The sequence below is a fragment of the Pseudopodoces humilis genome, chromosome 3 (assembly GCF_049639895.1).
Source record: "Pseudopodoces humilis isolate 2021_Gansu_Grassland_sample_001 chromosome 3, ASM4963989v1, whole genome shotgun sequence".
NCBI lineage: Eukaryota > Metazoa > Chordata > Aves > Passeriformes > Paridae > Pseudopodoces > Pseudopodoces humilis.
Genome location: NC_142202.1, coordinates 97,758,952 through 97,903,130, shown reverse-complemented (window position 1 = coordinate 97,903,130; position 144,179 = coordinate 97,758,952). Strand labels below are relative to the sequence as shown.

General features: G+C 39.5%; 3 protein-coding genes across 6 annotated transcripts; 1 reads left to right on the top strand and 2 right to left on the bottom strand.

Moving 5' to 3' along the window:
• Nucleotides 1–55,697: 55,697 nt before the first annotated feature.
• On the bottom strand, nucleotides 55,698–116,205 carry RNF144A (ring finger protein 144A). 4 transcript variants are annotated; one of them, XM_014251458.2, is made up of 11 exons: nucleotides 116,075–116,205; nucleotides 115,259–115,376; nucleotides 114,802–114,876; nucleotides 101,845–101,918; nucleotides 83,097–83,242; nucleotides 68,173–68,277; nucleotides 67,913–67,973; nucleotides 66,670–66,877; nucleotides 64,748–64,895; nucleotides 63,437–63,526; nucleotides 55,698–60,444 (listed from the first exon to the last, which is right to left on the bottom strand). In XM_014251458.2, the coding sequence occupies exons 5-11, from the start codon at nucleotides 83,229–83,231 to the stop codon at nucleotides 60,313–60,315; spliced, it is 879 nt and encodes a 292-aa protein (XP_014106933.1). In that variant the 5' UTR covers nucleotides 83,232–83,242; nucleotides 101,845–101,918; nucleotides 114,802–114,876; nucleotides 115,259–115,376; nucleotides 116,075–116,205; the 3' UTR covers nucleotides 55,698–60,312. The 4 variants fall into 4 exon arrangements, with proteins under 4 accessions (XP_014106933.1, XP_087908879.1, XP_087908880.1 ...); XM_088052753.1 differs by having other exon boundaries at nucleotides 114,802–114,872; XM_088052754.1 differs by lacking the exon at nucleotides 114,802–114,876.
• Nucleotides 116,206–117,651: 1,446 nt separating this feature from the next.
• RSAD2 (radical S-adenosyl methionine domain containing 2) lies at nucleotides 117,652–126,183 on the bottom strand. Its single transcript, XM_005521882.3, has 6 exons — nucleotides 125,671–126,183; nucleotides 124,861–125,022; nucleotides 124,204–124,433; nucleotides 123,226–123,375; nucleotides 121,516–121,548; nucleotides 117,652–120,959 (listed from the first exon to the last, which is right to left on the bottom strand). Exons 1-6 carry the CDS (start codon nucleotides 126,017–126,019, stop codon nucleotides 120,795–120,797), a joined length of 1,089 nt encoding a protein of 362 aa, XP_005521939.2. The 5' UTR covers nucleotides 126,020–126,183; the 3' UTR covers nucleotides 117,652–120,794.
• Nucleotides 126,184–132,781: 6,598 nt separating this feature from the next.
• On the top strand, nucleotides 132,782–140,128 carry CMPK2 (cytidine/uridine monophosphate kinase 2). Its single transcript, XM_014251377.2, has 5 exons — nucleotides 132,782–133,024; nucleotides 133,349–133,463; nucleotides 134,300–134,501; nucleotides 135,639–135,872; nucleotides 138,818–140,128. Exons 1-5 carry the CDS (start codon nucleotides 132,929–132,931, stop codon nucleotides 138,936–138,938), a joined length of 768 nt encoding a protein of 255 aa, XP_014106852.2. The 5' UTR covers nucleotides 132,782–132,928; the 3' UTR covers nucleotides 138,939–140,128.
• The last annotated feature ends 4,051 nt before the right edge of the window (nucleotides 140,129–144,179 follow it).

Below are 144,179 nucleotides of genomic sequence, written 5' to 3'. Positions count from 1 at the left end.
CTTAGCCCACCACCAGAAAACACAATGTAGACAGAAGAACACCCAAGGAACTATCCCTATTTACTGCCTCCATGCCCACCAGCCTCACTGTGCTGCTCTAAACAATATGGAATTCTTTAAACCATAATTACAAACCAGCCTGTTCCATACTCTTCAGTGACAAGACAGGGATGAAATAAGGAATTGTGCCTGCAAGGTAACTGTCAATAATATCAACAAAGTATCCAGCCAATGTGTTACTCATTTTTTTTAAAGCAATTGTTATAACTGAGACTAACAATAATAGCACTTATGATTGAAAAGCCATATGAAACTTGTTCAGCTAAAGTTTTAGTTACAAACTTTTAAGTCATCTGGTTGGAAAGAGATTTGAACATTTTAAAGCAACACTGGAATATCTGGGACAACACTGGGATTTCATAAGTGAGTTCAATAACCTGCGATATCTCATGGAAACAATCTGACACTCAAAATTTTAGTTCAAAATATGGTGAACCCTACTGTTTTCTAGAGAACCTTACTTTCATCTCCTGGACATGAAAATCAACAGGTAGAAAGGTGAAGAACAGCACATCATTCTCAGCTGAAAGCATCCATGAAAAGTCTACCAAGGGCTGAGAGCAGAATGGTCCAAGAGTGACCATGGAGATCACACTGTGCCTCAGGGATCTTGCTGTCTCCAGCCTCACTCCCACACCTCAAGAGAACCCAGAGGTTTCACAGCTGCACAGGGCTATGTGCAGGGTCAGAAGATGTTTGGCTGATATATCTGTATCAGCTGTCTGAACACCCACTCCTCCTCCGCCCTGGGACCAGTGATTTGATCAGATGGAAGAAATTTTTCTGCCAGATGTGACCCATGGGCCATGTTTTGAACTGTGCTGATTTACTTTTACAGTGGTTAGAGCCTAGTTCTCTCCTCAATAAAGACCAATGAAGATTTGGCTAGTAAGGTCAGACTCTGTGCTCTTAGTTTTTTATAACACACCTATAATTAGGAGTGTTTGGAAAGGAGGAATATTACCATTATTTTTGTTCTAATCCATAGTGGAAATTTTCTAAGTTTCAAACTTACAGACTCTTCACATTCTGTAACTAATTCTAGTAGCTTTAGGGAGTTCCCCAGCTGGGACAAATCCAGGCTCATCTCTGTCTGGAGCATATCCAGGCTCACTTCTACTGGGGGGCCTTGAAGTTTTCCAGCATCCCTAGCCATGACGCAGACCCATTTGGGACTCCTGCCTTCAGGCTGGCCATTCTGCAGCTTACAGAGTTCCCAGGACTTGGGTAGGCCTGCCAGAATCACAGTTTCTGTTGGAATCTTGCCTTGGATTTGGAAAAATTTTATCAAACTCAAGCTGTTTAGAGTGAAATATTTCACACACAACCAACTGGAATTTTTCAGCAAACTTTGTTTCAGCAGAAAATTTCTGACCGATTCTATCTATTAACAAAACATCAGGTCCTTAGGGAATGCTATATAGTGCCATCCGAGATACTGAAGTGTTAATTCCTATGAAGAATCTGCTGTAACAATATAAGCCTCCATTTGGTATCTGGATTTGTTTAATGATCATTGTATGCGCTGTTACAGTCTCCAGAAACAATTAATGTTCAGATTCAGTGGGCTATTGCTTCCTCAGTTTTTGCAAAATGATGTTCTCTTGTCCTGGTGGCTGGCAGCTGCATTTGGAACCAAGGAAGCCTCCATTTCAAAGGAATCCACCTGTGTGGGTGACACCACAGAGGAGGACTGTGTTGCCATTCAGAAGGACCTCAAAAGGTCAGAGAGAGGGGCAGAGAGGAACAGTCTGAAATCTAACAAAGGAAAATGCAGGGCCCTGCACCTGGGGGGAAATAACCCTGGGCACCAGTACGGGCTGGGGTCCGACCTGCTGGGATTCATCTCTGTAGAGAAGGACCTGGGGGTGCTGGTGGACAACAAACTGTCTGTGAGCAGCAGTGCCCTTGTGGCCAAGAAGGCCAGTGGTGTCCTGGGGTGCATTTCCAACATGTTGGTGGAGATGATCCTGCCCCTTTACTCAGCCCTGGTGAGGAACATCTGGAGTGCTGTGTCCAGTTCTGGGCTCCTCAGGACAAGAGAGAGATGTGGAGCACCTGGAATGGGTCCAATGGATGGTGATGAAGATGATTAAGGAACTGGAGCATCTCTGTTATGCTGAAAGGCTTAGGGAGTTGGCTCTGTTTAGCCTTGAGAAGAAACAACTGAGAGGGGACCTTATCAAGTATCTGAAGGCAGGGTGTCAAGAGGATGGAGCTAAATGGTGGTGCCAAGCAATAGAACAGGAGACAAGGGGCAGAAACAAGCAAGCAGCAACAGGACAAGAAGATGGCCTCAAGATGTTCCAGGGGAAGTCCAGGCTGGACATCAGGAAGAATTTTTTCACTGAAAGGGTGGTTAAGCACTGGAATGGGCTACCCAGGGAGGTGGTGGAGTCACCATCCCTGCAAGTGTTCAAGATGCAACTGGATGTGGCATTTAGTGCTGTGGTTTAGTTGGCATGGTGATATCCATTCAAAAGTTCAACTTGATGATCTTGGATGCCTTTTCTAACCCTAACGATCTATGGCTCTATGATTCAATGAAGGCGGTGCACCTGAACATGAGTAATAACTTCTTCATTGAGAGGTTGATTGAGCACTGAAACCGGCTGCCCAGAGAGGTGGAAGAGTCTCCTTCCTTGGAGATATTGGAAAAACATCTGGAGTAATATACACTAGGTGATACTGTTGGAGCAGGGAGGCTGGACTAGATCACCTCCAGTGGTCCTTTCCAACCTGACCCATTCTGTGATTCTCTGATTCTGAGATGGGATGGTGAAAAACATGCATAGTAAATGGAATGGGGATGATAGATCAAAGATGGATCAGAAGAGTTACAGGCAAGATAAGTCCCTCAGTCACTGTCTCTAGGTGCTTTCAAACTTTAGGGAGTTTAAAGTTCATCTGCCTGATGAGCTATTCCAGGAGCAGTTTTACACCCTTCTCATAAAATGGACTACAACCATGTCCTCAATATCTACAATCTCCTGATGACTGAAAACAACCAGCACTATTCACGTAACAGAATTATAAGAAGCTGTAGAGAACATGCTATCCCTAGCTTTATGTATTTTAATCACTATTTTATCAGTATGAGAACTGAGTTTGCAGTATAAATAATGGGAAAATATGGTCTGTACCTAAATCTTACATGTAGGATTCTTGCTAACATGACAGACATTTCAAAAATATGAAAACATAGTAATAAGCTACAGATGATGCTCTGACTGCATTAGAATCAAGCACTATTGTATAGTAAAAGAATATTTTAAATAGTATTCCTTTATGGATGCTGCAATATCTCTTGATATTTATGACATTTATAAAAGACTAAACAATATACATTAACCATACAATTTGCCTCATCTTTCACCATTCCATTTGTTTTAATGCTCCTACAAAACATAATTCTCTGGGCAGTTCAGACGAGTGAAGAGTATGAAATACTGCTGGCCCCATAAATCTTCCTTCCATAGCTGACAATTCCTCTCTGGAGTGATAGGTCTCAGTATTCCAGGCAGTACAGGAGTATTACATTTTCTTTAGCGGTTTACCAATGTGCTTTTGTAGAAATTCTCAGAAAAAAAAAATCAAAGGAAAACAAAACAAATAAGGAAACTAAGATTATTGGTTTGCAAAATCAGCTATCTGAATTTGAATTGAGATCTAATAAATGCCATTTATGTTTAGGGTTAGGTTAGAAGGGTAGAAAAGTAGTCAAAATGAAATTTTCTACCTAAAGTGTGAGAAGGAATGTAGCAATCCCACATCCTGCTATGGGAAAGATAAAATGTATGAAACAATTGGGAAGGAGAATGAATTCTGAAATTCCTGGCTTGGCTGGCAGAGGTTACTGTGTGAAGTGGTGCAGCTGCTGTGGGTGTTGATATCCTAGATTTCCCAAGAAAAACAAGCAGCAAGACCCCAGAATTATTTCCCCATGCCTAAAGTCAGCAAAGATAGGAAACAAGCCCAGCAATATTTAAATGAATAATGGCAAATAAAACATGCCAAATGACAGCAAACACATGCACTAATATTTAAAATAGCTGTAGTTATTTCCTCAGTAGAGATAGGACTAGAGTTACATTGCAGTGAGCATACTCAGAAAAGTGTTGCATGTGTCTTTGTGCCATGCGCTGTTATTTTCAGAGAGAATTCTTGTCATTTTAGCTTTTTAGGTTGGTGAGACTTCAATAGAGTGAAGGAATGATGGAATAGATTGTTGCAACTTTTTTCTTTTCTAAACCAAATTATTCTTTACAAGGCCCTGTAAAATGAATGATTCCAGTACTAGGAATCTGTTCCTGACTCAATTTTTTTTAGCTGTATAGACATAATCTGTGAATACAACTGTTTTGGAGATTCATTCAAATAATTTTTCTTGGTGACTAATGCCAAAACTCTTTCTTTCATGATAAAAATTACCTGGAGAAACATGACAGCAGAATTTGAATTTCTAAAGGCAGAGCAGTCTGTTCTGGGTGTTTGTGCAACTTTGCATGACAATCATCAAAAGGCAAATATTTAAGATAAATATTTAAAGAAGAACGATATGTGTATTTTAGTGGCAAATAAGTTTTCTTGCAGATACATGTGTATGTAGTTGATGTCAATGTTTTATGCACATTGATAATATTCTAGCAGAATAAAAGGGTTTTGCAGTAGATATACAAAAAATATTTTACAGATAGCATACTTCAAAATGCATCATAATTCAGTGCCTCTCCAGAAGTAATTTATTCAGAATGTTTGAAGCAATAAAACGTTATAAAGTAAAGCCTATTGTTATAAATTATCCCAGTGCCTCTTGTTAAGTCTGGCATGATTTCAGGCAAACTGACTCTGATAATGCCTAACCACGCTTTCTAAGAATTTTACTGCACTTTTCTAGGTTTGCTTTGTTGCTGAAGTTTTCCTTTAGTGATGACATGCAAGGACCAGTTCTGGTCATTGAAATGAGAGAAGAACTTCAGATTATTTCAAAATCACTTTTCATCCTAATCCAGCATTTTTGTTCAACATTCACAAATATCTCTCCTTTGACCAGAAATATACTGCAAGTTCATCTTCTCGACAGCCATGCCAGGTGTTAAAGAAAACCCTAAGAAGTTTTCAATGAGACTTCTACCTTTATGGAGGATACCTAGATCATGAAATTATATATCCTTTATTAAGGATAGATAGGAAAGAGCTTATCTTCTCTGGGTGTGGGGAAATGGTGGAAAATTGAACATCTGTTGAGCCATACTGAAAGCCTGGGTAGCCCTTGGTCTTTCAAAGAACTGTCAGGATCTTTCTCCCGAATTAAAAAACAAAACCCAGAAAATGCAAAACAAAACCAAACACCCCTCCCCTCCAAAAAAAACCAAACAGAACCAAAACCAAAACCAAAATCAACAAAAAAAAACCGCAGCAAAACAACAACAAAAAAGCCACAAAAACAAACAAAACAACCACCAAAAGCCATTATAAAAAAAAACCCAAAAAAGAACAGAAAAAAAACCAAACCAAAACAAAACAAAAAAACAAAGCAAAAAATCAAACAATAAAAAACTCAAACAAACCAAAACCCCAACAACAGTTGCCTGGAATACAGCTTAATGGATCCTCTGTGTGGTTAAGCTAATGCATCCACAAGGCCGTTATTGAACAGGGGTACCCAGCAGTGCTCACAGTTTGACATACTCTTAGGCCTCTGCAGAAATTACTCTGGATCAGGAATTCAGTCAGACATTTTCCTGGCCATCCTGTGGTGTATCGGGTCTAGACATTGACACAGAGGCCACGTCTGCACAATAAATTCTGGCTTGCCATAGTTAGGTAGGTGTTGTGACAAAGTGTGACTATGACAGAACTATGGCAATACAAACTGCTAGCACAGACATGATTTTCTGGCAAAGCTTTTCATGTGCCTAAACAGTGTCTTTAACTTAGGAAAGAGGGTACAAACTCAGCCAGCAAAATCATAGTTTTGCCAGTCTGAAATATATGACTTTACATTCTTTCTGAGGATATATATCAGGTGGGATGGTAGGAAGCTTTCCAAAGGCAGACCTTTGCCTCTTTTGTAAACATTTTTATTAAAAAATGAGTATGTCTCAAAGATTTGGTTTGTGCCATTTTTCCAAAGTCAGGAAAATTCATTAGATCAACGTTTGTTTGAAATTTGACTTTCCACCTTCTTTTACCTTCATATATTATCTGTAAAATGTAGATCAGAGTATTCTCCTGCTTGACAGAAGCATTGCATATATGTTTATTGGGGAAAAAAAAAAAAAAAGAGTTTCTCAGGTACCTTAAACTCACAGAGCTTTTTCTGAAAATAGAAACACTTTTTTTTTTTTTTTTTTTTTTTAAGTTCTATGGGAAAATACACTTTTTAACAAGCATTTTTTTACTCAGAAGCTTCCAAATTTCCAACCGTTTTAAGACAGGAGAAGGATGGTGGGTTCAGGAATCTGACATGTCAAGATGATATGTAATTTTTTACTTACTATTATAAACAATGTAGAAAAGAAAAATCTGTTCCAAACTTGGATAAATATTCAAAGAACACCATGTTACCTTCATTTAGCTACCATCTCAGTGAAAATCTGAAACTCTATTACTTTCTGACTACAGCCTGACTAAATATTAACTGAAGAAAGTACACAGTGAAGAGTTAGAAAAGTTTCTGTAATTTATCACTAAGACTTATTTCAAAATTGGGAAAACAGATATTTCAAAAGCACAGCACATTAAAGAAGAATGTGTTTGCACCCTAAACTAAGAGCAGAGAAACAGTAAATCAGGACTTGGTCTTGCCTCTGGCAAACAGCAGTTTCTGAAATCCAGACCCTTGACAGGTCCTGGTCTTTAGGTGGTTTTAGGTGGTTACACAGAGAGCAGCATCATTATGCTCCTGCCATACAAAAGGCTGTACAGCTGAGAGATTAGAGATGTAGTTGAACACTTGAGTACTTTTCTGAGTCCTGTTTTATTGGTGTTTCAAAATGAAAACACTGAACAGATTAGGTCTTGACAGAAGAATATCCCACCAACTAACTATTGAATCCCTTGCCCACCACAGTGCAGGTACAGATCATTCCTGCTCAGCTTCAGCTACAGTAGTTATGGCCCATCCTGTAAATCATGACATTGCTGCAGTGTGGATTCTTACCCTGACCCTTCTATAAGGCAAAATATGCTTCTTTAATTTTAGTTTAAGCTGTGTAAACTGGCCATACTCCAACTCAGCTAAAAAGTGTAGGCAGTAAGATTTAAGGTGACCAAGCTAATCAGTGTTACCTACTAAGATACTTCATTTGCTCACGGTCTCACACTTTATTTCTGTTATATCGGTTTATACATTCACAAAATTTCCACCAGGCATTCTGTACACTGGGAGGTAGAAACACTTCTGTTTACTGTGGATTAAGAGTTAGACACCATAGTACAAAGAAAAAGCCTAAGTCCAGCTAAGCAATTCTGTTTAATTCAGAAGCTGTTTTTCATGGACATCGAGAAAGGATAGGATGCTAGGGCATGGAGTGAATTATTTATAACATTTCAATAATATTCAACATATAAATTCTCAAGTCAGATTTTCTATTTCAGACATTTTATTTCCTGACCATTAGCAGAATGAATTTGTCTCTTTAGGTACTTATTCACACCTTTGGTCTCATAATTTTAAAGTGCACAAAAAGGTATTTCCATTTGCATCAATTTAATTTACAGATGTTGCCGTATAATAGCATAAAGTGTCACTCTTTTGTGAAGTATCAAAATAATGGGGTTTCACACTCAGAGAATCAAACATTCCTTGTGAATATAACTTCCCAGTCCTTTTGTGAAAATGAAATCGTGAAAATGGTGATTGAAGAGAACAGATTCAAGACCATGTTACACTGTCACGTTATATTTCCTGAACTATGTTTCATTGGATGACCTTCAGGACTATTAGCAGAGTGATTTCAAAAGTTTTCAGATTGCTTTAGTGGATATGCCATTCAACTGATGTTAACATTTTAATATATTGAATTTATTGTGATGTAAACACCCTAGAGTTTTTCCCTCATGAAAAACACTAATGAATAGATAATCAAACTACATTGTCATGTTGCCACTTTCAGTACCATGACCATGTTATGTCAAGCCATTTGGATGATGCCTTGATCATGCAAGGTAGATTTCTCTTTATAGTTACAGTAAAAAACGTGTTTTGAGGAAGGAAGGAACAAAGCTCTGCAGCACTTTAGTGAAAGCAATAGACCACTGACATTAGCATGCCTTTGGATATGCAGTGGATTATTCTTGGCTGAGGGCCAAACCCCCATCCAGCCTCTCCCTTACTCCCCTTCCTTGTGTGTTGAGATAGTCAGGGAGACCCCTTGCCCATTATTTTAGTGGAAAAAACAAATTCTTCTATGCGAAACCTAATTTAATTTATTGCTAATAACAGGTCAATTAGGTAGCAAAAAAATAACCCTCTAAATTTAGAAAACCACCTTCCCTCTCCCTTTTTCTAGGCTTGTCTCTACTTCACTAGTATTTTAATTCCCTTTAATTTGTTTTTTCTATTTTTTTATCTTTTCCTTCTGCTTTATTTTTAAATGACATATTTTTATTTCTTGCTTCTTACCCTACACTTATTCTATTTTTAAACGGACAGCACTGCAACCTTACTTCAGCAATCATTTTAGACAAAATTATTTTATACCATTCTTATTTTCCCTCAGGCATCAAAAATACAAAAACAGAGAAAACAGAAAAGTGTTTGTTCTGTGAAACTTTTTGTTGTTATTTCTAGAGCTGGTGTAAAAATAGAAATAATTTTCAGTGAAAAATATTTCTGAACAGTATTCTGCTTTTTAAAGATTCAAACCCTTTTCCAAAACACCATAAAAGTGATAAAAATAGCAAATAAATTCAATGCAAAATGTAACAGATTAGTGTAGTTAAAATTCAGTGAAACCTCTCTGACATGCTGAAGCAATCTCTGTGAAACACCGCTGTGAAATACTGCTTCCAAAGCTATTCTGAATGTATTTGATATCTGCTTCAGAATTTAATTTGTATCCCCAAAACATTGGTAAGTTCAGTGAGATTGTTCTTATTCCACAGCTATCTCAGTTTCAGTAAAGAAAGGTATTTTTATTTTTATGAACTTACCTGCATAAGCTTGCACCACTTGATAACTGATGCTGTTTAAAATGAATGAAGCTTTGTAACACTATGGACAATTATAGAAATGGGTTAATTTACTTCTAGAGTATCCTATCAATGGAATATTACAGTGAAAGTTTTATTATCTATAACTTTGCTTTCAGTTATGCCAGGTACTTAATTTTTTCCATTGCTACCCTATATCTAGAATGATTTTCTTATATTTAATGGCAAATCCTGCTTTGTTAACCAGTTCTAGGAAATATTTTGAGGTTTTCTATCACTGCAGTGACACCTGGTGTTGAAAACAAAGTTGTTAATAGCTCAAAGGTATAGGAGAATCCATTTAATATCATGTATTGTCTTAAACCCACCAGCACCTCTGAATTTTCAGAGCATTCTAACTTGAAAGGGAAGGAAAGGGAGGGGGAGTAGAAAAGTAATGGGGAAGGAAGGAAGGAAGGAGGTGCGGCAGGAAGTGCGGGAGGCTGGAAGGCAAGCAGGAAGGCAGGCAGGAAGGCAGGCAGGAAGGAAGGCAGGAAGGAAGGCAGGAAGGAAGGAAGGAAGGAAGGAAGGAAGGAAGGAAGGAAGGAAGGAAGGAAGGAAGGAAGGAAGGAAGGAAGGAAGGAAGGAAGGAAGGCAGGAAGGAAGGAAGGAAGGCAGGAAGGAAAGCAGGAAGGCAGGAAGTAAAGCAGGAAGGAAGGAAGGAAGGAAGGAAGGAAGGAAGGAAGGAAGGAAGGAAGGAAGGAAGGAAGGAAGGAAGGAAGGAAGGAAGGAAGGAAGGAAGGAAGGAAGGAAGGAAGGAAGGAAGGAAGGAAGGAAGGAAGGAAGGAAGGAAGGCAGGAAGGAAGGAAGGAAGGACGGCAGGAAGGAAGGAAGGAAGGAAGGAAGGAAGGAAGGAAGGAAGGCAGGAAGGAAGGAAGGAAGGAAGGAAGGAAGGAAGGAAGGAAGGAAGGAAGGAAGGAAGGAAGGAAGGAAGGAAGGAAGGAAGGAAGGAAGGAAGGAAGGCAGGAAGGAAGGCAGGAAGGAAGGCAGGAAGGAAGGAAGGAAGGAAGGAAGGCAGGAAGGAAGGCAGGAAGGAAGGCAGGAAGGAAGGAAGGAAGGAAGGAAGGCAGGAAGGACGGAAGGCAGGAAGGAAGGAAGGCAGGAAGGAAGGAAGGAAGGAAGGAAGGAAGGAAGGAAGGCAGGAAGGAAGGAAGGAAGGCAGGAAGGAAGGCAGGAAGGAAGGAAGGAAGGAAGGAAGGAAGGAAGGAAGGAAGGAAGGAAGGAAGGAAGGAAGGAAGGAAGGAAGGAAGGAAGGAAGGAAGGAAGGAAGGAAGGAAGGAAGGAAGGAAGGAAAGAAGGCAGGAAGGAAGGAAGGAGGAAGGAAGGAAGGAAGGAAGGAAGGAAGGAAGGAAGGAAGGAAGGAAGGAAGGAAGGAAGGAAGGAAGGAAGGAAGGAAGGGAGGAAGGAAGGAAGGAAAGGAAGGAAGGATAGATATAATGTTTTCACAAGTAGCAAATTTGCTGCATGGACAAGATTTCTCCCAACAAATAATAAAAAGAATTTGGTTTAACTGTGGTGTCCCTTGTTCAAGGTCTAATATAGAAAAAAAATGTCAAGTAATTCTACTACACTGAAGATTGATTCAGACATTAACACAGTTGCCAGGGTTAATTTTTCAACCTCACAATAGCAACTTCTCAAATTCACTGGATTTAGAAAAGCCCAGGATGTCTGTGACAATAAATCAAACAGCGAAGTGAAATATCCCTGTACACTTTTTTTTTTTTCCTGAGGTGAAACACTGACATTTAAAAAAAAAAAAATTAAGGACAATTAAAGCATTCCTTTGTATATCTGTGTATGTAGTACATACATATGTTTCTATTTCAACTGAAGAAATGTAATTCTGCTGTTGAATATAGAGAAATGCTTCAATAAAGTCTAAGTGGAATATACAATCAATGGATTTAAATCCATATATACAGTTTTCTCTGTAACAGAATTCCTGTGTGCTAGCATACATAAAATATGAGCATCTCTAATAAACAGCAGCTGGAGTATATAGCAAGTTGGATCTTTGTGTGGAATATCTTTAAGGTGTTTTTGGCACAACTTCCAGGACTGTCTTGACCAACACTTTCCCAGATGTGTAGGATTATGGGATATATCTTCTGGAATCTCTCAGGAAAGCACTTTAATTCAGAGCCACACCTGGGCTGGATATTGCAATCAGCTCCCATTTTCCACTTACAATTTTCCTTCCTCGTTCATTTTAATTTCTCTGTTTTTTCCCTTATCACTTAATATATTTTCCTCATTATTGGCATCTGGGCTGTGTGTTCTAACACAAACACCGAAAGACCAAATCAAGATTAAAAAAAAAAGAGCAAAAATATTCCCATTTCAGATGGAAGAGCAGATGGAGCTCTTGGCACTTCAGAGGATTCAAATTGACCCTCTGCACCAAGCTCAGGGAAGACAGACTGTCACTGCTGACTGGAAAACACTAAAGAGACCTGTTTTCCCATTGAATATACAGTAGCATTTTCTAATTCTTTAGCTCTAAGCTGTGCATGGCCATGAAAGAGCAGCTGAGGGTTTTTGGTTGGTTTTTTTTTTTTTTTAGATTAGACTCTTTCATATCTCATGGCTGCTTTTCTCTTATGTTGAAATGTTTGCCCTGAATTTTGAGACACAAGTTTGATTCTACTTTTTTTTTATCAAGCTCCTGAGAGAGGCTGTGATTAATTGGTGACTACACCCTGCTCTTCCCCACGCCTTCTTGATAGTTTTAGAAATCACATCACAATCATCCAAGGATTAAAACACTCTGAACAGAAAGGGCTAAAAGCTCAGGTGGTGCAAAATAATTCAGCTCTGCACAGAGCCATTCATGATCTGGCCTGAATTCTCAAGGCTGGCCTATGAACCTTCAGGGAATAACTATCTTTCCCAGGTACTATGTACTATGATGGTTTCCTATCTTCAGTAATAACACACTGAGCCTTTAATGAGCTTTTCTGAATATTTTATGCTATTCCATTGTTTATACCAATGTTTCATTAGTCTGATGCAAAATATTCAGTATGAAATGTATTAATTTATTTCTAAATTATATAACTGCAATTTGAACATCCTTATTTTTTTTCCTGTAAAGGAGAACAGAGTTATACTTTGGTAAAAATTTTTCTGAAGAAATAGGGCAGACACAAGCAGCATAAATCTTAATGTAATATATATCCACTTTAAAGGCATCAAAGTTTCAGCTTAATTTAGAAGCTGAAAGACAGACAGAAATCAGATCCTTGCAAAATGCTGAAGTAATTCAGATTCTGATAGAGCCTGAGATACTTCTTGGAGATGTCTCTACTTTGGTATCTCCACCTTATTCCCTACTCTGATCAAACTGTGTCCATTATATCAAATATGCCACTACCTGAAGGGAACTCACAGGAAAGATGACACAAGACTATTTACAAGGGCATGTAGTGAGGGAGAATGGCTTCAAACTGAAAGAGAATAGGTTTAGATGAGATACTAGGAAAAAATTCTTTACTGTGAGAATGTGAGCCACTGGAACAGGTTGCTCAGGGATGCCCCATCCCTCGAGGTGTTCAAGGCCACGTTGGATGGAGCTCTGAGCAACCTGGTCTAGTGGAAGGTGTCCCAGACCATGGCAAGGGAGCTGGAACTCGATGATCTCCATGGTTCCCTTCCAACCCAAGCCATTCTATGATTCTATGATTATTGTTGTGCAGTCACATTCAGGAAAAAATCTGTCTGAGAAGTGCTTTGAGATTATTTTGTATGTGCACAAAATAGTATCTTCAGTGCTTGACCAGCCTGCCTTTGTTTCTCTAAACCAGAGCAGAGGAATGAGCAGAGGAGTAAGCACTTCTACAGGTTAAAAAAAAGTAACAGGTTGTCAACATTTTAGGAAGGCTATTCCATTACTTGTTCTAGATCCTGTGCTTCATCAGGAACTGTAATTACAGAACAAGGGGGAATGGCTTCAAAATAAAAGTGAGTAGGCTTACAACAGATATTACTAAGAAATTATTTACTGTGAGGGTACTGAGGCACTGGAACAGGTTTCCAAGGAAAACTGTGAATGCACCAACCCTGGAAGTGTTCAAAAAGAGGTTGGATGGAACTTTGAGAAACCTGATTAGTGGAAATCCCTGCCCATCTTTAATGCCCCTTCCAGTCCAAACCACTCTGATTCTATGCTTCTGTCCAGTGTGGTAAGAAGCACAGTGTCAGAATGTGGGGATTGCCAATGCTGTGGGAATTTTAACTCTTCTTTGACACCATGAACAACTGTGAATGGGCACTTGGCAATTACATGACTATTGTTCATGGGCAGGGAATTCTTTTCTTAAAGAGCGGCTGAGCACAGCAACAGATCTCCAAAACGTTCTGTTCAGCCTATGTCATTTTCAGGAATACAACACAGACTGAAGAGATTTTGCTCTCCAGGTATTTTCTTCTTGGCAAATATATCTTGAGAACAGGGTGCAAGTTACTGCATTTCAGATACTACTTTTCTGAGGAATTTTTATGAACAATTCTAAGGAGAAGGTAGACTCTGAAAGATATAAGTCTCATCTCCTCCCTCCATGGAAGGGAACTCTACCCAGGAGATGATAAGAATCCTCTTTCCAATCACAGGTCACAGAACCTTTAATTTTGTTCACTTTCTTTGTTTTCTGTAATGGAAGTCTAAACAATTAGAATTTATTTTAAAGAGAATTTTAGAATTTAAATTAATTTTATATATTTTATATATATTTACATTTACATTGATATTGATATTGATGTTTATGTTTATATATTTATATTTATATTTAAATTTTAGAAATTAAAATTAACTGAGTTAATTTTAAAGAGAACTCTGACATAAAGCCACCAGTTCCACCCTCTGTGCCATTTTTCATCATGCCATTGTGGATGTATTGCAAAGGAGACTTATATGTGATGGCAGTACTTCCTCTGGCAGGAGCTGCAGGGCCACATCATACAGAGCCTCTGCCATGAAAGCTGCAGATATAATCTAAAATGTGCTGAGATCCCTCATGATTTATTTAAATACAAAATTAAAAGTCAGAGCTCTACAGAAATATTTCTTATCATATTTTGCTGAAATTAGGATAATAAAGAAAAATCTTTTGCTCTACTGAATGCATAGCAAACTAAATGTGTCTCTTTACTAATAAGTTTTAGTTGTCCCCCTCTACCTTCGTTTTTTAATTTATTCATTATTTTCATGTACCCTTATTTTTCTCTATAAAACTGGCAAAACCAGATTAGCTTCAAAAAACACTTTTAAATAGTTATTTTTCATTTTTAAGGGAAAATAGAAGCATCTGAGATTATGAACATCATTTGCCACTCAAATTTATTTTTGTGCCAAGTTTTGGTATAAAGAAAATTTTCAGCTGAGTGACAAACCAATAAATATGTAGGCTTACAGTAGCTCTTCTGAGAAACTGAACTTCAAATAGTGTCTTTATAATACCAACAAAAATGTGCTAATTTTTATGCTTATTTTTCTTTCTTAGTTTGTTCCTGATGGTTAGGAAGTTGATTGTTCATTTTTCTACTGCCATTCACACCAGCTGCTATAAAGCAGCTATAAAAATACTCCCAGTGCAGATCTTGACCGTAGATCACTGTACCTAGACCCAGCTGCAGATGGATGGAGCAGCTGGTCCAGAGAGGTGCTGTTCCTGACTCCCACACACACTTGGTCATGATGCATGAACAGCACAGTTGCTCCCCAGCCACAATTCCCATTCAGTCACAGATTTATGAAGTAATGAGCCGCCTACCAGAAAAAAACAAAACCAGCAGCTCTCCAGCACACTTTAAACAAACACCCAAGAATATTCCATAATTATAAATAACTGCAACTCAGCCATCAGATGAATTGCTAAAACTTTTTTATATAACTTGTTAAATAGGAAGCAAATAGAGTAGAGCAAGCAAAGAAGGAAATGTGCCTATGTTTGGAGATAGCAACATAAAAATAGGTGATTATTTTTTAGGATATTTTCTCTTTTTATAACATCAGTGTGATGGTTGATGGGGCTGTTTTGCAATGGTTTATTAATATCTCATGTAACATGGTTATTTGATAATCATAATGTGAACATGCCGGCTTATCCTGACTTCATCTATAAGAGAAGCAAGCAAGAAGTACAAAGAATGGCATGAGCTAAGATATGGATTCTGTAGTAAATGCCAATTTACTCTGAAGGGACAATAGGCAGTCTACATCTTGTGAAGATGCAAAGGCCTGGCTCTGAAGCAATTCACATTGTTTTTCACTTGTTTGGATAAAAGGGGCCATAAAGGATTCATGGCCAAATGGAAATAGTCTCTGCAGAAGGGAGGTGGGAATTTCTTGTGAGGTGTTCCTTTTTGTGGCATGAGGGCAAAACAGACCTGTGCAATCCACAGTTTGAGACGATAGGGGTTTTGGTAATGAGAGCATGGAGGGGGCTTGCCGTTCTAAAACTATTTTCCTCTTGATGTTTTGCTTCCAGTTTTAAACTATTAATTCAAGAAAACTAGTTACTGAAGCTGCCAAAGCTGTGATGTTTTTTAAGTTCCTGAGCAGGGTATCTCCCATCTGTATCCTGATACTGCATTAGGACATCTTGCTGGTGGAGGATACACTTCTCTCCCCATGTCTAATGCTAGGGTTTCCATGCAAAAACAACCCAGGAACAGACAGAAGAAGCCCAGTGCAGAGTCTGTGTTCGGCCTTGGCACTGCAGTTCCCAGAGATGTGCTGTGGTGCAGATGCTCTTTGCTTTCATCAGCAACCGTAGCCTCAAGTAGACAAGAACTACACTTGTCCATCCAGTCTGATCTGATGGATGAGGGCAGTGAGTCAGTAGAAAATAACTGTACATTACACATTAAACAAAGACTGGAAATAAGGGCCTGACAGTTAAAGTTTTAAAACACTTATTTGTAAAAAGATTTATGTAACAATTACATACCCTGCAGAATATTTAGTTCAGAAACTTAATATTACTTGAGATTGCTTAGTATTACTCAGTGTTGATAAGATATGCTCAGAGCTCTAAAGAACCCCTCCTCCTGTATACTCTTTGTTCCTACAGAGGCAATACTGAGCTGTATTACTTATTTTGTTTTCTACCAATTTTTCTTGAAAAATCCACCACTGATCTTAAGGCTTAAAAACAGTACAATAACAGTGTCTGATTTTATTTGATGTCAATTACCCTTGAAAGGGCAGATTCAATCCTTTATGTCTCTCTTCTTCAATGAACATAAGTAATTCAATGACTGGTCCTGTATCAGCAGGAAAATGGCTACATTATCTAATAGCCTTCCTCCATCTCTAACTTGTAAGATCCTATCAATGTCAATAGTTGAATTGTGTAACAAGGCTAATGTGTTTACAGAAACCAATATAATGGAAATAATAAAATATAGACTGAGGAACTCTCCAATTTTAATAAGATAATATGTTGATTTTTTTTTGCCAGACAAAGATTTTCTTTTTTCTTTTCAATAGCTCTCCTCATTGACTTTGCCCTCTTATTTTTTATTTTTTTTTCTTTTTGGAGAGCTCTTATATGAATGGAATCCCACAAGAAATTAACCATAGCCATGTATAAACTGATTAGTTAAGCAATGCATGACAGCAAGGGCTTGTATGCACAGAGACTGGAGGGAATTTGGGACAGAAGTCCAAACTGTGACCTTCCCAGGTACTAACATTTAGGAAATGAGATTATGCACTACCCTAGAAAAAGCTGAAATGAAGTTGTTGTCTGACCTTTGCCTTCTGCCACAGAATTAATTGTCCTTGCTCATTCCATTAACACTTTCTTTCACCGAGGTGTAGCCAATGCAGTAGCAGAGGAAACAAGGGTTTTAAAACTGAGGCTTATAGGCAGCTTGGGCTACCTATACCTAGGCAGAAGACAGTTAATTTCATAAGGTGATTACATTCTCCAATTTCTCCTCACAGTAGAGTTGTGACCAGCACATTCATTTTCAAAGTAACAATTGGAAAACTCTACTTTTTGTAGCACTCATGTAAACTGTACTATTTGATATAAAGGAAGTCCTACCAATAACTCAGCATGGTCATACAGAATTGTAAAAAACAAATGCAAAAGTCCTTCTTTTCTTGCTGGGAAGTTTAATTTTATTTCCAACAAGAATGGTTGCTGAGCAAAAAGTGTATTTGTAAAGTCCACTTCCAACATCAAGATGTGAATGAAATCTAAAATATGATCAAAACTTCAGTTTTCCGTCCTGTGGCATCTCTGTTCTTGAGCACAGTGAAAAATATCTGTCCACAAACACAACATACTTCATTTGCATGTTTTTTGAAGTGTTAGCTCAAACTCTGTGACTTTTTCTATAGTTTTGTGTGCTGCTCTGAGTGCTAAAATGAACCTCAGCATAATTTTCTGTGAAGTTCTTTTGGACCCGAATTTATTTTAGAGGCATGTCTTTCAGAGGCATTGCTTCTGGAGCAAATGGCTCCAGAGGAAAGCTTGTTAGCAGTATGGCATTTCTGAACCTGCCTTCCCACGGCTCCTGGGTGTGCTGTGCTTTTTGGGGTGCAGCGTCATTTTCCACTGGCTCTGGAGAGTGCCTTTTTGTGCTGCAGTGGCTCACCTGCATAATAATAGTAAATTGCCATATAATCATTAACTGATCAATATCTGGTGAAGTAAACCTGAAATAAGGAAAAACAGATGTTGTTTTCTGTGTTTAATGAAAAAGGCTTATGCATCCTCATGTTGTATTGTCTGATCTTTCTTGGGTTTGGACCTTATGTACCAGACAGAGGTATTTGCCACGTAATCCATGTATTTGAATGCTGTTTACAGATTACCCAGAATACATCTGGAAAAGCGATACAGCGGCCCCTGGCAAATGTGCCGATGAAAATAACCTTTGAGGAAAGGGAAGCAGGACACCTGAGAGGTGCAGATCCTAGAATACACCTGCTCACATGCCCTGTCATCCCTCAGAGACAGATGAAAACTTCTACACTTATCAAGAAGAATTTCTTCAAAAATTCACAACTAGGCAAAAAGGAATAAATATCATCCCATTACCAATACACTTCAATTGTTCTGTTCTGATGCAGGAACAAAAATGCATCATTAAAAGTTTTCCAGGTAGAAACAGTTTCTGACATATCCAGAGTGACTGGCAGCTCTTCGTGTAACCCCAAGGGCTGATAGAAAATGTGAAGTGGTGGGATGATTTCTGCATACACAGGGCGCACAAGCTAAAACTTTTTTCAGAGAGGCCAAATCACCTTAGAGATAGCATTGACATGGCCATAAATCAAGATGCAAGGATATCTTTAAAGGTATTTGACCCCATTTTACTGGTATAACTCAGGTTATTTAGATAAACTAAATCTTAGACTCAGATATACCTCTTAAGGTAGATTTTATAGCCTCATTGAAATAATTCTCTTATGGTAATCAAGGCTTCAGGAGGGCCATTATTCTCTGTGTGTCACCCAGTCATCACTGGAGAGAGGGTATTACCCCAAAGAGGCAAGAATAGCAGCAAGAATAGCAGCTACCACAACCTCTCTTCAGCACTGAGATTGTTACTCTAGTGCAGGAGGGCGGTGTCTCACAAGGGATTCAATCCACTTCTATAATTTCCAGTATTAAGTTGCAAAGTCATATAGATATGTTAAAATTAGCGCCTGTGCTATCAGAACTGTACTGAAAACCACGCCTCCACCCTCTCCCTTATTGTTCTATGGGAAACCAACACCTTTCCTCTCAGGGGAAGTATAAACATGATTTTGACCCTCCTTATATTGAGTCAGATCAAAGGTTCCTCCAGTTTAGTAACTTGACTTACAGTGAGCAGCCACAGATGATCAGGAAAGAATAAAAGAAGGTCACATGTAAAGTCATCCCTGCCCTGCTGATAATCTGACTTACTGATTTCTGATAATCTACATGTACTGACTTTGGTTGAATGAAATACACAACTTCTTTCTGTTTTAATGCAAAGTAATAGTCTTTATTTTCAGCTTTTTGTTTGGTTGCTTGTTTTTAATCTGCTGACAGACAATTTCACTGTTTTCCCTCATTGTTCTTTGTCTCACCATGGTCCACTGGTACAAATGTAAAAATTTTCCAACTATGCCAGTTACTCTAATTTAAGATGCAGTGTCTTTTCCTGCAAATTTTGGTCTGCCATTGGCTGCTCTCTAGTTATTTTGTTCTAAGACATAATGATGGATCTATCCCACGTGTTATTAAAAAAATCCATGATTTTATACACCTTATCATATTTTCTTCTAACTGCTTTTCTCTGGATAAAGTGTCCAGGTATAGCCTCAATTCTAATGTAAATGAGAAGAAGGGTTTACTGGTGTAGCAGCTGAGACTCTTGTCAAGCTAGTCAAGAACACTTCAGCAAAGTACTTATTCTTGGAAAATGTCAGTTTGTAGAAACTTAGTATTTTTCCAGGAACATTCCAGTCTCAAAAAAATCTTTAGTAAGAGGTTTCTCTAGTCAGGGCAGGTTTTCTGGCCAAACTGAACACAGAAATGACAGAATAACTGCACAACCATTATCTGCTGGGATGTAACAACATGGAAATGTAAATGTCATTCAACCTATCTTCAGAACCACAGTGCTTAGACAAAGTTTAAGAAATGATCACTGGATTAAGTAGTTTGCAATTGATCCAGGTCAAAGAAGGAACCAGTAGGATGTTACAGTGAACTCACAAATTTTCGCACTTCTAGTATTACTCTAAGTGCTCCGACACAATGCACTCCGTTCTCCTTCACCTTATGGCTCTTTTACCAAAACTAACAATATAAAGAGCCCTCAAATTGTAAAGCAAAAATAAATTATTATCCATTTTCATGTAGTTCTACACAAACTGAGTGTTGCTTCCCAAGAAACACAAAATTGCTCTGAAATTATAACAGAAAGGAAAACCATTCACCAGAACTGCGGAATTTGCCTTTGTCACTGTGTAGTGGCTTAAGCTGCATCTGGACACCAGGCTGTCTCTGGTGAAATTTGCCCCAGTACTTTGCTTTGAAAGAGAGCAGGGTAAGAACAAATTCGTCATTCAGGAAGCTAAAGATGGAGGCATCTAAGGGTCATTTCTGGTGAAAGGCAGTTTTTTGGATTGTATACTACAGTTCTCAGATACTCAGCATGTTGCTGCTTGCTTCGTATGAAGTCAGCTGTAGTGCTAGTGAGCATCAAGAATGCCATAGCCAACATTTCATTTCTTGGCTCAGTTAACAATTGCAGAGTAGATGCTGCTGACTGTGAAAAGTAGGGAGTGAAGTGTTTGTGTATGAAACTCAGTCCTGAGTAGAGGTTTTACTTAACTTTAAAAAGTTTCAAGGTTTTCTTCTTTTGCCAGGTTTAATACTGACATTATTTCAAAACTAACAACCAAGGCAGATGCTTCCAAGGTCTCAATTTCCTCAGCAGCAGCTGAATTCCACATTAAGCTGGTGTGTGCATATAGTGCCAACCAGAGCAATGCAAAGGTACCACCTAGAGTTCTACAGCAATATTAACAGTGCTGCAGTTCCTAACAGCAAGGCAGACTGATACATCTCTTTCAGTCCTGGATGTGATGTGGGTTACTCCAGAGCAATAGGTAATTTCTGTAACCCAGCAGCCTGAAGGTACAGTGAAAAAGAATTACGTTTTGAAAAAGAGTCTCTTCTCTTTTTTGTCTCCATGTAATTCTTTTTCAGATTGGAATAGTTTTCTTTCCCATTCTGGTGCTAGAAACCAAGTGAGCTTTCAGTGAGACTGAACAAAAGTGGTAAAAAATCAGTGAAGAATCCATGTTCTTTACTATTTAAGCACCGTGTATGAATACAGCTTGGAACAAATGTACCTCTGATGACAGGTGGAGGAGATAGACTTACTTGTGTTGATAAAGCTGTATGAGAAAGGAGCTAAATTATCACTTTTCTCTACCATTCAGTATCCACGCTGGGAAGAGAGCTTATTATCTCTATGACAATTACTCTCCTGTGCATTGCAATATGGAGAGTAGCTCAGATAAAGCATGTTGTCTCTGCTGAACTAAAAATGACAAATTTCACAAACTCATATTCAATGTCAGCTTCTCCTTTGTTCTTCAATTTTTGTGATCCGCAAGATTAATCTCCTGGTTAAATCACTTAACAGCTACGGTACTTACAGCTTTATTGTTTTCACATTATCCAGCACATCAAAACCCAAGCCAAAACACAACCACCCAGGCCAAATTTTTGAAAGGGTGTGTCTAGAAACAAGTTTTTCTTTGTGAATAAGGAAGCATTTATATAAGGTTTTGATTAAGAGTGAATAGTGTATAACCGGTGACAAAAGTATCAATTTTGTAGTGATGCTTTGAGCAAAATGTTTCCTGTTCTGTACTGTATTGTTGACTAAAGTGGGGAATATGGTTTGTGCTCGTATTTTATCTACACCATGTTTTGGTGTCCATAGTTTTCTGTGTTGCAATGGGTTCACAAAAATCCAGGGTCAGGGGAAGAAAGCCCCAGAATGACGGATGTTGTAAATATACCCTGAAGATAAAAAATTAATGATACATACGCTAAAAACCCCTAAACCCCTCCAGGAAACAAACAAGAGCACAAGCAAATTAAAAAAAAACAAAAAACAAAAAAAAAAACAAAACAAAACAAAAAAAAAAGTAAGGAAAGAACTATGTAAAATGACTTTTTGATCAGAACTTTGTAAAATGCTTTTATATCACAAAAATATTTCTTCAAAATATTTCTTCTTCAAGACCCAGAGATTTAAGGGTGTTTTGGAGGATAATACAACTGATTTTTATTATGACTGATTTTTTAATGACATATATAAAACAATTATAATTCCAGTCTTAATTCAGTTTTTTTCAGTCTAATTAAAAAATTTGTATCTATATTCTGAAATCAGATTCTTCCATAGAATTAGAGGCTTTGTAGAAGGCCAGGTAGATTTGATTGCCCAGATTTTCTTTGTCTAAAAATCAGATGTCTTCTCACAGCAAGTGAACAGGCTAGTACATAAAAATTACCTTAAACTGACTTTTTTGTTCAGTTTTTAGTTGCATTTTTCTGTGCGTTCTTTTGCACTTTGTCCTACAATCCCACCTGCCTTTAAGGGGAGATCAGCAGCCCCAGCACTGCCTGCCACTGCCAGATGGAGAGAAGTCCTGGCCCAAGCCCTCTCTCTGCCTCAGGCTTTTGCAGAGATCTTGCATTATTTTTATGTCTGTGACTCCAGTGGTTATCTCTGAAATGGAACTGCCCTCCCTTTAAACAAAGTTGTGAAGAGATTTACAGTGGTGGTCAGTCTCACCTCAAGCTCCCTCTGTGTGCAGGATTTTACATGCACACACCCAGCTTCCTCAGGGGTCTTCTGCGGTTGCACAAACACTCTGGAAAGCATGAGAAAGCAGCTTTCCTTCTCAGGAAATGTCCTCTGTGAGTGTTCATCAGGTCCCTGCACACACCTAATCGGGTACCAACCAGTCTGATAAAGGCTCTGGATGGCCCCTTGGAAAGGAAACATGACTGGCAAAAGGTTTCTCCCTATTCTGCAGAAAAACACGCTGATGCCTCCTGACTGAACACACTACTGACTATTGCCTTTGCAAAAGAAGGTAAAATATGAAACTTAAGGCACTTCTGCGTTAGAAGAGGCACAAATGAAGCAGAAGGAATAAATGCAGCAAATGTAGCTGTAGGGGATAAAGCTATCCTCTTCCCACTAAACAAGTCTGCAGGAAAACACTTGAGATAAGCTTCATTATCTTTCTATAGACACCTTGCTAACACAGGTGGGAGGCACTTAGGTAACTAGCAGATGAAGAGTTTGCTCAAGGTCAAACAGAGTCTGTCAAAGTCACTGTTTAACCCAGTGAAAAAAAATATATTGAAAGCCTCCCACAAAAAAAAAATAAAAGGTCATTTTCTCTTTTCAAAATGCAAATTTCCTCAGAGAATGTTTTTTTTTTCTTTTTTGTTCAGTTTTTCCATACAAGTCATGCACCAATGTTTGATTTTTTAATTGTGATTTTTTTAAGACCCTGCATTTTTCATGTCTTTCCAGTGTTTTGTGTAGACAAAATTGCATCCCTCTTAGCTGTTGCTGGTGCCAGTTGTGGAATCTGGAAGTACTGATTTCCAGACTCTTGTACTTAAGTATTTCATTTTATGTTTCAGTATTTCAGAAATACTATGGTTAAGAAAATAAAAGAAAAAAAATAAAAGAAAGGAAAAAAAAAAGATAAAAGAAAAGAAATAAAACTCCCAAAATAGAGCTCCAAGTGATCTGTATAAAACAAACAGAAATGTAGATACTGGATTGTGTCCAGGACTCCTGGTTTCCTGCGACACTTACAAGACAAAAGTTAGGGCAGCATGCTGCAAAAAGATACCATGCTTTTCCAGCACTGATAGGTTTTCCACATCTGCAATGCCTCAGCTATAGAATTAGTTGTCAGACCCAAATTATCTCTCTTGCAAGCTGTACTGCCTGGGTTTGCAGGGCCATAAATCAAGGCTATAGTCTGGCAATCGGGAGAGGAAAGAGCTTTTAAATAAATATTTTTTTAAAAATCTATTCAGTTTTTAAAAAAGTAATTCCAATTAACTTTTTAATCTTTCTGATATTTTATTTGGTAATTTGGGGGAGGATTTTCCCCTCCCCCTATTACTTTTTTGAAGCAAGCAGTGGGTTCATTCCATGGGAGCTGCTGGAACAGGGACTATAGGGGAAAGAGAAGTGTGCCTTCAGAGATGACACTTTTAATTAATAGCTGAGGATACTCTAGGAGCAAAGATAGGCTAGAATGAAAACCTGGATTTAAATATTGTTGAACTGGGACCAGCTCATGCAAAAACATCAGGTACAGAACCTTCAGAAGCAGGTCAACCAAAACAGCAGGACTGAATTCAAATCTGGATTGAGCCAGATCTAAAATAAGCAGCTTGATCTTACATCTCATTCCTTGATACTCATCTTTCTTATCCCTGTATTCATGGCCAGACACTATTTGTGCTCTTTTTCCTTGATTTTGAATTTTTCTTGTGTAAGAAAAAAAAAAAGGGTTTCTTGGGAGAAGGAAAAAATACGTGCATTTTAGGGAGGGGGTTCATGCTTTTCTGAGGGATCACAGTGAAAAACAAAATTTTTATCCGAGCTGGAAACCTGAGCATGAATGCCAGTAGGAATGCAGTTGAAGTGCTACAGCACCATCTCCTGGAAGTCAGACATTTCTGAATTTCTAGACCAGATTTAATACACAGTCACTCAGAGAGATGAAATTTACCTTGGGTTAATTTAACACATTTCTCTTCACAAAAAATATTTTAACAAAATATGGAGCTAATAAAAACGATTCCCATGACCTATAATAGTTTCAGGTAAATTTTTCTGTATAGGAGTGTACTGCCATCAGGCAGTACTTAGTCCTTAAATTCAAGTGTTTGAGGCTAAATTGTGAGAAAAGGGAGTGGTAAAATTTGACAGTAAATTTGGTTAGATTGTCCTTCAACTAAAAATTGTTTGGTCAGCTTTTAGTGGGATAATAATACCAAAAATATCAAACTAATTGTGAAAAAAAACCCAAAAAACCCAAAAAACCAACTATCTAACTAATTCTGAAAAAAAGCATTAAAATTAGTATTAGTATTTAAGATTTTGAGAATTTACATTACCAGTTTCTGCTGTCCTAGAATCAGCTTTATAACCCAGTAGCATAAATTACTCTTAAAAAAAAAAAAAAAAAAAAGATAGTCAACATGTAGATATGTATTTAAAAAAATAAAATACAAGTGTTAGTTTAGTGTTAAAAATACTTTTACCATGAGGATTCTTGATGGTTTCCCTCCAAATACCTATTGAATTTTTTTAACTGATCATAGTAGGTCCAGGAAAGTTTTTTCCCAAAACCAGAGGTTTTCCTTGATGTTTAGTGAGCAATTTCCTGCTGAGGCTATGACTCCCTGAGTAAAGGTCCTGCTTCTCACCCATTGTGGCTTGGAAGCTGTCGCCAGTGCGAATGGCCCATGGCAGCTCCCGGCTCCTGCTGCGGTGGCTCCCCGAGCTGCTGCTGCTGCTGCTGCCTCCCAGGGCACACGGGATGGTGCCGGGCAGGAGCTGCAGCCTGAGGAGCCCTGACCGAGGCACTCTCAAGCAGGGTTTGGCAGGTCAGCTGTTCCCCAGCTCAGGTGTTTCGTGCTGGGACTAAATCTTCTCTTAGCCTGTTTCTGTTCCATACGCACAGGGGTAGACTCCACTTGTAAAAAGCGATGTCCAGCAATAATAACTCAAGAGAGCCCTGGAAAGTGGTTTCCTTGGCTACAGCTCGGTTCAGCAATATTGATAAGCAAAACAGGCACTCAACAGAGCTCAACAGGTTTTAAGACAATTTGCCCTCATGCACCACTGCTGAGACGTATTTTGGCTTTTTTTGTACTGAATTCTTCCCTTTTTTCTGCCTGCTCTCTGCAAGAAGCCGCGTCTTGTTGAGACACATGCAGAAACAGCTTATGTTTTTGCCGTATTCACATTTCTGTTTTAAATTTACAGCGTGAAATGTCTCAGCCAAGTTTGGCAGCCGGGGCAGCTCGGCTCCTGCGGCAGCGCTTCCAGGCTCCCCCCGGGCGGCCGCAGCCCGCACATGGATACAGCACAGGGATGGATGGCAGTGCCACGGGAGCCACACACACTGCGGGACACTGCCGCCTGCTTCTCCCCATCCCAGCGGCACATCCACACTGCGGGACACTGCCGCCTGCTTCTCCCCATCCCAGCGGCACATCCACACTGCGGGACACTGCCGCCTGCTCCCCATCCCAGCGGCACATCCACACTGCGGGACAGTGCCGCCTGCTCCCCATCCCAGCGGCACATCCACACTGCGGGACAGTGCCGCCTGCTCCCCATCCCAGCGGCACATCCACACTGCGGGACAGTGCCGCCTGCTCCCCATCCCAGCGGCACATCCACACTGCGGGACAGTGCCGCCTGCTCCCCATCCCAGCGGCACATCCTCCCTCCGTGGGGCCGAGGTCCCGCTGCTCCCCCTCGGAGCGCATCCCCTGGGAGCCGGGAACAGCCCCTGAATGCAGACACCCCGCGGGGTGTCTCGGGAGGAAAGGCTCCCAATTCCGCTCCTCTGAGCATTGCTGATCCCATCTGCCTTCACCAAAACAGGAACTCAAACGGGGCACACAAGAGGTTAATACAACAGTGCTTTCAACATGGAAAGTAAACTCCTGTACAGATAAATCATTAAAAAAAATAATAAAAAAAATCACATTTAAAGATTGCATTTATTATAGGGCTTTTCCAAAATTATTCCTGTCATGAGTGAATCATGGTGAACCACTGAACTGTGAACGCTATTTAAAAAACAGAACCATAAAAAAATAGAATTTGAAGGAACTTCGAAGCCCTACTGGTCTGAGATCAGTTATATTTTCTAATTATACCCTAATTATGCCTTGTAAGTATAGATATATATGTATACTAATCTCCTAATCATCAATCAACCTCTTCCACTGGTTCACTAACTTTTTATTTAATTTTAGCAAGCTTCCACAGTGTCTAAACTGAATGTCTTCTGTATTTCTTCAATTCCCTTGTTGTTCAGTATATCCCTACTGGATGTGAAAAACAGATTATCCTTTTGCTCTCTGCATTAGCTCCTTATATTCTTGAAACTTTTGTTGCTTTTTCTTCTTTCAGGTTTCTCTTCTTCAGGTTGCCCTGCCCTGCCCTCCCCTTCCCTTTAGCTATATTCGACAACATTTCCTCATTACTTTAATTCAGCGTCCAGGCTCTCCAGAAGGCCCACTTAATTCTTGCAGAACAGTACTCAGTGCTGTGTAACTCAGGAACAGCTAGAGTGGTCCAGCTAAGCCTTCAGCAGCAAGCAGAAAGCTTTTGATAGTAGTACTTACTTCTGTCTTGTTTTTTGCAGTTTTGGTTAGGTTTTGTTTTTACATATAAAGAGATTTCTTTTATGTTCTTGTGGTTCTTCTGTCATCAAGTGTACATTGTATTTTATTATATTATTCAAAATTCCAAAAGGGATAAAAGCACACTCTCTGCTTGGAAATACAGTCTCTTTCGCATGTGAGCTCTTCAAAGTCAAAACACTCTTGTCCTTGGAACACAGACTGGGGTCATGTCAAAAGTATTCAAGATTGACTTTGCAATGATTGTTATGGTCCAACAAGAAGACAGAAACCAAATGGGCTGAGAACTGGGTTCCATTTGGAACAATAGCAAAACACAGTTGGCCTGAGCTTCCATCCATCACACCTGGCTCAGAGGACTTCTAAGCTAAAGAGTCATGCCAGCATCAGCTGTAGATTACGTTTTTTTAAATTATTTTTTGTGAAATTCCAGGAGAAAGAATGTTGAAACACTGCATATGTTACACATCAAAACCACCTGGACATATGTTGCTTCAACTATTGACATTACATCATGACAACTGAAACAGCATTGCATAAATCTCTCTAATACCCTTCATGAAGGCCATCAATAATTTTTAAGTGTTCACAACCCTGAAGTCTAAGATAGAAAAGATAGTGTTGCTTCTTTGGATGTAGGCATGCATTGCACTTAACCACAGCCTTTTTTATAAACTCTCAATAATGAGAAAGTACATAGTGACATGGTGATGGTCTTGATTTGTACATCAGTTACCTCTGAAAATTTTAATATCTTATCTTTAAGCTACTTTACTTGTACTGCTTCTCATTCTCTACTTTCTCACAGTTGAAAAATGGACTTACTTTGAGATACAATTTGGAAATTGCTTCATATATGAAAAACATACCGCTTTTATTTTCACATCTATGTAATCAAGATTGTGAAGATTAAAGTCTTCCCTTAAACAAGCAGTTTTATTAACTTTACAGCCCACTATTTGCCTGTTTCAGGAATAGCAGAAAAGGTATTACACTGTAAATGTAAAAATCTTGCAGTCTGAAACAGACTGGTTCAGAGACAGATTAGATAGGCTTTGGGCTATATAATAGAAGATACCAGGAGGAATATTCTCAGACATGTAGTGAGGAGCAACAATAAAATAAAAATTATATATCATTATAACTTGTGTTTTTTATATATATATATATATATATATAATATATATAACTTCTATTATATGATTGTAACTTATTTCCCCTTTCTTCTTTGCCTTGAAATTTAGTCTGAAGACTTGTTCCCACACCAGAGAGCTTTGCTGACCATGGACAGACCCAAGAGCACTGACAGATCCTCAGCTCCAGGTGCCACATGTAGGCCACCACTGTGTCATCTGATTCAGGGTGGGAGAGGCTGGCCCTGCTTTATTCTGTGTGCAGCTGCAGGTTGCTGTGCCAAGCAGCAGGGACAGGTACTTATCCTCAACAGCCTAGCCTCTCTTATGGAGCTAAGGGATCAGGAGATGGGAGAAAACCAAAAAGGGTGCTGGAAAAAGAGTGCTGCAGCTAATGAGAGGAAAGGTGATGAAAGTCATTGAGCGTTCAGTTCAGTGAGAGCTGAAAGGAAACATTATATAGGAGGTTGTGCTGGAGTTTGGAAAGATCCTAGATATCTCAGCCTCCACAAGGCAGAGGGAGCAGAGTTTTTGGGAAACCTTGAAAACACCCTCCAGGGACAGGTGTTCTGTGCTGGCTCATCCCACCTCACTCCCCTCCCAACCAGGTAACCCACAGCTCCACACCTCTGAGAGTGGGAAGTGTATGAGATCTGTCCCTAGAGAAATGAAGCAGCAGAATTAGATTGAGGAGGAGGAGGAGGAGGAGGAGGACAGAGCCCGTTAGTCACCTTGTGCTGAAGGTGACAGTAAGGAACAGGAATTTACATTTATACAGGCACTAAATCCAGGCTGAATTCACAGGAATGTCAGCTTTGAGTTACTGGCCCTGCAAATGTACAGGGTGGGAACATACTTGACCACTTAGGGAGAAAAACTTAAACAAGGAGAGGTAGAGGTGAAATCTACACATAAACAGATGACAGGAAAAGTGGAAGAAAAAACCAACTTGCCTAAGGAAATTACAAATTAAGGGCCCAAGTAAATGAAGAAAAACCATAAGAGGATAAAACTGTAAAATTCATAAAAAATGACAGTGCATCCCTGCTAAAAACAGTGTTTCATTAAGACTGGTGAGAGTTTCAGGGAACCTGAAGAGTGTTGATGACACAAAGATGACATGTTATGTTTAATTAAAGACATATTAAAAACATATTAAACATAGAAGAAAAACAGCAATTTGAAAAAAATATAGCCACTTAAATGAGATGAAGGGCAGGTAGGAGCAGTTGCTTTTAAAAGCTGAGATAATGCTGCCAATTTATAAGATTCAGAGAAATCCAGGGAAACTCCTATTCCCTTTCTCCTCCTGAGTGGAAAGCCAGAAATGTGATAGGATGGGCATGAGAAAAGTGAGTTTGTATCAGAAATTGTACTTAGAATGCAAATGTATATGGGAGAGGAGGAGCTAGATTGAGGGTGCAGCAACACTCTAAAGTTAAAGAAAACCAAAACACAAACCATTTCTGGAGTTAAAATTCCACTTTTTTTCCCTGCTCCCTATGAATAACATTCAGCAACAGCTATTCTAGTCCTTTAACCAAATTTATTCTGAGACCACTGATAGCTCTGTTATAACCAAAGATTTTAACAGACTTAAACAGGAGAAAATACATTAATTCTCATCATGAAGAAAAACATGACAACATGAAAAAAAAAACAGGAGAGTGAACTGCATCTTGTTCTGTAAAATCTATCATACCATGGGCATAACTCTGAGTTGCTATAGAAAAATAATCACACAGCAAGCTGGAAAATGAGCTTTGCCACTCTCCTATCTTTTTTTTGCTATCTCTCCACATCTTTCTCTATCATCACATCTCCAGCATTTAGATGATGGATGAAAGACCCATGAGGATTTTTTTAGAAACTGAGATTTTTAACAACCTCCTAAAGTACTCTACTGAGTTTACTGATTGGAATAATAACAGTCCCCATTTTATGCCACATTTTTTAGTAGTAGTTCTCAGAAGATTTTCTTGAATATATCAGCTCAGTTTTTTTCTACACCTGATTCATAGGCAGCTCTTCTTTAAAGGACTTTTCTTTTAAACTATTATATATATTGACATAATGTGAAAATGCAATAGCAGTTGACTAACTGTTCTTATCAGTTTGCTCTGAATATAATCGAAATTGGTATAAAATATCTCATTAAGTGCAATGGCTTATGTCAACTCAGTTGCAGCTTTCCTTTAGATCTCTTTTCATGTCCTCTGCCAAAAGCTATTGACCTTGATTTTTTTTAGTTTGTGTCATAAAAGGTGTCAACATAGGGGAGTTTTAGTGCTTCCCTGGAGATACTGGAGGGTGGAATGCTGCTGAGCTCAGTGGGGAAGTCAGTCCCAGAAATAAACAGGGCCCTGGTCAACCCACTTTACCTAGGCACAGAGGTTTAGTCCAGACTGTTGGTCTGGTCTTAACTTGTGGCTCAGAGGCAGCAGCTGTGAGGGTTAGCTACCATGTGAGGGTTAGCACATTCACTAATGCTGATTTGTAAAATGTGACTAAAAACCTCTTCAAATATCATCTGATGGGGTACCACATTTCTATTAAAATTTCAGTTTCATCTTTGAAGTATTAAATCAGGGACTTAATTAGAAGCCCCCTTTCCCACCGAAAGGTTTGGATCACTTAAACAGCAACAGATGGCAGCAAGAAAGAACTTCATAAGGAAAGTGGAATAAACCAAGAGTTTACAGGTTATGGAAAAGAAGGTAACAAGGCTGTGTGATTTCTCCCTGCTAGAGCTGCATCAGCAGCCAGCTCTTCCTCCACCTGCCCTCAGGGGAGCTATGATCAGACAAGGATCCCAACTGTAGATGGTTTTATCTGGGTCACAGTCTGGATTTTCAGGGAATGTAGTTTATAGCACAATCCAGAGAGCCAGGAAGTGCAATTTCCTAGAAATCAAATGGAAGAATTACAAGAAGAGAGGGTGGGCTGAGAAGTATGAGGGAAAGCAAAAGCTTCATACATGTACTAGACATGGAGACTCCAGGAACAAAGAAGCTGGGGTCTGCAGAAGCCCCAGCAAAAGAAAAGAAACACATTTCTCCACAGGGAGAAAGTTGGCTGTGACCTACTGTTGCTGGCAGATGGAGATTCAGCCTCAGCTGGCAATCTATTAAGCTTTAAAAAAAGTAGTAAACTGTCTTGGCAGTGAGAGGGAAACCAACTGCATTGCTGAAGGAAGAAAAACCGCGTGCTCTGACAGCTTAGTGGTTCATGACCCCTGCTGACAGAAGGAACTGAATGGTGGCAGTGGCTGGTGACTCACTTCTCTGCGTAACAGAGGCAGGCGTTTGCTGCTATGACCTAATGCTTATGGAGAGGCTTTGCCCAAACCAGAGCTGCTGCACAACTTTGCCAAGGCTCGTTCAGCCCTCTGACACGTCCTCCACATGGCTCAGTCACTTGAGAGCTAATGCCACTTCTCCAGGAACAAGCAAGGGAAAACCATAAAAGCCTGCAGGGATCCTGAGGCGATGGTGAGAGAACTGGAGCCTCAGCTGGTGTTCTTATCAATCCCATCAGAGAGGGTAAAAGCCCAAGCAAGGACAGACACATCCTGGAGATAAATATATGGCTGTACAGATGGTGAGGCTTAGAGTACTTGGGTTTCCTGAAGGGGGAGGCTGTATTCATACCAGGGTCATAAGAGGGATGAGAAGGAAATGACTGAATCGGTTGTAGATACATGTAAAGTATTTTGCCTTATATGATGCAGGATGCACATGTTCACTCTGAGATCTGGAGTCTGGAGGCAGACAGATCTGTTGAAATTCCCCAGGGTAATAACAGAAGGAGGAAAGGACATCTTTGGAAAAGAAATAAAACAGGATGAAGAGAATGCAAACTGGGTTGTGTTTAAATTTATTCTAGTGTTTTCCTAGTTAGGTATCGAATTTAAACTAGTCATGTAGGCTAATACTGCAATCAGACTCCTTCACCTGTCCTAGACTGCTATTTTATGATGTGAAGAACTGTCTCTGAAGGAGTTTGTTACTCTACAAGGACTCTGAAGGAGTGCCAAAGATAGCTAAAAAATCAGAATAAATATCTCTCTCACAGATCTGAGTGGAAATCAAATCCCTTCTTGACTTGAATCTGATCAAAAAGGAAAGCATGACTGAAAATAAGGAGGGGCAGATAAATTGAGGGAGAATGAGCAGTGAAGTGGTAGAATTGATACACCTTGGAAACGGAGGAGGAGAGAACACTGGAAAAACAGGACATGGGCTTCAAGAAAAGAGACTTATAACTCAGTGAACTGAACAATAAGACCTATTAGGAAACACGACTATAGTAAAGAGTCCAAGGGAGTTGCAGCTGACAGTTTCTTAAATAGGACACAAAAAAGATGAATGGGAAAGTAAGTATAAGGAAGAATGGCCAATGCAGGGCTTGATTTAACTTTTTTCCAGTAGTATTGGAAACAGAACAGAAGTGAAATCTTTCACTACCTCACAAGTTCCTTTTCCCCTTGTCTCTCAGTTTCCACTAAGCTGCAAAGAAAAATATTCCTTATTAGTTCCACCTCAGATTCTCCTTGAAAGAAAATGAATGAACATAATAGTGAGATGCTTTAGTTACCTCTTCAGTATTTCTCTCTCTAAAGACAGAATTTAAAATACAAACTGGCCAAATTCTTGGCCAATGAAGACCAAGCATGACAAATGACATAAATGTGAAGAGCCAATGGCAGAAAGAACAAAAAACCAAGAAAATTTCAGTACACTTGTCACAAAAAAAAAAAAAAGAAAAAAAAAAGTACAACATTAAAGCATTCCACAATTTTTTAAGCAGTAAGATCTACTTTTCAGCTTAATGGAAAGGGAAGGCTAATGACAGATGTTGCCAATGGATCTGAAGAGTTTCATGGGCTTTAGTCTTCACCAATTGTGACTAGATAGGTAACACAATTAGCATCAATGTCAAAGGAGTATGAAGTCCACTGTCATAAAAAAAGAGCATCTTGGAGGCTATCTAAATAAGTTAACTGCTTTCAAATAATTTGATGCTCTCTTTAAATTCCCCTCAGAGAAATTAGAGCACTGTTTAGCGCAATGCCAGAAAATGGAACCATGGAGTATAGCTGGGCTTCAGAAGACTGAAGAGATAAAACACAGTGTAATGAATATAAAAAGGAGAAAATGAGTCCTCAGTCATTTACAGACCAGTGGGGTTTCACTTCCACTGTGTAATGACCCTGGAATAAATAAATACAAAGAAAAAGGCTATAAGTATTTGGTACATGGATTAGTAAAGAAGAAACACTGTTGAATCCATTGAAAGGCCTTTGATGGCAGGACAAAGGGTATGTGGATAGGTAAGAAGAAAAAAACAAGTATGACATAGTTGTGTTTCTTTAAGTTCTGACTGTCTTCTATCCCAATTCTATAAGCAGGTTAGAAATATATGGTTAAAAAAATAAATGCAACCTCAAGATGGGAAGGTACATAAAGACAGGATCTACAAGGTTCTGTGGATGGTCTGGTAGTCTCTAGACTAACATTTAAATTATTTAAACATTAAATAATTTGGACAGGAGAATTGAAATATGTTTTTGAAATCTGAGGCTGTACAATCCTTTAATTGTAAATGTAGTAGACAGCAAGATTAGAACTCAAAATTACTTTGATAAATTGAATATATTCTTGGTGTCAAGAATGACATTGGGATATTGAATAAATGACATGCAATAAATGGGACACAATTCAATAAGGCTGTGTGCAAAATATGTCACTGTGAGAGATAAACAAAAGTGAAGCACAAATACATCAGCTGTTGCCAGTTGCTGGAAATGGTATCCATTTTGAGAAAAATAAATGAGAAGACAAAATAATAGTCATGACACTGGGAGTACAAACTCCTCTGGAATGGTGAAAAATCTGTGATGGACATCACTGCCACTCCTTTGGGAAACTTCATCTCACTTGCAGATGAGACTCACAAAACAGCATAAAAGCATATTCCAAAGCAACTGAGCCATCCATGGCCCTAGATTTAGGGAGTTATTTTTAGATACCCTGGGTTTAGACTACAAAGACTCTCAAGGGCTTGGAAGACAAGTTGCATTGCTGACAGATTCATATTCAGGAGTATGGCACAAAATTAGTCCATTTGAGGGGTGAAAATGGCACAAACCATTCCTTATCACTCAGGTAGAGCATTATTGTTTATCTTCAGGTTGTGTGCTAGAGACAAAAAGAATTTGTGTTGCTTTCTTAATTTAATAAAGGCTGATATCTTTTTCTATGTGAGAAGTAAATAAACAGAGGTGGTCTCCTTTATGATTTAAAAAACCCAATAAAACCTTGAATTTTCATTCTAATTACCGTGGAACTGCCTTATATCTCTCTGGTCTTTAATGTATATCTTAATCCTACAGTTTCAACCTTACTAAGGCAAATTTTAATTTTTCTTATTCATGTATGGGAAGAATTAGTATTTTGTGGATATGTACACCAAGAAAAAGATTTTTTTAAAAAATAAACAGAAAAAAACCACCAAGGAGACATTTTATTTTTATAGAGAATCTATCCATTTATAAAATTCTTTGAAACACCTAGCTGACCTCATCCATTTGTATTTGTTTACTAGCTGAGGAAGAAAACCCAAATAAAAATAAGCCTTCATCACCTCTGTTAGGTAGTGGATAATTTTTTTTCTGGTAAAAATATTTATGTTTTCACATAAAACATGGGAGTTATAAGACCTATAGGCCTACTTCTTGAATGCTTATTAGCAATTCTACCTAAAGCAAATTTAACATTCAGGCACTAAGGAAAAAGAAAATCTGATCAATTAAAGTCAGAGGAGTTTTGTTGGTTTTTTTTTAACATATATATGTCATTATATATTGGAAGTTTAAAGAAACTGATTTTAGAAAACTTCAGATGACAAAGACTGATTTTCATATTCATAGAACATATTTGTCCTATGAAAACACATAAGGCTTTGTCTAGGGTAAGTTGTGAAATTATTGAGTTCATTCAGCTTTTACAATGCCATAAGAAAAATGGTCATCACCATTGCTCATTTCAGCTGAGAATGTCTTGCTTTTTGAGAGTGGTATGTAAGGAACACTGGTTCACTTAAATGTTGTTTCCTCCTTTGGAGACATGAAAAAACAGACCCCAGCTACTCCTCTCCCTGGTAAGGATTTTGAGTGTGAATAATCAATGCCAGTGAAACCAAGGTAACAGAACCAGCTGAAAATTGATTTTAAAGTTTTCCTTCTATCTGCCTCTATCTGGTCATGGGACCAGCATAATGGTAAAGACCACAGATTACTGTGAGCAAAGTTTACCCAGTAAACTTTGTGCAGTTTGTTATACAAAGAGACTGAAACTGAAAGGAAAACATGGGAATGGTACAATTTTTATAATATATCTATTGGATAAAGTACTCTGTACCAAAAATTAAAAAAAAAAAAAAGGATAAGTATTACTTGGGCACTTAAGAGAGTGAGTGGAATATCAGGAAAGTCAATCCATGTGTTGCTGTCTCTCAGGCATTCAATGAGCAATGTCAGTGTTTCTAGAAGTTTGTTGAATGCATTTAGGGGAAGCTTCTTAGGTATCTGACCCAAAATTAAGGTAAAATGCTGAGCAAATAAGAAATTCTGGACACCTTCATCCACAGAATCACATTCCCATAGAATCATAAAATTGCTGAAATTCCCAAGGCGCCTCTGGAGTTCACCTAGTACAACTCCCTGCTCAAAGCAGGGTCAGCTAAGAGCAGGTTTCCCAGTGTCCTCTCAGGTTTTAGATATCACCAAGGCTGGAGATGCCACAACCTCTCAGGGCAATCTATTATGGTGTTAAATCAGCCTCACATTAAAAAAAGCTTTTTTCTGATGTTTAAATACAATAATCAGTATTTCAGCTTGTGACATCACCTCCTGTATTCTCACTAGATACCACGGAGAAGAGTCTGTCTGTATCTTCTGATCGGGTATTTATATACATTGACAAGATTCCCCCTAAGCTTTCTCTTCTCCAGGATGAATCAACCTTTACCCATATATAGGATGCTCCACTTCCTTCATCATCTTTGTGGTCCTTTTCTGGATCTGTTCCAGTATGTACATGTCTGTCTTGGTCTGGGTCCAGAGTGTACTGATAGTGTACAACTGAACCAAACATTGCAGATATTCAGAGCTGAATAGACAGGAAGGATCACTTCCCCTGACCTGCTGGCAATGCAGCCTCTGATTCAGGCCAGGACATTGCTGATTTTTGCTGTGAGGGCACATTGCTGGCTCATGGTCAACTTGGTGTACAAGGGTACCCCCAGGGCTCCCTCTGCAGAGCTTCTCTCCTGCTGGCTGGGCCCTAATGTGTCCTGATGCACAGGGCCACTCCTCCCCAGCTGCAGGACTTGGCATTTCCCTTTGTTGAACTTTATAAGATTCTTGCTGGACCATTTCTCCAGCTAGCTGAGGTCCCTCATTGCAGGGCAAGCACCTGGTGTGTTAATGTATTAACCCTAACCCTACTCCCCACAGTTCTGCAGTGACACGGCTACAAGCTGACACCATGAATTTACACACAGCATTGATGGTTCTTCTTTACACAGAAACACACACACACACAAATATACATCTGATGCACTGGAATACATAACAAAGTGTGTAGGCATTGCACTAGATGAACATTGTAGCTTCCTTACAACTGAAGTAGTCTATTTCTATTTTATATATATAAATACGTGTATGCAAGGATGCACATATATAGATACACACATGCACACACACTGATACATACACATCAGGTGTAGTAGAAAAATTCATGGGGTATGAGTAGCTTTTAGGTAGATGCCTGTCATTTAGAGCACATTTGGAATGTGTCAGTCCCACCCATAAGTCACAGACAATGGAGAAGTATGATGGTGGACAGGGAGCCACCCCAAATCTGATCACCAGAATATGCCAAGCACATCTGGGATGGCATAGACCAACACTCTCCTGGATCTGTCACCTCTTCAGAAGTGTGGAGATTGTTGTACCTACATAATATCAGGGTTCATTGAAGCAAACTCATACTGTCTGTCATCCAGCTGAATGAAATATGCCTACTTTGGCAGCAAATCTTGGAGAAGCTGGCATTAAAATGCCTCTTTGCTTCCATCCAGAGCAATATGGAGACAAAACTTCTTTTAAAAATTCTTTACACTGAAAGAACTGTGCAAACAGTTATATTCAAATTACAGAAGTTAGTTGCATTTTGATAAGCATTTCAAACAACTTAATTAAATGGTGCCTAAAGGAGAGCTGACATTCTTGAATATCCTTTAATAGGACATTCCAACCAATGCCAAATCTAGAAAACAAGCTGTATTTAATGTCTTTAACAAAAGGCTTCGGATGTCATTGCCACAGCAGGAAGTAAAACCTGGATTTAGAGAGAAGCAAGCTGATGTTTAGACTGAAATAGGTTTAGAGATGAGATTTAGGCAGAGTGGACAGAAAAAGATGTAGATGGGTAGCCACAGTGCAGAGATGGAGAGATGAAGAGATAGATAGAGCAGATAGATTCTCATGAAATAGTCTTTCCGTGTTTGGTGTGCAGCTGCATAGCACCTGCCTGACATTTACAGCAGATAGCTTTTATTCATTTCATGGGATATTCATCAAAATGTGGTTGAGAGATGGAGAAAATTCCAAGTATGTGTCATCACTTTACTGGTTTGTGCAGCTGTTTCCTAAAGCACACAATGATGTTGTGTTGTTAAGGAAATACACTGTCACCCTGCTGAACAAATAAAGCATTTAGTTTATTGAGTAACATTACAATAATGATGGGAGATAATAGACTAAAAATACAGTTTATTCAGTAAGAATGGACAAAAACTTTACTGTCCATGAAAGAATCACTTCATGTACAGAAAATAAAAATTGTGTTATTTATTTAAGCTACCTTTTTAACAGCACTAGTGCAAAATACTTCCTGACATAAGCTTTGATCAAGGATAAGAATGAGCAAACATCCTTAGTGGCAGAACTCACCAGACTAGAGCTCAAACTACTGGAAGCAGACAGGGGACTGTACCTATCATGTGTAACAGCAAATAATTATGCTGGAAAATACATAAGCCTAAGATAGATGAGGGGTAGGGAGTGTGGTGGGTGCTGTGTTTTTGTTGGGATATTGAATTAATAAATTTCTGATCACAAGAAAGGCTCATGTTACCCTTTCCCAGGAATAAGCCTGTCTTGATTTTACTCTTTTTACAGGATGCTAAATATTTCTCAAAACCTGATGCTTTCAGAAATAGTAAAGATATTTCTGATGAGAATTGAATGTCAGCCAAATCATCTGAGACAGTTACACAGGACTAGGCTGTTAATTGTATGAGGCTCTATTGCACAGGCAAATCTAGCCCAAAGTCATAGCATTTTCTTCTGTCCTGTTTTGTTTCTTTTGATTTTGCAACTGTTGCAGGAGAAAAAACTAAACAGAAAAAAAAGAAAAGAAAACAAAAAGAAAAATAAAAAAGGAAAGAAAAAAAGAAAAAAGAAAAAAATTAAAAAAGGAAAGAAAACAAAAAAGAAAAAGAAAAAAAGAAAAAAGGAAAAAGAAAAGAAAAAGAAAAATAAAAAGAAAAAAGAGAAAAAAGAAAAAATTGTCTACCATAATATTGCCTTTAGAGAGGCAGGTGGGACCCATTCTCTTGTCACAGTTTCATTTGTAATAGATTTTTCATATGTTTCTTATATTTGAGTTTATGTTTTGGGGCTCATACTGGATTTAAGCAAACTTTCACAAACAATTTCAGGGACAATATACAAGTATTTTGTATTTTGCATGCAAGACTGTATGTTGGTCTAGACTGGATCAAAATCACACCTAGTGTCAAGCAAGGCCCCATTCATATGCTTCATCTGCTTCATCCTGAAGCTCTCACCACCTCTCCAGACATCTGCCCCTCTGGGATATTCCCCAGGGAACACCTTACCCTCACTGCCCCAGAACAGCTCAGCACTGCTACAGTGGCACACCCCATCCCTGGGCTGGGGACAATCTTGGGGTATGCAAACCCACCCCATGGCTGTGGGACAAATGCAAAAGCAACATTTTATGGGCCCAGGATTACCCAGCAAAGCAGTGTGAGCTCACCTCAGATGGCCAAAGGAGATGTGCAAAGCCAGGAAGGACACCAACACTGTGCTATGCTAGACCTGCCTGCTGGAGAAAAGGGCTGGAATGGTGCTGCGAGCTGGGAGAGATAAAAGAGGAAAGCTTCTACACAAGAGAGAGAGTGCAGGAAATAGTGGTCAAAAGATGTATGGCTCTTTTTACTAATTTATTGGAAATCTGAAAAAAAAATTCTGTGAACAAGTTTCCGCAGAGGGCTGGATGCTGAGCTACTGACATAAGCCCTCAGGACAATCCCTGCAGTCACAGCTATGGAGAGATGCAGTTACTGAGTGGTCCAGGCCAGCTGTGGTGGCAGCTGGAGCAGGGAGTTGAGATGCACAGCTGTAATTTATGGAGAAAACTTCAGAGATCCCCAAGACCCCTCCCTGCTCTAGTGGCAACCCCAACCACTGCAACCACAAGCTTTTCTGACTTGAGCGCTCAGTAGCACCCTCTCCACTAAATGAAAGTTGATTCAATTTGTAACACAAACTGTCTACTGAAGCTTCCTGGAGTCAAGTGAGGAACTCAGCAGTGTTGGAACATTTTAGGCTTTGTCCTTCAGAACAAAGTTGTTAAACTATGACCTCATGGTGCCTCTACCTTGGCCTAGATCCAAAGGCAATTGAAGTCAACTCCTATTGACTTCAGTGGGCTCTGGAACAAGTGCTCTTCCACTTCAGCACAAGGCTATTTTTAATTAATCAAGACAGCCTCACTGGAATCCGTTTTGGCCCTTAAAAATGGAGTGTACTGTTGCCCTGGAACTGAAGGTCTCATCATGATGCTTGGCTATGATATCAGGATGGAAGGAGAGATAAAAGCCCTTTTCTTGCATCAAGCTGCTCCTGCTGGAGCTGCTCTTTTCTTGATTCTTGTTGCTAAAATAGCAGTGCTATTCTTTGCTTTATTGGTCTCATCTTTTGGGATTTGGAAATCCCTTCTCGGGCAGGCAACCTGCACACACACACAATGCCCCCGACCCCCCTACCCACACAGGCACACACCAGTCATGTGTGCTCATTGCTGCCTATATTTCTGCAGAGGCATTTTAACTTCATTATCTACAAATCACTGGTTATCTATTCAATTTATTTTTTTTTTTCACTTATGTATAATCCAGGACAGATTTCCCAGAAGAATCTGCTGTCATATTGCTATACACAAGCACTTTTTCCATTTCTTTAACATGTAGCAGAACAACTTATGTATTATTTTTTGTGCTCAAGGGAATTTTTTTTACTTTATTTCCATTAGTTTTCATAGTGTGTTGCCCTGCCTTCAATAATCAAACAATTTTGTAGTAACATAAACAGGAGATAATAATTAAAAAAGGGGGAAAAAAAGGCACAAATTGAGAGATTTTGTTTATTGCTATGCTACTAGAGAGCAGTCTACTCCACAATCTAGAAAAGAAAACCAAATCAAACTGGGTTTTTCAACCATACTTCATCACATTATAATGTGTTACAGGCAGTGATAATTTGTATTTCAGACTGTAATTAATGATAGATGTTGACTGTCATATGTATAAAAGAAGAAGATCTAATTTCATAAGTAAAACATAAAACTGAAGAATGATCTCTGGCTTTATATTTAAAAATGTGAATAACTTCTTAGGTTATTATATTTTATAGTATTTGTGTCATAAGAAATCAAAGAATTATAGAATATGATGAGTTGGAAGGGACACACTAGGATCATCAAGTCCTACTCCAGTGCCTGCACAGCACCATCCCCAAAAGTTACATCCTGTGCCTGAGAGCACTGTCCAAATGTTTCTCAAGCTCTGTCAGGCTGGTGCTGTGACCTCTGCCCTGGGGGAAAAACCCTTCCGTGATATCCAACCTAAACTCCCCCTGATTCAGCTTCATGACATTGTATTTTTTCTAAATCAGAATGAGAACATTCTTCAACGTTCTACAATTTCTTAGCAAAATTAATTAAAATTTTGAGCTGCCTCTGAACTGTGAGAAGGTTAGAAGACCTGCATTTCACGACAAAAGATTTTAATCTTGCTTGATATTAATAGAACTCATAAAAGGAAGTATTATGAGCCTTCACTGAGCTTTGTGGATATATGTCACCACAGAAATGGAAAGTTTTATTATTAAAAAGGAAAATCGTGATTTCAGGTGCTGAGCCAAAATGAGCCAGGATATGGAAAGAGCCACATCCAAAGCCCTCTGGAGTTAATCAAAGTCTTTCCATTGCTTGCTGTGGAACTTTATTCAAATTGTGAATTTCTCATGGTGACATCTGTGCATCCTTCATTGATGGATGTGGTGAAACAGTGCTGGAGACGATCACAGATAGATGCCATTGCTGCAGAATGACAACTTCCTGGCTTTGTGTAGCATTTCTTCAGTTTTTCATGCCATTCTTTGGATGTCATCATTCATCTGTTTCCCATGGCTCTTTTCTGTTTCCTACTTTGATTTAATTCTCTCTCTATTTTTTTTCTTTTACAAGAAAATGTAATAACATATACAATCAGATGCAAAACATCGTTTTGGAATATGACACGTCACACTCTATACTTTCTGTTTTACTCTACAGCATTTGTTTTCTGCCTTTTTTTCCTTCCATGAATACAATACAGTACAATACAGGTAAGGGTGGAAATGAAGTACAGTATTGCATTTGTGACTACCTGAGGAATAACACCATCACTCCTTTCCCATGAGATGAAATTACAACACCTGTTTTCATGCCAGTTCTCCATATTTAAGTTCTGATGTCATCTTACATTAGAAATACGCAGTAAAAATGAAAGTGCAGTTATTTCCTTGCTTTCCATTTCACAGGAAAACACATTGATAAGATTTTGTTCCATTGCTTTGGGAATAGGGGAGAATTTAGGTCCAGTTTAGGTCTCCTAAATGTGTGCAAAGTTGTGTGAGTTCAACTTGTGTAAGGCTAATTAAACAATTAATTACAAAGCTAATTAATTGTGTAATGAGTACTACTGAGCTGGTCTACTGCTCCTCAGTGCATGCATTGCTCTGCAATACAATGGTCAGCTCATAGCTAGCCCAAAATGACTAAGGAAGTCTACAATACACACCTATATTGTCAATATGTGGGGATGTTATCTCCTCTTTGATCTACACAAACTGGGAGCAGGAGCAAATTGGGTTTGTGCATTGAGGATGTGTACGTCTAGAAAGGGTCTCTAGAGTCCAGAAACACCAGAAGATATGTCAAGATTTTAAAGATGATTTCACATCAGTAAAACAATATGAAAACAAAGGGAGTAGAGATTTAGCCTATTGACTTCCCAAATAAGTCTGACTGGGGAAACCTCACTGCCTGCTGTTTCTTTCCCCTCCTAAAAAGCTTTCTTTAAGCACTGCAGCTGATACCTGCAAAAGCAGCAAGTCTTGTTTCCAAACAAAGTATTAAATTCTATTTTAAATCTAGTGAACCTGGCAGAGCTGGTGTGCCAAACTGCCCCACTGCGTGGTTATCAAAAGAAAATTAGGTTACTGAATGTATCTGCATCACAACTTACCTTCTGAACAAGAAAACTTGGTTTCACATGAGCCACTGAAACAAGGCTTTCCTTTACCATTGTTCTTTCTTAAATACCCTTTTCTCTGTCTTTGTTTCTTGAGCCCTATTCACTCCGAAACTTATGTTGAAACTATTTCAAAGTCAGATATTTTCCCATCTTACTGTCTCTTCTCAAAGCCTCTATAAAACTGAGCTCCTTGTGCAGGGTGGTCTGTCATTTTGTTTTAGGCTGTTGGAAGGGCAAGCAAAAGCTTCTTGCATTTGTTGAGCAAGACTTCTCCTCTGCTGGCAAACAGCCATTAAATGGTGATGTGGATAGCTACATCCCGGTAATCATGTGAAGCAGCAGCTGGGACAAACTCAGGCTGCCTCTTCCATGTGCTGTCCTGAGTATTTGCTTCCAAGGAGTGAGATTTTAGTAGCATTCCTATGTTACAAAATACTTTAGTGGCCATAGTGACTTGCCCAAGTGTCTGAGCTTAGGTCTGAACTTTCCTAACAATTCAGAGTATGTACTCCTTGAAGTTACAGAAAACAAAAAGTCTCGTCATGGATTTAAAATCATTGAACACCAGAGTTCAGGTGTTTTGTGAGGTCCCAATCCATCACCAGAACAACCTTCTTCCTATGACATATTTGTCCAATCTCTTATTAAAATGTCTATCACAGAGAAATCTGAAAATCTTCAGCCTGTTACTGGGCTTCACTGGTTCTTCAATTAGCAAGCCTTGGTTTCACTTCATTGTCCTTTCTTGCAGGCTAAAGCCACTGTTTACCAATCCACTTCAGACAGAACACGCCACAACCATTCAACATCTTGCTCTGCAGAAAGCAAGGCAGCTCAGGTATTGCAGGATAGCCTGACATGGTGGGAAAAGGTGATAGGAAATGGTAACAAACCCCTGCCAGAAGAATTTTGAGATAATCTTTGATTCAGCCATGTAAACTACCTATTTTAAAATCACTCCCTAACTATTGGTTCATAACTTGGAAAAGTTATAGTTGAATTCCTGTACATGAAGAGGGCCTACAAGAGAGCTGGAGGGGATTTTTACCAGGGCATGTAGTGCCAGGACAAATGGTAGTGGCTTCAGACTGAGAGTAGGTTTAGATTAGGTGTTAGGAAGAAAATCTTTGCTCTAACAGTGGTGAGACACTGGAACAGTGATATGATAATGGCAACAGTAAGGGAATTTAGTTTGACTTGCATTTTTTGAACTTCATTTTCATTAAAAAATATTCTTTTTGAATATCAAACTGCCCAGAAACACATAAATAATTGTGTTAAGGAAGTCTTATAGAGTCTCGCCGTACAAAGAATTATTATTTAGCATTTGATATAAGAAAATATCAAATCATTCATCCTTCAATGGGATTTTTGAATGTAACACACCCATCTATTTTTAAACTGATGAATTGCTCTAAAAACAAAGATCAGTCAGAAGCAATAAACCAAAGGGGGCTATAGACTACATACAAATATTCAAAGTGAAGACATATGGCTTCTGGCAACAGTGCATCACTACTAGAGCCATCACTGCTGTTTGATGCAATTATGCTGGAAGAGAGAAGAGAATGGAAAGAAGGAATATTACACAAAATTATATTGATTTAAAATGTGAATGTTCTGATATGGATCTTCTTATATATGGGCTACACCTGGATATATGAAATTGTGAACTGCTATCTGGAAAAGGCACAACTACAAACCTGGTGGATACAAACAACTATAAGCTGAAGAGTCACCAAGATGGCCCCATGTGTTTTAAGTGAATTTAGGCAACTTTTCTCTCCCCCACAGAAAACTCAGATGACTGTTTCTAATCACAGTTCAGAACTGGCACAAAAGCTTAACTATTTGCCATTTTTACTCTTAATCAAATTCACTTTTGAGCTTCCCATGTATGTCTGTATCAAGTTCACTGCTCTAATTTCTCCACTATCAGGTACTTCCCTCAGGAATTCAATTGCTGAAATACAGAGCATGTGTAACACGCTGTTTGTATTTCCCCTAAAGATTTCTAGACTTTTTTTCCCCACAGAAATAACACTTGAGAACAGCAAGTTACCTCTGAAGCTAAAATGAGAACCAATCTCTGTAGCAGGCAGGCCGTCAGGAACATAGTCCTCTAACCAGTTCCACAAAAACAAACATACAGAACTCCTCAGAAATAAATTTATCTCAGGAAGTTTAAGCAGCTAAAACTTATTCATCTCAGACTGCAATTTTACAGTGATTCTTCCAAGTGATACTTCCAAGGGACTGCTAAATATACACATGGAAAAGTATCCCACAGGCTCCAGTGTTGGTTCTTGGGAAGAGAAAAACCTTCTGTCAGGCTTGCTTGGGCTAAGGGAAACCAACCCTACGGTTCTTCAACATCAGGGGACTGAGAGAGGGAGCATTTAAACTCATCTCACTCCTCTTAGAAACCAACCTGGAGACAAGTCTAAAACTTGCATAACTTGTGACATAAGGCTCCTCTGGAGGGAACTGTTTCTTTCTGTTGGAAGTAATAGAAGGCTTTGCTGCGTAGCTCTAATTTGTAGACATCCAGTTTGGGTGAGATAAAAAACGTGAGAATCAGTGTGAGAATCTCAGTTTTGGGCTCCTCATTACAGCTCTGTGAAAGGAATGAATGAATAATTTTGCAGAATATAGTAATTAAGCCCACCAAATGTAAATGCTAGAAATATGCATGTATGCATGTTGAAGGAAGAGAGTAAAAAATTTTGAAGAAATAAGGGTGTCTTGTAAATCTCTATTTCTTTTGGACACATTTTCACGGTTGCTATTTGTATCCTAGTCCCTGGACTAAAGTGGGATGGAAACTTGTTGTGTTACTGCAAGGTTTTGTTGCATGTTTTATCACCACTACTAGAGCCATCACTGCTGTTTGATGCAGATTCCTTTACTGTTTTTAAAAATCAGAAGTTTCTCCAAGGTACTTAATGATTTGGTTGTTTGATAGAAAAGAAGTAAAAGAAAGAGAAGATGCAGAATAATACAAAACAAATTACTTCTGTGCTTATCTTTTGGGTTGATTTCTTGGCTGGTCACAGCATTTGCTTGCAACACTAAATACAACAAAATGTTCTTAGAAAGAAAGGATGGTAAAATCAGGGTCAGAAACATTGCAAAGGTGGAATACAGGTATTTCTTTGGAAATACGTCAGGTTCTATCAACGAGGCCAGCAAAGGCTGCCACCTGAACGTCTAGTCTACAAAAGGCAGCAGTTTCCAGCCCTGTCTCCTGAGGGGTTTGAACCTTTCATCAGTAGCACATTGTTTGGTTAAGAATGGTGTCTCTGCCTCCCATCAACTTCCTACTAGGATGCTTAACCTCTAACTTGGGCAGGAAAAATAGTGACTGGAAAAATACCCTTGAAAGGGTGCCAGTCCCTGATTTCAGTTCGCCTTCTGCCAAGGTCAAATTCCGCTCAATTTCCAAACTCTTTTCATTTAGTATTATTCCCTGTGGTTGAGAAGAATTTCCCATGGACACCTTTGGAACTGCCTCATCATTCTTTATACTGGTCTAACTCCCATTAAATGTTAAGCTATAAGACATTAAAATTACAGTACTACAAGGCTTGGCCCTTGAACTTGCTGGAATGAAGATGAAAAGTGACTCTCTTCAGTGACCCTGGTTGGAGAGCTGAATGAAGTTTGTGCTCATCCAGGTGGGAATGCTGCTGCTGTCAAGGGAAATAACCTGCCAGCAGTGCTGGCTTGAGCAGATTTACAAAGCAGAAGTAAACTGACCCTGATGTGCACTTTTCTACACAGACAGTCTATTAAACACAGTAGAAATAGATTTTACACGGGTATTTTATGAAATAAAACATGCGTTTTCATATAAATGTTTTACACTTGCTTGATTTGCATACAGTGGTTTTTTCTCCTTTCTCTTGTATTTGCATGATGGGCTCGTGTGGTGGTTTCGTTTTGTTTTTAATTACAGTGTTTCCTTCTTTTTTATTAAATACAGCATCCTCTTGTACTCTACTGGACAATTCTCCTCTTATTCTCTCTGCTTTTGTCCTTGCCCCCACACCAATCTGCTTTGCCAAGTTTTCAGCTGACAACATTGTTCATATCCAGGAAGTTACTGAGCTCCTACTGCTTTCCCACTTCTCTTTAACTATGGATTAAACAGACAGCCTCTCTTCAGCTGCCTGCAAGGTCTCACTTGCTCTGCTAGCTGGGACCACATTTTTCAGAAGTGACAGTTGTGGGAGCATTTTGGGAGGAAGAGTTTACTGGTACACATCAGGACTCGATTGCTGCCTGCTTGCCAGTCTATATGGAACAAAACCTGGTTCTCATTATTGCCACGCATAAAAGAAACAGAGTAATCTAAAACAATATCCAAAATAAATGACAATAGTAATTTGTGGAACTATCTGAAAACATGCTAGAGCAATTCAGATGCTAGAAATTGTCCAGTATAATCTATAATCAATGCTGGCTGCAGGCAGGACAGATTCAAAACACCAAAAGAGAGCCACATTAAAAGAGCCACAAGGAAAGCACTACTCCTCAGAGTAACTGTGGACTAGTAAATCTGGTTGTTGCCTTGTCTCTTACCCACTCTCCTTTAGCCTCACAAATTTCTTCAGAAAGCTGATACTCAAGTGATATCACATACCAGAATATCTTCATCCTGCATCTTGGGGAAGTGTCTACACCCCCAAATATTTCTGTTGAACTGAGTAAGTTTCCGTTTTCAAAAAATATGGCTAGCAGAGTTCACCTCTTTGATGCTCCATATGTGGACCTGAGGAATCAGGAAAGGTGCCTAGACTTGTCTCTTACATCTGGTAAGTGGATCAATTCCTCAACACTCTGCATGGAGGACAGGCCAAGACTCTGCTCAGTGCTTGTTGCTACTTTTCCCACATGTTCTTTCGCAGTTGTTGCAATGAGATAGCTGTTGTTCTGACAGAAATTAGTCACAATATCCAGAGGTTATTTAAGCAATACCACTGATCCCTGATGCCAAAGTCTGGGAGGGCATTAGCTTCTGGAATTTCCAGTCATCAGCACATATTGTGCAATAGCTGTAGAAATTGTGTTGAGACCGCAGAGGTAAATAAGTGTGGAGAAACTTAGGGCCAAAGTGCTCTCCAAGTAGTTCTCACTGCATGCAAAGGCTTGAACAACAGCACTGTTCACAAGCTGCAGGACTGCCTGGTGCCTAACTTCTGGAAGATTATCAGCCTAGTTAAAGATCTCTTTCACTCTTCACTAAATCAAGAATTAAATGCACTGTGACATCTGAATATATGTTGTTGAGGGTTTTTTGCCCCCCAGGTACGTATAGTTTTTCATGCCAATGAAATAAACATTTCTCATTCTCATAAAACCAAAAAAACCCAAAAAAAAAAAAAAAAAAAAAAAGAGAATATTTTGTTTAGTCAATGGTAGGTTATTTCTGGGTACCTTCTACCTGGAACATATAATTCAGACTGATATGACATGAAGGAACTAAGCTGTATAGAAAATTTGTTTTATACAAAACAAAGGACAAAATGCAACACCTTGTAACTATTATTTATTCAAAAGTCCTTCTTTTGGAGCTTGTACTGTATCTCAGATTTGATTTGTTTTGGCATTTTTTTAAACATATTGCTTCTGGTGATCATAATGAATGAAAACTTGCAGACATGGACGTTTATCATTCAAAAATCAAAAAGATGGGCATAGAATATCCAGAACTTCAGTTTTATTTATGATTAATGCCTTTACACCTCCTATGATTTCCCAGAAGCTGCCTCACAAATGGTTTGCTCACACATCACATGGGGACTATTTCTGCACAATGCAGAACAGAGGCTGAAGGAATTTGCTGCAGGGTCTCTCAGTCTGCACTGAGGTCCTCCACAGGATGCACAGTATGCCTGCAGGTGAAGTGCAAAATAGACTTGCTGGTACAGATCTGCAGGTTTGCCAGAGCTGGCAAACCAGAGCTGGTTTTCCAGGTGGAAGAATTCTATCTAATGGTTAAAAAATGGAATTTTGTCCACTCTACATAAAAACTATACAATATATGATTCTTAAGCAATGCAGAGCAGAAGAGAAAAATGAATTTAGTACTTTGACTTTGAATGAGGAAGTGAAACACCTGCTAAGGCTGGAAAGTCTAACTCAATTTTTATTGAGTTCCCTTTGTGTACCATCAAGGTATCTTTCAAGTTAAGGCATCACCATATCAAAGCAGGTACTGAGCATTTCTCAGATGAAACACATTCTCATTTCTGATTAATAAGTCATAAATAGAATCTTAGGGAAATTGTTAACAGTAATAGTTGTTGAGCTGTTCCCGTTAAAAAGAGCATGCTTTGTTTCACCCATGTATTTTACTAAAGTTTAACAAGATCTGTTTCACTTAATCACTTGCTACCTTTTCCTGCTGTTCCCTCTGAATATTCTTTTGTCGTGTATCTCTGTATTAATTCAATTTTCTTTGGCAGCTTGCTACATATTCAAATTATTGACCACAAGATCTTTACCAGACAAATAAAAATCCTTAGTAGCAAAAAAGACCTCTAATATTGCTTTTTAAAAAATAAATCTGAAGGCCAGGCTAAATCAAACACAATATAAGTAGAGCCCATCTTGCCTGGATTATAATTAATTTTTAATTCCTCCTGTTGCCATGACACCATGCATGAAAAGAAATAAGCCAGGCATTGTGCGGTACTCAGGATCTTTTTGAAATTTTGGAGTTTGCTTCTTATGTTTAAGATAGGAAGAAGAAAATAGTGAAATAAAAGCCATAAGTAACACAAGAGATGTCTTCCTCTCTGTGAGGTGGGAGAGGGGCACATGCCAGATATCTTTTGAAATTTTGCTTGTTGAAGGAAATAATAATGAATTAGAGACATATGCTTAAATCTGATTCTACTCCTGACAAATCAAGTGATTATCACATTTTCTAATCTTTGTGGACTACCTTCATTTAATATTCCTCTGTGACCACCCCCTCCCAGCTGCTTCAGGGGCAGCAATTAGCCCGAGCACTGCACACAACCCACACACTCTTCACACAAACCTTACATTGAGCCTTCAGTAGCTCTTCAGAGAAACCGAGTTCCTCAGGCAGAAAAACCTACTGTACACAAAAGACATACAGGATACTCTAGAGAGGAATGAAATTTTTTTCTGAACCTCATGTTCTAGCTACTTTTATGGCTTTTAAAGAGATTATGATACTTTCTTGTTAACAGGAAAAGGTTTTCTTCTCCCTACCGACATGTTGAGTGCTCCTTGTATCCAGGAGCTTTCTTTGTAGTGTTTCACATGTGGTTGTTGAGGACTAAGATACATAAAGCTCTATAAAACCCTTCCGTTGGGGTGTTGTTAGTTGTTTCATTGGCAAATCCCACCCGGCACAGCCTCCCGAGCAAGACCAGTAAATGCTGCTTGAAGAAACACCATAATCATTTCTGTGAGGCTGCTGCCCATGCCCGTTTGGAGACGGCCATCTCTGAGCAGAGGCAATCATGACCATTGCTAGGGAGTGCCCCACGGTGCTGTGAGCTGCATGAAAAGGGCAGGGAGGCAGCTCACAGCTGTTTTGCTGGCACTGGATAGCAGCTAGAGCTCCTCTGCAAGCTTCATATTTGAGCTGGAGTAAGGAAAGCCATAGTCTATCCAGCTGCAAGCAGCGTTAGAACCTTACTGAGCTGTGCTGACAGGCTGCACATCTGAGGTTGCCATCAAAGACTTTAAAGACTTTAAGTACTGAGTGTCCTGAATGGTCATTAAGGCATCCTGTGATTTAAAACAAACGTTGCTGCAACCTCAAGCATTTGTCAGTTTCTCTCACAGCCACAGCTTTTCCCTGCAGGTTCTGGCCAGACCCTGTGGTTCAGAAGGCATTTTCTCAGGCTTAATGTTAAAAGCCATGAGAGAGGGTTGCACTGGACAGAATTCTTTAGGTTTAAGGAGCCCTGAGATGTTTCTAGAAGGACAAATGATGTTGCTTGCAGACACTGTAGCTTTTCACATTTGGTTTATTTCCACAGCACAATGGCAGAGAAAATATCTAGGTTAACTCTATCAGTCATAGGGCACAGGTGAAGATGAGTCAGAGGGTCAGCTCTCACATAAGGCACTCGCTTTTGAACCCAGTCACACTTCCCCTGTCTCCCTTATCAAGTCTTAGTTGTCAGGAAACACTAGTAATTGACTGCAGAACCTGCAATGCGGTACATCCTGAGATCACAAGTGAAAGGATAAAAATTGCGGGTAAGGATGATGGCACTGAGCACAAATGTACATTTTAGTCACAGCATAGGTAGAGGCAACAGAGAGAAATTTGTCTCAGAGCCTCTCCCTTCTGCTGCTCTAGATATCTCTTCTTTCTGATTCCAGTTGTGGGAAACAATAAGATAGCACACACACCCCTTCCCCCCCAATTTGCATCTTCCAAGGGCTATTCTTCAATACTCTGCACCTAGAAACACTACCCTGCTCCTGGGAAGACAGGAAAAGCTGCAAGGAAAACTGAAAGGCTGGAGGCATCCTGCATTGTGAAGATTCTCAGTCTGTAGCCCCCTGATTGATGTTGAAGGCTGGGAAAATTTGCTGAACAAAATGCATAGATATGATGGGAGGAAACAGAGGTCTCATAAGAGGCACTGAGCTGCCCCAGTCCTCTAATTGCTCCATTTCACCTGAGAAAATGTCAAGGTTCTGAAAAGGAAAGACAGATCCAGCTCAGAAACATGCTTGAAACACATTCCAACAGGCTGTAATTGGCATGAACTAGAAATTTCCCAGGAGTCCCTGGAATTTTGTCAGGGAGATGGTGGCAGCCAGGACTGCACATTGAATCTTTCCTTAAAAAAGTTAAAGTTTGTGTTAGCATTGGTAGGATCCTGAAACAAATCTCTAGTCCACAAAAAATATGAGAAACCAACTTTTCATTTTGCTCTACTCAGATGTACTTGGTGGTTGGGCAGGGGTAGGAAGACACACAAACTTTGGAATGTATGTAAATAGGTAAAGGTAGAAGGACTCACGGCAACTTCCCTGTTGCATCTTGCCTCCCCTGCCAAACATATTGACTGCTGAATGGGTGGCTGGAATTATTGTTTGGACAGTTGCATTGTTTATGCTGAACATCTGTATTACAGAACACAGATACAACAGCAGGCGTGGGTAGGAAGAGAGGAAAGAATAATTTGGCTGAGCTACAATATCCATCCATTATAAAATACAGAGAAGATGCAGTGCTATTAGCCAAATCTTTGTAACCAACTGATTTTAGTGTTCTCTCTTCTCCCAGTGAAATCAGTGTTTTTTGAACTTGGCATATTGAAAGAGACCCCTGGTTTGCACCTCTCATTTTACATTTGTAGACTGGAGCATCTCTTTATCAGCTTTTCTAAGTTCAACACTTGGGCTTTTTCCCTGTCAGAAAAGGTTTATACACCCTCAGAGAACAGGAACAATAATGTATGTTAATATCAGAGACTAGAACAGCCCCAGCAGTGTGAGCAGGCCCATCATAACACAGTTATTTTTAGCCCTATCTTTACAATTAGCTCTGTGGAGGCTTTGAAACACAGACTTTACAAGCTCGAGGTAGAAATCTGATTCCCAGGGATTTCTCCTGCAAGGCAGCCCATGCTGAGCCACGGCGATCAGCGGCTGCTCCCTGCTGGCTCGCGGCAGCACCGCTCACTGCCCGGAACACCCTTCCCGGGGACTTTGCTAAGGCAACTGGAGGAGTTTATCCTATTCCAGCTCAGGATTCCCTCACTCAACCTGTACCCCTCATAGCAGTTACATGGGACTTCAACAAAATTAGTCCACTAATAATTACTAAGGCATGAAAACAAAGAAACGCTGCTCATCTGCGAGGCAATTTTAAATGCAGTTTTGCACAAGCTCATACATATCTCCTGTGGCTAACCCCTAAAATGACAGGGGAATTCTCAAAATATAATAAGACCTCAGGATTTTGTGGCAGCCCAAGTATTTCTGCCACACACCAAAACATCACTTTGAGGGAGCAAAGAGGAAAAATAAAATGTGTGCTTGTTTGCAGTTGTTCTCAATAACATACAGCAGTGAGATATCAGGAATGGCTAAGCTAACATCTTTAATTTAGACTGGCATGAGAAGGTCAGGCCTGCAGAACCTGCTAAGTTATTACATTTCCTATAAAATTATGCAATAGAATTTCTTCTTCCTGTAGTCCTATATGAAGACACACTTGACATTTAGGGAGATGCTGTGTATAAAAATAAGGTACACATCAGCTACACACACACACACATATATATATATATATATCCAGATTTTAGAATACTGCATTGAATTAAATTAGGACACTTACAATTTACTCCCAGAGGCTCTCTTTATTTGGCTTGTAGTGTTAATTCGATTTTTGGCTTTAAAACCCAAACAAAAATAAAACAAGGAACATGAGAATAAATTCACAGATAGCACATACAACTTGATGTTGTTCTCTCTGCCACACAACACAGAAGAACAGGACTCTAGTCTTTTAAGTGCATTTCCATTGCTTGCATGTGTGAGTTGGTTCATACGATTTACATAATCTAAACATTTTGTATATGTGGCACATGTGTTAAGCTATAGTTATCACACACAGAGCCATCTGGAAACACAGAGTAACCCTCTTTGCACCACCAAGTTCTGCCCTGGTATCTAAAAACAGTCCTTGTGATAAGGCACTCTACCAATGCTGTCCTCAGTTTTAGCCATGTAAAAAGCTAGTATGCCTGGACAAGTCATCAAAGCATATGGTGAAATAAACCCCACACCCGAGAACCAACTTGAGAGGCTAAAAAAGCTAATTTGTCTAGACAACAACTTTAGTAAAAGCAGCATAGGATGGGAAGGGAGATGTTCCAAAAACTCAGGAGATGTGTCTTTGCATCAACTACCGCCAGCTGAAACCAGACACATATATGTCAAGAGACCTGACCTTAAGTGATGTCAGATACTACTAGGCTGAATCTTCCCCGAGCAAAGGATCTGGGTAGCAAAGGCTTCTTTGTACAAAATAGCCTTACCTGTCATTCTCAAAATACGTGAAAGTTTCACTGGTTTCAACATATTCTGCATAAAATAACTCTTAGTATAGATGCAGCACTGACAGGTCAAGTACCCATGGCACAAAATCTCTTATGAGGAACTTCCCAGCTGATCTTCAATTAAGAAAATAAAAAGAAAAAAAGAAGAAAGGTGTTTTGTGCATGCTGTGGATGCACTGTGCTGGTAGTGGCAATTTCTAGCACTATCCGCCACACGTGTGTGTACACAATATCAATTCCTTCAGTACCACTGTAACTAGCAGAATGCTAGAACTAGCACAAAGGGTTTATGCCAGGCAATTCTCTTGTCTCAGTCTTTCAGTTCTTACAGGACAGTTACTGACACGATTTTGAGCAGAACTCTTCCATCCAATGGCCAGGTACACTTCAGGAGTTATTCTGGGGCTGCGATCCCTCCTAACAGAACTTACTAATATGGATGTAGTTCAGCTCTGGCAACTGAATGATTCTGGACACTGTTTACTAGAACATACATGTGCTGTAAGTTTGCCACTTAAGAATTCAACTTAAATTTTCTAATTTTAGACAGATGACTGTTACTCCACTTAATTTCTGCAGTGCTTGATTCTCTGGTGACAGATTTCTTGTAAAGAAACCCAGTCACACAGCTGAAAGGCACAGGTTAGAAAACCCTTCTATAGCAAGGGAAGCTGAACCTGGTAGAGAAACAGAGAAGCTAAAGGTCATTAAATTAATGTTATTGCATGTGACTGAGAAATAATCCTATCTCCGAGAGAAAACTGCAACACCAAACATCCTTTAATTGGAAGCAACACAGTGTGGGAGTAGCAGAAGCAAGCAGAAAGATCACTTTGTTAAAAATACCTGCTCCTAGAAGAGGTCAAAACCCCTTGTGGCTTTTAGAGACTATTTTCTGCCCAATTAAATGAACAAAATACCTAACTTGCTCTTACCCTTATAGACAAAAATCATTATGCTCCATGAAAACGAAAGAAGAAATGAGTTAGTAGCAGCTATTACATGACCTTTTCTAAAGCTGTCGGGTAGAAAGGATGCATGTTCTTTATGCACACCATTTTCTTGAAGAAATTGTGTCTGTGCTTTTTTTATGGGTATAGACAAATTGTATCTTAACTATGGAAACTTAAGAAAAGTCTACATTATATTTTGCCTAAACTGCAATTGAGAAAGTGCTTGTTGATGGAGTTAAGAACATGAGAACTCATTATCGCTGTCAGAGAGTTAAATATGCTCAGTTACTCAAGAGATTGAGCTTTGCTCCTAAGTTTCTCTTCCACACTAAGCTGAGGGGAGTAAAAGCAGCCACCTGCACCAGACCTAAACCCATGGTGCAAGAACATACACACACCTGAGACTGATCCTTGGGCCAGCATGTTCACCTGCCTAGAGCATCCACCCATGGACTACAACAGGAGCTGGATCAAGGATCCAGCTGTGCATCAAATTAATTCTAGAGATATCCAGATTCCCTCTTTTAACTGAGCTGGGAAATGGTGAGTCAGAAACCACAACTATATCCAGAATTGTGCCAGGAGGTCTCCAGGCTGCAGGCTGTGCTTTCTCCTAAGGACTGAGAGGCAGAAAACCACAAGAAAAAAATCACAGGAAACACATTCATTTAAAATATCTATTGAAATTACAAATTAAACTCTCCAATATGATTCAAAGTACAAAACACCACATTAAAAGGCATTCAACAGCTCCTTTATACATCACAGTGTTAGTGGCACAAAATGCACTTACATTTCAAATACATCAACAGAACTATTTTTACACTGGTCAAATACATTATTTATACATATGCATGACTCCTTCATGCTTATGCCTATACAAGTTTAAAATACATCATAATAAAATGATCAAGAAAGGTTCAGTTATGTACCATGTACCTAATGTTCCTGGAATTCTTGTAAGATATACACAAAGCAATAATGAAGACCACAGGGCTCTAAACACAAACAGCATGCCTTACTTAGTACAAGTGCATTAGCAATTAAGGGCTGATGCAGGCTTTTTTGATGTCCTTAGTATCACTGTCATCAACAACAGTAATTTACTTGTTTTCCTCAGGCTTTTAGATTATGTACATGAAATGTACAAACTTTGGTTTTAAAAAAGCAAACCTGCACAAAGGCTTATGCATGCTGCACCTCACTGGAATGATAATGGCCTGCATTAAAAATATTTATTCCTATACAGTAAAAGGCCTACAGATGAAATGTACAGAACTTCATTCTAATCTTCCTGCCTATAACATTTAAAAAAAAAAAAAACAAACACTTTGTATTTTTCTAAGCAATGGATATTTTATCCTGTCAGCTCCATAAATGAGAGCTATTCACTAATTTTGATTGTTTTCTGCATGTCATGAGTTCAGCTGTAAACTGAGTTAAGTTGATCCAGTCTGCTGTTATTTGGGATTTTGCCTAATTTATGCACCTGAGTATCTGAGGAAAGATCATGCTTCTTAGTATCTGGGGAAAAGTATCTTAAATTCTTGACATGGTAAAGTCAGTAGTAGGAACTTTCAGGATGAATGTCAACATGAATAAAACTGAAATATTAACATAAACTACAGTAATCTTTTATATATAATTGTTCATCACAAACTTTTCAAGAGCCTCAAAACCAATGAATTTGCCCTCACAGCTCTCCTGAGGTAAACACTGGTCCATTCACTTAAAAGATGGTTAAATTGAGATAAAAGGCAGTGACTTGGTCAATGTACAGGGCACATGGGAAAACCTGACGTTACCACCACTGAAGATGAAGTGGGTTCTGCTCCTGATCTCTCTCAGGACTGGCTTCAGCCCAGCTAATGGCAAGTCTAGGGAGATGCACAGCCTCTGGAGCTGGGACTCCACACTCACTAGACATGACACCACGTGACAGCCCAGAAGAACAAGCAGATGATGTGCTGTAACTCATGTTACAAACTCCATTAAACAGCATTTACGAACAGATCACTCACTCAAGAGCTGAACTTGATCCTTGTGGGTCCTTTCAAATCAGAATAAACTATGATTCCCCCTAAATAATAGTACAACCATAAGAATGCAGCAGAAATCATGCTGTGATACTTATTTTTCTGGTGCAAATTCAAAAAGCCATGACTGTTTTAACAGACTTTCGCTTGAAAAGACAAAGAAACAAATATTCCCTTTCCCATGGCAGGGGGTTTAAATGTCAGAGTTTAAAATTATGTATTTACAATTCAGTTTTTGGGTATTAAATGTCACAGTATCAACATAAGCTGTAACATAAAAGCACCCTGAACTTAATATATCACCACCAAAAAGTTGCTACTTTGGAACCAAATCAGCATTAAAAATAATAGTAATAATATTAACAACACTAAAAACTAACAAAAAAATCCCCGAGAATACAGATGGAATGACATTTAGGAAACCTGAAAAGACTGGGAAGGTATTTGGTAAATATATGTAGGCATACAGACTATTCCAGCAGCTGGGATGTGAAACAAGAGCTGTGTCATATAACTCGTAGCAATTCAAGTATGTTGAGATAAGAGATCCACTGACACAGTTTTGATTAGATATAATTTTACCTGTGAGTATCAATTATAAATTATCATTTTAAAGTTCTGTAGTTGCAAAGAACTGAATTCTCTTATTTCTTTTAAATCTGCATATGCATTAATTCTGACTTTGATTATTAACTCGCCACACAGCACATGGAAAAGTCAAGTTTTGCTGCATTTTGACATAAATTCTCTAAGAAAGGCACAGAGAAGATAAACCTCCTCATACCAGGACACTCAGTACTGTTCACAGGACAGTGAATCTCTCCTGCTTACTATGACCCCAGTAGGAGAACTGGTCATCAGTCACAGCCACAATACAGCAAAACCCCTCAGTGCCCCAGCTAGAAAATTAATAACCCATGAAGTCTTTACATCCTATTGTCCAGGGTTCTTTTCCTCAGTTAAACAGAATTACAGGGCCAAGGAGGAAAAACCACAGTTCAAGCTAACCTTCAGGAAGCTGTCCTTTGCAGAAGGGTTTCTACTAATTCTGGACAATGAAGCTATGACTCAGGACTACTCAGGTGTGTGGCTTGGGATCCCTGTGGGAGATGGACTGAGCTGATGCCAGAGCCAGAGCAGCACTTCCCTTGCTGCTGAACTCAGCAGTGCTTCACACCCCCCGGGAGATGGTAGACAGGGATCAAATGCACTACCCAAACTTCCCTATGGATATTTTTGAACAACTAAGCAATTTTTAATAACAAAGATGGATAAAATACTAAAGATAAGTTAACAGAAGATCTGAACTGTGCACTGCCATAAACAATCTGAAGATATCACGAGTTCAATTTGTTGGAAACCAGCTATCCTTTTCATTCACACTACAGAGGCTGAACTCATTAATATCAAGCCAAGTAAGTGAATTGCAGATATCACCAGCTCCTAGAGCTAAAATCTCTGGTTAGATACAGTTTTAATTTGGATAGCACTAAACTTGGAGGATAAAGGAGGAGAACAGTTTTTTGAAAAAGAAATTGGCCCTTTTCAAAACTGCGCCCTGCAACAATTTTATTTAATATACAGTGTAAACCAAAAGACAATAAAGAGCAATTTTTTATGGTTGAGCTATTAAAATATATTCCCAGCCTGTGACAGTAGACAGAAGCAGATGGATTTAATGATCTTAAGACATTTTCAGTGTAAAGTTATCCTGTCTTCAAGATAGTCATCCATCTCAGTACATTGCTGATGACAGAAATAAGTGATGAAGAAGAAATGCTGTAGAGCTTCAGTCCACAAGCAAAAGAATGTTTCCCTTCATAATACAGACACGCACATTGTTTTAGATGCTTCATATGTCATGGCAAGAAGCTATTAGTCAAATTCTTGTTGGCTTTAAAATCAGAGCAAAACAGTTTCCAAAAAAATATTTCAAAAAAGAGAAACCTCAATGATGTAGTATGTTGAATAGCACACTGTACTACCCTGAAAACACAGCACTGAATTATGCAAAACTATCAAGTGATTAGTTTTCAAATAAAATCTTATTTTGTCACAGTATCGTTATTAACACAATACATCACATATCATACAATATCATCTCTGAAAATGGGCTAAGTAGTTTAAATGCAAAGCACAACTTCCACAAACATCCCAGGCATTTTCATATTAACTACAGGGTTAATCATGATGTATTTTTGTATTTAAAAGGAAAGACTCATTGATAACACAAGAGTCTGCTAAACAGTAAAGTTAGTCCTGTATTTTTTAATAATTGTCTTAAAGACAGAAGCAAGCTATCCTGAATTTCCAAAATATTTCAATAGCACAGCTATTTACACATTTGGTTTAAATAGGATTATATATATATATATATCTATGTATCTATAAAAAGATTAAGATACCTGGATTAGAAGTTACATAGCCCTATAAGTGTAGCAGAACCCTAAACAATAGCAAAAAATAACAATTCAGAAAAACACTAGTGGTCCAGGGGTAATCAATACCATCAATGCATTTTTAAAATAAACTTGATTAAATAGCAGGTTTGTGTCACCACTCATTACAGCTTCATCAATTAATTTTAAAATGTAGCTTTTTAATCAAAGAGATTTCCTATAAGACTTTATAAAATTAGTGGAAGGCAGCAGGACCAACTTTGTCCCTCTGATCCTCCCCAAATTTCAAGGAAGGCATAGGATGGCCTATATGCACCTTACTAATTTTGTCAGACTTGGAAAAAATAGGTATTAAAAAGGATATTGTGATGGCTTTCACAAGAACAAATGTGTAAGAAAGTCACACAAAGTTGACTGTCTGATTTAAATAATAGAAAACTTAAACATATGCAGGAACAAGACACCAAATTTGGAAGCAAACAGATATGCAGAAGTTTGTAGGCTTTTTCAGCTTGGTTTGCTGATGTCATTCAGTACAGTTCCCAGTCCACCAGCAGGGCAGCACCAAGGTTTTGCATTATTTTTAGCAGTATCACCTCTTAATTTCAGATAGCTGCCCAAGTCTGTGGTCTCCCTTTAGCACCAAATTTGCCTTCTATTACCCTCCTTGTCTGTAATCAAGTGATCTGTACAACAGTAGTAACAACAGTTCCTGGAATCAAGACCGTGTCAACGAAAAGCAGGATGGGGCAAGTAAGGCTACAGCAATGTAAGTGCAAGAGGGAAACATAACAGCAACAGTAAAACCAAAACATGTTGTGACGAGTTCAATCTTCTCTCAGTCTAGGTAGGTAGAGGGTCATCATCTCCTTTATTACATTTGCACTTGCAGCACAGAACAAATGGTGTAGCAAGTAGAAGGAAAGGGGAGGCCACCAAAAGTAGAAGACCAAATCCTGCAAAAATGCCTACCACCTGTAAGAGAAAGGGATAGCTTTGTGTCAGGGATGGCATTGCCTAGATTTATGTCTGCTGCACCATTGCATCATCTGTGTCCATCAAAAAGACTTCAGCAAATGCCACTGCCCTTATCAGAGCCAGGACTCCCCCACGTGTATACTACAGTGACCAGTAAACGTGAATGAAAGTAGTGTGAATGTTCATGTTTTATGGCTCCAGTCAGAACTGTGCCACAGAACTGCGTTTTAATGCACAAAATAATGCAGATGGATATTTGCCTTTTTGAGTTTTCTTATACCTCAAACAACCAATGAAGCAAATCACTACTTTTTTTCTTGATCAAACCTAAATACTAAATATTGAAATCAAGACTACAAGAAAGACTTCCACTTTCAGGTGCTCTCTTTTTTTCTACAGAAAAGTTCGAGAAGAATTAGTCAGGGTTCTGGTAGTGTTCAGAGGATCTGGGGAGAATACCACAGTGTCCCACCAGCATGCATTCAAATTTGGGAGTTCCAATCACAGATTACTAACACCATGGACTAGAGGAGGACTTTGTATACGCAATGACTTTTTGCAGTCAGACCTGAGCTCATGCTGCTGCTTCAGGGGATGAGATCTAACTGAGATCTAACTCTAAGTGCATCTTTTTCATTGACATTTATTGATCATCTCCTTCCCAGCACGAGCAGAGGACCACAGACTTACCTACCTGTTCAGTGTGACAAAGTAGTAATTTCTACAGAGCTTAAATTTAGAAAATTATTTCAAAAACATTCAAGTTGAGCTTCATCCCCCGAGAAAGTTTCCCATTTGCCACAGGCAACTGTAAAAGTGATGCTGAAACGATATGCCCACCAATTATTTGAGAGAATAATTTAGATTTATTCACATAAGAGTGTCTGTGAATAATTTTGAATAACGATGGCAGGAGTGGAATGCTAATGCAAGAGCAGAACCTCACAGCAGAAGGCAAAATGAAATTAGAGTGTAGCACTCATCAAGGATTCTTCTGCTCAGGGCTAGATACGCCACTTCGATTAGCTGGCAAATATGAAATTAGCCACGGCATAGACGGGACGATGCAGTAGCACTTTTGCTGGGCACGGATAATGGTGTGTCGGTGATGCTGCAGGCGGCTGTGGGGCAGCAGCGGGAGATGGCGCTGTGGGACAGCGCTGCGGGCGCACCCGCCCAGCGCCACCGCGCTCCGCCTCCTGCCGCCCGGCCACCAGCGGCCGCACCTGCCTCGCCATCACCACTTCATTTCTTCCCAGCAGCAATTTCTTTTTCAGCTTCAGAGGTGGGCACGTTTCATAACTCATTCTCTTTTTTTTGGTGATGCTGACAATCTGATGCAACTTCTACTAACCTTTGCATGTTATTTCCCAGAAACCAAAGTTAAATTCTAATCTTTAAAAAACATGAGCTGCAACTATTGCCATGCTGCTCTTTGCAGCCCAGGCTGAGTGCACTGGTTCAGACAGAGTCAAGCTAGAAACTGGCAATTCAGTGGGCCAGACTGACTACTGGTAATTAATATAAAACCTCTGTTTACACCTTTCTTTCAGCCTCAATATGCCACCAAAGAAATCATCAAGTTTCAGGCTTTTTGTTTTGCTGTTTTAGTTTTTTGGTGTGGTTTTGTGTGAGGGGAGGGGAGGAGGGGATGTTGTTTATTTTTAAGTAAAACTGCCCACTGAGTATTAATTATTTATTTTTTGCTTGGTTCTTTTTCTTCTGAAGAAATTGCTGCCCTACTAGGCATCAAGCCATTTTCTCTGGCCAAAACAAATATTTTTTTAAACCCACAAACAACAAACCAAAGACTTACCTCAATTTGCTTTGGATAAATCTAAGAAGAACCTTAACTTACTCAAAGTTAGCATAAGGAAACAATTGGAGTGTCGATTTGGCTTCTGTGGGTTTAGCAGAATTATATCCTGACTAGTAGTGAATTATCTCCTTCTTTCTCATCAATCACCAGATCATCAAATATTCCATATATCCAATACATTTGCATAAACTGCAGTGGCTTAGAACATATTCCAAATATCAGATTAATTACCTCATACTACAGGTTTATCAGGTTAACTTAATGTACCCACACACTTCCTGAGATACCATTGACTAATCCAAGCAAAACCCAGTCCACAGCTCAGACACCTAGTGGTAAGGGTGAAAGGAGAAGGGTGAGATCCTTCCCTTTTATTTCAATTTAGCTGTTTATCCAGACTTGATAATTATTCTATAGACTTGGAGTTCATGCTCACATGGAAAGAAATCTGTATTTCAAGAAAAGTACCTCATGTCAAGCTAAGGTAGCATTTCCCAGTCACACAGTTAATTTAGGAAGAGATGACTCAGATACACAGATGTCCTCATATCTCTGAAGTGACTGTAAAGGCGGTAGATTGGACCAAGTCACGTATTAACATTTATACCGCATGCATCGAAGTGCTGCAGAGAGCTCTTTTATTACCAGCATTCTTGCTGAGTCTAGTAACACTGAATCTAGACTACAAGAGGTATTCCCACACCCTCTGCAATTGTCAGTTTGAATCTGTGTTTGAAACTACTGATAACCCTTCAGGGTTACTTTCTATCCAACCAACAGCAAGGACTCAGAGTCCATAGCAAGATAATGTCTGTATTCAGGTTAATTCCCTTCCAGTTCTGGATCCAGAGCTAAAAATGCCTTGCAGGTAGAGCTTCCTTGTGAATAATACTGATGGTGGCAACCTAGGTCATCCTCCAAGTTCAGTGAGAACATACCTGGACTGGTACTGAACTGGCTCTGCAAACATACCTTTTCTGGTTCTCAGTGGCATTTTGCCAAGGAGGGTCTTCTCTAGGAGAGCTAATCATTCTACTCCAAGCTACTGTCCCCTTTTTATCTGCTACAAAAATCAGTTACCATTTGGTACAGAATTTTACTGTAAGGTGTTAAAATGAGGCACTATGACAGTAGTGACCTGTAGAGAGCTTTCAAAGATCTGAGCTTTACCTGTGTCCTGTGCCAGATAACAGACGCCCTGGAGTGCCCCAGCTTGTTTCGACAAGGTCCTTTGTCATAATGTATAAGGAGAAAATCATCCTACAAATATTAAATGAGAAAGCAGGCAATAAACAGAAGTTCTTCAAGTTACAAAACACTATATCCTGACAACTTAAACCAGTAATCACACAGGAAGATTAAAGCAGGCAGATATGGTTATGTCCAACCCTCCCAGTGCTTTGTTTACAGTTAAGTGTCTTCACAAACAGGTTTGTTTGGCATGTGATATAGATATATAACAAATTCTTCTCTCAAAGGTTCTCAAGCTGTGTATTTAAATGGTAGCATGAAATTTAGCAAGAGAATCCAAGAAGACAAGCTGACCACCGCAAGTATTTAACACACATATAGAAAGAGCAAAGGAAAATCAGCACTTGTGCTGCAGACTTCCCAAAGTTGTTTCCTTTATCTAGCTGAAGAATAGAAAGACAAAACAGATTTTTGAGGTATTATGTCCCTATCAGTCCTGTCAGCCTCTCACAAACCAGACAAGATAGCATGCCTAGTTCTAAGGCAACACTGCTTTTTTATCTGTGAGTGCATGTGAGAAGCCTGTAACTTCAGGATTGTTAGTAAAGTATTCAAATGGGACAACCACAGGATTTGAATAGTTGGAGTAGCTTTCAGGAACCTAATTTCCTTTGCTATTGTTAACAATGTTATAAAGTAAAACTGATGACATGGAAACAGATGTTGTGTATTGTATATACTCTGATCCATGGCCATGATAACAGGCTGATTTTAAAAAAATATAAACATATGACAAAAGCAGCTTATAGACCAATAAATTCCTGCTGTTGGGAGAACATTGTATTCTTTCTCCTATGTTAGATCTATTTCTTGTCCCACAGAATACAATGAATGGTAAACAAATTTGACTGCTAGTGACATACCACATCTAGCTTGTTAAACACCCTCAGACTAAGAGCATTGCTAGTCTCATACTGTCACACTTTTATTTGAGAAGTCAGCATTGGAAGAAAAAGCAACACCCTTCCCACGTTGGGTGCCATGTAAAGATTGTAAACAGATTATTGTCATAAAATTTTACTTTCTAATAATTCTTTACTGACTCAGACCGAATGCTAAATTCACACATGTCAGACAAGTAAAACAGAGGATACAAATCCTATAAAATTTCCTATGGTGAGTCGTGGTCAGAAGCTAGTGAGCTATTTATTTAATTGATTAAAGAGAGCTGGACAGCAAAGTAATGAACTTCTAAGTTTCTGAGATTCAGAGTGCAGGGCATGTACTCACATCAAGAGATTCCAGACAGTACCAGCAAAAGGCATGTTTGCAATTCTTACACATCATTTGGGCACAGCCTTCATCTCGTTCAATGTAAACTTTACACTTTGGACAGCGTTTGATCGGAGCATCATCATCTTCCATTTTGAAAACTGAACTGTGAGAGAGAGTGAAAAATTAGTAAAATATGTGACCATGTCAGTTTAGAGAATGTTGAAGAACTGTGCTATGAAGGTAAGCCTGTTTCTTTTGCTTAAAAAAAAAATAATTACTAGAGATTCAGGTATTCAAGCCATTTTATTATTCAGATATTATACCTGTACACTACTTTTCAAACATATCTCTAGAAAAAGATGTTTAATGACTACAGTGTCTACATAAAAGTTAGGATATTTTCTTTACCATGTAAAAACCAGCTGGTTTTGCTATCTAATGATACTAATAGATATTAAACATTTTTCTTCTGTAACGTACCAGATGAGCAGCAGGTAGCTCACACCTAAATATTTTGTATGTCTAGATTATTTTCCTTTTCACTCCTTTCTCAGAGGAAGAAACAATCCCTTGATTGCACAATAATGCCAGACCACGTTCCTCTGGACTAGGGCACCAGGGATTGCTTGCCTGTGTCCTCCTTGAGGATCCTCCCTAGGAGTTTCACTCCAAATCAAGAACAGTAAGAGGTTTTGGCGCATGTCATTCCTTCAGTTAAACCTTGTCTCTTGTTGAGAGTCCTAACAAGTCACTCTTTATCAGTCAGGGTCAGCACTGGCCTTGCACAAGTGTGCCAAACCACAGGTGTCCCCTCCTATAATGGGCACAACACAGAGGAATGTTGAAATAGTGGAACAACTTCTATTTCTCTTTTGTAGCTTTCTACTGCCTGCAGGTTTTATGCAAACTAACAACTAAAATATACCTTAAATGACAAGTCCTGAAGCTACTGCCAGTGAGATACAAGTATGACTGATGGGGAATCAACAATTTGCTGGAAAACAGGACTCATGATCGATTGATTTTCCCAACAGCACAATAAAAGGACACACTAATTACTAATAGTAGGGGTGACTGTACTAGAAAAAAATGCTTTGTATACATAAAATGTACAGAAAACTCCAAATGCTACTAACAGGCACATTATGCTCCAGGAATTACGAAAAAACAATTTTTACTAAGTGGAGTAAAAAAATTAAATGCAAAATAAAAACTAAAAGCAACCAAAACACTAAGCAAAAATAGATAAAGTTTGTTACCTTGCCATGAAATTTAGCAACCTTCAGTTCTTGTCAAGCACACACAAAAGCATGTGCAAAAGTTAGTGTATTTGATCAGGAACTCATCATGACAGCATCCTATCTAGTCATCTGTTCCAGCAAAGCTTGAAAGAAGACAAGGTATGAGTAACTAAGTCCAAGGCTGGCAGGGTTTTAATGATGCCTTGGAGTGCAACCAAACCTTTGAAAAAACCCTGACATGAAGTGGAACACATGCACAATGGCCTTTCTTGTTCAGTGGCTGCAGTTTGACACTAGAGACCACTTGAAACAGAACTTAAGATCATAGGCCAAATGTGCAGCAGAAGGGATGACTGACAGGGTATCCTAAAAATCACTGTCTGGCATGATGTTACCAACTCTCACATTGTCCAGTAAAGCAGCAGTAACAAGACCATCTCTCGCAGGAAGCTGATGAGCTGCCTGGATGTCATATTTTTCCCACTGGGGCAAAAGGCCAAAAGCTCAGGCAGCTCCTTTGTGTTTTGCTGGGAATGCTGGCAAAGAGTGAGGCTGCCAAGAGCTTTTCAGTTTTATAATGCAGCATTAAAAGAACAGGAATGACTAAGTGAAGGAAACAGCATTAGAACAAAACATCACGAAAATGCCTTTTTGAGTATTTAGCTTCTAAATACTTAATCTCTTGCAATATCTTACCTTGTTTCTCCTGGAAGAAAAGAGATTGGCATGTTCTCTTGGCAGCCTTGACCTGGATGCCAATTAGATTTGCAAGCAGAGCAGAACTCAATGTCGCACACTTTGCACTGGACCAGCTGAGGGTCCTGTGGGCTTGATTCCTGGAGCTGGCAAACTGCCTGGCAAGTAGAGGATGGACACCAAGTCCGGCATGGATCCAAAAGCACTTCTGCAAAAGGACATAAAAGAACCAAATTCAAAGGCGGATACAAGATCAGCCTTTCATAACAATGCATTTTAGCTTAGGTTGACTGGCAGGGCATTTGAAATCACAAATTTTCAAAAGGAACTTTTTAATTTATGCAACCCACGTTGACATAAATCTGGCCTGCTTTGCAAATAGGCACCAAACCAAAGTGAGTTTCATGAGTCTCTATTAATTGCCCGCTTTCATTCACTGAACTAAACTTGTTCTGAGAATGAGATTATTTTTTTTTCCAGTTGTACTTAAAGTTAAATACAGCATATACTATGCAGTAAAACTCACCAGAAAGTGTTTTCACAATGCCTTGCCCAGTCGGAACTGGGCAAGTTGAAACAGAATTTCAAGTTGACCTCTACCCTAATGTAACCACATGATTAAAAACAGCATAAGATACAGTTTCATCCCTTTCTTGGAGGCTCCTTACAGATAAGTAATTTCATGTTTCAAAGCCCAATGAAGGCAATAAAAACCTACCAATTATTGCAGTGGTTTCTAGGCTACTCCTACCCTCAGCAAAACTTTAAGTTCTGTATAGTCACACCATTGGCACATCTCCACAGACACACAGTCAGCTTATGTTCTTAATGTGTTTGTATCATTACACAAAGAACCACTCATTAATTCTGTACCAAATGCTAACCCAGGAGATAACCTTGGCTCTGTGAAAGAGGTCAGTATTCCTCTCCAGCCCCTACAATACTAGTAGTCAACTTAAACACAAAGCTCAAAATAGAAGTCACTCCCTCCCTTAGCTATTTAGGAATGTAATACATAGCAATTTTCTTTCCTTAGTTTATTCCCAGAGTTCTGCAGTTCTGGGAATTATACAGGCAAGAACAGAAGCAATTATTTTTTAGGTTTTGGGGTTTTCCTTTCTGATGACCAAGCAATTAACGTGAAATGCTACTGCAAGAACATATGCAGAGATTCTGATTTCTAGGATTGCTCTGGAACAAACCCATTCTCACAGCCTTCAATGGGAAGTATTACATGTGTTACCTCTTTCAAACTGTAGCTTCTTATACCTTTGCATGATTTCTGATGCGACCATGCACTCAATCTGTTTAAAGAAGGAAAGAAATAAAAAAATCCTATTAGAAACAGTAATAAACTAAGTGATTTTAAACCAACAGAGTATTTGACCTTTGAAGAATTAATAAAAAAACATATGTTGTCAAAAATGGAAGCTGTAACATAAAAAGCAAGACATTTAAATATCCTGTAAGGAAAAGAGAACACCCTCTGCAGGAAGAGTGTACCTCATTTTCTTGCAGATGACCTCGCTTTGGGCAGGCAGCATCAGGGCAGCTGATTGCTGTTTCTAGACCTTCTTTGATCAGAAGTTCCACATACTGTTTTAGGCACTGTAAGAGAGCCAAACACCAAGTTAACTATTCTGCCAAGGAAAAATCATTCAGTATTTTAACAGCTTTCATCTGAAAATCTGAAGAACTCAGACTTTGAAAAAACAGGTACTACTATGTCCCTTTCACAGACATGAGCCACATTCATAGCTTTTGCCACAGTTATACCGTTAAACGGAAAGCAAGCTCATTTACTCATCAAATCACATAATCATCCATGTTGAAAAAAAACTCAAAGATCACTTAAACCAAAATTAACCAAATAGCTCTTTATCAATTTAAAATATACAGCAAATTAAAAAATAACAAAGGAGGAAAGAACAAATCAAAGAAGAAGAATCAGAAAAAATAATTAAGCACCTCCATGATACAATTAGATTAACCACACTCTAAATATCTTCGTGTGACTGGAAGCCACAATAGAGCTTAGCAAGCAGTAATTCGCCATAGACCGACATCTGTAAAGGATACTACAACACAAAGGGAGTTGTGTATCTTGCCACCTATTCTTGAAAAATAACTATCTGAACTTCTTGGTTGAAAAAGCAAGTTTTCCATAAAAAGAGCAATTAGGACTCCCTGAAGAACTATAGTTTCTATGGGGACCAAATAATAAATGTTGGTAATACTAATACTTTTCTCCCCTAGCAACCACAGCATTTTCCCCTACTGATAGCTGCAAATGTAGCATCTAACACAGCAGTGCGCAGCATTGCTGTCAACAAAGCAGAGAAGAAAAGCGGATATCTTTGACCAAGGGCAAAATAAGATTAAACCTTGTTATTCTTGATGAGCAATAACTCCCGTCCACCTCCATCCTTTCTACATCAAGCTGAGAGTTAATGCATCTAGGTGTCTATTGGGAAGACAAGGTAGTAATGAAGAGACCCTGCTCTCTGCTGCTACCATGCAGTGTCTACCAGCCCAGCACTACACAGGAAGAGCAGATGAGGGTCTGCTTCCCAGCGAACTGGGCACCCTGTGATGTTCTCGCCCTGCCTGTGTGCTCAGCTGGCATAAACAAACTGGAGACAATTACAGAACGAGGTCCCTAACTCTCTGTTTACAGATGTGTGAATAAAGAGTGAGGCTAGACCAACCGCAGGGTGAAATGATGATATGAAACCAGTTCGGCATACAGCTGTGTGGGAGGCAAGAAGGATTACGCACTCTGCAGCAAACAGGCAAAACAAGGATTTCAGTTAACATTTCCAGACATTTGCAAAAGGTATGCAGCTGCTGACTCACCACCAGCCTGGGAAGGCAAAGGGCTGCATTGACTGTGCCAAGGCTGGTGTGCCTAACTTCAGCTGTGAGCACAAAACTGCTTCTCCTAAGCTGCTTCTTCCTTCACCCTGTGCAATCAAATAGCCCAGCAACAAGCACCTTCCAGCCTAACCCTCAGGCATGTGGCTTGTAGCTGTTAAAGTTCAGACTTCAAACCTCTTTTTCTCTTCTGCCTCTCGATTTGCCTATTCAGCTCCCTTCAGTCACCTCTAGTAACAAATTATTCTAGATTTTACCTCTCACAGCTTGATTGCAGCAAAGACTGTACTTCCTGCCCACACAATCTCTGCTGCTCTGGTCCACAGCATTTCTAGTGGCAAGTTGCCACCACCTTGATAGCACAACAAATCATTTCTGTTAGAGCTTCCTTTCTCTGTGTCTCCCAAGCTTTAGAGAAAGCAGGTCAGTTTTTTTGAAAATAAAAACAGAGATCTGATAATTTATATTTATAAAATTTTTAATTGTGCAAAGAAATCCATGTGTGACAGACTACACATAGTCTTTGTCTTCCTCAGTAGGGATTTAATGAGGACAACTGTTCATTTAGTAGATGTTTGACTTGCAGAAGGTTTCCAAGCCTCCACTTGGAGCTCTGCAGGGCAGGTGGTAGGACACTTGAAGAGAACCTGTATCACTAACCACGACAGGCTGAGCTCTGCAACACCCAGATCCTAGTCTGTGTGCCTTGGCAAGCTGTGACTTCAGCTGTAGTGAGGTATTAGTGCTGCTATAATGACACTGCTGGCTCTTCCCTTTCCTCTCCATTTGCAGACACCAAGTGTGGATTAAAATGAAAATGCATACATTTTTAATGCCAGCACTTAGCACTTATAGAAAGTACTTTTCAAGCTGAATAAGCTTTGCAATCATTAATCATTAATGTGGCTAATTCTCCTCCTCAAACTGTTTAGGACTATTGCCAAAGCCTATTCGATTTGCTTCCCCTTCCTCTCATATTCCAAGAAACAACTCAGTTCATCCCTGTCATGAGCAGTGTCCACGGCCTTTCCCTTCCCCTGATGGGACACTGGCTGCTGCATTCTCAAAATCAGCACAGCCAAGTGCACTTGTCATACTTCACCTTCTGAGAAATGCCTCAAGTCTATAAAATATTGTTGGAATAGGCAGAGTATAAAACACACTATCCACTCGAGTCTCCCCTGAGACTTCTTGGGTGGAGAAAGAGGAACCCAAAGCACTTGCAAGAGAATTTGATGCACAAGGTACCTGTAGTTTCTCTTGAGAGCAGACAAAAGATGTGCAACTTGCATAAGACTGGATACAGTACCAGAAATACAGCAACATGCAAGCAACACAAAGCAGGATTAGGTATTCAATCATATACTATGAAAAACTCATCGTAAAACAATTACAAAAATATTACAAATTTTTGCAAATTTTCTATGCAACTTGTTCCAATGCTGGAAGAAAGTACCTTCACTAAGGCAATAAAGTACTCTATAGCATGAACAAAAAAATGTGGCAGTGTAGGTCACCCCAAACAACATTCAAACTGAACTGTATTACACAACTTTTCCCAGAGAAAACAGGAGATGAAATTAGATACCTAAAGCCTGACATTGGAGTAAAGTCACAAGAGTAGACTCATGCATATAAAACTAATGTTCTGAGGAACATCTTTATTATTCCTCTAATGGATGTGTGCCAGAAGAGACCAGTTAGCTCCCCTGACCACTACTCCTGTATTGTTCCCTGTGCATGCATAATCGTTGTGCATCCCTGCTCTGTCCTCTTTCCATCGCTGTTGTCCTTTCTGATGCCTGCATAACTTTTTCTGTCACCTGATAATCCGTGAATCCTATGGGCATTTGCTGTCCCTACGACAAAGGGCAGGAGCGCATCCATTTTGAGGAGCTTTGGCCATGATCCATTCCCTCACAAAGATCAACTGAGAGCCCAATTCAGCAGCAGTTTTACTATATAAGATGCCTACATAAATTGGGAACACTTTTTTCTGTTGCCTCAGAGACAGATGACTAATAAAGGAATGACTTCCTTTCTGTAGCTGCCAAGCACAGTGTAGTATTTAAAGCTCAGCAAGATGTGCTGTACTTCTAACCTCTATACATCAAGGATTGTGCCACACAAGAAGGTATATATGTACAGAGACCACTGATGTGCCATGGCTTTAGAGCTGCATATCTTCTTGTTTAATGTTATAAAGTTCAACATACCCTATATAAGGAATCAAAATTATAATTTTTTGCCTAATTTCAAAACCACAACACATAATCTTGATCTGCTGCATTTAGCTCTAACAAACGTGCACAATTTTTTGACAGCAAAATTTCTTTACTTTTCCTCTTCTTTTAGAAGAATCCCAGGAATAATCACGCTTACTCCTGATGTTGGTGCTTTGATTTATTTCTCCTGACATCAAACCCCAAATAAACCACATCATAATTCCAAAAAAGGAATCTCGACTCTCACTGTTTACATGGGGGGCAACATTTATCTACCATCTACTTTGACAGAAAAAATGTGTTCACTTGGTGCCTGAGGTCATTTTACAATACAAAATGCATGTATTTAAAGCCACTTGGAGATGGTTTGGGAAAGTTATAAGTAATTTAAGAACATGTTATTGCTACTATTGCAGCAAACAAGGAATGGTTTTTCAAGATGTCACCTTTGATTTGAGTTAGGAGGACACAAAGATTATCCTGCATTATTGACTTAACAGCTGATAGGTGGAATTTGTTAAAATGTAGACTTCTAACTAAACTAATGCTGCAGATGCAAGTGCCAAATCATATGGGAAATATTTTCATCAGTCCATGGATTTGTAAAGGCCAAAAACACATGAAAAGAGCCAAGTATATCATCACTACATCACTTGATTTATTTCTTAAAACTTCATTTGTATTTTAGTGCTGGCTCTAGGCCACAGCCATCACCAAATTAAGTGTGCACTACATGCAGAATCATCACATGCTGTTATTGGAAAACAATTTTAAAAAATCAAAACACATGCACTGATAAAACTGAAAGGGGGAAAAATAAAAAGAAGAAATCTAGCTTTTACCAAGTTCTAAAGAAGAAAGGGAATTATGTTTTTTACAATGTATTTAGTAGCAACAAATATTAAAGATAGTCAAGGGCAGTTGCTATTGTGCACAAATACTAACGCTGGCGATAACCCTGCACTTTGGGCAATCACTAGGAGTTTACACTGCACTTCAGAAACATAAGAAAGGGCTGACATGCTTTTTCAATAAGGGAGATTTTTTAAAGATCAAGCTGAAAATGTTTTCAAATAGTATAATTATTGACACGTAGATTAAATTTCCAGTCTCAAATTCTACATCACCTGCAAACTAGGACTAGATGAACACGTAAAAATATACATACATAAATACACATATAATTACATAAACTTGCACTCAACCACATGAAGACTAAGTAAAAGTTGGTTGGTATTTTGTGATCTATGTTAAAAATGACATCAGGGTAGGTACATGCAAAGATCCCTTTGGGTATTACATTCTGGGAAAAAAAGATTCTTCTGGATGAAGAATATGAAAGCATATTGAGTAAGAAGCACTTATTTCAGGTCTTGTAGCTAAAAATCTACCGTTTGGTTTATGGGTCACTTTTATACTAACAGAACACTAAGCCAAAGCTCAAAATTCATGTGATGGGGCTACACAGATGACCAAAACTACTACAGCATCAACTACATTTGGTAGCATTTTGTAGTATTTTTATGCTCCACATACTGTGAATTTTTCTTTACATTGCTTTAAAATTAATTCTAAGAAGGTGATATATTTTCCTTACATAAGACAGTGCAATACCAAGGTTTTCTACTGCTTTGTGCTAATTCCCCAAAGCAAAAGTAAGTCTGGTGAATAGGTAGAATTTATACTCGTAGACAAACTGCCTGAAAACCTTTCAGATAATGTGATGCAATGTCCTATTTTTAGCTTTAGATTAGAACAGTAGAGTATGCAATACTCACTGGGGCAGGGGGAGACAGCATGTGTGAGAGTGAGTGAATTTCTTTCACTACAAAAAAATCTGAGTGTCTATGTCTCAGGTGAAGACTCATACTCTTGGAATAAAAGTTCCCCCTCCTTTTGTCCAATAGAAAATTCACTCTTGTAGAGAGCTTTTACCTGAATGTAATTTTCTAGAAATAATTTTCATTTAGAAAAACCATAACAATTCCAAGAAGAAAAACTCCCCTAAAACAAGCAGCCTGCATCTAGGGTGTTCTCTGAAGAAGGAAGAATGATACAACAGGGCTACAGCCTTCCCTATTCCTGAAAGAGACATTCTTGTAACCACATAATTATCATATGCTACCTTTTTAAATATTTTGGTGCATATTTCTTAAAGCAATAGAAATGTTCATCTGGTAATAGAACAAATCACAGAATCATAGCATGGGACAGACCTTGAAGATCGTCTAGGTTCCAACACTTTTGCTATGGGTAGGGTCACTTTCTACTAGACCAGGCTGCTCAGAGCTCTATCCAAACTGGCATTAAATACTTCCAGGGATGGGGCACTCACAACTTCTCTGGGTAACCTGTCCAGCACCTCACCACCATCATAGTAAAGAATTCCATCTTAGTATCTAAACCAACTCTTTTTCAGTTTGAAGCCATTCCCACTTGTCCAATCACTATATGCCTTTATAAATAAAGTCCCTCCAATTTTCTTGTAGAGCCTCCTGGTTGGACTCCTTGTAGCAACAAACCCATCATAAAGTTACCTGTCCCTGGCCTCCCTTTAATCCTGACCCATAAGCTTTTGGTGGTCTCCTTATCCATTCCCAGGTGTAGCTCCACACCCTCCAGCTGGTTACTGACATACAGGGTGACATCTTCATTTCTTCTACCTGTCCTTCCTAAACTTTGTGTATTATAGAAAAAGAAAACTACTTTCTGAGAAATTTCCATTGTATACTTACAGCACACAAAAAACGTGTAAAAAAGGAATGGTAGGTTCCTCAGAGAGGTTTTAAGCTTCTTTCAAATTTACTACATGGTCTTTTTTGTGTAAAGTAGTTATAATCCTGCCTCAAATCTATTGTTGTTTAATAACAGGCTCAACTTGGAACCACTCTTGCACTGCTGCTCCAGTGTGCCCAACTCTCTACAGCAGATCTACAATCTAGCTTTTTAATACCACCCTAATCCTACTCAGTTGACTAGTAACTTACTGGAAAATATCTATGCACACTTAATCACAGAGATCTGTTTGAGGAATATGCATGCATTTTCTCTATTAAATAAACTGTCAGCTATCCTGACCAAATCTGCAAGCACAGGTTGCAAACTTCACAAACCATCTAGATCTGAGACAGATGTACATTAGAAGTGTAATGTTTGTGGTAATATGCTGAACTTAAATAATTTCCACTTCTACAGACATCTTTTCAGAAACAATTATCTACTTGCAAATAAATCTTCACTATTAGAATGCAAATTTTTATTAATACTAATTTATCATCTTAAGAATAAATCACAGGAAGAAAAAAATCAAGTATCTTAACATGCAGTATTTCAAATCCAAAAGCAGTAACAGAGAACTGTCTTGCATGTTTATCCTTAATATCCTTTGTTTTGTTGGAGACAAAAATTCTGCTACACCAGCATACCAACCCTTGACTTCAACACAAGCACCTGCAAGGCACTCCAGAGCTCCTCAACAGGGGAATATCTATAGCCTTATGCGGTGAACAAGATACACACAGAAAGAGACTTTGGCCAGGACCAGATATAGATAACATCACAGATGACACATTTTACCCAAAGAGGGAAGCAATTTGGAAGACCTCTGACAGGTTTCTTGCCTCTATCTTCCCAATCCTTGGCCTATTTTAAAGATTTTTTTGTTTGAAATTGCCAAGGGTAAATGCCTCTTTTTCCCCACCATGCTGTCAACATTCAAAGACTCCATCAGCTGTTCTGTAGCCATGTTATAGACTACATTGTCAGTCTAAATGCAATCACATCATGTTGTGTGTGGATGATGGCCAAACAGGATGAGGGCTGGGAAAGATAAACACAACTCATGTGCTTCCATGTTTGAGGACAAACCATCTGAGCATTCTTTCCTGAGCTGTAAAAATTATTGTTGCCAAGAGTTCTTTTGCTCCCAGCAGCTGGGTGATCTTAGCATGAGGACTGGCTGGATCCTGGCAGGAGCAGGCATCACCCATTACAAATGCTGCTGTAGCTAATTAGTGCAGTGATGGCTGTTGGTTCATCCTGTGGACAGCAGAGCAGATTTTCCTGCATTGGTTCTACCTCTGTCCAAATGCCTTCTGACAGTACACCCAAATATCACAGCAGCCCCTGGTACATGCTTCTTAATGAATGCAACCAACAACTTGCAGACAAGATTTTCGTATCAGGGATGAGGTGCATCTCCCCTCTGAGTCCAGCCTCCAAATCCTCCTCATGAGACTGTGCCAGTTCGAGTACAGGGAACAGCACCATCAGGCCATCAGTCAACAAATGATGAAGTAAGGCAAGAAGAAATGTATTATCAAGAACACAGAAAGAGGAGCCCTGATGACTACTTCAGCTTGAGGAAGGTCAGGACACAGCATTTGAGACACAGCAGTCAATGGCTGGAGAAAGCACAAGCAAGACCAAGCATCCAGAACTAAAAGCACTGGAAAAACAAGTCCCTTTTTCCAACTGAATATCTTGAAAGAGGAAGAGAAGGCCACACAGACTTACAGGTGCCTAGCCTTTGAAGTGGTGGGCTCATTTTTTATATACACACTTATTTATGGCTGTGTACTGTAAAATTTATAGAAGAACAATTTTTCTTCAGAGGAATCAATCACAGCAGTAGACAGCAGAAAATGGCCAAATGAGACAAGGACAATACCTTGTGATACCTCTTCATCTTTGAATAGATATTTCAAGCGGATGCACACATCAATTTTTTTCATTATTTTCATAATAATTCATTATTCATTTTTACCCCTCCATTACCTTGCATAAACTTTTTGTTCTCACCTATTTAGGCCTGCTGTTGGTAAAAAACATACAGTAAACTTTACAAAAATAAATTTATTTTAAAATGTCAACATATGTGGGATGAAAATCAAATATTCAGAAGGCAAAAACACCACCAAAAAAAATCAGTCTTATATGTTTGAGAAAAGTTCATTCTATTTCAGAACAGAAATAGCAATTGGGAGTGGGAGGAAAATACACCTGCAGCAAACAAAGGGCCTTTCCTTTTCACATGCAAAACTCTGTGCAACCAAAATGAGCTAGGTTTCCCAACACCCTGATGAAGACAGACAACATTAATCTCATTTAGTGACATCACACAGGAGAGGAGAGCTGAAGGCTCTGGATCGTGTTTAGTTTTTGCCCAGGGTTGCATGGCTCCTGCTTACTAAAGCAAGGAGTTCCATCATCCCACCAACTACAAGACAAGTGAGAACATAGCCAGCAATGCAAACTGCTACGCAAACACACAGTGACCTCTAACCCTGAAGCCTCTACTGACACATCACGTGACAAGATTAGTAGCAGTTCTCTGCTAAGGCTGGGGTAGGTGAACTCAGGCAGCAAGCTCTAAGCTTTGGTGGTAGGAAACAGGGAAACATTGCAGCTGCTAAGGACCTTGAACTCTATGAAACCTCACAAGCCATTAGGTTTCCCCCTCCCTCCTGTCTCCGAGCAAGCAGGGCAGCTCCTTTGATAGAGGTGAGGAACAGCTTGGTCTCAGCACAGTGCTGCCCTGCTAAGGTAGGCTGCTTTTGTCAAGCAGAGACCAAGCACGCAGGATCAGGAAGGCAGCCAAGCCCACCTGTTTCCATCCACACCGCTCCTGATGTCTGCCTTGCCCTAGGGGAAGGAGAAGCTGATGCTGCCTCTGCCTCATTTGGAGTGAGGGATAACTCTAAGTAAATCACGCTTTTTTTCCTGTCCTTCAACTCAGAGAAGCTCCATGTCTTTCCAGCCAAGTATGACAACAAGAAAAAAAACAAAGGAGTGCCTGACACCAGTTATAGGCAGGATAATATTTGCATTGCTGATTATCAGCCTAAAAGAAAGCTCAAATAGCAGAATGATTAGAATTAAGCAGATCTGTATAACCAGTCATTATTAGGCAAATTCAGAAATCCTGTTTAAAAAGGGCTAGTGATAACAAGTCTGTCACTTATCCTACTATCAAGCTACTTGGGATAGAACGCAACAAACTTAGAGGGACACCTAAAGGTCCGGGTAAGATTAACCAGCTGGCTCAAGCACTTAAGGACAAGAATCAGCATATGAGTATCTACAAAGCAGTCTTAGTTTCAAACACCAAAGTTGATCCACATGTCCATATCTGACCAAAATGAAAGCACAAACATGAAGCAGAAGGCAGGTCTTAACCTTAGTTTTGTTATTTTCTAACTGTTGGTGGCCCTCTCTTTCATGAACCTGACTAGAGTTTCTCCTATCAGTAACAAGGTAGGCTATAGAGCAGCAATAAAATTTTTTCAAAGACAAATTTTCTGTTATGTTTCATATTTCTTCTAGACATTTGCTTGCTTGGACTGCCTATGTGACAGACTTCTGGTTTAAATTTTAGAACAGTAAGCAATGAATCCACTGGTACCAGAATGATCAGTAGTGCCTAACATCTTGAAGGGGACTCAATAATCTAATGCGAGGTCAAAAGGAGCTCAGCCTGTCTTGAGTAATAGTGGCATCACTGCACTTGGAACACACTGACACATCGATGTGTGTGTATATATATATATATATACAGTATTTATGTTCACAGATGTACATGTAAACCCTGAACCAGAAAACATTCAAGCAACTAACTGCCTGACTTCCAAGCAAAAAAAAATTCTGTTATAACTTCAGCACATATACACTTGGTAACACATCAAAGAAACATCCTGTCCATTAAGACACGTGTGAATTTCATCACAGATTACAAAATAATCCAAATTTCAGACACGACTTGGATAAAATTGCTCCCTGCTTATCTCCCATAATCCCCTTGAAGCAAAGGCTAGGTAATAAAAATTCAGTGCAGCAAATGATACAAAAAAAAATTGAAGCAAAAAAAAGTGCTCTCTGCTTTACTCTGTTTTTCCTTCTCTAAATATAAAGTTTTCTGAAGAAAACATGCAAAATCAATTACTTTTTCTGAGGCTAACAACTGCTAAGTGACTACCTTAAAATTTAAGATTATTAGCTATTTAATGTGTGCTATTTAAACAGGGAAAAATTTTTATTAAAAGGTATTTCGGTGTTTTGGTCCAAAATTGTGTGCTTGGTCCACCAGCACACTTAAGATTGGTCCTATTGTTAACATCATTCTAAGAGAGATACTGGTTTGCCCCTTGATAATACTCAGAAAAACAAACAAAAAACTAACAGCAGGTATCTTGTTTTTCTATTCTTTAGACTTTTGTTCCTCTGGTACCTCAAGCAATCCAACAATGGATTTGCTTGAGGTACCAGAGAAAATACGTTCTTATAACATTCCTAATGGATGAGATATACAAAACTTGAGAGCTCACAGCATTGTCTGGGCATTAATGATCATACTGATAAAAACAATAATGGAGTATTGTACTAACTGGCAGAATAACACTATGGGAAATTGTAGTGCCTGCCTTATCAGCAGAGGAGTGGCAGTCTGCTCTATTTAATCCATGCACAGCTCTGCCAGAATGCAAATGGAAACAGTGTCCCTATTCTATCTTTCTGAATAGAAATGCTGTGCTACTGTACAAGTGTCAGGAAGAGACAATCCTTCATGGTATCTTTACTATGGCACTTCTGTGACTATAAAGAGTCAAGAGTTGCAGACAGAAATATAGGATTGAGAGACCTGTACATTGATCCAAATGCTGCCAACATACCAGTAGTATTACACTTGAAAGATCTAGTAATACATATTCATGTTGTTTCAGCTAGCTGTGGTTTAGACAGAAGGGTCAGAGCTAGTGGTAAAAGCTGTAGCAAAAGTAGTCCTTACACTTATATGGACATCCCTTTGTCTTTTTTGCTCTTATTCCTGGAATAAGAGCAAAATATCTCTGTTCATTTACAAAAAAAAAGAAGCCTGAACAAAACTATATATTGGTCAAACAAGAATATCCAGAGATGTACTGGATCTACTATACATAGACTCCATGCAAAATCTTGAGTCAAAAGGCTACACTTTTTGATTGTTTGGCCATTTACAAAGCACAACTCCTATGTAGTGTCCCTGGTTTCTGGAAATCATTGCTGAAGGAACACCAGCAGAGGATTCTGCATACATCTGTCAGACTCTTCCTTAACGACTGTCAATAGTTAGTCAAACAATCTTGCCAGACTTCTGAGAGTATTTTCTTTAGCAATTTATTAACTCAAAGGCAGAAATGAAGGCCTTGGGTTTCAGACGAAGACCTGGGCTGTAACAGATTTATAGCTATTGCCTCTTGCATTTATTGGGATTGATTCTTAACACTTCCCTCACCATCATCAAGGAAAGCAAGGATAGTACTACCTGTTAATTCATAGGAAAGCTTTAGGATAAATAATGTTTTCAGGGCACTTAAATGTCACTGTCTAAAGATCATAAGTGACAAAAAAGAGGCAAACTACAAAAATTTCTGTAAACAGGACAAAGCTGAATTAACTACTCAAGACCATCAAATACAAGTAGTAAAAACTGTCTGATGATTCCAGCTGAACAGAGTTCAAAACACAAATTCCATGTCACCAGTCAGATTACTATATCAGCTGTAAGAACAGGTTATCGGTAAAGGTTACATATCTGATCTCTGTAACTGGTTATATCTTTCAAAACAGCAGAAAGAGTCAGCAATCACATTCTAACCAAAAACCAGAAGATCAAGGATGGCAGTAAACATCAGAATGCACAAGGTAAAGATGAAAAAAATATATTTGGTAACCCAGTCTTTTCTGCAGCCATGGAAATGTTACTGAAAACTGACATTTAAATATGCTCTGCATTCAAGCACCAGGGAGAAACATGACATTCAGCTGTAAGTACTAGAACAGAACAGTTTTCATGGAACTGTTAGACCAACAGCCTATTACTCTCTTTTTCATGAAGTCTATTATTTTATATGTTTTTGCATGCTTGAGCAAACATTTCTTTCACAGTAGATCTACCTGCTCCATTGGCTGCCTCCTATATCTAGGAAATCTACTACAAAATCTACTATAAAAAAAAAAGTATTTCCATGAAGAAAAAATAACTGAAAGTCTTGATATTAAATATTAAAAACACACACCAAAAAAACTTTGCCGAAAGGATTTTCATATTTAATAAGTCACCCAATCCCATGTCTGAGTCTATAACACCGTATCATAAACTGTTGGGAAATTAAAGTCTGAGCATTATGTATCAAGTTATATTCTTACTGATAATACTCCAATTTTTCCTCTGCTGAACCATCATTACCAGGTTCTTGGTGTAATTGCACCCACTGCAAAATTTAATGAACTAAAATTTTAATTTAAATTCAGTATTAGTGATGAAAACTGACTAGTAGTTTTCTCTGTTCCTAAACTAGCAATATCCATTAACTGTGATGATGATGTTCTTTGTCAAATACTACACACATTCTCCAGTGTTTTGTATTTAATTGACAAGATTCTTGTTATTCTGGGTAAGCATTTGTACCATATGGTAATGAAAACCTGTTATGTGACTGCAATTGTGATACAGTGAAATTAGAATCTGTAATACATTAAATAATTTCCTAGTTACAAGTGTGTGCATGGCTATGCTGGGTACTACTGAAAGGCATTTAAAGAACAATGCAATCATCAGGCACAGTAAACATGGGATCAAAAAGAAAAGACTGTTTAACTAATTTAATAACCTTCTATGGCAAGGTCACCTGCCTGGAATTAAGAATTAGGCAGTGGATGTAGTTTCCTTGGATTTTAGTAAGGCTTTTGATGCTCTTTCTCTCTCAACACCCTTCTGTACAAGCTGTCCAGCTGTGAAATGAGCTCTGAGTGCAAAACTGGGCTCCAAGGGCTGTAGTGAATGGGACTACATTGTTTGGCTACCAGTCACCAGCCCTGTTCCTCAGAGCTCAGCTCTAGTGTCAGCTGTGTTCAATATGTTTACCAACTGTTTGGACCCAAGAATCAAATGTACCATCAGCACATTTTATGATGATACAAAACTGGGAATTGCTGCTGATTCTGTTGAGAGTCAAGATGCCTTGCAGAGATCTAGATAAACTGGAGCAGGGAAATAATTAATGGCATGAAATTTAACAAGCTTATTTGCCAGATTCTGCACCTGGTATGTAGTAACACCAGGCACAAGCATAATTTGAGGGAGGAGTGGCTGGGGAGCAGCCCAGCAGAAAGGGATCTGAGGGTGCTGGGTGACAGCAGGCTCTATGTGAATCAGTTGTGCCCAGCAGCCAGCAGGGCAAAGCCCATCCTGGGATCACCAAAAACAGCATCTCCACTCATTCATAAAAGGTGATTGTCCCACAGTGTTCAGAGTTGGTGCAGCCAACTGGGTGGAGTTCTGGGCCCCACCATTTAAGAAGGATCTCAAGGTCCTTGGGTGCATCTCCAGAGGACAAGCAAGCTGGGGAAAGGGCTGGAAGGAGTGTCCTGTGAGGAGCAGCTGAGAACCTTAGGTTTGTCTGGTTTGGAGAGAATGAGACTGAGAATGAAACTGAGGGGCAATGTCATTGCTCTCTAAAGCTTCTTGAGTGAGGAAAGTAGAAAGGGAGGTGCTGAGCTCTTCTCCCTAGTATCCATTGAAAAGACATATCAGAAAGGTTCAAAGCTGCACCAGGAAAGGTTCAGACTGGACATAAGAAAGCATTTATTTACAGAGAGGGTGACAAAACACTGGAACAGGCTTCTTAGAGCAGTGCTTATGAGGTATTTGGACAATGTCTTTTAACACCATGCCTTAGCTTTTGATGAGCCATGAAGTGGCCAGGCAACTGGACCACAGATCACAGTTGAAGTGATCCCTTTCAACTGAGAGACTATTCTCTTCTAAAGTTAAAAAAAAAAAAAAAAAATTCAACAGGAAAAAAAAACCAAACCACAAACACCTCAGCACCCAACAAAAACCCAATCAATCATAAAACCACCCCCAATAGTCTGTGACATTCAATTAATTGTGGGCATGACTCCACCAAGGTCTCTAACATTTCTGAAAGAAATTGAAGATTTTTCAGCCCTCCCATTCAAGTCCAACTCATTAGATGTTTTTATAAGATACATAAGGGGCACCAAAACCACCCCTAGATGCAAGCCACTGATAGATAAAAGGGAAAGTGTGAATAACCTTGGTAAGGTGATAACTATACGGTATATTGAAATGCTGAATAATTTATTTTCTTTTTATTACAAGAAAACAAAGGTTTACTTCCTAGCTTTTGTGTCAATTACACAGCAACAGTATTTATTTCCACCGCAAGATCAATACTTCAGGGTGAGTCCCACCCACCAGAAACACACTGTTTCTGCAGTTAAACCTACGTCTTGTTTTTTTATGTCTAATAAAGAACACAAACTCACCAGGGTACAGAAGATGCATTGGCATTGTGCTATTGTTGTCATCTGCTCCACAGGGTATTCACCAAGGCAGAGCTTACAGGACACTAATGGGTCAAGTACCAAGTCCCAGGTAGGCCTGTATCTTGCTGTAGTCATTGCAGAGCAGTCTGAAGAACAGCATAAAAATTAAAGACACTCAATTATTTCCTTATATTGATACACAGTACATTTCTGCCATTGGGAATCACATTGTCAGCTATTGCCTGTTGGGTTTTTTCCCATGACCTAACTATCCAGCAATAGTTAACTGAACAGTGCACTTGCATTCCCTTTTATATCCCCTGCCTGACAGAACTTGCATACAGAATGAAGAAGGAAAAATAACCCCACACATAATACACTAAACATATGAAAGCAAGCAGGAATATTCTTAGGTCATAGGCTTTTGTCACACATTATAAATGCAAAACCCTCACTTCCAATTCCTGTGATTTTCATCACTAGTTACAAGCTTTCTCTCACCAACATTAAAATTTACTCATGACATTCCTTAACTTCAGCTACCCAGGAAAGACTCAAGAGGTCTTTCATAAGCCAGGCATTTATTATGCCCTTTTCCAGTATCATGATATTTCAACTTACAGAGCCAGATATTTTTGTTCCCAGGAGCACGACAGATCAATCAGTTTGCTGTTAATTTTAGCAAGAACAATAAATATTTTGAGTACGCTGCAAGTTTTAGCCTGAATTTTCCTCCAACCCTTTCAATATGCTGAGAGCACAACTTTGTTGTAGCAACAACCAACTGGGGTAAATAAGAGCACAAAGTAAGCTATAAGAAAAAGCTATAATAACCTATATATCACCCTCAAGACAGTGATAGGATAGGATCATGTGCAGGATCTTTATCCTAGGCTTCAGGGCCCAGATGGTGTGTTGTCAACTGACTAAGCAGAAAGAAACTCTCGCACATAAGAAATGTATTCCAACAAAGAAGAAAGCTAATTTATGAATTTTACATGAAGAAAAACAAAACAAAAACCCACACACTCCCCCAAAACATCTAGGGTAACTTATGGAGTATATCAAATCTTAACAACATATTTACTAGTAATGTTTTACCACAGTGACATTGACCTTCCAAGAATAGAAAATTCACATCCCAAGCTGCTGAGAGGTTCACATTATCATGCCTTCCTCATTCCCAAAATTAGGTGGTTCCTTACCATCATCACACCTGCAGTTATGCTACTCAAATAATGGTTACAGTTTTTTTCAGTTTTGTTTTCTTTTTTCTCATTTTTTCCTGCTTGCCTCCACTACCCCTCGCAGAAACTGCTAATTTTTAAGTCATATATGTGAACTTTGCAGGACTTACAGAACTGCAACACACTAATGCTTGCTAGACTAGATTTAGGCAGATGCTCAAGAGAAACGTGCTTTTTGTCCCCCAAGAAATCACATGCTGGCTTCACATTTATTTGAAATCCAAGTCTTTGACATTCTATTAATTTTGGGCATAACTCCACCAAGGTCCCTAACATCTCTGAAACAAAGTGAAGATTTTGTCAGCCCTCCCATTCAGTCAAGCTCATCAGAAGATGCTTTTTATGATGTACATAAGTACCACCAAAATATTTTTTTCTAGTGCAGTCAACCAGGAGAAGCAGGGGGAGAATAAAGGTTAAGCAACCCCATTTCCAGGGCTGCTCTAGAGCACTTCCTCTAAAAGCCCCCACACAATACTCCCACACGGTTTCAAAGGAAACAGATGGAACAGCCCCACAGAACAGCACATGAATAACGGCTCCACCTCACAAAACACAACTTGTGCTGTGCAGTCTTTTTGTAGACCTCAATATGAAAGTCTGACAGTGATAAAAATGAAACCCCATGATTCCTAAGGCTACTAGACTGCTTTTTTATTTCACCACTACTTTTTAATTTCACACAAATTACTAGCAAAACCAATTTTTTTTTTCTTCCAAACTTTGGTTTATCTGACATTTACAAATTCATGAGGTATTTGAGAAGTAGTGACCAAACACATCTAAATTGCCTAAATTTTTTTTTTTTGGCTTGTTTTTCCTAATTTGCTTGGCCTGTCTAGTTTATTGCATATCTGATAGTTATGGTTGCAAGTAGATGAAACTAGGGAATGAACAACAAAGGACAGATTCATGTTAAGGATGCACTTGCATACATCAGGCAGACCAAAATCACAGCAAATTTTATGGCTAAGATGTAGAATCTGACAATTCAGACAAAATTTCACCAAGCATATGACATGGCTCAATTCAGAAAAAAAAAAAAAATTAGATATACATATTCTGTGTGGGTCAATAAGTGACAACAAAGGGAAAATATCAAGCTTTCAGCCCCAAGGCTTAGCCTAGTTTCTAGGGCTATTCAGCAGAGACTTACTGGTATCACTGCGGTCATTTCACTTTTGCAGAACAACTATACTGCAAAAACACCTCACTGGAAAATATTTCTTCTCTTTGTCTTCTGCAAAGCAAGAATGAATCAAAGTAAAATGCCTTTCAAGCTGGCTTTCAACAGACCAGCAGAAACTAGCTGCCCCATATAGCTGGCATGTAATCCATGCTGAATTCAGCCATGGTGATAACTGAGCAAAATCTGAATTCGGCCTCAAATGGTAGCAGAGCCTTTGCTCTCCCCTCCTTGCCAAACACCTTTTAATAAAGAAATTTTACATTCATTATGGGGCAAGGGGAGGACACAATGTCACTGGTTCCATTAAAGTAAGGACCAAGAAATTTGCCACCTAGCCTAAAAAAGCTTGTACAAAAAGCCTCCACACTCCACCGGCTCATTTTTCCTGGGTACCCCTGCAAAGGAACAGAGAATGAAGCTTTTCAGACATGGACTAGGTCTTGTTTCATGATCATCCAGCACACTACTGCAACTAAATAATAAATTTCTATGTTTACATTACAATGCTTAAAAAAGCTTAAAAAAATAAAGCATAAAACCAAACAACAAACTTGTAAGAGAAAAGAAAAAGAAACCAAAACCAAAACACCTTCTGTCAAAACCAGATTTAAACTCCTACTGTTCCACAGCTGTGGCCTCTTATGGCTTCAGATTGTATTTTCATGCTTTCTAGTGATGTGCAATACTTCAGGGAGAATGCTAAGTAATTGCAAGAAAAACAAGGCAACTTAAAGGGTTTCTAGAGGAACAAGATATTGAAAAGCATCTTGGTGTGTTATTGTGTTGAAAGACAGCACAAGTTACACAAACAGCCAGTATAAAATGTTGCCCCATGGTTTGACTATTTACTAGGAGGTCCCAAGAAATACAGCTAGTGAAGGTACAGAATTACAGTTCAATAGACCTTAGCACACTAAACATATAGTTCACTGGAGACTGTATTGCTTGCCAAACTCAGTCCAAACATCAATATTGACAGCAGATACACCAAATCAGACTTAGAGACACAGAAAACCAAAAGAGAAGTTGGTCATCAGTTCAGAATCCCAATTCTACTGCAGTCAAGGTCAGTCTCCTTTATGTATTTTTGCTGACTGTGGTCCATATCTGGTAATACTGAATTTGTAAGATATTTGGTAAGACAGCACAGGATTTTCTGGGACAGCATCCCAAAGCAAACTGGGTGTCAGAAGCATAGGAAATAGCATATGTAAGAGTTTGCTTGGCACAGTCTTGTAATAAATAATTAACAACCTGACTAATGACTGTTTAATTCTTCAGTCATGTCCATGTCCACACTAAAAGGGAACCTCTGCATAAAGAGAGAGAAGTGATTGAAATTTTCTTACTGTAATAACTGTCTTTAATGTATGTGAATGTGACTCTTAGGCATTCCCAGAGATATACATGGAATGAAAAGGAAACTTTCATTATTTCTGAAGAACAATTAATGAATTAAGTGAACATGAACTGTATTTCTGAACAGTAATCCCTCAGTTTTTGGTCCACCTACACAGACTACATTTTCTAGTGAGAACAAGTGGCTGATGACCTCTGGTAAGCCAAGAATAGAACAATTTTTTTTAGGCCTCAAAGAGTTGCAGAAAACAGTGAAGCATAAATACTGCAAAGACCTCTATGAAAGCAGGAAATAATGCAACTTTCTTATATACCAGCCATTCAAGAAATCCTAAAACAATATGATTTTTCTTATTGCACACCAGTCAACTATTTCACAGTGTACATTTAAACCGCAATTGCATCATCAACACTTAGGATACATGACTGCCTATGTGAGAAGAGTGACTAGAAAATAGGGTTGAATAGAAGTCATATGCAGCACACTAGCTAGTGGGTCTTCTCCATCAAGCAAGACTCCAAATAGAGATTCCAGCAGAATCCCATTTTCAGCTTTAGGTCAGGGACTAATTTAATTTCTAAATTAAGGGCCTTAGTCCCCTCTCCTACCAGACAGATAGTTTATCAGGTACACTTAAGTCATCTGCCTTAAGGAGTTAACTTAATTTGAATTTATTGACACGATGAAAAGCAGCTCTTTTAGAAATCAAAGGAAGGGACTTAAATGGAATTTAAAATTTGGTCTCAATCTTCATGTCCTTCTTTATCGAAACAACTCTAATTAAAGTAATACAGCCTACTAGATGAAATCAGACATCTGCTATAGTACAGTTTTAGTACTGTGCATATGTATTTATAGATTAAAAAAGTATATAATACAGACTACATTTCCTCCTATAAAAAGTCAAACATCTGCCAGTACAATTGTATTTATTTAATATATGAAGTATGTTTCTATACTATATATTTTTACGACTAATATTTATAACAATGTAAATCTATACAAAAACCTACAGATTTTTACTTACATGGAAGAAGCTCACAAATGTCTCAAGTGCAGTCGCCTGCAGAAAGGCTACTCCACTGCACCCTGGAACTGGCACTGCCTGTCACATCTTTTAAGTCAATATTTTTGACTTTGAGCCTTCCTCTGCAGCCACAGCTGTGGGCTGTACCCTCATGGCAGCAGGGACTATCCTACATGATCCAGGTTGGTGGCTAAGGACATTAGAGCTTGCATTATTTGCTATTCCTCTGTCAGAGCTGGAACTTGATGCCATTTTTCATTGCTCCTAGGCTTTTCCAAAGATCCTCAGAAGGATCATTTGAAAGAAGCCTGCTTGACATAATTGACCTTTGCAGGCAAACCATACTTTGCAACTGCTTTGTGTTGGTGGCACCAGTTTTCATTATGCAACTATATTACAGATAAGGTAATTTTAAAGTCATTTTATAAAACAAATTAATTATTACATCCACCCACCAGGTAGATCTTACAATAACACAAACTGGCAGGCAGACTTAGTATGTCTCACTTATCAATCTCAGTTAGTTACTGGCATCTATCATTGCAGTAACTGTGTCTCCAAGTCTTCATCTTCACAGAAGTAACTGCCTAGTAAAGCAGAATTATCTCCGTGATACGTGTCAGTCACACTAACACAAGACTAATTTACATGGATGTTTAGAGATGACTGACTTCAGAGTTTTGATGCCTACCTTCCTTAGGTTCTTAAATCCTGTCAACCTGTCAAATGCCTACCTAAGTCTCCAGGCTCACTTATAAATCTGATCTGCAATCAACTGCACAAGTCTAGCAGATAGGTATCAGCCCTTGAATTCCAGACAATCCCAGTCACTAAAGTCACATTCTTTATTCCAGCAGTATAACAGGCTGCTGTTTATAGGCATAACTCAATTCAACATGTAGAAAACTTAAAAAAAAAAAAAAACAAACTTCAACTTAGACTAAGTACAAGTGTCTTGTCAACACATTGTCTATTGTGAACTCTTCAGACCTAGCCTTTAAGTCCCTACACAGACTAATCACCTACTTCAACCTCTCCAGGTTCTCATCTTCAAGCTATTTCAGGGCCTAAGCCCAGAAGAAACAAAAGACCATGCATAAGCTTTAGAACACTGTCAGCAACTTCAGTCTCCTAGACAATAAAGCAAATGGGAAACAAGCTATTACTTTGAGTTGAAACAAAAATTCCAGGGACTTCAGTCCACTCATGAATAGCCACTGTGTTTCTCTGCTTTACCTCCCTGACTGAAAAAATCCTAATATATATAAAACATACATACATATATATAATATATATGTACATGCACATATGTGTATAGACATATGCGCAAATATATACATGTATAAAGATCACACTGAAACATTCAAATACCAAGAAAAAGAAGAAAGAATGTGGCTTTTTAATGATAAAAGGTATCTGAACAGTAACATTGAGTATAAAAGAAATCTAGTGGATTACTCCAGGGACAAATCACTGTTAGGGCTTGTTAAAAGAAAAAAAAAAAAAAACACCACACCAATTCCTTTGCTAAATACCTGACTAAATTTTTTTCTTGTTTCTTTTCGAGAGAAATTAAGAGTATTATATACAGCAGCCACTCCTGTCAAAACCTTAGACAATGTGGTTTGATTACTGCACAAACCATGAAGATTTTAAAGATCAGAAAAGCAATGGACAGTTTCTAGATCTATGGATATGAGAATACTGCCTAACAAATACATGGGTGGGTAGAGAGGAAAAGATATTATGGCGACACAGAAAACAAGATATTGTTAAAAATCCTCCTTCAAAAGAATACTACAAATAGACACACCATAAGTTGTCCATGCAAAAGTGCCCCAGAAAGCTAGATCCTTGCACATATGCCAAAATATACAGCCACTGAATGTGACAGAGCCAAAGACTTTCCTGACCTTGCATTTTCCTCTGTTTGCCAACCAGCACTGGTGCCACTGTGGCTTCTTGTAGCACTGCCAAACAGCAGCAACCTGAAATAAACTGGGTGAGGCTGCTATTCAGATCCTGAGACAAGGGTGAAAACATTTAAAAGAAATAAAGAAAATCACTTATCTTCATCTGAAAGAAACTGCAGATGGAAAAGGTAAACTGGCAGAAGGGAAAGAACTGGAAGAGTCAAAGGTAAGAAAAAAGAAATTTAATAGAAAGAAAAATGGTGTAATAAGTAAGACAATAAGTAACATAGGAAAGACAGGAAAAATCTGGAGAAAATAGCTGAAATAAACCTCCCAACTCTTCCCACAAGTAATGTACTTTGTTGTACAGAGTAAAAAAACGACTGAGGTGCAATCCCATTGCAATATGACCCAAACATTCAATATTCCCAAAAGATTACATGAACAAAAGGACAGGTGCGTAACTACTAAAGAACATTGCTCAGAATTCATGTGTCTAATCAATGTTTGCTAGCCAAGAGATTATAAAAGCATTGGACCAGCAGCAGATGACCTCAGACAAAAGCTGGGGAGTCCTTGTACCATGCCACTTCCTAGTAGTGGAGTCCCAGATCCTCTGTTACCTCAGAGCACTCTCAGCAGCCAGAGGCACAAGGCTTAAGATAATTTGAAACGGTGAGGTCAAGATGAAATGCATTTTAAAAGCATCGTCATCTCTGCTCAATGGCAAAACTGCTTCCCACATAATATGGGAGAAAAGCATGGACACTGCAGAACTGGTTTATCAGCTGGATCTAAAACTGGCACAAGTACAAGACATTTTGGTCTGGAGAGAACAAGCCTGCCTGTCTAATTTTCTTGCTTTAAGAATCATGAGCCTACTAGATCCTTATTAGAAACTTCCATAAACTTCACTGCAGTGAACCACTGCCTTTGAATAGTGGGGCAAACACCAAGGTACGATCTGTGAATTACTGTGGCAACAACTAAACCTATACAAAAGTGCGTGAGGCCACAGGTTAGATCATTAACAGTCAAAATGTTTAGGCTCTGAGTATTTTACAGAAGTATCAGCTGCACACAAAGAGGTCTTAAAGTGAGGCAAGATGAAGCCAACCTAAAAGAGACTGATCTTAAAGTCAGTTGTAACCTAAGCACAACTGCAAAAACACCCCAACACTATCCAGCAGTCAGAAGTGACTCAAGACCAAATAATGTCCGAGCTTGTAAAGACCACAGTAATAAGAATGGCACAGACAATTCCACTGCTCTCTAGAGAAGCACCTTAGTATTTGCCAGAAATTCTTAGACCACCCACTCAAAAACAACTGCTTTGATATGTCTTTCCTCCCATCCCTTACATTGCTCCATGTTTTTATTTTCTCTTCCCCAACTCTTTTCCCCTCCACCCACTTTCTTGTTTCCTCCTATTCTTTCCATCCTCTCTGCTTACATGAATTGATGAATTAGTGCACTCTGGGCTGTCTTCACACTAGCAGTAAATCAGTAAGGAACAGCTTGAAGCTTTGACATACCACAAAGTTTTCCTTCTCCACAGGTGACTCAGAAAAGTAAGAGCTATGTTTACACAAAGTCCAAATAACACCAAGTTTGAGCTCTGTAAGACCTTTCTTTCTGAGGGGAAAGAGAAAAGCCTCAGAAGCTTAAAGCTAGAAACCACATTTAAAGCTATGCAAAGTTATTGTGAAACTGAAAATAAGAGAAAGGGGAATGGAGCCCTAGTTCTAACTGAGACACTTGGACACCTCTCAAAAGGAAATCAAACTGCTCTTTTACTTGCAACTATGACAAAATGCATGCTTAGGGCAAGCTGTACTTCCATTGTGCTTTGCAAGTGTCAGATGAGGAACAGAGTACATGGGATTGAAAAACCCACCACAAACCCTCCCAAGGTGTCACTTGCATACTTAACAGTGGAGCTCAGGTTTGAACAGATCAAACACTGAAAAAACTGATACAGCCTGCTCAGTACATCCTGCAGACAGGATCTAGTCTGATCAACACTAGCTGCTACTCACTGTTTTTCTTACTAGTGGTCCTAAATTTAAAAATAGATAAGAGAACAAAATATTTTTATCATTATTCATATCATCTGATGCTTTACATGATAAAAAATACAACTATCAACTAGGACATTTTACAACAAATCTCTGGCCTAACAAACTTGATGACTCTGGATTCAAATATCTTTCTGCACAGTTCAAATCCAATTGATTATTCCCCAGCTTCCCCCTAGAAATTTTGTCTTTTTATCTCCTGTTGTTCTAATTTCCTCCTGCTTGAAGCAGCCTGCCCTCTTCCCATCATATCTGTAGCAAAATCCAGTTCTTCACTCTCACTGTCCTACTAGGCAACTGGCTGCTCCTTTCCTCTCTGGGAAAGGAGCATTTTGCCTTTAAGCACGTGTTACAAAATTTAATTGTATTTTTGTCTGTGTTAATATCTCAACCATGCTACCTTTATTCATCAAGTGATGTTTGCTTCCAAGTTTCTTCTCACACATCCAAAATTCCATGTTCCAACTATGTATCTCCATGCCTTTTTTGTTCATGATTAGGGACAGATGCTTAGTTTCTCTCTAAGTGGTCAAGTGATTTAGTACAGGCCTTGCAAGACCTTCAACAAACACAATCAAAGGAAAGTTCTTATGCCAGTGTGAACCACTAAGATTGCATGCACCAAAAAAATTAAAAATAAAAAAAAAATCTGATGGTTAGATCACCTGAAATAACCTCTTTCCTCCCAAACTTACTGCTTAACTGAACAGCTCATGCAGCTTAGAGACACACATCAGCTGGTGGTACCTACCACACCACATGGGCTGAGCAGAGGATGGGGGGATGAGCAGTGCATCAGCTGCCTGAATACATTTTCCTGTACTTCTCACTCTGCAGAGAATCAGCCTGTAACAGCACTCTCAGAGGTGTCATGTAGTAGTCTCAACATTAGCCCCAGCTCTAATCCTTCACAGCAGTATTACTGTTGTGCAGTAATGCTTGCAGCCTTGTTGCTGTTTTTTTCTCTCCCCATCTAAAAACAACATTTGCAGTACAACACATATATAACCCTTGTTTACTGTAGAAAGCAGCAGCACATGGCAGAGACCGTGCCTAACATCTCTGCAACCACACAGGTAGAGATACCAAAACCAAAGGCTGAAGTACTGAGGACATGTAGAGATAACTGAAAGCATAGCAGGGAAGAAACAAATAGCACAGAATCACCACAGTGATGGAAATACTCCCTTCAGGGCTCTCCTTGTCTAAATAAATACAGTAAGTTACAGACCTCTTGATTTTGGGAACGCATGCAGAGAAATGCTATTGGGATTTCCTCTGCACCACCTTGTGCACTTGAGGACAGCTCAAAAATCAATAGGTGCTGGTCTCTGTTCTATTACTTCTAGTTTACATTTAGCTTTCTCCTTGTACTCATGAATAATTGTAGTAGATGAAGATTAAAAATTAAATTTTGGCTCCTGAACTACAGTTTCCTTCCTCGTTTACAACAAAATGTTAAGAACAAGCTACAGGAATTTCTACAGAGGCAAATCACTTTCCCTACCATTTAATTAATTTAGTAAGGACAAGAGGCAGTGGGCAGAAACTGATGCAAAGAAGGTTCCACCCAAATATGAGGAAGAACTTCTTTACCATGGAGGTAAATGCACAGGAACAGGTTTCCCAGAGAGGTTGTGGAGTCTCCCTCACCGGAGAAATTCAATAACTGTCTGAACACAAATCAGTGCCATGTGCTGCAGGATAACCCTGCTGGAGCAGGGAGGTTGGACTGGATGATCCCCTGTGGTCCCTTCCAACCTGACCCACTCTGTGATTCTGACCTTTGGGATTTTTAATCTTTATTATTATGGAATAGATTTGGCTTTTGAGTTACACAAACAGAACAGATGTCAAAAATTATTCAAGGAATATACCAATAGAATAAGCTACCAAAATTAATTTAAATACAGCATTTTCTAACATGGTATCAGCAAAATCAATTTGAATTGTAATAGAAATATTAATTAAAAAAGGATGCTGCCTACATGTCATGTATTGCTATGAAGAGAAAGCTGAAGGTACTTAAGTCAACCCCCCTACATCTTCTACATACTCCCATAATTCATCCTGTTAAAGAGGGAACACCTTAGGTACCATTGATATGCAAGCATTAATACCTAGTGCACCAGCGTACTTAACTCTGCTGTAGGTTACAGTGAATGTGACAGCCTAATCAAGAGAGAAACCACCTACTACCATTCTGTGTTATCCCCTAGCACTCCTAGACCATATTAACCTCTTCCCCAAATTAAAACAGATGTTACAACTGGTAGTCAGTCCTAGCATTCAGATACACCCCACTCTGAATGTCCATTGGAGCACTTTTGGGTTTTGTATCTGTACAAACCGCCTGCATCCTCCTCAACCTGTAACTTTTACATGCTCATGCACATGGGCAGGAAGGCAGGATGCTGAAACACAGCCTTCACTGCACATCTTGTGGGTCATAGTGCTGACCTGCTTACTAGCAGGTAAAAAGCATGCTGGGCACAGGGATAGAAAACACCTACTTACTCTTCCATTTCCCAGCAGAGAGATCTGGTTTGCTGCATAAAGTGACTGAAATTTGCATAGACTTATTCTGGCATGGAGAAAAGCATTTTTAGGGCAGCTTAAGCTTGTGGCTATTATTCTAGGGGATTATAAAGAAAAGCTTTGAAAACAAAAAATCAAATTAAGGGCTTTTTCAGTGAGTCCTCATGGTTTTTAGAAGGAGCGAAAAATACCAGAAGTAATTTTATTTCCTAAAGAGAAGGAAATAAAGTAAAGCAGTGATACTTATATTTAAAGCATTTACATACACAATATATTCCCTAAGCCACTTTATAAATTGAGCTCATTCCACAGGTACAAGTGATCCACTACCTAAAAAGTAACTAAAAAGCTAACTAAACCTTGTCCCACAAAAACAAGATCCAGGAAAAGGCTAATAGCTCTTCAGAAACATGCTTCTCCCTATGTAAAATATCTGTGTTAAGCCTTTTACCTTGGACATCTGTTATGTCTGAAAAAAAACTTTTCAGGAGCTTGACATGTACTCATATGGGTACTCTGAACAGTCCCAAACAGTTTATTAGCAGAAATCAACTGCAAATTGCTCTGTGGGATATTCTCTAATGTTTGCATGGTGTACACTTCAGTAGGCTAGAGGTTCCAGAAGTCCGCATCAATACAAACAAGCTATAAGACAATTCAACTAATATTAATAGCCTTGGTACTAAATTCTGTGCCTCAGAAAACATGAGTAGCTGAATTTAGTGAGCAATCATTTTCTGCAGAGCTGTTTGGGCATCAGGAAGTATCTCAATACAGTATTTGTCTGAGCAGTTCTGATTCCTGTAGCTTCCATCCCCTTTGTATGCAGCCCAAAAAAAGCAGACCAATCAAGCCAACATCAAAATAAGGAATAAAGAAAAAAAAAACAACTTTTTTCTTGAAAAAGTTATGACTAAAAGGCAGAATTAAAAAATGATGGGCAAAGATATTATACACTTCCCAGAGGTCAAGTTACATTTCAGATAGTAGGAAACTTTCCAAGTTCAAGTCATGCTTTCCCAAACTAAACAAGACACAAACCACAGAAGCCTGCCCTATTTCCAGCTGCTGGGAAAATCACAGATGAGATTGTTCATTATGGTCCCAACCAAGTAACATGGTACACACACCACCACCCACCTCTTCAAACATACCTCTCTATTTAAAGGGAATCCACTCTACTAAAAAATATTTTTTTTAAGTTCTGTAGTTGTTACTTTTTCCTATTTACTCTAACGGTCATCATAGTGTCTTATGCTCAGGACATTGTGAAAAAAAAAGCCAGAGGTCTGACATACCAGCTTTAAATAGACATTTGGAAAGGAATTTCTGCAGGGGCTCTAAACCAAACAGCATGGATTACAACCCACTGTTTAAAATTAGGTTTTGTGGCTGGTTTGTAGATAATCCTAGTAACAAACCAAATCTGATTTTTCTTTCTTGGCTGAAGTTATTGTACCTAGCAATCTAGGAGGCCAATAATAGAAATTTCATTATAAATATGGCTATTAATGTTCCTAAGTATAGTCTACTTATATGACTGAACCATGTCAAAGGCCTTAAGTCATTCTCTAGGTTTTGTTGGGGTTTTGGGGTTGCTTTTTTCTTATCAAAGGACAGTAAATGCTTGACTAGGACTTAAAAGTTTGACGTTTTATTTGGATTAAATAGTTTGTCAGTATTAAAACTACACAGAAAAAAAAGCTTTCAGGGAGGAAATAAACCTGAAACATCTCTGAATTCCTATTGCATGTTTAATGACAAGAACCCACCACCAAAGAACAACTGTTTAACCATCAAAGGTATCCCACATTTCTTTTCTGAAATCCTTGGGTAACCTAAATTGTCTACTAACAGAGTATTTTGTCCTAGCTAATTGGCAAAGGCAGCCCTTGAGTTTCTTTCCATCAAGAAACAAATTAAATAGATTCAAGAGCAAGCAGTGCTACTTTAAAAAACAAGCAAGAGGGAGGAGCACAGGAGCTGGCTGCTGCTTCTCCAAAAGAGTTGGAATAAGCCATTCCTTTAAAAACTGGAGACACAAAGCAGCATTATCTCCTTCATACTGGTGAGCACAGATGGGAGCAAGAGCATCACAGCTTGAACCAAGGTGCTTGGTGGGCTTCAGAACTCACTTAGCTGGGAAAGGCTAGAGTAGAGCAGTGTAGGGAGACCCTATAATACAACAGAATAAATTCAGGGGTTTTTTCAGCCACACCAAACTCTGTTCTAGATGGAGAATAGGGAAGATTTAGCATCAGATATAGACCAGCTGCAAGACAAGGCAGTGCTACTCTAAACCTGCAAAGCCTAATAGCTGAAGTCATGCAATTGAGTTAACAGGGAGTTTGGGAATATGACTGACAAAACAACTAGGTCAGTAGCTAGCAGCACATTCATAATCTATCTGTACTTGAAAAGAACAAAAAACCGCAAACCCCACTAAAGAAGGCCCATGGGAGATGGTGAAAATGAGAAGGATATGTAGACCAGGAATCATTCAAATATTAGATTTAAAAACATAAAGCAAAAGCTGACCACATGTGGCTTCTAACCATGTGGTTGTTAGAAATTAATAAAAGTAACCAACCATTTGTAAAAACAGCTAATAAAGATTTAGCAAGTATAAAAAATAATTGAAGCACTAAAAAAGGAACCAATTATGGACACAGACAAATGTCACTAGAGTAAGAATTCCGAGTGCTGAACAGTAATACAGGCTCTCACACTTGGGTACAACACTTTCATACTGAGCAACAAACGGAACTTAACTTCTAACCATAGGTCTGAATCACCTGAGCTGGCTTGAAGAGGATGCTACAATACATGCAAGTGACCTGAAATAACCAGGAGGTCTGGGTTCTTGCAAAGACAGCAGTGGTCAGAGAATTAGCAGATGGAAAAAGCAGGCAAAGTGGTATGTAGTGCATAAGACAGTATAATTATGCTGTGACACATTTTTTTCTCTCTCCTGCCTTCCCTACTAATACTCAAAATGAAATGTTTTCTTCTGTGGAGACTGGTTTTGCTGTTTGGTTAAAGAAAGCGGTGTTAAAAAGTAACTGTTGGGCTTGGAACAGCAAGCACTGAGGTTTGAGAAGGGCTCCCAAGTGCTCGGAGAAGTTCTTTCCATAGCTCTTGAGAAAACCAGCTTGCTTGTGCAGCTCAGCCTATGCCTGATAGACTAGCTACTAACCTGCTTCCTCCCAAGTCCTGAGCTCAAGGCTTGACAGAAATGGGAACCAGCACCTCAATTTATAACAGAGACATTAAAAGGACTGCTGAACAATATAGCAAGCTGTAAATCACCCCTTTACCATGACAGAAAAAAAAAGTTACTTAACTTTATAAAGGTCAAAACACACAACAGCAGACAAGTGTCTTGACTTGTGCCTCCTTCCCTGCTTCATACATTGCCAGTACATTCCAGCACATTTAATATTTTGTACATTTGCAGTAGTCAGTGTCCTCTATTTCCTTTCTCAAACACTGAGCTGGCAAAAACAAACCATCTCCAACTCCATTAACTCTTGCAATCCCCTCTTAACAGAAAGGCAATCAATTTTACAGAGTCTGGAACAAACTACAAAAAGTCAATGTCAGATATAAATAGCAACCATATAAAAAGTAAACATTCACAGCCAGTCTTAGTTCTACAAACTTTAAAAGAGGTGAGAAGTAACTCCTAATCAGGTTTTGGTGTATGGTATAACCCCAAAACTTTCCTAGGTTAGAAGCTAATACTGATTTTAAAAAAACCAAAAACAGCTTGCAACAACAAAATAACAAAAATATAGGGAAAAAAAACCAGAACCCTCCAACATTTGAAACAAAGCCTCAGAAATGCAACCTGCAGCTATTTATTTCAATAAGATGCTAAGCTCTTCTGCAGCACCTGACGGGCATTCAAAACTAAGAATTGAAAACCATGAAGGCTGAGAAGGCCATGGCTGGTCAGAACCACTTCCATGCTGATCTGAGCTAGCCACAGACCCAAACACACAAACAACCAGATAAATGAAGAAATGCAGATGGCTTTAGAACGTGCAGAGATAGTTTATTTTTAAAAATTTTGCACACTGATAAATGTATCCCATCTTCAAACCCTTCTTTATTAGTGGGGAATATTTTTTGTGACAAAAGCTAATAAATAAATGTAGTTTTTCATCTTGTTCCATGGACTATGACTAAAAACAAATTTTACTTTGTGGCTGACATCACAGAATGAGTTTGTCACCTCCACAATGCAATTCTTTCTCCATGTCACAGGGTAAAAAAACACTCTGACTTTTGTGGACAGATATTTACAGCTTTATTAAATTTTATTTTAGTTACCAGTTTCCTATGTTGGACTAAGTCAAGTTGTGCCTTTGGCTACTGCTATAAGACATAGCACAGCAATGATGATTATGATAATAATAATAATAGTAATGTAAATTATTACTGTATCACTAGATCTTGATCACCTACTTAGCACTAAATTATGGTACAATGATTCAGTTTGTGTAGGTCTCAACTGCCATTAAGGTTACAGACAGCTACTTAGAAAACATCTTTATCTGAAGCAAAGCCAAAGTATTGGCTTTTGTTTCCTTCCACAGTGAAATGAAACATTAGAACTATTTTAAGGTTATAAACAATAAGACAGAAGTTATAAACTCTAATAGAAAATCTGACAATTTCAAACCAACACTAGATTATTAGAGAAGAATTCTGCATTTTACTGGCAAACTCTGACTTTCCCCATCTGCTCCCTTTTCTCCCTACTAATGAGCAGGAGCAAACTATGAAAGCATGTCTAAAGATAACAAGAGCACAAGCCTCTCTAGATGTTTAGGAAAGATCAATGAGCTGTCCCCCTATGCTCACTATCACACAGACAGGAGTGGCAGGATCTTGCCTGCCAGACCAGGAAAATCAGATGGCAATGCTTCTCTGCTTTGTATTAATCATCTGAGTTATGTATGGTATGTTCTTGTTCTTTACACAAATACCTCATGATCATCTGTATGGCACAAATATTTTCCAATACAGTTCTCCGCCAGGACATGCCCCATTTCAGTAACCCCTTAGAGCCATTTCAGCGAAATAGGGTTGGAAGGCAGCAGAAAGATTCAAGAACTCAAAGCACATTTTAACTGTGTTATGTTCACAGTATGTCAGAGCTGCCTTCACACTGATCAGAGGCCAGGAAGGATCATAGAAGTTCACAATTGTTTGACATTTCCCAGAACATATCACACTCTACTTAGGCTTCCACTTGTTTGAGAAAATGAAAAAATGACTGACCAGTTATGTGTGCTTTTCCGAGACAATGGACATAGTTCCTGAATACGTTACATTTGTTTTCTCCCTCGTGTTTCAGAAAGTGGGATATGATGCCTGGAGAAGTTTGAGGATCTTTAGAGGCACCTCAGCAGAAAAGTAAACAAACAGCAAGGTGAGAACATAAGCTGCACTGCTGAAAGAATACAGTGATGAATAGGTGCAGAGGCAGACCACCATGCCTGAAGGCATAGGACTCTTCAGGAGCAGATGGAGAGCTGACGGAAGGGAAAGAGAAAGGCTGAGGGACCGTGGCTCATTTAACTTCCCACATGGAAACCAAGAAGAGATATGGTTGCTCACTGAATACCCATGATGCAGGGTAAAGTACGACAATAAATGGGAGGGGAACTAGTTCAAGTAATTACTGAACCCAAGGACAGACATGCATAAACCTGCCATTTCTCACTTCTTACAAGGATTTTCTTCAAGTTGCTAAATATCAGGAATGAAGAATATGTTTCTAGCATAGCTTACAAAAAGTAGGAAAAATGCTGGTTACTTGTAAGCTGAAAGTTTATAAAAGCAATTAACTAGAGCACTGTGACGGACAAAAGAATAATCTGATTCTTTGTATTTAAATTTTAAATCGGCTAGTTAAATTAAAGAAGAAAACAATAAAACTGTAGATTTTTTTTTTTTTTTAACCTCAGCTTTTTTTTTTTAAGCAAGGGATATGAAAGACAGTATCAGACATTTTGGTCTTAAAATAAATGTTCTCTTCTTCCCCCCTCCCATTTAGATTTTCTGCCTGTAAAAAAGATGTGAAAATACAGATTTTTTTTCACTTAATACTAAAAAATGGAACAGAAAAAAAAAGATGAAAAATATTTCAACTAGCTATGTAATTAAGTACTTCTTTCTATTAAGATATGTTACTCAAGCAGAGCATACATATTGTTATATTAAATCTTCAATACTTAAACAAGGGTATGATTATGTTTTCACAAGAGGTTTTTCCTGTAATCAAAAAGAGTCAAGTAAGAACACCACTATACTTCAATAACTAAGCCAAGAACATGAGTTTTCAAGAAAAGGAGGGAAAAAAATTGTACAATCTGCTAGTCAGTAAGTATATGACTTTTTAGTACTATTTCCAGAAAATGAATGGGTGCAAAAGAGGCATTGCTTGGAAAAATGGAAAACTACCAATAGCAAGTCACAAGCTAAGGCAAATAAAAATCCTAAAAATGCCATTATTTCTGCATATAGCCATATATCAGAGCAAGCATAATGCAGAACTTGCAGCTCTAGTGATATTCGCAGGATGACCTTTTCCAAACTAAAGAGAAATAGATAGGTTTTCATTATTTAAACGTAAGACCTGCTGCCTTCTAAAATATCTGAAGATAAATATGTGTTCTGTTTTTGTTTGACTGGGGATACATTTACCAATTACATCAATTATTTTCTATGGAGTACATCTAGAACTGTAGCTATCTTAAAAAGGAAATCACTTTATTATATCATCCCCATATTTGGAGTATGAAGTATATAAAACGCATGGAATACACAGAAAATGGAACTATTAAATCAAAAACCACATATGAAAACAAAACAGGCTCTGTTACAGAGATGAAGATATATTTTTAGATGTGTTTTATATGTGTGTATATATACATATGCATGTATATATGTTATGCAGAGATTTAAAAATGAAAGTTTAGTGAGGCCATTTTAGGTGGTACCATTAAACTGTGCTTCGAGGATTGCTATCAGACAAGTCTCTGTGACTTGGATTTTGCTAGGAAGCTAATTAGAGTGCAGATTCAGTTGTTTTCCTACATTTCTTTGGTAAATGAACCAACCCTTTTCATGTTAGAGCTCCATAATTAAAAGCAAACTTTGACAAATTCCCTCATCTTACACGACCCCAGGCTATGTGGCTTCCACTTCTATGGGAAACCACAAGAGCAATTCCAAAGACTGTAAAAGCCATCTCTCAGGCATATTTTTCTCCCCCCACAGCTTCTGTTGGCATCAGAGTCCTATAAAAGCATGGCTGTATTGAAAATTGCATCTGTCTATGCCCTGGACAAGCATTATTAAGACAGTCAAGTCAAACACCTACCACAACAATCTCTCCTTTGTCAGTCACACGGATCCCATGAGAAAGCACCAACCAGTCTACAATTTTGGTAGTGTCTGAAAGACAAAAGATAAGATAATTAGATAAGATAATAACACTTTATTTCAAGTGACTGTATAAAACCAGAACTAAGAGTTCCACTTTGCCAAGCAGCTTTTAAAATTATGTGATAGCACAGTCTTAGCAGACAAAATTTCATGGTGGACTTGGCAGTACCGGGTTAACAGTTGGACTTGACAGTCTTAGAGGTCTTTTCCAACTAAACAATTTTATGATTCTATGAATTCAGAAAACAGCAACTGGCAGGAGTCCTACTTTCACTGCAAGCCATTTCCCATTTTTCTAATTTATCCAATAGTGTTTTTTCTCAGAAATAAACCATCAGCTCAGTTCCTTTCCAACAAATACTCATAAACTTACTTACTCAAACCAAGCATGTAGATTTTAAACATAAAACATGTCTTTTGTTGCCAAATATTAAAAAAAAAGCAGCTTGGAATAAGTTTATAGCCAAACATACAAAATTCCCATCTTCCTTATTCATTTAAGTTTTAAACAACATGTTATTTAAAAATATTTGTAATTATTGAAGGATGCTTTAATGTTTAAAAATCCTAAAAGTAATCATTTAATTCCTGCAACATTCTCACCCTCCACTGATATTTATTTAGAGAGAAATGTGATATGGGAAAAATATCTACCAAACTTCTAGAAAAAACAAACAGTAACTACTGTTACTCAGGCAACCAATGCTCAAAAAAAAGCTCAGATATATGTACTCCAAAATTCTAGGCTACTGAACAGCTTATTCAGCCAACAGCTGTGTCACCAAAACAAGGCTCCCCCCTCACTTCTTTAAAACAAATCTTGCTTGAAAATTAGGGAAACTGACAAAAATTGTTATTGTCCTCTTCCTAAATTATCTTGACCTTTCAGGAAGAAAATCATAATCTGTTTTCATTATGGTGTATTTACTCATAAAATAAGAAAACGGTTTCCTGTACCTTGGGGTCAGAAGGTCCATGGGATGTATCAGACTGTTAACCTGAACACCACAAATTATTACACATTTTCCAAGTACCCCAACAGCAAGATAAGTAGCTTTTACATTGATAACAAATACTGCCTGGGCATGCAACCTGCCTTGGGCTGGAAACCTCAAGAGATTCACCACTTTCTCTAATGGCAGGAAGGGCAATTTACTGGTTTGAAAAGCTACGACTGTTCACCTTTCCATTTAGCTCTTCAGACAGTTTCTAGCTATGCTTACCACTCTCTAAATGGAAGGATGAAAATAAATTTTAAAAGGAAAGTAAAATAATTGTATGCAATACACTTTCTTGTCAAGGCAACTAAGATGTTCAGACTTTTGTACAGTCAGGGTATGTTTAAGCTGTTTTCAAACTCAATTTCTAAAGCTGTACCACAGATGTTTCTCATCTCTTCTGCCAGCTCTCCTTTTTAGCACACACCTTGTTCCGGGCCAGCACTCTCAGTCATTGCATCAGCTTCATCTGACTTAGGCATCTCCTAATCTCTTTCTTCCTCTTAAAACCTTGCCCTTGCCAGCACCTCACTCAGCGCTTCACTAACCACTCTACCAGCGCCGCCTTCCTGGGGCCCTCTCTCCCACTTCTGTCTAGGAAAGGCCGGGGGTGGGGATTGGATCCTGAGGAAACAAATAGCTCTTTATCAGCAGTGTTTGTCACTCCTCGTTTGCTCCTGGGCAATTCTTTCAACCACAAAAATTCAGTTTATCCTCGCTACAGAAGTACCTCACAGATTTACCTCCTACTCCAAGTCCCTCTCTCTCTTTCTTTATCCAAACTGGAAATTTCAATCCTTCTCTCTGACATTTCCTTGGAGTTATCCAGCTATTAGGTTAAGCTCCACACACATATACAAACCACTTATCTCCCCTCCCATACAAACTTTCCCAAGAGGCCCTTCTTAAATAGCCAGCATCCTGCCAGTCCCCTAGCCTGAACACTGGTTATTGTATTCAACAGTAAGTTGTATGTCTAAATCCTGTACAAAGAACATGCACGTAATATACATAAAATGCAGTCTTTTCTCTGATCTTTGACAACTAAAATGGTTATCCTAGTTTATAAAATGCTATCCTTTTATCCTGAAAGATTTTCCTCCTTTTCTCAGGCTTCAATCAAGTGAATCCAGCTTCAAGAGTTTCTGAAAGGACATAAGCAATGGTCATCTCCTGCACACGCCTCTGGGCTATTTTAACTCTTATTTAATTCATGTAATTGCTTTTCCCAAATTTTATTTTTATAAAAGCATCCCAAATGCTTTTCCCATAATTGTAATAACTTTCTCAGTCTTCTCAGCCTTTTCTCTTTATCATTTTTACTAATGTTTTATCCACCATCAGCAACAAAGCAATTTATCTCACAAAGATGACCTGACTAATAAATCCATTCAACATTTTTTAGATATTTGTCTTTGGATGACATGAAGTTTGTATTAAAATTATCTGGACAGGAATCCAGTAACTACTACTAAAAATGCAGGTGGAAAAAAAAGCAGCTGCTCACATTTCATTTCCATATTACATCACTTCCAGGATTTTTTTTCTCTTCTAATAATTATTGTGGCTCTTTCTAGACCGCCCAAAGGTTTTCAAAAGACCTTTTAAAGATGTAAAAACTAGAATCAGATACAGAATTTAAGTGTTATTGTCATTAATAACATCTCTATCATGCCAGGAGAAAAATGCTTATTTTAAAAATCCCATCAACCAAGGATTAAATTAGCCCTCTCTTCCTGTAATGGTGTACTGATACCTTAATTGTTCTGTATCCAGCTTGTTCCCTATACTTTTGCAGAGCTGCTGTTTTCCAGGATGCAGTCCCTCATGCTTCATGTCTGGCAAACTTTTCACCAAGAAACCTGAACAGCTACATCCTGTATACAAACCTTTCATTTTACTCATCAAAAAGAAATAAATCATTCTTTGTGGTTTCTTACTTATTATTACGATCTGGTAAACAGTGTAATTGGATGCTTTTTTTTCAGCTTCTGTCTTAGAAATGAAAACTTTAAATGGTGTCTTGCCTAGGCCCAGTACTGGAACATCTTGATTCTCAGTTTATTTCGCACAGATACCTATCTACTTGTTTATATTTTACTGTTGGCTGCTGTTCCATTCACCTGGCAGGCTTTTACTGATGTGCTCTAATGGTTTTCCCAACAAAAAGCTGTATTGTACAGAGCCACAAGCTGACAGGCAGAAGAATTAGGAAACCTGTGTCAGTCTCAGCACAGGAACAGTGGCAGATGTGGAAAGAAAGGCTGTGGGATCTACTCTATATTCGTGTGACAGCCCATCATCTGTTTTTTGTGTCAGCCAAGAATAGCCAGGAGGCACAAATGGCCGTGAACTCATCTCTCTCCACTTCATCCTGTCAGAGCTTATGATGCAGCTCACAGCCTGGCAGCCACAGGGTCCAAGGACAAACGCTAAAGGGCACATAGGAAAGAGGATGAGGTTTGACAGGTTACATGCACAAGAAGGAATTTAAGCTTCTGATTCTCACTTTACTTACAGTGGTGACAATTTGTGATTATGCAAAACATGTCCTTACCAGTCTCCTTTGCTTTGCCAGGAGACAGCATTTCATACAGTCCTACACTGTCAGCCCTACTCACAGGGGGAAGGGACACAGGGTGAAAGACGAGATTCCTCAGCAGTGCCAGCTCCTGCAGCAGTCAGGGGAGCAACACACTGGTCAGAGGGAAATTCTGCTGTGCCAGGTACTTACAGGCCACAAACAAATTGAAGCCCTGTGCCAAGGAGACACAGAGTTACATCCTGGAACCGTAAGCAAAATTTAAGTGTACAGCTTAGAGTAGAGAGAAGCACTTAGGAAATCTGGGTAAAGCTCCTTGCTGCCCAGTGCAAGCTTAAGTATACTGTTGCTCAAGCCAGGGGATGAAATTCTGATGGGTTCCCTTAAGCAGAGTAGGAAGCTACACCTGCTACAGTCCTCCCCCTTCTTCCCTCTGGTTTATATATGCCACACCATTTTCTCCTGGCAAGTGCTATTCAGGTTACCATGGCTGAACAGGTATTTGACTGGCTGGTTCCCAACAGTGAGATGCTTTTCATCAGATCAGATGTGGGAAGCTCTTTAAAGGCTTTTTAGAGAAAGCAGCTACATGATTTCATGAAGACAGAAAAGCTCAAAGCACAGTGATAAAAGGCATTTTAATAGATCCATTCATACTAATACAGGGGATACTGTGTGCTGAAAACAGGGAAATATAATACTTTTCTAGCATGATAGGCCAGATTTAATTGCTAGCTTTGTTTTGAACCCGACAGCTATTACTATTCTACCAACTCCTGGATGCACTTCTAAAGAAGCTTTCTCATTTCAGATTTTTAAGAAGAGATGGTTGGATTTAACTATCAGGTTTATTGTATGTAATAGAAAAGTACACAGAATTAAGTCTTCATAAGAAGACAATTCCCCACCACATACACACCTGCTTATTAAAAAGCTGGAGTGGAAAATGTCTTCCCTGTATTTATTTTTCCCTCCAGTGAAGAAAAAACAATCAAAACCTTCAGTTAAAATAATGAAATCACGATTTCATATTCATTTTACCAGATGAGCTTTTCTAAGCCTTCCAAAAGATCCCCAAACATAGTAGAGTTGACTACATATTCTATGTTTTCTTATAAAAAGGTAGAGGTAGGCAGATCACAGCCTTTCAAAAAATAATACAATTGTGTAGGGGAAAAAAATAGCTTTTTCCACATGACTAGTCCAATTTCCTAGGGAAAAATATTAAAATAATTTGACCACAATTGGGATCTGATTGTGGTGTAAATACAATCTGATTTTTGCAACTTTCTCAAAATTGTATGAGAACATAAACCCATTTTTAATTCCTTCATTTGCAAATATTTTTAAAGCTATTGATCACTTACAGATACTAGAGAGAAATTAAACTAAAAAAGGGTCTAAGGTTTAGTCTAACCTAGAAATCAACAGACTTAACGTGACCTGGTTTTGTCAGTCAATCACAAATGGACCAAAGAAGTTGCCCATAATCTCAGATACAATGAAACACACAAGGCATTTGACTGATAGAAAGATAGGAGGCAAGAAGAAATTTATATAATGGTATTATTCCAAAGCATATGCTCCCTGTAACCCTGGAACTTTTGGGGATAGTCTCCCTATGCCTGTTGGATGATGTGACTGTCAGTACTCTTCTATATCTTGTGCTGTATCAGACAACTACCAAAGGCACTATCAGTTAAGAGAGGACTATGGTTCTTGGATGGAAAAGGGAATTACATATGCAAATTATCTTCAGTTTTCTGCCTCAGGTTTCCTATGGAGTCACAAAACTAAGTCAACTAACCAACAATCCCCTCCTAACACACACAGGAGACCACAGGGACAGCACGTGAAAAGAGGGAAAAGATCCAATGCTGCAATGCTGCAATTTGCAACACCACAGTAGCCAAAAGCCCATTCAACCTGGCTCCCTTCATGGCTAACACCAGACAATACCCTCTGAGAGGGTTCTTGAATAATTCACATCTATCCCATCACACAGCACTGCTCATTCATTGGTGGGCACATCAAGCCTTCACACATAAGGAGTTCATACAATTTAAGACATTCCATTAGATGCCCAACACTTTTGGGACAGACTGCCCCAAAGCCACTCTTTGCATCTGCGCTACTTCCCTGGAATAGATGACATCTACAGAAGCATACTGCATTGAGAGGAAACCCTGTATTTACATTATTGTTTTCTGAGGAGTTCATATCTTTTTTCTTTGACAGTTTCATTATACTCCTTAACTGTTAACATCCACAGAAAATGTCAACATTCAAATCCAGCAAATATTTTTGGAAATAATTTATGCAAAGTATCCCTATTTCAAAATATCCTCATTTCCTTATTTCCATGTACTGAAAGGCTGCTGAGTAGGAAGAAGAATATGGAGGAGAAGAAATTGGAGGAGGCTTGTGTTATTATTATTGTGAAAAGTAAATTGTTTTAAAGAAATATGAAAACAGTATACTCAGGAAAAATAGTTCTCTGTTAAATGAGGGAATCTTCTCTGCAGACTTTGCATCACTGTAGGTATATAATAGTTTTAAATGTCAGGAGCCACCTCAATTAAAGAGAAAGTAAATTTGGCACTTAGACTCCCTAAGAAGTGTAATCACAGAAGGTTCTGTTACAAAGCCCTTTCAAGCATTCAATAAATGCATTAAAACATGATGTGCTTTATCTGATGCATACATTCAAAAATGAAGTGCCCATATAAAATAGGAACACAAGTCTTTATTTTCTTGTTAAAACATTTATTGTTTTCAGGTAGTGGAGTTCTACATACTTTCACTGAATGAAAAAAATCAAAGCCTGATGAATGTCTGGGAACAATCTCGTTGTGTAACCTCCACTTTTCTCCCACTCAAGCACTGAAACAGTTGGACAGCAATACAGAGACTTTAACTAATATGAAATACCTAAACTCAGGTCTACAGCTCCCACAAAGAGCATTTCCTACACATTTCTAGGAAGACCTGTTTTCTAATGGTAAGATAACAACTTTCTGCAGACTTTCAGCAATTTCCAAGAGCTCAGACATATACTGCTTTTCATTTAAGCCTGCTTGTTTTTAAGTTTGACTGTAAAGATTTATTTTTTTTTAAGAGAATGATTTCCTCTCTTTCCTGTAAAGCTCCAGATACTTGGATCACTTACTATGGTTTCTTCATAACCAACAGGGCTGAGTAAGTCCCATGTTAAGGCAATTACATGGAAACTCCCTTGGTATTGGGAAAACAAGTGGACTTCCACATTAGTTGAGGTGATTTTGATAGAACATCCTTATGTGCACTTATTGTTTCACCCTGGAACTCTCCAGGTTATAGTTTTAGTAACATCCTGTCCAGCACAGCATAAAAACTGTTCTGTTCTGCAGGGTTTTTTTGAGTTGTTTTTCCCCTCCAAAAATAGCACCATCTTTGCCCTTCCACAGTTCAAGATCAGAACTGGTTGATAGCACAGTGAAAATACACTTATTTCAATGAAAAGGATAGGTTCAGTCTCATGGGGTGAGAAATGAAGCTGCATGAGAAAATATACTAAGGTGAAAGGGATAAAGCAGACATACTCTCTGCCCTTGCAGCAATCCCTCCTGAAGCTGCCTCTAACAGCAGTGTTGCCAGCCAGCAAAATGGTACATCACTATTATTAGCACAATGAAGGGGCACGATGGTTTGACTCTTCCTTATATTGGCAGCTGTGGTGAATCATCCCATCCAAAAGCAACTACTCCTGTTAATAAAAGTTACAAGGACATGCCTGTGTTGGTCTGAAGTCCAGTGCAGTAGAATCTCAGAGCACAGGAAAAGAAAACCCAAAAAAAACCCTTGCAGACCTCTCAGAGAAGACAGATCAAAACAGTAAACTTTCCAAGGAAGAGCAGCCCGTGAAAACACATTTATCTGTAACTATTAGAAAGCTTCACAGCAGTAGTTTAAATTGAAAAGCAGGGAACACAGTCAAACATATTTCATTCAGATCTGTGAACTTCATCTTTCTAAGGAGCTAATGGAAATGTCAAGTGACTGATGCAAATATTTAGCACTAACTGACAGTTTGCTAAAAAAGACTATGACATTCTTTGGATTTATGAGCTGTCTATGAATTTGTCATACCTTGATTTTTGACTAAATATGTAACATGAACTGAAGTTAGAACTACCCTGTTGCTTCCTCTGAAGTGAGATATTATTTTTAAGACAATGACAGGCTAGAACAAAAGAGAACAGAAGACAGAAGTGGCTTATCACACTCCTAGTGACTACAGATGCAAAGGGATTAAGACAGTAAAACCACTAAGAACTATTATGTTTCACCCTCAATAAAAGCCAGTGGTAAAACCTTTCAGAATGGATTTTCAGACATAAATCCATGCAAAGTAAATGGCCAATGCTGCTGCTCCAGTGGGACATCACATCATGCAAGTAAGGAGACAGATGACATGAGGTTACATATTCTGAACACCACCACAGCTGATGCCCAGTGACAGCAGAAGTTTGATGGAGCCAAGCTGTTTGCTTCAACAAGCAGCAGAGGTGAAAAACTACAGTGGAGAGAAGGATGAACTCACACAGGGAGAATGGCTCCCTCAGAGCCACAAGGATCCAAAGTACAGAGCACAATCAAACACACAGAGCAGAGCCAACAACAGCATGGAGAGGTGCCAGGGTCAGCAGCACTGCTTTGAGCAAGCTTCACACAGCAACAATTCTTCCAGCACAACCCTCCCCAAGGCCAGGGACTGTCATATCACATGGTAAAGAGAAACAAACAAGTTTTCAGTCTTGATATAAACTTACACCCTGCAGGTGAATATGAACGGATGAGCATCCATAAATTCAGAAGATGTTTAAGTGCTTACCATCAGAACTACAGATACCACACCCTGCACCCTCTGGAAGCGGTTGGCTTCAGCTCCTGCAGAAACTGCAAGGTTGACCACCATGTTGTGCTTAACCTGTTTTGCTTCTCAGTGATTAACAGGAAGAGAACACTGCTCTGTTTTACCTGAGGCACAAAGCTTATGACCTCAGCTCAGTCTTCGGAGCAAGCCAGAGCCTAGCAGGCTCCAAGTGTGGTCCTGAGGATCAATGAGACTAAACAACAAGATGGAATAACCAACAGCCCATTTGTGCTGGCAAACGCATCCTACAGCTGTGACTATGGTTATCCTACCTCTCACAGTGAGACCTAATGAATACTGTCACATCTTTGCTAGAAAGCTAAACACACACACACCTAAGAAACAGTAATTGATAGGAAAACCTGGTGATTTAAAGTAATAAGAAATCACCAGAAAACCTTTCAAAATACAAGATGTCAATAATTATCAGAAGTACAAAGAAGAACAGAAAGCTCTAACAAAGTTGGGGCTTGGTTTGGTTGTTTGTTTCTTTTTCTTATTTTAAATATTGTCTGCCTTTCCACAAATCTAACACACCTTATACACTCTCAACATGTATCTTTTTGGTCAGCACTTTTTTCACAAAAGTAAGAACAGACAGCACACATCAAAGGTAGAAGTAATGCATAATTAATCTAAGAAAGTAGGTGTGTTTTATCCTCTAGGCTCCATCCAACTGCATGACAGGAAATACATTATTCATGAACGAAGATGATGGTACAACATTAATCAAGTCAGCGTGACAAGACAAACAAAGACCACAAGATGTATTCAACAGATACCAGTGTGCAAAAGTGATCAGCTAACTGAAAGGCTCACACAGAGTCTGTTTACACAAAACAAATACTGAGGAGAAATACAGAAATAAGACTGAACTGCTTCAGTTTGCATCCTATTAAGTCTTCTTCCATTTGGCGAACAACCTTTATACAATACAACTACCAAAAAAAAAGTTCCTGGCTGTCCAAATAATTGCTATTACAAAGCAAAACTAATAAAAGACAAGAGTTAAAATAATTATTTTAACAAACAGGAACTAACATAAGGAGGACATATATGAAGAACAATAATAAAATATTTTTAAAAATCAATGCATCTTTCTTTTCTCATAATGCACTTTTTGCCATATTATAATCTTGGGGCTAAAGACTAAACACTTGCTCCTCTTCATATTCAAAACTGTTGCAAAAACATTCAGAAATGAAGGAACAGTATAATTTGAAACAGTGTCAAAAAATAGGAACACAATGTAAGTTGATTTCTAACCAACTGAGCCAGTAAAATCTAGTTTGCTAGAAAAGTGTGTGTCTAAGTTGTAGGAAGAGTTCAAACCTCAATCTGCCAAGGTGACCTAATGCCAGAAAAGGTGTAGGTTTATTGGAGATACCACCCTCTCACAAATGCAACCAGAATCGCTCAAAAGGTTTAGAAATTAACAGCAAGAATGAAAGACATTCACAGAGAGTTGCATGCAATTTCTATTTTCTCAGAAAACCAGCCTAAAAATATATATACACTGACTGCACATATCTTGGTCTTGAACTTGCAGTTTCTGTTACAAGACTGTACTGGAGGCATGAGCCTGACCACACAAGTCACAGAGCATTGCTCTCATTCTGTCTGCATGGATGTATTTCTTAATACGGGAATAGAGATGAAGGGAAAGCTGTTTCCCTTAAGTAGTAAAAGAAGGACACCCAGACTTAAAAAACATTCATTTTCTTCTAAGAGGACAAACACTGTCTGAAGCACCAGGACCAGAAAAATACAGTTGCTTTACAGAATGCAGCATGACCTCTGCTGTCACCCCAGGGAGGGGGCATTTGGACAAAGCACTGACTCTGCTCACCCATATCACCACAACCATCCTGTGTTGTCACTGCAGGGAGGCAGCTCAGGCTGAAAACACTATATAAGAGGACAGAATGAATGCAACCACTTCTGATGCTTCTGTCAGACCTACCCCCATCAGATGCCATTTAGAGAAATTAAAAGTAAAAAATATACATTTATTATACATTGCATAAAATTTTGTATATAGCATATATTTTATATACATATATATAAAAAGTATATGTAGAAAAATTCGTATCTGTGAGATTATAAAATCCACACACAGATCCTCATCAGCAATCAAACATGAAGCCAATCAACTGCTGAACAGCAATGACATAATAAGCATAGGAAGAAGCTGATTGTGTACCAGATTATCAAGGGCTAATAATGGATTTTTGCCTCAATATATTTTCCTATTTCATTTTCATATTCCTCATATTTGATATTCCTGGCTAAATATGAGTCTTCTGCAAGGACTGTACATGTAGAACAGTATACAATTCTTATCCAATATGAGTTGAGATAAAGGCTGCTGAAACTGCCTCCAAGAGCCATAGTGATAGCTTTCATAGCTTGTAGCTCATACTGGAGTTTTATGGGTACAGAAAATAATCTGAATATTCCAGAAATAGAACAGTCAATAAAATTTCCAAGTGAAATTCAAGAATAAAAACTCCAAAACTATGGAGTCTGGCTGCTCACAAGTAAAGCAGTGATCAGTACAAGCAAAGCTGAACATTTGTATGTAATGAAAAAAATTATGCCTGAACCTGGTAAGTTAGAAATTTATTTTCCAGACAACCTGCATGACCCATTCACATTCTGAAGTATTTCAGATAATCCATTGCACATCATGAAGAAGAAAAAGTTGGTATTTAATAAGCTTTAGTGCATTTTTTCAATCACAAGTCATTCCATTCAATATAAACAGGATGAAGTTGTATTAAACTGTCATACTGATACCTGGAGGATAACAGCAAGGTGTTTCAATGCAACAAACTACCATTCACTTGATATTCTTTGAATAAAAAGGTGAAAATGCTGTTGTAATAAGGAAATAACATAGTCATGCCAAGACTAGAACCATCTGACAAGATATTCTGTCTTCACAGTAAATAAAAAGTTACCGGACATATTGATTTGCTTTCTCTGTTCCTCATTTTCTTCAGCCTTTTTGAGAAAAGACACTTAATGGTGTTACCACTATAAATGGCACCATCAGCAAATAACCAAGCTATTTGAAAATCCATTTCATACTATCACTGCAAGCTCCAGAATTTGCTGACTGCATATGCAGAAAAACTGTAAGCATTTCTGATCTCAGTTGATTAGGAAATAAAAAAAACCACTCCTATCACTTTGCAGCAAGCAGCCAGAAGAGCAAGTATATTTTCAACAGTTTGTCCTAGCCATCAGAAGTGGAAAACAGACATTATCATTATGATCTCTTTTGTCTGATCGCCTTCAAAAGGTCAGGGAAAGATGAATTTTATGAGCTTGTTTCTGCAAAGCAATAGAGAATAGGCTATTGGCTTATAGAATGAACAGCTGACCACAGCCTAAGTTAGACACAGCAGAATCACTACACCATTCAAAATGAATGGTGGGTTAGTTTGTAATTGTTATTCATTTCCTTTTTGTAACTCAAGATGTAAAAAGGAACACAAGGAAAAGCAAGTCTTCTAATCAAACCACAGACAACTAATTCAATCACATAACTATTGATACTAATCCACAGGAAATAGGGTAGTAAGTATAACACGATCCAGTTCCCCTGCTGCACCAGGTCTCTAGGAGAGAAAAGGTCTGTAATCGCTGACCAGGCTGCAGGATGATCAGAGCCATTGTTCTTCCCTGAATCAGCACTGGGAGGGCAAATAAGAGTTTTCTGCCAGCCTATGAGAGCGTTCTTGAAAATACAGCAGATACACTGAAGCCATTCATACCCATTGTATGACAGTGCAGCCAAAACTCATGTTTAAGACAGCAGCTTTGTCCACGGCCTTAACTGAAAGAAAAGTTGTCAGAAGTTATAAAAATCCTCACATTAAATCCAACAAGAACTTGGAATGTAGCATTGGGGGAGAAAAACAAAACATACGCTTAAAACCAAAAAAGTTAAACAGCTATATAGCCTTTTTTCCCCCACAAATTATTTCCTTAAAATACTGAATTAGGCAAAAAAAAGTCTGTGATACTTCTAATAGTGTAAAAGTGTAACTTTTAATACTGTGCTTCAAGGGCAAAAATCTACAATAACTGCAGACAACAAACACATGATTTCATCCAGCAGCTCCTAGGATATGAATCATGGTGATTTAGATATGAGGGGAAATCAACCCTGTTTTACGTAAAGGATGGCTTATTCAAAGTAGTTATATCAAACTGAAACACCCATCATTGTACTATTATTTCAATCCCAGATGGTTTCTCCTCCTCATAATACACACATAGCACAAGAAGATAATGAGACATGATGGCCAGGGAAATGGAGGGTGAGGGGGTAAATAAAACTTCATCCTAGGGGCAGGGATGGTGGTGGGGAAAATCCTGTCTTTTTCAAGACACTCCCGAACAAAAGGAACTATTTTTCCCCCTTACCACAACTCTTCTCACTTGATCCTGCTTTTTCTTGGGTATTTAACAAACTTCATGTCAGGACACCTCGACACCTGACTGCCAGGAAAGAAATAATCTAAGTTTTCCCACACTGTAGAGTCCCAATAAAGTATAAATTAATCATTTTCATTAAAGGCACAAGTCTTCCCTTCACCATACTACAACCCTGCACACTCTTTTACCCCCCCCATCACCCCTTCACTAGCCTCTGATGCCTGTGAGATAAGCACACACGAGCAGACAGGCCAGCCACCAGAAGTTAAAGTACTGATGTAATCTCTCTAGTAGCACTCTGCCCAAAAACATGTAGCTTCAGTTTAGCCACTCCTGGGCCAGCACTGATAAGCTAATGTGAAATGAAGCAATCCATTTCCCAATGTAAACGGTTGTTTGGCTACATGGAGAACAATATAAACAAATGGATCTATTTATAAATCACCATTTATGCTTGTTGTAGAACAGGAATATTATGTTCCAGGGCAGAAGTGACAGCAAAAAGTCAAACAGCCGGTATCTTCTTCCATCAGCCTGCCCCGCTGACACTCTCTGTTCCAGTTCTATAGAAGCAATAAACACATGATGCAGGGCCTCATCTGTTTAGGAACAAGATACACTTGGTCTGGGGTGGGGGGGTTGTCAGCCTCATTTTCGTACCTATGGGTTCTTACAACAGCTCAAAAAAAGTCAACGGCAACATCACTTCAGCTCAGGGCAGGAAAAGGCGAGCCTTTACCCCTACTTCTTCCACCCCTGCAACCCAAACGATCCGGTTTCTCCCCAGGCTGCACCCTCCGCTTGTACTAAGAACACTGGCTGGGGGTGGCACTCCACAGACCCCTATAGTCATTATTGCCCTCTCCCCAAAGAACGGCTACTGCATTCCAGAGCACTGGGCTCTTTCGAGACGTTTTCGCTCGTTTATGGAAAACCCAAGAGAGAGCACACGCGGGGCTGGGGAGCCGCAGTCATTACGCCCCCGACGCGGCTCTCCGCCGGCGGCAGCGCTTCCCGCGGGCAGCCCGCGCCTCGCCGTGCCCTCCCCGCAGCCACAGCGCCCTGCCGGCCAGGGGTTCCCGGCGGCCGACAGCGACAGGGACACCGCCGCCGCGGGGAACGCCGGGCACAGCCCTTCGCGTAAAGGGGTCGTGGGTACCCCGCGCGCTCTGGCGCCGCCTCACGCGGCCCCACCGGGGGGAGCGACGCCTCCCCACCGCCCCCGGAGGCGGCCCCGCTCCCGCCGCGGCCGGCGCCTTACCGTGCCGCTGCAGCCCCTGCCGGCGCGGGGCGGCCCGCAGGCGGTGCGCGGCGCTGTCCCGCGCTATCCCGCGGAGCCGCGGCAGGACGCCGCCGCCCCAGCCATGGTCTCCACCCCCCGCGGAGCCGGAGTGTGCGCGGCGGGCGCCGCTCCCGGTCTTTTCTCCGGCGGGGGAGGAGGAGGGTGGGGTGAGGGCGGATGAGGGCGGGCGGGGGCGGGCGCGCCCGCGGCGGGCGGGCGCCATTAACGGCCGCGCTCGCGCCGCCGCCCACTTTGAAGCGGCCGCGCCGCGCCAGGCACAGCGGCGCCCCCTGGCGGCGGCGGGACGCGCCTCCCGGCCCGCGGGCCCGGGGACCCCGGGTTTTCCCGCTTGGCAGCGCCGCCGGCCCGGGCGTGCCGAGCCCAGCCGAGCCGGCGGCTTTACCGTGGGGCTTTTCATCTGCTTGAAGCAATAGCACCTCGGGTTGCCTGAGCGTGGTGGGCCGGGCCCGGCAGGTCCGCCAGCGGCAGAGAGAACAACGGGGCTGGTTGTGCAGAGGGGGCGGGGGGTTTGTCTCGCCTGCCAGGGAAGGAAGGAGGGGAAGGCACGGGAACCATGACGGGCACGGCTGTTCTGCGGGAGCTGTTGGAGCTTCCCTGTTGGTATCTGTGCTGAGCAAGAGCCGGCGGTCCTGCGGCGGGCAGGAGGCTCAGCACGGACCGCACCGAGCGGCAGCTGTCTGGCGGATCGACCCGGCGGGGCTCAGCCCCCGGGCGTGACACAGCCCCGCAGCCGGCCCGGGGCCACACACAGCCCCGCAGCCGGCCCGGGGCCACACACAGCCCCGCAGCCGGCCCGGGGCCACACACAGCCCCGCAGCCGGCCCGGGGAGTGACACAGCCCCGCAGCCGGCCCGGGGAGTGACACAGCCCTGCAGCCGGCCCGGGGCCACACACACAGCGCGGCAGGCACGGGACACACGGCGTCTCACTGCGGCTCTGGGCACCCTCGCACCACCGCAGTGTGCGGGGGGAATGGCCAAGGGGGGGTAAAAAGCGAAGCATCCTCTCACACGCAGCCAAATACTGTGAAAAGCTCAATGGGAGGTTGTCTAGTACGAGAGTTTACACCGAGCCTGAAGATGGAAGATGAGCTTGAGAAGCTGCTTGTGTTCAGACTTCTAAATAGACTGCTTTTTCTCTCTTATTTACCATAACAGAAGATAATCTTATTTTTGTCCTCGGATATTTATGGATAGCTGTGCCTTTCGTGTCGGCTGTCATCTGAACAGCACAAGGTATTTGAACTGTCTTCTCCCGGCACAGGCCAATCCACTCAGGCTTGTAACAAGTGCCTTTCATCACGAGGAGAATCACCACCATTGTTCTCCATTTCGGCCTAGATGCTGCCCTTGGCACCGTGCAAGCAGCCCCCCCGCTAAATACAGACTAAACGTATCCAGAATTACACATCTCTTGCGAATGTAGCAACACATTCTGCTAGTATGGCTTATATTACAGAAAAAAAAAAACCAAAACAACAAAGTACAGACGAATTTAGGAAAACAGAAACATTTATTGAAAGGTGCAACATACTCATGAAATACTTAGCATTAATTATATTACACTATGACTCCAAAATTCATTATTTGTAACATTCAAATGTATCAGCATCCTTCATGCTGAAAAAGAGGGCATCCTAAAGTGCATCTTAAGTGACAATTTTATTCATTACCCAAAGTATAGTCACAATTTTATCAGAAGTCATCTTCCCAAACACTCATTCTCTAAATTTTTTTTCCAAATAGAAACAATTGTAAAATGTTAGTAGAATGCAGTGTGAGTTCCTTCCCAGTCCAGCGTCTTTAGCAAGCGCTGAGCTGCAATACTATGATATGATACACAAAGATACAATTAAGCATATCTGTGCTTATAAAACTTAAATTTAATCCTAACTTTTCAGGATCACAGCATACCTGTGATCACTAAACATGGGAGTAATCCTATTGAATTCAGTTTATTTTTCTAGTGCCATACTGAAGGGTAGCCCCTACCATATAATGAAAACCTAAAGTCCACTTTTGGTCCAATATGAACTGTGTTTATAATTTTTATTTTTTTTTTTAAGTTAACTAGATTAAGCAACTGTACCCAATTTTTTTCTGTTTTACACAATAATAAATTTTGCATATAAAAATGCCAATGGCTCTTCATTAACTTAAATGACTCTCAAACTGTGAATGTGAGATTCTTCATTTCCAATGTATACAACTCATATTTCCATTGAAAAAGAGTATCACACGGAGCAGAAACTTTTTACAAATTATGTATGTTAACATTATGTTAATTATGTATGTATAACGAGGTGATGTGAAATCCCTAACATTTTAAGAAAGTAAGAACATAGAACCTTCTTACAAAAGCTATCCTAAATGTCTGTGCATTATTTACTGGATTTTGACATTTTCAGCTCCTTGTTTCTCTTGCAGCTTCCTCTGTAGGCACAGAGGAAGCAAAAGAATAGCCATTTACAGGGTAAAATGCAAAGCAAAGAATGGCAGGATTTCTGGATCTGAATGGGAGTTTGTGTACCTCATATCTGTGTGCTGTGCTACAGCTGGCATTTTCTGCAGAAGCTGCAGGGTGGTAGATTTTTTGGTACATTGATGCACTATATCTTTCCCCATGCTGGGACTGAGCCAGCAGCAAAGAAAAATGCTTCTTTTCTATCAGTGTGGTGTAGGTACTGAGGAAGAGACTAGATTTAATATTTGAGCAGGGGAAATCAAACCCCAGTTACATAAATTTGCATTGCCCATAGAGCCAAGGAGAACTCCAGCCAAGGTCAATGAAATAGCTGCCAAAAGACAGTGGGGTTACTGTGTGGGGGCCACATTTTAAATGTCACTTAGTGTTAATACAAGAAAAAAAATACTGAAATGTCAGTGTCTAGGAAATGTGATTACAAAATGCAAAATACAGAGGGACAAAAGAGCACAACTGAGTATATTTACAGTTAGGATAGCAAAGATAGAAACCAAGGGAATTATAAATGGAAACATTCTCACATTATATTCAGAGGAGTGTTTTACTTTACACAGAAGTAACAGCTCCAACTTAAGCATTTTCCCCCTTCAACTTGGAAGATGCATTAGGTGAATACAAAACATTTATTTCAAAAACTTCTTAAAAAAATCAACTAGCATTTTCAAAAAAAATGAAAGAAGGTGTCATTTTCTCTGTGTGGTACATTTAATGCATGCCGGCTCCCAACAGCTGCAAATATTTAAATGTGTGAGACAGTCCAGACATTGAGTTCAGTGGACAGGATGAATGAGTAGTGCCATCTCACTTCTGCTCTGTGCAATGCCTATCCCCATGCCCTTCAGACAGAGGGAGGATGGGATTAGCTAAATTTGAAATAAATTTGAAAACCTGCAATTATAAGCCATAACAATTGCCAGAAAACCAAAAATGAGGGCAGCACATTAGATTATTTTTCAGGTTTTGGGGATTTTTATTTTTTTTTTCTATTTTATATTGATGCTACCTGCTCTTAAAATCAAAGGTACCTCTCACAAAACCAAATTTGTTCCATTTAATGTCTGCAGGTTTGTAACCAGCAAGCTAATTAGTTACTGACACAAGCAACATTTAAAGCAAGGTTGCTTGATATATGAACTTTGTTGTTTGTAGTGCCATGGCTTAGCAAAATAAAAAGCTACTATGCAACAGAAGATACATGTTAGGTTGTTCTACTTAGTATTAATTAGTTTGAGAGGGAATCTTCATCAAACTGTATGCTCACAATTCAAAAATAGTTTAAAATAGTAAATCAATATTTGCAGCTGAAAGGAAATGGATATAGTAATAAAGTGAAAACAATGTTTCACTGTAAATATTTGTTAGAACTAAGGACATTGCCAGTGTGCAAAATGATGTTGTTTATCATTACCTAAAATGTATCTCTAGGTTTCAGGATGAACGAATACAATATTTTTTCACGACTAAAAATACGTTTTCACAGAAAATTACATCCCCCCACATTTTTGCAAATATGTGTGTACACAGAGGAGAGGGAGAAGATGCTGTTACAATTCAGTCTTAAAGAATAAAAATTGCCGATTTTTTCACTTTGATTTCTTTTTAAATACATTATTATTTTATTTAATGATTCCTAGATTCTGACCTTCTATTACTCCTGAAAAAAGCAGAGTGGTTCCAGAGGCCTGCCAGCTGGCCCTCCAGTGATCTACCCAGGAACTGCAATCCATCTTTTCCTGAGAATCAGCAGAATGCATTCCCTACTATGAATTTTGACTTCTCCATCATTACAGCTGTTTAGGATGAATTAGAGATTAGGGTGTTTTTTGGTTTGTTATCTGGCATGCACACTCATGTAGTATTTTATAAAAATAGTTTTCCTTAAAGTTCTTGGTGCCATAGACTAGAAAGTTTATTTCAGAGATCTGTTCATGTGAAAGCTCTGAAAGTATTTGGTCATGCTCAAGAAAATAATAGACAATGTAACCTGCACTTAAAAAAACACATAACATATTCATATGTTCACATGTCAAAAACACATATTCATATTCATATGTTCATAACACATAGAGTTATACTGAACATCAGTCTGTGTAAAATACCAAGTGTAGTTAAAAGCTTTGGATACAAGTATACACTCACCTATAAATATACACCTATTTTTACAGAATGCGCTGCCCTAGCTCAGTATATTGAGTCACCAGTCCAGTTTCATATCAGCTTTACTCCATACATACTTTCCTCCTCTTTTTAGGAACATCTTCTCATCAAATCCACTGAATTTTATAGCTGCTTCTACACCAACATCCAGGATTGATTTGGAAGGTTCTTTCCGTCCATTTCTACAGTTTAGAAAACGCATCTGGAATGTAAGATAGATAAGATTATAAGAAAGCCAATTTGCAAAAACTTAATTTTTCTACAGACTTAAGCAAGTTGCACTGCAATTCCACAAAAGCCTATGTAAGTGCATGAAGAGGTTCACTCTAGTCCTTAGAAGGCTCAGAAACTCATGGTTAGACATGTGACATATCTTAGCAGGAACAAAGCAAGATCATAATTGAAGACCAAACATTGGCTCTTCAGCCATGTACGCTAAGTGGGCACTCTGAAGCTTAACTTTCAGGACAAGTTATGTATTTTTATATTAAAGAAAAAAATGAAGCAAAGATGTCCTGCAAAACTAGACATCTACACTTTAAGATTTGTGATGAAAGGATTATGCATGCAAGCTGATGGCAACTTCTCCTTAGGTCATACTATATTATAGTTCACAATATGTCTGCTGGGAATCACATCTGTTCCTTGTACTACATGGTAAAATTATTTTATGGAATGCAGAGTAAATTTAACTGGTTATCACTGTTGTATACATACATATATTAGCATACAAATACTATGTATCAAAAAACACTTACATATTCATCCAGAATGAGGTATGAATCCCGCATCTGTAATAGATCAAAAGAAAAAACTAAATTAATGTACAAATCAAAATTCCATTCTACTAAAAAATAAGGGACAAAAACAACTATTCATTCAAAGTCTAATACAAATCTTTGAAACAGTTGCTGTATCACCAGTATTTCAGTGATCTTGGATGAAATTTATAGAAATAAATGACAGAACTACTAAAATAGCTTTATGTATTAATAAACCAGTCATTCCTGGAATATGACCATTCCAATGTCTAATTGAAATATGAGTCCCCATCTGAAAAAAAGTATTTTAAATAATATCAAAGCTTTCTATTGACTCCTACACCAGAAGAACTTAGAGTTTTGCATGCTGGAATGATTATGCCATTTTCCAAACCAATGACATGGATATTTAAACTGGGCTGTTTAATTATTACCCCACCAAACAAAGGTGTTCTCCCAGCTCAAAGGTAAAAAAAAACTCAGGTCTGCACAGAGAAATATGCCAACAGCTGAAATAAGACAGGTTTGCTTAGCCAAATGGGCATGCCCTAAACTCTCCTTAAAATTCTCTGGGTATTCTCTGGGTAATTCTCTGGTAAGCTGGAGCTTGCTACTGTGTAGAACAGGTGTCTGCCTTTCACACAGGTTTAACAGAAATCAGAAACAGCCTTCTGGAACCAAACCTACCATGGGAAGCCAAAAAAATAAATGTAGAAACAGTTCTGGGTTCTCCTCTTAACCCTTTGTCTGATGAGTGCTCCCTCCCACCAAATGCCTTAAATGCTAACTGCACAGCCCCACTTTTATGTCTTACATAGGAAAGGCAACCCAGTCTGCTCACTTGGCCTCTACATACATTAAGAAGTGAACTGTAAATGGAGTCTTTATCTGTGGAGAGGAAAAGGAGCACAAGATAGGAGATTTAAGGCATTCCTGAACTTGGTTCAATCTTCTGTTTCTTCACTTAGTTCAGAAACTTCCCTATTGGTGAGCCTTCTAACTCCCCATTCCATGCTTAGGGTCTGTAGGCATTTACAAAACAGCCTGAGCTCCACCCTTAGGCAGCAAAGTCCTTTAGTGTGGTTAATGTAAGCTGGACGGCAGCTGATCAAGTTAATTGGTATGCTCTGCAGGAGCACAAGGAATCTTCTCCCAAATAAAGAGCCTGAGCTTGCAATCCAAAAGAGTTCGGACAGAAAATGTTAAAAATGCAACTTTATTGTGAGAGGAATTGCCCAGAAATAGTATTAGTTGGCCAATATAAGGCTGCTTGGGATGCTATCTTATTCGTGTAGGTTGATAGTACTGGCATAATGTGACATCACAGTCAATCTCTATTAGAAAACTATACTTAGACTATAAAGTGTGTTCACATTAACTTTGAACCTTTTCAGGATCTTGTGTCCAAGTCAGGAAGAGTACTCCCACTGGAGTCCACAGGACTGGGAACAATGAGTTTTAACTCTTCTGCTAATACAAAAAATTTATTGCTTTGTTGTCAATGAAAAGCCTTAAAGAAAAGCCTTCAAGTAAATTAAAATCTTGGCTTCCACCATAACAAAACCAGTTGCTGATAAAGTCGTACTGCACCTCTTCTAAGCCACTATTAATAGGGAAAATATTAATCACCATGAAAGATTCTTGTTTCTTTCAAATATTCTAGCATTATTTAAAAATAAAGTTACAAAGAGACAGTTTAATTTTTACCTTCTGATTAGATTCAGGTACCAAACAGGAGACATCTTTGTGGCGATCCAGGAATCGATCAAAGTCTTCATCACTGATAACAAATTTTTCTGCTTCCCTTAGAGCATCCTCACCACTGTTCTCTCCTTCGATAAGCAGGCACTGGAATACCTGAACAAAGGAAGCACCTGGTTAAGACTTTATGTTCTCACTCGCCTTGAAGAATAAGAAACTTCAGTCTCAGTAGCAATGTCTTTAATTTTTCTGCCAATGTAGCCAAAATGACACATCTTGTGATAACTGAATACTCCACAAAGGGCAGGGTGCAGATTTAGTTTTTGTAAATTAATATTAGCATTCTAAATGTTATAAACTATGATTTTCCTTACTATCTGAGATTTCACTTACAGATTTTTTGGCAGTTTGTTTTTTTTTTTTTCCTGAATAATTCTGTGTGTATAACAAAATCCATGAGGCAAATTATGAGAAATAATTCCTATATTTCTGTCACATTATCTCTACCCATTTTCAAATTTATTTCTAGTAAAAAGATCATGATATGTATACACTAACCTCTAATACTCTATAAGAGAAAATTAATATACACTTATATCTTGCTAACAATAATGATTTCAATATATCAGTGTTCAGTAATTTTTCCTAATTTTCTCTACACCATAACATATTTTCACATGTTAAAGTGTTTTAAAAATTAACTTTCTGTGTTAATTTTAATATACTAAAACAACCTAGATCTATACACACTGAAATAATAATTTTCTGTACATAACACAATGAAAAAAAGATTCTTGACCTACTGGACTCCATTTAAGTGCAAAATTATATAGAACCTATCTCAGCAGCATGCAACATTGACAAGAAGGCTCCTAACACTGGAGCTGGAGATAAGACTCAGGTCAATAGAGGTTCAGACAACTCCAGGACTTTATTTTTACTTTTCTTTGATCAAGAAACATGTGGTATATACTACTTTCTTACCTTCCAGCGCACAGGGTTGAGTGCCTTGATCTGCTCATTCATATCTTCCTCAACATTAAATCTGTTGATGACTGAATTTATTTTAAAAGCAACAGCATACTCTCGGCACCATTGTCTCAGTTTATGCAGATTTTCCACATGGTTCTTCTTCCCTTGACGACGGCCAATTAAAATGTTGACATCCTCATCAAAACTATCACATGAAATTGCCAGAATATCTAAATATTCACCTAAAAACAAGTTTAAAAAATTAATATCCAGTCCATCAACTAAAAGCTGCTCACTCTCACTTCCTTGTCATCTGTCACAAAATGTCATGTAAATGCAGTTCTGTGGAGTCATCTGATCAGCCACAAAAGCCACATCAACACAGCATCAAAACACGTAGCTTGTGTGTGTTTGTCCCCAGCATTATGGAGACAGGTGGGACTATTGCTTTATTACACCATTATACCAAAGAGCTTTTTTTGTATAATGCCTATGTTCACAACAGATAATCAACACTGTTTCACTGGTATTTATATTTGGTTTGCATTTTATAAGAGAACCACTATGAAACCATCTCCCACTTGCCCCCAAGCCCACCCATGGGTGAGGCTGCCCTATGGAGGCTCCCCAGCCCTGCCAGTGCAGCTGTGCCCAGTGGTCCCTCCTTACCGTACTTCTCGAACCACAGCTTTCTGATCAGACTGCCATTGCTAACGATGCTGACACTTGGGAGCTCCAACTCCTGCTTGCAAAACTGGACCAGTTTGCCCACAAATTCACCTCTGTCCTGAAGAAATGGTTCTCCTCCTGAGAAATTGATTTTCTCCATTCCTAGTGAAGGACCAAAGAAGGATGCTATGAACGTCTGCTGCCCACTGCCTGCTCCTCCTGCTCAATGCTATCAATGTCCCATGGCAGTGGGACAAGGGACATTCCCGGGTGTCACAGTGAAGGTGGCTGTGACAAACCTTTAATCTCCTGATTTCAGGGCAGAGGGTGGCAGAAAAATAAATAGGAGTAGGAACAATGGTTGGCACTAAGAAAATAACACTTTAATAAGGAATAAAAGAAAATAGGGACAATGCCCCAAAGCCAAACAACAGTAACCAGGGAGAGCTCCGTGGGGGTGACCAACCACAGACAAGAACAAAGGAAGGCACAGTGATATATAACCTTATGGAACGAACATTCTAGTAGCCTGACCATATAGGGAACAACGTTACCCAGTCCGTAACTGATGCGTAACTTCTTTAGCACAATAACAGAGGGGTATCTTAGGAAAAAGTTTCAACTCAAACGAAACATTCCCACGGCTTCATATAGATAGGTGATTCCTCAGAGGCAATAGTCGGCTGGCTCGTGGTCCCCAGCTAGGCTGAACTCTATACTTCCATACCCAGGATAGCTTTTTCGACGGCACTTAGTCCAGCGGGGTCCCACTTCCCCGGTTCCCTCCGGCCCTACCTCCGCTGGACTCACCTGCTTCCTTGAGCATCGCCAGCCCCCGCTTGGCCTCCTCCAGGGGCAGCACGAAGGAGGTCTTGGCCGTGTGGAAGCAGAAGCCGCACTTGTAGTTGCACTGCCGGGTGAAGTGGTAATTGACGCTGGTGGGCGTCGGGGGCGCGTCGTCCCATTCCTGCTCCCGCTGCGACCGGGGGGCCGAGTCCCGCCAGCCGGGCAGGGACAGGGACAGGGACAGGGGCAGGGACAGGGGCAGGGACAGGGACAGGGGAGCCAGGCTCCAGCACAGCGCTCCCAGGCGCCCTCGCAGCGCCGCCAGCACCGCCCGCCCGACGGACAGCAACCGGGCCAGCAGGGCCAGTTGCATGGCTCGGCTCGGCTCGGCTCGGCTCGGCTCGGCTCGGCTCGGCTCGGCTCGGCTCGGACCCTGCGGGATGCGCTGCGGTTTTGGACCCTCCTGGGCACGGTTCGACTGACTTGGTTCGGCTGGGGTCGGTTCTGCTGGTCTCAGTTCAGTTCAATCCGGTTCGGCTCGGCTCAGCTCTCAGGCTGCAGAGAGGTGTCCGGTGCTCCGCACTTAAATGCGCCGTGACCGCCTCCCGTCCCCTCCCCGCCCGTCCCTCCCCGCCGTGCCGGACCGCGAGGAACCGCTCGGTTTCGTTTTCCCTTCTCCCAGAAGCGAAACTTGGCACCGAGTGGCGGGCGTGGGGTTTTCCTGCTCCCTCCCCGCCCCATCGTGACCCCAGTGTCCCCATGCCCCAGAGCCGCCTCTCGGCCACGGCCACCGCAGAACCCGCCGGCTGCCCGGGGCTGGGACGGGATTTGAGCGCCTCTGCGTTTGAGCAGGTCTAGCACCTAGGACCCCTTCTAGTGTGTGAGGTCTCTTCTGTGTGTTCTAGTGTGTGAAACTCGTGAAGCAGGGGGAAAACTGGTTTTTTATAACTGCACTGCACCTTTGTCATGCATTCAAGAGCTCCTCTAAGTTTATACAGTTTTGCACAGAAGAGCAACTGAAGTAAGGGAGCCTGATGACTTCAGATACATGAAAAGAAAATAATTGCAGGTTCTTTAATTCTTGGTCTCCAATAATGCACCTCAAGCAAAGCTACTGCAGCAAGTTGAGCACATGGTTAGCCTTAACAGCAGGAACAGTTGGCAGCCTGAGATGAGACATTGGTGGCTGCCCACTCATGGTAACACCAGGAGAGATCAGGACCAAGCTGCCAGTTTCCATATTCCTCAATTCCTTGGTGGTACAACAGGTATTGCTGGAGAAGGAGCCCCTCTATCGTAACATCAGTTGCCATCTTCAGTATTCCACTGTGTCCAGACACACCAACAGGTTTGTCACGAATTTTCAGCCTCACTGTGTCTTCAGTCAGCCTGTCCTCACTCTTGCGAAGGCCATTTAATGTTGTCACTGCTTCCAAGGTACGGAATCATACTCAAATATTAACACCTTCCAACTGCATGCTGTCAATGGCCTAAAACGGAGCTTCCCTCACTTCCATTGACCACTGAGCATTGGCTACTGCTGATGTAGCCAAGCACTCTTGCCCTTATGTTCTCTTCTTTTTATTTCTCTTTTTTTTTTCCCTTCCAGAAAAGGGGTAGAACTATCTTCACCCTGTGCAATTTTCATGGGAAACAGAACTTGCTTGCGAATAAGAAGTGTTAATTAGTCACTGGCTATCATCAAATTCCTGTCATCCTTCCTTCAGTTTCACCTTAGAGGTGATCTACTGGCTGAATAATGTCTGGATCAGCAAAAAACAGAAGAGTTTTTATTGTGTGAACAGTTTTTATTGTTGTCACTATCAGCTGTTCCTTGCTGGAGCAGGTTCATACCAGTAGGGCAGGATAGGAGACTTCCTGCTGTGTCCGGCTCCAGTAATGCAGCATGGTACGAAACATCTCACTTCTGACGCTTTCCAAATGGTCTCAGAGGCTGTCAGCAGAGATTATTCCAGCAGGAGTTAACCATGTGCCCTTCCAGTTCCTTAAGGTTTATGTAAGACACAAGCTTAAGGATAAAAGCAAAGTATTCTAATAAATAAAGAGTCTGTCGATCACAAACTTGAAAATATAATTTGAAAGGGAGTGGACAAGACAATGCAAATTTAAACTGAAATCTGACATTGGAGTTGCTAATTGGTAGCTTCAATATTTCAATTAATTTGGAGGATTCTGGCATGCCCTGTTATCTCCTCACTTCATACATCCCTTCTGTTGCATGGTAGGAGCCCTATTCCATTTCTTATCTTCTCTCGTATCTTTTTCCCTAAATGTTAATCAATGTAAAACCAGCACAGGCCCCAATTCAAATTGCTTTCTTTTCTCATTCATATCCATTGTTCATGTCAAGTTAAGCCAATGCAGGTGTAGGGACTACAGCCTTTCTCTCTTCTTTGAGATGGAAGGCTTGTTACTAGCCCTGAGCTTGTTGCCTAGTACCTCAGCTGGCTAGAAAAACTAGGTTCAAAATGCTTAATTTCCAAAGTCAGTAAAGAATCCTTTATGATTATCAATTTCTCTCAACACAAGATTTACATCTGATACCTAAACATTCCAAAAACATGTCAGAAAAACACTTCTCAATGAATCAGAAAACTAAAACATTAGCATTTTTAGACTGTTTTACTTTCAAAACACAGACGTCTGTTTCAAGAAACAAAACATGAAGAAACTTTGCACCCAAAGCTTCCTGTTCTTTGTAATTCTATCAGTGCTTTCTTAGAAAATGGCAATTATAATTCTTTTTACTTTTTTGCCTCAAGGAAGTATGATGTCATTCTCTGCATTAGTGTAAAGCCTCACAAAGTAAACCCAGCCCAGGATGTGCCCCCTCCACATGTACAAGTCTCAGCAGCATCAAGAAAAACATTCATGTTTTACATCCCAGACTGTCTTAGCACACAGGCTCTGTGGTGAGGCCTTCAAGAAAACACAAATGTGCATTTTTACACACAAGCTTTGAATCTACATGAAATATTGCAAGAAAGAACTGTAATAAAATTTTCTGTCCTGATTCTTTCTGGAAGAATCTCAGAAAAGCAAGCATAAATGTTCTTTGAAAATTGTAAGAGGTATGACTCCTTCCTCTAATTTTCTACAGAAGCCATCTTACAGTGACACGGAGTCCCAGTAATAATGTTTCTGTTCTCCAAATTTGTATCTAAAAGCCTTTCAAAGATTAATATAATTTTTCAAAAATTATTGAATAATGTTAATAATGGTGCACTAGATAATAAATAAGTACACAACTAGCAAGGAAGAATCCAAATGGATAAACATAGATAATGCTCTTGTGCCTAGTTGCTAGTTAAAACAACTATATAACATTTATCTAATTTTTGTAATTTTATATTTTAAATAAGTATATTGCTTTCTCCAGAGTAGATATTTGGCAGTTGCAGTCAAACAGTATCTTGCTAGGCAAACCAAACTTCTGATACAAACCAGTAACATAAAAAAGTTGAAAGCAGAATTCATATCACATCACCTGGAAGGACCAGAAATGGTCCACAGACAATCATGCAAATCATGCAATGGCAGAGGCAATTTTAGCATTTGATAAATGTATTACTTCTTGTTCTAGTCTCAGCTGAAAATTCTCTCTTTCTCATTCCATCTGCAGCACTGTAAATGCAAATCTATCAAGGACCCTGTACTTAGAGCGACTCAGCTCTCCTTGGGATGCAGAAATTGGAGGGGAAATTACCAAACAAAAAGCTTAAACCCACATGCAGTTAAGTTATGAAAGACCTATGAAACAAGCAATATAAATATAGATATAGATACAGATTAAGCACATTTGAAAGAAGTCCACCATGGACCCTTAATAGTGTATATGTGATTTCCCATATAGGAAGTATTTGAAAATATGGATTCTGTGATCTAGGAAAAGATCACAGAATTGCAGAATGATAGAATACCAGGTTGAGAGGGACCTCAAGGATCATCAGATCCTTTCTTGACAAACCTATGTTGAGAGAAGAGTCTGTGTCCTTTCCCAAACATCCAGCAGTGGCCACTGTCATGGGCAGAAGAGGAATCTCTCTTGGCCTGACACTATACTGACTTCTGTGTTCTTATGGTCTTATCCATGAATCTTTTTCTTTACTGGAGGGTCCTTTACTGATATTCTTTAAAGTGTATTCTGCATCAAAAGAGCAGTTTTATTTGCATATATTCTACATATCTATACATTTTATGGGCCTTTGACTTAAGTTTTTTCTGCCTGTGCATCAGCTGTTTACTGGACTGTACACTTAGATATATTTTTAAGTTACAGGATAATCAATTCCTGGGTTGTTGTTTTTGGTTTTTTTTCTTTTTACACTTTGAGTGGATCAAAATTTTTTATATTTATATGGCCTCTTGTTGTGTCTGTATCTCATCCCTATGTAACACAGTGGAACATCACTCAAAGATGTGAAAATGCTCGTGAGCAGTGTTTTGTACATAATTAGCACATTTGTTTTTCAACATTGCTTCATATTATTCAGAGGACAAAATTATAAAGGCCCTTGTAAAGAGGCTGAAAAATGCTTAACATAGGTTAATTTCAAAACTGAGTCATACTGTCTCCACTGATTATAAATACAACCAAAGGGCAAAAAAGACAATTGTCTTTTCCTATATTTTCTTATATTTTTACTCGCAATCTGCAAGAGGGTACTTTTAAGTAATTTGGCAGGAGAACAGGCATAATTGGCCTGTTATGAATGATCTCATAAGCACATTATAAATGAAGGAATCATCACCAGCTTGGCTCAGGAATGGTTGCAATGAAGTTATATCAAGGCAGTGAGACAGGAAAAGGGAAAAAGGAAAATGAAAGTAAGTGCTTTCTATTTGTTCAGCAGAGAAAGGCAACAGTAGCATTGGAGAAAAAAACAAAACAAAACAAAAAACCAACAACAAAAGACAAACAAAAAAGAACAAAACAAATAAACAACAACAAAAAAAACCTCACAAAAAACAAGAGAAACAAGCTGAGAGCTCAGTGAGGGAAATGGCCAGCTTTACAAGTGTTTTTGAAATGAAACTTGGCTGCAAGTCAATTGGACCTCAAGCAAACAAATGAACAGAAAAGTGCAGATAGATTTCAGTGTAGATAAAGGTGAGGCAGTGCAGATACAAAAGAGTAATTGAAATCCTGTGTACCTGATGCTGAGCTCAGCAGTGGCACTTGTGTTCGGGTCACTGTTGCTTCTCCTCTGAAATCACTGGATCTGTGGGAGGTAACAGAGAAAAAAAGCCAGCTTAAAGCTTAGTATCACCCAGAAACAAGGTAGATTTCATTACTCTGATGGTCTCTGAAACTTTTGTAAGTGTGACCAAACCCTGACTAGTGGTCCAGTTCAGGTATCCACATCTTGGCAGGACCTCACAGTTAAAGAAGTTATCCTTGTTTCTAAATAATCAAGGGCATGAAGCAATTGCCTTACCAAGGAATGGAGGCTGTAATTTCTGACATGAAAAAGGTGGAAGGGGAAATCTGAGTAGGTAATAAATAAACTGAATGTTGAATTATTATTTGCCAAAATCAGTAATATTATTAGAAGGGACACTTTTTGTAGGTAGGGTGTGAGTTTAAAACTCATAAAATTTTTATGCAGCAATAGCATTTCTGGAATTGGAGACCACAGGGGTTTGTGGAGGTAGGTTGTATCACAGAGTCAAAAAGAGGGTTAGGCAACATCATGAGCAAGGGTCCACAACAGGTGCTGAAAGGGGCAGATGAGGATGTACTGTATAACATTCCTAATTCGGTGACTGTGAAGGCTGGAGGACCACAAGGACTAGGAGAAGGGACCATGGATAAGCCAGGCATATGTACAGCATGTCATTTTGCCAGGGAAAATATTGGCTGAGAAGAGCTCCTACTCAATACATATTATTATGGTCTTAAAACTATCTATTGGCTTCCTGTATAAAAAAACATATCCATACCAGATGCCACAGCCATGTGTTTGACTGATGTGGAATGGTGCTGGAGTTCTCAGGCATGAAACAGCTTAAGAAAAAACAAATTAATTTTGGTACATGATGCTGGGACTGTACTGAAGAGCTTCCAAGGCTATGTTCACAGTTTTGGCTCTGGCCCAGCCTTCCATCAGCTCCTCTGGAATGGGAGGTTTCCAGCTAGTACAGATGATTTGCAACTGGTACTTCCTACCAGCTGCTCCCCTCTCCCTGCAGCTACACTAAGTAGAGGGTATTTGTGCAGTTGTTTGGGATGACCAGAGGAAGACAAGTTTCCAAGGAATTTCGTGTAGGGTATATTAGTTCAGAAAACATGTTTAGAAGTTTAACTTTAGATATCTCTAAGTCACAGTTCTCCAGCTATTGGAAAACAGAAGTTTTCTACAGAGATGCAGATTCTCCAATATTTTAAGTTACATCTTTTGAGAACTCAAAAACTGCATTTTGAGCAATATTACTCACAGGACCTGTCACAAGACTAAGTAAGTTCTATTGTTATTTGCAGTGCTTCTGGCTCCTGCCTCTGAGCTGATGAAAGCTGAAATTGGCCATTGCAAAATTATGAGAACAGGCTTATAAAAGTCCAGTTTACTCCCAAAATTATTTGTGTCTGTTGGTCTTGTTATCAAGGCACTTAATAACCAAATAATGGGGTCAAGTTACTGATATGCCTGACAGCCCAGTGCTGTTTGGGTGCTGCAACTCAACAAAGTAATTCAGTTTGGCTAGGACTTGTTGGTCATTTTGGGCCAGTCCTAAGCAGTGGAGCGTATTTGCACTTCTATTTTTTTTATTTTTTATTTTTTTTTTTAATTTTACATTTGTTTTTAGACTATCACAGGATTCAGCCACCAGAGCCGGTGGGAATGTGACCCTTTGTTGCTGGCGGGCGGGCAGACCGGATCCCGAGGCCGGGACCTTTCAGGCCGTGATTGCTGGCGCCCATCCGCGCACGGGGCCGTTCCCCGCGGGACCGAACCCCTCCAGCCCGGTGCCACCGGCGCGGGGCGGGGAAGGCAGAAGGGCGTTCCGAGGAGCTGTTCCTTGCTCGGGGCCGGTCCCCGCAGACCGGCGCTTTCCCGGCCGGCCGGGCCAGTTTCGTTTCCCGCTGGCTCCTCCTCCGCCGGCGCCACTTCGCTCTGCAGCTAGCCAGGCTTTCGGCTCCCGGCTCCCGGCTCCTGGCTTTCTGCTCCCGGCTCCCGGCTCCCAGCTCAGGGCTCTCTGCTCCCGGCTCTCAGCTCCGCTCCGGGCTCTCTGCTCCCGGCTCCCAGCTCCGGGCCCGGCGATGCTGCGGCACTGCGCCCCGGGGTCACCGCGCTCCCGGCCCGTGGTCCGAGCCCTGCCGCCCTCCGGCAGCGCCCTCCGGCAGCGGCTGCGCCAGGTGAGCGCCGCGGGAGCAGAGCCCACGGCTGGCTCCTCAGCACCGTGCGGCGGGGACGAGGGGCAAACGAAGGGAGGGCAGATTCTGACCAGATGTAAGGAGGAAGGTTTTTACGATGAGGGTGGTGAAACACCGGCGTAGGCTGCCCAGAGAGGCGATGGATGTTCCATCTCTTGAAACATTCCAGGTCGGGCTAGACAGGGCTCTAAGAGACCTGATCTAGTTTAGGATGGTCCAGTGCACTGAATTGGGGTCGGACTGGATGGTGTTTAAAGGTCCCTTCCGACCCAACACATTCTGTGATACCACGTCTCTCCTTTGCAGTGTGCAGAGCGGATCCCAGAGGCTGAAGCAGTACTCGACCTGCTGGAGAAATGTCCAGGGCACCAAAAAAAAGGAGGTTTTCCCGTCATAGTTTTTGAAGGGCTGGATGCCACGGGTAAGAGCAACGTGTGGTCGAAGAACCACAAATGAGAAATTGTTGAAAGGAGCATCTGCTATGTTTTATATTAGGCATAAGACTTTAAAATAATATTAAAAAATCTCAGAAACCTGTGACAGATAAGAAATTAATAATTACAAATGCCAATCTGTCTTCTCTTGTAAAAGATTAGTGTATGCTAATTTACATTCAGTGGTTTAATTCCTTACCTATGCAAATGAAAGAATACAGAGTAGAGTACTGAAAATTAAATTTCTTGTGCAGATGATGAAATACACTTTTACTGGAGAGTTTTCAAATAATTGAACTAAAATAGTGGTAGTCTGGAAAATTGCCAGCAGTTTGTCTTAGAGAGAAATATTACTTGCCTCTGACTAGCTTTGTTTTCTAACTTGTCATTTAAAGAGAACTGAAAATCCTCATAAAAACAAGGAATTGGATGACCAATTGGATGGCAACATTCACATAAACTGCAACCTAGAAAAATATAATGAATGAATATATAGAGAAATTATAAATTAATATATAGGGAAATTTCCATGAATATGGAGAGAACTTGCCATGCACCTAATGCATTTAAAGGAGTGAAGACTTGAAAGCTGGCTAAAAGAAGGGCTGGAAGGCCCAGAGAGCAGGAAGAGGAGTAATAATTCCTGCAACCACACTCAGAATCATTTTCCACTGGAAACCTTATGACAAGATGCTCAGGTTACTTATTCAGATGTCAGAGCCTGTGCTCCTCATGAACAGACAGGAGAGTTTTTCAGTTTTTAAAACTCAAGTGTGTCTGGTAAACAATATAATGAATGTTTCCTTCTGTAAATGAAATGTAGGCAAAACCACAGTGACCCAGGCTGTTAAGGACACCCTGAATGGAGTTCTGCTGCGGTCCCCACCAGCCTGCATCAGCCAGTGGAGGACTGTATTTGATGATGAGCCAACACCCATTAAAAGAGCATTTTATGCTGCGGGCAACTACATTCTGGCTTCAGAGATAGCGAAAGCATCCACTCAGGCACCTGTGATCATAGACAGGTTTGTGTATTTAAGAAGCCTTCTTATAGCAGTGCTCTCATACAGTTGTTCAGTGTTACAAGCAGTCAGTGATTGTGTTTCTTCAGAGGTTTTGTTTTGGGTTTTTTTGTAGTTTGTTTAGGGTTTTTTTCGAAGCAATCTGCAGAAAGATAAATATTATATCTTCTAAAGATAACACTTATGATAACAGTAAAATGGGGACCTTCAATCAGTGTAATACTCATAACTAGATTTAGGACACATGAAAATTGTCACGTATTCAGTTAGGAATAGTGGAGGCGCAGATTGTGCATCCTGAGCTAAACCAGTGTTTTGTGACAAACCAGAAGGGACTGTGGGCTGCTGGTCATGGCTGTCTCTGAGATGTGTCTGAGATATGGGTGGATTGGAATGACTGAGTTTTAGGTAGACTTACTCTTTGTGAATTTGAAGCCAGAAATATGCTTCCCACTTTTTTGGTTGGTTTGTGTTATTTCTGGTTTTCCCTAACTGTAGACAGTCTACAATATTACTGTTAATAAAAAAGTCTAGATGTACTTTGAACCCTCTGGCTTATTTCAGTAGGTGTAGTGTAACCTCCTGCTACCACACACACACACACACACACACACATATGTTGTTTGCATGTGAGTGTTATTTTCAACCACCCTCAAATCCACTGACATCTATCAAACACAGTGCCTTGTAATGGGGAGAATGTTAAATGCAAATGAAATTAGTAACATTAGTAATGGCTGGGTTCATTCACAAGTTTGTGAAGACTGCATGTTCTCTACCAAATCTATTGCATTAAGTAGGATGGGAACCACAAAAAAGGGGACTCAGAGTAAAGGATTTTGAGATATATTGTAACTTTCTTGACCTGTCTCAATAGATAAGGATACTTTCTTTTGATAGTAGTATCTGAAACAGTGGTTACATAGTTTTAATTAATAGTTCACATTAACTCTGAACAGTGCACTGAGTATTATCATTGATAAGAAATTACGGATAGCACAGAACTGTTATTTGGATTTCCCTTCGAAGCCATGGTGTCACCTATCTCATCATTATTGGCTTGTAATAGTGCCAACTGTCTCCTATATTACTGAAGAATTAATGTTCTCTTTAAAATTTCTCTTTGTATTTTCCTGGCAGATACTGGCACAGCACAGCTGCCTACACAATTGCCACTGAAACAAGTGGCAAAGTCCAGGATCTTCCACCAGCTCAAGATGAGGTATATCAGTGGCCTGAAGATCTGCTTAAACCTGACCTTGTTCTTCTCCTGACTGTTGACCCTGAAGAACGAGTCCGGAGACTTCAGCATCGGGGGCTGGAGAAAACAAAGGAGGAAGCTGAGTTGGAAGCTAACAGCTTGTTTCGCCAAAGGTACCCTTTAATGGGGAATAAGAGGCTGGAGGCAATCTTGGCTCCTGTGGGATCAATAACAAATGTGCCTCTCACATTATTGGGACAAGAATTTCCTTTGTCTAAGCTTTTGTTTAGCTTTTGGTTTTTTTGGAAAGAATGCATGGCTTCCCGGGAGGGTAAATTCTGTCACTTCTAAATGAAAGTGTTTGAAAGATGCAGATGTATAATTTAACTGTCCTGTAAAGACCTTTGAGTTAAAATACTTGTATTCTGCTTTGCTGCTTTTATTTTAGCATCTTTCTTAGTGGGGTCATGAAGGAGATGGACTTAAAAGTTCCAGGACTGGGTGGCAAGAAGTTGAAACACACAGCTTCCCCAGGAAATTCTGGAATTGAGCTCCAGATTAAGAAAATAAAATTTAAACATCCTCTTGTAGATGTATTTTGTTGCGCAAAGTGTGTCAGGTAGCCAGTAGATTCAATGGAGCCTTTAAAGTGATTAATATACCACTTGTTTGGAGCTCTGTGGTGTAAACTTCAGTATCTAAAGCCTTTTGACATGAGATTGCTTCAGAACCCGTGGACACTTTCTGAGCTAGGAACTGGAAGCTAAATGAGATGTTCCAGAGCATCTCAAGCAGTACTGGGTACATTTACTTAAGCAACTGAATGGCACCCTAGGTATCCTGCTTCAGGGTGTGCTGAATTGCTGTCTAGGCTCTGCCAAATGTATTGATTAGATCATCTTTGTCTAAGGTGGAAACTCAAATACCCAATGTTCATGTAGATACCTCAGCTGAGACACCTGAATATTGGTTGCCATATCTACAAGCAAGGCTGAAATCTACCTTTAGGCTTTTATATTTCTGGTGATGATAGACCTTAAAAATAGTCACTGGCAACAGCCAAAGTGGCTCTACAAAGGAGAGATTTTGCCTGGAAAATTCAATGCTGGTGGTTGGGAAAGAACAACTGATGACATCTGCCTGGACTTCTGCAAAGTGTTTGACAGTGTCCCATGTGACATCCTCATCTTCAGATTGGGGGGACATGGATTAGATCAATGGACCATTAAGTGAACAAAGACTTGGCTGGATGGCAGCACACAAGAGTTGTCAGCTTATTGCCCACATGGGAACCAGTGTCAAGTGGTGTCCCCTGGGGTGGCTACTGGGGCTGGTATTATCCAGCATCTTTTTGGTGACATGGACAGTGGAAGTGAGTGCACCCTCAGCAGATTTGCTGTGTGGTGCAGTGGACGTACTGGAGGGAAGGGATGCCATTCAGAGGAACCTGGACAGGTGTGAGAGGTGGACCTGTGCAAGCCTCATGAAATTCAACAAAGGGAAGTACAGTGTCCTACACCTGGGTCATGACAACCCCAAGCACATAGCACATCTACAGGTTGGATGGAGAAGTGATTGAGAGTGCTCTGCAGAGAAAGACTTGAGGGTGATGGTTGATAAAAAAACTCATCATGAGCTGGCAATGTGCACTCACAGCCCAGAATGCCAACTGTGCCCTGAGCTGCATCAAAAGCACCATGGCCAGCAGGTTGAAGGAGGGGATTCTCCTCCTATACACTGCTCTTGTGAGATGCCACCTGGAGTGCTGAATTCAGTTTTGGTGTCCCCAACATAAGGACATGGAATTGTTGGAGAAAGCTCAGAGGAGGGTCACAAAGTTGATAAGAGAACTGGAGCACCTTCTGTATGAAGACAAATTGAGAAAGGGGGGCTGTTCAGCCTGGAAAAGAGAAAGTTAAGTGGACACCCCTCTAGGTTCCTCATAGGAACCTTCCAGTATCTGAAGGGGCCTACAGGGAAAGCCAGAGAGGGACTCTTCATCAGGAACTATAGAGGTAGAACAAGGAGTAATGGATACAGATAGAAAGAGGGGAAATTTAGGCTAGCTATTAGGAAGAAATTTTTAACTATGAGAGTGGTGAGATACTAAAGCAGGTTGCCCAGAGACACTGTGGTTGCCCCAACTTTGGCAGCGTTCAAAGTCAGGTTGGATAAGGCCTTAAACAACCTGATCTGGTGGGAGGTGTCCCTGCCCATGGTATGAGGACTGGGACTAGATGATGTTTAAGGTCCATTCAAGCCCCTTAATATTCTGTGATTCTGTGGTTTCTTAATTTTGACAGAAACTGTGTGGACACAGCTCATATAGTGGGACCTGCAGAGGGATGAGTTAGCTAGGGAACATACTGCCATTTAGGAATCTTTTACATTTTAATTCTGTTACTTCATATTCATGTCAGAAAGCCTTTAGTTATTTCTGCCTCTTAATTATGTCAATCTGAATATGAGAATATCCAGAATCTTCCTTGATTTGTCTTGTGACTTCTGTCCTGAATGGCATTATGGGAACATAGAAAATAATATTCACATCCTCATTCACACCCTCAAAGACTAAATGTGGGAGAGTTCTGCATTATGCTTATAGCCTAAATGAGGAAATTTTCATCCTGAATTTTATCCTGATATCCATCTGGTTAGCTGATCAGAGGAAGGGGTTGAATGATATGTCAACTCTGTAATCCAGTGAGTCAAAGATGAAATCAGTCAATGAATATAACTACACAATGCAATGCCATATAGTTCAGAGATGCCTTAGCAGAAACTGAAAAAAAATAATTCAGGTGCTAGAAGAAGACTGTCCACTCTACTGCTATACCAGACTGTATCCAGTGATTAGCTGTAAAGAAAGAAACACTTCATGCCATGCCATGTTAATTAGGCTGGAGCTCTGGGAATCAATGTCAAGGAAACTATGTGCTTTGAGATTTACATTGTAATAGTTACTAATGGTTTGTTGCTCTTTGCAGTAGATTTCATTTTTAGCCTCAGATTTTCTATCCTCTGTCTCTGCAGTGTGAGCACTGTATTCTGAGACTGATGTCTAATTTCATTTCATATCCCTGCATTTTGAAGTTTAACTTCTCTTGTTTTGTTTTAGAGTTGAAGAGTCATACAGAAGGATGGTGAATCCTGCATGCCAAGAGGTTGATGCCAGCCCCTCCAAGGAAGAGGTTCTCAAGACTGTTCTACAGCTAATTAAGAAACACTGTGCTTTTTGAAAGCAACTTTTGCGTAGTAGCACTTAAAAGATACTTTTTATTGCCCCAGTGGCTTTGGTACCTGAAAATGCACAGTGATTTTTGTCTCACAGAAATACTGAATATGGTTTTATTCTGACCACAGTAATCTGTACAGGTTATCTGTTTTGTGGTTGCTACTGTACTTTTCTGTATAAATCAAAATGCTACTCATGTCATTCAGCATTCTTAGTAAAGAAACAAACATACTGCAGTCCTGCATGAAGTACCTCAGAGTGCTCTCTGACACCAGGACATTTTGAGATGCTATCATGTTGCATCTTCATCATCAGGAGAACCTGTTCCCCAATCCATTGTGTACCAAAATTTGTTGCACTGCATCAGGAGCATTAGATGCCCAAGGAGAGGCTTATATATCATCAGCACTAAAACAATAAAATTATCATAACATTTAAGAACAGAAAATCCAGTGCCCAGTGTGGTATTTCTTTGAAATAGAGGACGAGCAGCTGTTGCTGTGATGGGCATCCTGGAAATAAACCTGTTGTAAATGACTGCCAGTAAACACCAAGGGCTGTAAGTAATAAAGTCCAAGTCTGTTTATATATGCAACTGAAATATCAATTATTTTCAGAGGGAAACCAGACAATGCCAGCAAATGAGAAACAGAAACCTGAGGCAAACCCAAAATTAACAACTTATAAATGATCACTGAAATATTTTTTACAAAACCTTTTGTGTATCCAATTAATATTTGTTAATGAGAACTAGTATTCTTTTGAGAGAATGTAAAATGAAAAACCACAGAGATTCTGAGCAATGGGTATGATTCCACCTTTTCAGTTAATCTTTTCTTTCTTTCTTGTGTGGGTGTTTGAACAGGCTGAATGGGAAAGGCTACATCAAGACTTCAGGTCTGCAAAGGCTTATTTTCATGTACATTAGTTTAATTATTGTTACTCTTAAGTGTAAAACTAAATATATGGATAAGCCTTTGTGAGGTCAGAAATAAAGCTGCATTTCCAGAAAAAAAGAGCTGAAAATGTAAATTTGATTTAAAACACTTTTACTTTCTTTTCTGTTTTAAGCAAGTGCAATTATCAATTAATCTGTCCTCTAAATAAAAATATACTTAGTACTGTAGTTCCTATATCCAGTCTGTATTTACAAGGTTATAGAAAGAAAAACCTCTAAAAATATATTTTATTCACACTGTTTAATGGTTTTAATGTTTTAATGGTTATTAATATTATTAATATATTGTATAATTTATGCATTCTATAAATTTATAAATTTTAGAAATAGATGCTGTTTTGTTTGGTATATTATCTGTATTTCAGCAGCCTTTGGATTTGCCATACATGCAGACTGAAAATGCATACTTGTAGGTGCTCCAATTATTTTAGAAATTATAAAGCATTCAATTTTTCAGTCCTGAATCAAGGAAATTCTTATGTAGAAGACACTACTGCATATTAATGATCAGGGTGCAAATACATGCCTGTCCTAAATATTGTGTAGCCTTAACTTGTCCAGGTGAAGGATTACCCTGCCTGAGAAACCCTGCTTGCCCTTTCTCCTTACACAGACTTGCACATGAAGCCAGACTTTCTGGGTTTTGATGCTGGGTTCTTAGAAGTGTAGGTTTGTCTTTGAAATGGTGCTGATAACATATGCAAAAACTGACATCAGGCATTATTAATCACACACATGTAGAATATATTCATAGTTTAAGTTTTTCTGTAACCCAAAGCTAGTGATGCAGACTCAGAGAACAACAAAACAAGGTAGACAAAGCAAGCATTTCCTTTCTCACATCTTTATTAGAATTAAAGGTCTGCAGGAAGCTGTGTGCCACATGCAGGATGTTAATGTGCAGAACCATACTTCCCATTTCTGTGGCATTTCTGCCAGTTTTTTGTCCACAGTGTCTAAAAAGACTGTACTTCATTTACATTTAGGACAAATCACAGAATCAAAAAAATGACTTAGGTTAGAAGGGACCTTAAGGATCATCCCTGCCGTGGGCTGGGATGCTGCCCACTGGGTCAGGTTTCTCAGGGACCCATTAGATCTGGACTTGAACACATCCAGGGATGAGGCATCCTCAACTTCCCTGTTTCAGTGCCTCAACAGCCTCTCAGTAAGGAATTTCTTCCAATTATCTAATCTAAATCTTGCCTCTTTTAGTTTAAAACTATTTCTTCTTGTACTGTCACTATCTTCCCATGCTAAAAGTCACTCTCCCTCTTGTTTATAAGACCCTTTCAGGTACTGGAAGGCTGTTTTAAGGTCTCCCCAAAGCAATCGCTTCTCTGGGCTGAAGAGCCCCAGCTCTCTCAGCCTGCCTTTGTAGGAGAGGTGCTCCAGCCCTCTGATCACATTTGTGGCCTCCTCTGGACCCATGGAGACGTTCAAATGATGTCAATGACTCCTGGTACACAGGCAGGTCTGGGAGAGGAGCAGCAGGAATATACAAATGGCCATCCCACACCCAACAAGAGCATCACCTGGGTTAAAAACTGACAGAAACATTTTCTGGACAGTTTGATGTCCACAAGAGGTCAGGATTTTTGTTTAAGTGCTTGAAAGGCCTGTAATCTTCAAGTATTTCCATGCAGATTCAGAAATGTAGGCTGTTCCTTGGCAGGTAATTTTTTTTTCTGCAGCTTTGGAGGGTGCTTGCAGTGTCAGACCTCCTGTGTAAGGGAGGTTAAGCCATGACACAGCGCTGGCCCATGGCCACCAGCCTCTGCCAGGCAGTCCTGAGTGTGTTCAGCCCACAGAGCATCCCTGGTCACCTGCAGCCACCCCACACTGGACACCAGGAGTTTGCTAGTAACAGAGAAGGGCTGCTTCCTGTCAGTCACCCTCAGGAGAGAAAACATGCCAAAGCCTGTTTCATTTATTACTATCCCAGCAAAATCAGTAATTTGATAATTTACTGATTTGTTAGCTTTAGGATATGGTCCTGCAAAAACTCTGATGTTACAGTCCTCAGAGCATCAGGGGCATTAGGCCAGTAAATTACAAAAACAGAAACTGAATCTCAAGCTTTGCAATTATTCTGTTAAAACCAGTGAATTCAGCCCTTAGTGAAAAATAAATGCAATTTGTAAAATTCAGCTGTTTCTTGAAGGACAAAACAGTACTTCTGTCCTTGTCAGATTAAACTTTGTATACTTTTTTAGTTTATTAAAAAGAATTTTAAATAATTTTTTCAAGAAATTCTATTTTTATTATTTTATTTATTCTACACTGTGTATTTTATTTCACAGAACACACCATGGTATTTCAAGCATCTCTTTTCTCATTTTTAATCTCATTTGCTTCGATTTTTTTGGTCTAGAGGGGGATAGATGCTAAAATAAAATGGTATTCAGTTGCCTAAACATAGACATCCACAGCAGTTAGTCTCCCTAAGGTATCTGAGATGTCTGCGTGGGGCTGCCAGATATGACACGAGACATTTGGTTGAGCTGTTGATCTGCAGAGTGGCAGCTGGAGGCCTGCAGGGGTACCATATGGTGCCTAAAATGGCACTATTCACCCATTTATACAGTGAGAGGGTTACAAAGCAGCAGTGCAGCCTCTTTGGGTTGTGTCTACATTAGCAGGTGGCCTGGAACAAGTAGGGATGATCTGTAGCACAGAGGAGCTGGCACAGGGGACCCGGAGTGTGCCCTCCGTGTATTTCAGAGATTTATTTCAGACCAGCTATAATCTGGTCACATTGACTGGCCTCATGTTAGCAGCTGTAGTGCAGTAAGTGTACTCCCACAACAGATCTTTCTTGTTTAGCTTTGTCTGGACGGAATCCAGTTGGTAGATGCCAGGACTGTTTCAGCACATGAAATAAAGCATGGCAAGGATGGGTGCTCAGGAGGAAAGCTGCCACAGCGCTCTCCTGATCCAAGGTGAAGTGCTAATGTGGATGTATTTTGTAGAAGAGATGTAGACGCAACACAAATCTCTTGGAAAGATTTCCTTGGAGTCAAAACAGACTTTGGGGCTAGTTTCATCAGCGTCCTATTGTAGATGAAGATAGAACATGCTACAGCTCCTTTTGGTCCATGTCCTGGGCTTCCTGCCAGATGTAACCTCTGGACAGGTGCAAAGAGTGAATTTTGTTGCTTGTTTGACCCCATTCTCCCACAGTGTGAGGTTCACCCAGCGTAGCAGTAGTGAGTGCTGCTGTCAGTATGGGAGGTGAGGAAGCTACTTGAAAGCAAATACCAAACTTCAGTGAAATGTAAGGCAGGTGTTTAGCCATTCCCCTCCTAAAAATAAGTTTGCAAGACAATTTCCCCAAAGTCAGATACTAGGAGGCGACATGCAGGCTTTCTCAGAAGACATGAAATGTCTATCTCCACTGCAGCTACAGTTTCCAGCTCATGATTTTACCATTACTTTCTGTAGAGTTACCAAGCAATTTTATATACAAACTGATATTTTATCAAGTAGGAGTTCACTAGTGCCTAGAGCTAGCACATGGAAGCTAGAGAGGCCAGGTCTTCACTAGGTTTTCTTCATTGTACTGTGTCTTTTCCACACAGCATTACCAGCTTATAGAAATTTGTCTAAAACTGTGCATGCTGCCTCTCCTATCAATTTCTGCCTTTTCAGAGGCAGGGGAGTCAGGACACTCAATGGGACTTTGATGAAAGGAAAATTGTCTCTCTCAAAGTTCAGGATAAACTAAGCCCTCAAGGAGTTTTTATTTTTATTTTCCTTTTTTCTTTTTCCTGCTTGTCCAGTCCCAGTTACCATATTTTATTAATTCGAATAGTTGAAGAAACTTTTAAGTTGTTGCTGCAGGGGGCTGCACTGACTTTGATCTTTTAAATAGAAAGCTTTGTTCAATAAAATTAAATCAGCTCTTTTGTAAAGGCAAAGATCATCACCCTCTGGCTTAACTTAACTAAACAGATGTAAGGTTTATGTAAATATGCAGTCAGTGCAATATGAAATAAAAGCTACAATACCTTGCCATTAGTGTAAAAATGCTTTTTGAATTACCAGCTGGCCAGTCATGACCTTTTATTCAGCCATAAAGCCAGTGCATGTCATGTACTCCAAAGCAGGGGAAATAGGATGAAAAATGCTATGTCTACAACCTCATTGCTTATGAAAACACCCAGACAGAAAAGATGCACTTTAAGCACGTGGCAAGTACAGAATGAGTTCCAGTAGGGTAATTTACATTTTCTGCTGCTCTCCCCCTCTCTGGAGCCAGCTACACTGGTGAAGTGCTATAATTCT

Excerpts from the sequence above, each read along its gene's own strand:
- RNF144A (XM_014251458.2), bottom strand. The coding sequence starts at position 83,231 with ATGACTACAGCAAGATACAGGCCTACCTGGGACTTGGTACTTGACCCA. Across the intron at positions 64,896-66,669 it reads TTTCTTCCAGGAGAAACAAG|TTCAGTTTTCAAAATGGAAG; the intron begins GTAAGATATTGC and ends TCTCTCTCACAG. Across the intron at positions 63,527-64,747 it reads ACTGTCTGGAATCTCTTGAT|GATGATTTTCTCCTTATACA; the intron begins GTGAGTACATGC and ends TAATATTTGTAG.
- RSAD2 (XM_005521882.3), bottom strand. The coding sequence starts at position 126,019 with ATGCAACTGGCCCTGCTGGCCCGGTTGCTGTCCGTCGGGCGGGCGGTG. Across the intron at positions 124,434-124,860 it reads GCTGTGGTTCGAGAAGTACG|GTGAATATTTAGATATTCTG; the intron begins GTAAGGAGGGAC and ends ACTTGTTTTTAG. Across the intron at positions 120,960-121,515 it reads ACCTCATTCTGGATGAATAT|ATGCGTTTTCTAAACTGTAG; the intron begins GTAAGTGTTTTT and ends CTTACATTCCAG.
- CMPK2 (XM_014251377.2), top strand. The coding sequence starts at position 132,929 with ATGCTGCGGCACTGCGCCCCGGGGTCACCGCGCTCCCGGCCCGTGGTC. Across the intron at positions 133,025-133,348 it reads TCCGGCAGCGGCTGCGCCAG|TGTGCAGAGCGGATCCCAGA; the intron begins GTGAGCGCCGCG and ends TCTCCTTTGCAG. Across the intron at positions 134,502-135,638 it reads GCACCTGTGATCATAGACAG|ATACTGGCACAGCACAGCTG; the intron begins GTTTGTGTATTT and ends TTTTCCTGGCAG.